Below are 121,896 nucleotides of genomic sequence, written 5' to 3'. Positions count from 1 at the left end.
GAACCGTTTGTCCCCGTGGCCGGGGTGGGGGGTGAGTCACTCGGTGTGGGTGTCGAGGGTGATGGCGGTGCATCGCGGTCAGTGACTCTGGGTGGGCGGAGGGACCAGCCTGTCCCACACTCTGCTCCACCCGGCACTGCCAACACAGGACCCGTCACAGTGCGACCGCGAGGGGGAGACGAGGCGGAGGGCGGACGTGGGAGAGTGAGCCGTGTCCCGAGGGATGCACTCCTTTGGCCGCTTACAACTTGGTGCTCGGGTTCCGAGTGCCCAGTCATCTAAGGCTTGTGTGAGGTCTGAAGAATGGTCTCGACGCAAAACGCCACCTATTGTGAAAAGAATGCCCCATGTATTAAAAGCAATTTACTATGGCTGCCAATGACCCCCACCCACCCGTCTTCATCGGCGTGTGATGCACGCAGGAGTCTGGACCAATCGCTGACAAGTCCCGCCCCCCCGGCGATGTCATGTCCGTTATTTGACCTTTCTGCAGAGCAGCCATTCGGTGAGTTGGCTTGTAGAAGATGCAGCCTTTCGGTGAGTTGACATTCAGGCAGAGCCTTTCAGCGTCCCACCCTTTCGGTTAGTTTGCTTTTAGGAGTCTCACCCTTTCGGTTAGTTAGCGTTTCGGCTTCTTACGCTTTCGGTTATTTGGCGTTTCGGCTTTGTTTCCGTTCGGTTATTTGGCTTCCACTTCTTTACTTCGGCTTCTCGTCCTTTGACACCACGTCCGCACACGGCAACTATACTGATGCACCACCATGACGCCCGGAGGTTGGACAAAGGGACTAATTTTGTGCTGTATGCTTCTATGATTCTCTAAGCTCTATCAACCATACCCCACAATATGCAGCAGAACTGGGGAAGTTCCAGCTGGTGTTGCAAGCTCTGTCACAGAAGATCTAGTAGTGGGATGGACCTGGATGCATTTGCCATGTGGCAGAGTATTGCTGCAAGATTGCTCTTATGCAAAAGCCCTTGAAATTTGCATGTCTAACATCTCTTTTGAAGTGCAAAACAATTACAAGAAAATTGTATGTTCTTAATTTGCTCTGGGATTTTGTACATTTTCTATCCTCTTCCAATTGATTAAATGGTCACCAGTGGCTAATGGAAGGACCTCCTAGATATGATGTTATACATTTATATTGAAGGCATGTTTTTATACATCAATTAATTTTATCTGCCTTTTTTCATTTAATAAAATTGTTGGCCTTCCAACCAATATGAAGATAATTTGACCACTATCAAGCCTATCGATTGCCAAGGTTCACTGTTATGTGCATTGCACAATGAAAGACCCTTCATGTAAAGCATCTCACATGATTATTTTTCTGCATCCAAATCTTTCTGGGTGCAAAAGTTGATCATTGTGCATTTGGTCTGCAATCTGAAAGTATGATTACAGTTTATTGCAGATAGATACAAATTATATAATTTATAAATTAAATGCTCCACTTCCGCAAGCATTTAATACAAAGCAGGATCATAACAATTTATGGCAATTACTTTGCAATGCCAGTAATCCATTGGTGAAGATCCAAGGGCCACAGCAAGATAGAATGACACATTTGTTGCAGACTGTTGCTTTTGGAAGAATGCAGGTAATTACTTGTTATTCATGCTTCCTTTATAACATCCTTATAATTGCAAGATCTTTTACTTTCAATATCACCTCTTCACATCACTGCCAGGGTTGGTGGTGGAGGCAGATGCGATGGTAGAGATTAAAAGGCTTTTAGATGGCCACGTGGATATGTAGGGAATGGAGGGATATTGGTCACGTGCAGGCAGAGGAGATTGTTAATTTGGCATCATGTTAGGCATGGACATTGTGGGCTGAAGAGCATGTTCCTGTACTGCACTATTTTATGTTCTATATTCTATGCAGATACCAGCAGGGACTCATTTGAAGGCCAATCCTCATTTTCTGGGGTGAAATCTATTGTGCCACTTTTGCTTGAAGAGATGGTTTTCCTTTATTAGAAATCAAGAGTACAGATGCAGAAATAATTGTTGACAATTCCATGCAAGCAGGAGGTGTATTGAAGCTAGTACGAGTAGTCATTAAGATTTTGAAGCAGCACAAATGATGTTTGGGCCCATATCCAGAATTGATGTCTATTGCATATGACACAGAGTCTCCAGTATGATTCTTGTCTGCTCGACTTTTCGTTTCAGAGCTGTAATGAAGTGCTAGTGCAGCAAGCATATACTGTACAACCGAAGACTTCAATGTCCAGAAGATGACCTTTAAAACAGTAACAGGATTAGTTCTTCTCATGAGCTTAGAATTTCCCAACTTCTGCAGCATTTTTCCGTCTAGCTCATTAATCACCACTACAATTACATTGCATCTGCTCTCTTATGAACACTGCGTGTGAGCACTGCAGCATAACACTGCAGTGTTTTTAGTTTTGTAACCAGGTATTCAATGAGTGCTGACAGTGTGATTTGCCACAGTGCTCTCCCCCCCCCTTTGTGCTATATTTCATCTTTCTGCTCATCAGGCACCCTGATTCGAATATAGTGGTTGTGCTTAGTGGCTCAAAGGTTCTTATAATAAAATGAGTTTATGGTGATGTGAAATTGAAATAATTTAAGAGGTTTTGAGAACAAGAATAAATACAATGTATATTTTTAAGGCAGCGATTGATAGATTCTTGATTAGTACGGGTGTCAAGTGTTATGGAGAGAAGGCAGGAGAATGGGGGTTACGAGAAAGAGAGAGAGATATCAGCCATGATTGAATGGCAGAGACTAGCTATATTCTGCTATATCTAATTCATACCACTGGGCTGTAAGCTGCCCATGCAAAATATGAGATGCTGTTTCTCCAATTTGCATTTAGCCTCACTCTGACAATGGAGGAGACCTAGGACAGAAAGGTCTGTGTGGGAATGGGAAGGAAAATTAAAAATGTTTAGCAATCGGGAGATCAGGTAGGTCCAGGCAGATGCAGGAAACATTCCTCTTGCTGGCCTGTCTAGAATCAAGTTAAGATAAATCACTTAAGAGACAAGAGGAATTTAATCTATCTGAGGGTAGTATATCTTGGTATTCCCTTCCCAAGAAGACAGTAAGGCTGAGCAATTCAAGACAGAGACAAATAGATATTTGAACAATAAAGGAATCAAGGAATATGGAGTCATTGCAGAGAGAAGTGAAAGATGTCATTGAATAATGGTAGCAGGCCTTTTCCTGCTTCTACTTCTTATGTTCTTTAGACCTTATCACATCTGTGGTGATCTTGCCTACATGTAATGAGATCTATTTTGACGTTGTTATAACTGAATAGGTATTTAGTTTAGTTTGGTTTATTTAATAAATACAGTGCGGAAACAGGCTCTTCAGCCTACCGAGTCTGCACCGCCCAGTGATCCCCCAGTACTACTATCCTCCAGGGACAATTTACAATTTTACAGAAGCCAATTAACCTGCAAGCCTGTATGTCTTTGAAGTGTGGGAGGAAACTGGAGGACATGGAGAAAACTCATGCAGGTCACGGGGAATATGTACAAACTCTATACAGACAACACCCGTAGTCAAGATCGAATCTGGGTCTGGTGCTATAAGGCACCAGCTCTACCACTGCGCTACCGTGCCGAGCCTGCCATGAACATGCAATGAGCTTTCATCACTTTGCATATTGGGTGGAAGTGCCTCCATAGATGCTGCCTGATGCAATGAATTCCTCCAACACTTTGTGCTAAGCACAATCTGAGGATGGTTTTATACCCTTAAATAAATGATAAGGTCACAAATTAAGTACCTTGAGTAGGTTGATCAGGACAGCAACTGCATCTGCTGGTTTGTGATAGAAACTCCATTGTTCGTTTGGAGGGCCTCTGGAAGTTTACATGCATGTCTCCACTACACATTTCACTGGTGTTTCTAAGTACAACAAAACTCTAAACTTGCCATCCAATTATTCAGTAAACCAGATGGTGAGCAGCCATTTTGAGAGGAGAATAAGCAATTTTGAAAAATAGGCAGGAGAATACAAATACAGACCTGTTTTTTTAATAGAATAGGCAGGATATTTGAAGAAACACTCTTGATCTATAATAAAGCAAAACATCGCACAAAAGTGGAACAGTGGATTTTTCCTACGAAAATGAAGATTGACCTTCAGATGAGCAATGACATATGAGCAGGTCTTTACGCCCATCAAATCTACTCTGTCATTCAGTCATGGCTGATCTATTTTTTCCTCTCATGCATATTCTCCTGCCTTCCCCCTGTAACCTTCGATGCCCTTATTAATCAAGAACCTATCAATCTCTGTTTTAAAAATATCTAATTACCTGACTATAGCCATCTGTGGTAAGGAATTCCGCAGAATCGCCACTCTCTGGCTAAAGAAATTCCTCTTCATTCTAAAGGTACATCCTTTTATTCTGAGCTGTGCACTCTGGTCGTAGTCTCCCACTACTGGAAACATCCTCTCCACATCCACTCTATCAATGTTAGCAATGCCCAATAATACTTCATGAATGCAAAAGTAAAATCTTTGAAATAATAATCTCTTCCTACATCTATTTAAAATTGTACAGTGAAAATAATTGCTTAATGGTCAATTTCAGCAAGGTGCAGAGACATTAGCCCAAAGCATTGCAGTGCGCAGTAAAAATACATTTAAAAACAAGTTTTAAATTGATAATTACTGAAGATAAACTGAAAAAGGTTTAATAACTGTTCTGCTGAGCATCGGGAATGTAATCAATGGACATTTTAGTAATTGCTTTACAAAATATTATATTTCCCTCATTTTTGAATATGTTTTATTTCAGGGCAATCTCAGTGACCAAGGACGTCAGTTACTTAGAAGTGATTGAGACAAAGTCTGAGAATTGATACTGAACTGAATTCATTCTTTAAAAGCTCTTCTGATTTTACTTGTTGGTTTATTACCAGCTGTTAACTTCCAACACCCGAAGACCAAAAGCACACATTGAGTATGTCCTTATGAGTAATCATAGCAGTTTGTAGTTGCTAAGCTGGATCAAAAAGACATGGTGGGACATAGGGCCAGTTTATGTGCTATGCACTCCTATGACTATGACTAGAGATCTAATGTTTAAGAAAGAACTGCAGATGCTGGAAAAATCGAAGGTAGACAAAAATGTTGGAGAAACTCAGCGTGTGAGTCAGCATCTATGGAACGAAGGAATAGGCGATGTTTCGGGTCGAGACCCTTCTTCAGTCTGAAGAAGGGTCTCGACCTGAAACGTCGCCTATTCCTTCACTCCATAGATGCTGCCTCACTCGTTGAGTTTCTCCAGCTTTTTTGTCTACCAGAGATCTAATGTATATGGTTTCATTCTATAATGATACAGTGATATTAAACAGTTATTGAGTAAATATTTAAAACTAAAATTTTGAGAATTGTGATATATGAGCTTGTTTAATTGTTCTATAGTTAGTATTGAAGAGCATTTATTTGCAGACATTTAATCTGCATTTATTCCCAGGATATTTTATCCATTTATAAGGATATTGTATTCCAGGCAATAACTATTTGTGGTTGACGTCACTATAACTTTTCTCATAATATGATGAGGGCTGTTGAATGAATCGACAAAAGGTGATGGATTGAGTTTTTAATTACAACCAAATACATTTCTTTCCTTCCCACCTCTCTGCACCACAAACTCTCTCTTGCCACATCAATCACCTGTCCTTTCAACTTTCATTCTTTCCCACCTCCTCTTCCCCTCACCATCATTTGCGCTCCCCATCTCTCCCTTCTCTTTCCCTCGTCTACCCTATACTCTCTCTCTCACAATCTTGCTACCCTTCCCAACTTTTTCTTTCCCCTCTTTTAAAAATCTCCTTTACCCCATGACATATGAAATTATTAAATTGAACATCGAGGTCCCTATATTCACCAGCGTTCCATTGCACCATTCCATTCATTGTATATGTTCCACACTATTTGACTTTGGTTCTCACCAGTCAAGTAGGATAGAAGATATACAATAAATGCACCTGTTCTCACTTGTTAGGATTAAATTCTATCTTCCACCATTCTGCCCAAATTTCCATCTGATCCTGTTGTAGCCTTAAACAACCTTCCATGGTTTTTCAATGTTTTTCTTTGATATCCGCAGATATAAGAAATGTGTTAAAATTAATCCATTAACTTCCCTTTGCTTCAATCACGCTTGTTAATAGTGACTAATTGGCAGCCCCATGTATAATTAATAACAATCATTAATTATTGTCTTTTGGTCTCACTTTTTGTGGTGATATTTGGGATTGTGCTCTGAAAAATCACTTAAGAACAGCAATGTACAAATAATACCTCCAAGAGGTAGTATAATGATGCAATTGTAAATAAGATTTAAATAATGATGCAATTGTAAAATAATGATGCAATTATAATCAATTTTTATTTCCACTTTAAGAGTAATATGCTAATATAGTTATGAATTTTGTTCACATATGAATAATATCTCTACAATATTGTGTTATAAGAAAAGCATTCTGAATAAATGTAAGGATGACTATACATTTATAAATGCTGGTTTCCTATTTTTAGCTTCACCATTTCTATTATTACACCATAAATCTCTCCTTCCTGTTTTTGCACTGTTAATTTCAGAATCTCTTAATCTGGTAAATTAAGGAAATACTTAAAATAGACACAAAAAGCTGGAGTAACTCATCGGGACAGGCAGCATCTCTGGAGAGAAGGAATGGGTGACATTTCGGGTCGAGACTCTTCTTGTGACTGGTTAGGGATAAGGGAACAAGGAAAAAAAGATATGCAAAAAAGTAATTATGATAAAGGAAACAGGCCATTGTTAGCTGTTTGTAGGATCAAAATGAGAAGCTAGTGCAACTTGGGTGGGGGAGGGATAGAGAGAGAGGGAATGCCGGGGCTATCTGGTGAGATAAATCAATATTCATACCACTGGGCTGTAAGTTGCCCAAGCAAAATATGAGATGCTGATCCTCCAATTTGCATTTAGCCTGACTCTGACAATGGAGGAGATCTAGGATAGACAGACATAGACATAGAAAATAGGTGTAGGAGCAGGCCATTCAGCCCTTCTAGCCAGCATCGCCATTCATTGTGATCATGGCTGATCGTCCCCTATCAATAACCCGTGCCTGCCTTCTCGCCATATCCCTTAACTCCACTAGCCCCTAGAGCTCTTTCTAACTCTCTCTTAAATCCATCCGATGACTTGGCCTCTACTGCCCTCTGTGGCAAGGAATTCCATAAATTCACAACTCTCTGGGTGAAAAAAAAATTCTCACCTCAGTCTTACTGCATTTCGTTGTCTCTGTACTGTACACTGCACAATGACAATTAAAGTTGAATCTGAATCTGAATCTAAATGACCTCCCCTTTATTCTAAGACTGTGGGCCCTGGTTCTGGCCTCGCCCAACATTGGGAACATTTTTCCTGCATCTAGCTTGTCCAGTCCTTTTATAATTTTATATGTTTCTATACGAAGTCCCCTCATCCTTCTAAACTCCAGTGAATACAAGCCAAGTCTTTTCAATCTTTCCTCATATGACAGTCCTGCCATCCCAGGGATCAATCTCGTGAACCTATGCTGCACTGCCTCAATCACAAGGATGTCCTTCCTCAAATTAGGAGACCACAACTGTACGCAATACTCCAATGTGGTCTTACCAGATCCCTATACAACTGCAGAAGAACCCTTTTTACTTCTAAACTAGATTTCCTCTTGTTATGAAGGCCAAGATTCCATTTACTTTCTTCACTGCCAGCTGTACCTGCACGCCAACTTTCAGTGACTGATGTACAAGGACACCCAGGACTCGCTGCACCTCCCCCTAACCTAACCTAACCCCATTGAGATAATAATCTGCCCCCTTGTTTTTGCCGCCAAAGTGGATAACCTCACATTTATCTATAATATACTGCATCTGCCCACTCACTCAACCTGTCCAGGTCACCCTGCAACCTCCTAACATCCTCTTTACAGTTCACACTGCCACCCAGCTTTGTGTCATCCACAAACTTGCTGGTGTTGCTCCTAATTCCGTCTTCCAAATCATTAATATATATGGTAAACAGTTGCGGCCCCAACACCGAGCCTTGCGGCACTCCACTCGCTACTGCCTGCCATTCTGAAAAGGACCCATTCACTCCTACTCTTTGCTTCTGGTCTGCCAACCAATTTTCTATCCATGTCAACACCCTACCCCCAATACCATGTGCTCTAATTTTAGTCACCAGTCTCCCATGCGGGACCTTATCAAAGTCTTTCTGAAAGTCTAGATACACTACATCCACTGGCACCCCTTCATCCATTTTACTTGTCGCATCCTCAAAAAATTCCAGAAGATTAGTCAAGCATGATTTCCCTTTCATAAATCCATGTTGACTTGGACTAATCCTTTTACTGCTATCCAAATGCCCCATTATTACCTCTTTAATAATTGACTCCAGCATCTTTCCCGCCACCAAAGTCAGGCTAACTGGTCTGTAATTCCCCGTTTTCTCTCTCGCTCCTTTCTTGAAAAGTGGGCTAACATTAGCTATCCTCCAATCCACAGGAACTGATCCTGGAATCTATTGAACATTGGAAAATGATCACCAATGCGTCCACTATTTCTAGAGCCACCTCCCTGAGGACCCTGGGATGCAGACCATCAGGCCCAGGGGATTTATCATCCTTCAGTCCCATTAGCCTATCCAATACTATTTCTCGCCTAATGAAAATGTCTTTCAGTTCCTCTACCCCCTTAGATCCTCTGTCCTCCAGTACATCAGGGAGATTGTTTGTGTCTTCCTTAGTGAAGACAGCTCCAAAGTACCTATTCAACTCTTCTGCCATTTCCTTGTTGCCCATAATAATTTCACCCGTGTCTGCCTTCAAGGTTCCCACATTTGACTTTGCTACTCTTTTTCGCTTAACATATCTAAATAAGCTTTTACTGTCCTTCTTTGTATTCCTGGCCAGCTTCCCTTCGTACTTCATCTTTTCAGCCCGTATTGCCCATTTTGTTTCCTTCTGTTGTCCTATGAAAGTTTCCCAATCCTCTGGCTTCCGGCTACTCTTTGCTGTGTTATACATCTTTTCTTTTAGTTTTATTCTATCACTAACTTCTCTTGTCAGCCACAGTTGCCTCCTACTCCCCTTAGAATCTTTCTTCCTTTTTGGAATGAAATGATCCTGCGTCTTCCGGATTATGCCCAGAAATTCCTGCCATCGCTGATCCACCGTAATTCCTGCTAGGATCCCTTTCCAGTCTACTTTGGCCAGCTCCCCTCTCATGCCTTCATAGTCCCCTTTGTTCAACTGCATCACTGACACTTCCGATTTAACCTTCTCCTTCTCAAATTGCAGATTAAAACGAATCATATTATGATCACTACCTCCAAGCGGTTCCTTTACCTCGAGTTCTCTTATCATATCTGGTTCATTGGACAACACTAAATCCAGAATTGCTTTTTCTCTGGTCGGCTCCATTACAAGCTGCTCTAAGAATCCATCTCGGAGGCATTCTACAAACACTCTTTCTTGGGGTCCTGAACCAACCTGATTTTCCCAGACTACCTGCATATTGAAATCCCCCATCACCATAGTGGCATTACCTTTGTTACATGCCAGTTTTAACTCCTGCTGCAACTTACACCCTACATCCAGGCTACTATTTGGGGGTCTGTTGATAACACCAATTAGTGTCTTCTTGCCTTTACAATCCCTCAACTCAATCCACAGTGACTCTACCTCGTCAGTCCCTATGTCTTCCCTTGCAAGGGACTGAATTCCATCCCTCACCAGCAGAACTACCCCCCCTCCTCTGCCCACCTGCCTGCCCTGAAAGGTCTGTGTAGGAATGGGAAGGATAATTAAAGTGTCCAGTAACTGGGAGATCCGGTTGATTCAGACAGACTGAGCAAAGGTGTTCGGCAAAATGATCGCCCAGTCTACGTTTGGTCTCGCCGATGTATAAGAGTCCACATCTTGAACAATGGATACAATAGATGAGGTTGGAGGAGATGCAAGTAATCCTTTGCCTAACCTGAAAGGACTGTCGGGGTCCCTGGACAGAGTCGAGGGAGGAGGTATAGGGATAGTTGTTGCATCTTCTACGGTTGCAGGGGAAGGAACTTGGGAAGGGGGTGGTTTGGGTGGGAAGGGATGAGTTAACCAGGGTGTTGTGGAGGGAACGGTCTCTGCGGAAGGCAGAAAGGCATGAAGATGGGAAAATGTGGCCAGTGGTGGGATCCCGTTGGAGGTGGCGGAAATTACGGAGGATTATGTGTTGTATGTGATGGCTGATGGGGTGGAAGGTAAGGACTAGGGGGATTCTGTCTCTATTGTGACTAAGAGGAGGGGGAGCAAGGCGCCGCTGCATTGTACCAAGGAGACACGAGTGAGGGCCTCATCCATGATGGAAGAGGGAAAGCCCCGTTCCTTAAAGAATGAGGACATCTCGGATGTCCTGGTATGGAACAGGTCATTTTGGGCGCAGATGCGGCATAGACGAAGGAATTGGGAGTAGGGGATAGAGTCAATATTTATCCACTTCAGTTGGATATGCTGTAGAGGGTGCTGTTGTTTCCCTCTTCCAGCTTGCAAGGCCAAATACCACAGGCATTGAACATTCAAAAACAAGTCCAACAGCTGGCAAAATGTCTTGGACTGCCACATCAATTTGGGAGTCAATATCCTCTTTTACTTTATGATCATTATTGTACATTGTACATTAACTTAATGATGGGCATCTATTTAATTTCACTACTTGTAGTGTTAAGCAAAAAATAAATTAAAAATCTCTTCATTTATTTTTCATAATTTCTTATTTCTTACACAAATATAATTCCAAACATCCATGCCCTAATTCCAATTAGAAATTGAATCTCTGAAGTCGTAACTATTTTCCAGGAAATGTATACTTTTATATAATATAGTTTTATTCATATAATGAATTATTCAATATGGCCTGAATAAAAGTTCCATCCTAATGAGGTGTGCTTCAAAAGCAAGAAACAACGATATTCATTATTTAGCCTATGAAACAGCTTTAGTGTCAAAATATACTGATTTTTCCATGTTTGAACCACTGTTTGGCTATCATCTTTGGTCAAAGAAACATTTGGGGTGGAATATAATAAATGGCCAGTTTATATAACATTACTGTGACAACATCACTTAACATCACTTAACAACGCATTGCAACATCAATGCAAAAGATAAACGTCCATGTTAAATTTCCACATTATCAGTGGCATATTGTTCCTTGTTTGCAACCATGAAAATATTAGTGCAAATATTAGTGTGACAAACTGAACTACCAGCCTACCACATTGCATATAATCTGCAGAATTGACCTCAAAGAGAAACCTTTAATAAGTGTTGACTTTCAATTAGTCGTTTAATAATGTGATCAATGGGAAGAGTTCCCTTGGTGCCGCATACAGACTCCGTCTGTGTGTGTAGATGAGGTTTCCAACATTTCCTTTGCCAAAGCCATGCCTGCAGGGGGACTGATATCCTAAGGAAATACTAGGCATGGAATTTTATTAATACTTTCATACCTGATTTTTTTTCTTACAGTTTTAGACCTTCAACCAGTGCACTCAGCAGAATCATCACACTGGTTGGGTCCAACATTTATTTTCAGTTCCTTGAATTGGGCAAGATGTAGGGGCGATACAGTGGCATGGTTGTCAAGCTGCTTTCTCGCAGTGTCAGATACCCAAGAACAATCTTTACCTCGGGTGCTGTCTGTGTGGAGTTTGCATGTTCTCCCTATCACCCGGATTTCCTCCGGGTGCTCAGGTAACCTCCCACATCCCAAAGAGGGGCAGGTTTGCAGGCTAATTGTAAATTGCCTCTAGTGTGTAGAGAGTGGATGAGAACCTAGGATAACACAGAACTAGTGTGAATGGGTGTTCAATGGTTGATGTGGACAGTGGGTCGAATGACCTGTTTCCGTGCCGTATCTCTAAAACTAAATGTACACCAAGTATCTACCCTGTCCACTGACTGGGTGGGTTACATTTCAGTCTGCACTGTCTCTACCTTTCAGTTATTTTTCTCTTGCAACTGACGATGTTTTAATTCCCATAATGCAATGAAATGTGGTCACATAGCTTCATGATTTACGCATTATACAGAACATTTTTTATGAAACACAAAATGTTAATAAACACTCAGGATTATCTCATGGAATACAAAGTCTGCAATTTTCATTTGGATCTCTTTCCTTAATCCACTAAAAGAATACAGCGAGGAACAAAAATGCACAGCACCTTTCCATAATGTGCCTGGATGTCATTTCTAGGATTTTCTGTGGAATACCAGGTGTCAGTGTAGGGCAGGGATGGGGATGGAGTGTCTGTGTAGAGGCAGGAATGGAGTGTCAGTGTAGGGGCAGGGATGGGGTGTCAGTGCTGCCTCTGGACATCATGCAAAAGATCGCTTCTAACGATCTCCGGTTTCTTCTCGCACCCCAAAGACATACAGGTTTCTAGGTTAATTAGCTTGGTATAATTGTAAAAATTGTCCCAAGTGTGTGTAGGATAGCGTAATGCCCCTGACCCACTTAGGAAACCTGAACGGAAACCTCTGGAGACTTTGCGCCCCACCCAAGGTTTCCGTGCGGTTCCCGGAGATTTTTGTCAGTCTCCCTACCTGCTTCCACTACCTGCAACCTCCGACAACGACCTGCAACATCCAGGAACCACATGGAAACCTTGGGTGGGACGCAAAGTCTCCAGAGGTCTCCGTTCTGGTTTCCTAAGTGGGACAGGGGCATTAGCGTGCAGGGATCGCTGGTCGGTGTGGACTCGGTGGGCTGAAGGCCCTGCTCCACGCTGGATCTCTAAACTAAACTAAATTCAAAAACAATGTGCCCGTGAAACCTGCTTCTGGTTATCTTAAAAAGGGGCCTCCTTGCAAAAGTCCCAAGTGACCAATGGAACCTGATTCTAGTTGATTATATAACATAGAACATTACAGTGCCAGAACACCATTCATATCTCTCCATTCCTTGCATATCCATATGTCAATCCAAAAGTCTTTTAAATGCCACTATCATATCTGTTTCAGCGACCCACCCTGGCAGCATGTACCAGGCGCTCACCACCCTCTGTGTAAAAACATTGCCCCGCATATCTTTAAACTGTGTCCCTCTCACCTTAAAACTATGCCCTCTAGTATTTGATTTTCCATCCTAGGAAAAGGTTTCTGATTGTCCACCTAGGGGATATGGGGAGAAAGCAGGAACAGGGTACTGATTGGGGATGATCAGCCATGATCACATTGAAAGGCGGTGCTGGCTCGAAGGGCCGAATGGCCTACTTCTGCACCTATTGTCTATTGAAATCTATGCTTCTCATAGTTTTACACACTGCTATCTATACTTCCCGCAACCTCCGACATTCCAGAGAAAACATTCCAAGTCTGTCCAACTTCTCCATTTATCTAATACGTCCCTCATCCAGACATCCTTAAGCTTCTCCATCATCCCACTCCCAGAGCATTGATCACATCCTATTCATCATCGCTGATCTCCAACAGCCAGCCTCTGCCTCAAAACCCCTTCTGATGCCTGACCCTGCCATCATCCTGTGTCATTGATCCCCTCGCCCCATTGACCTCAGCCCTGACTCTGTGACATTGTCTTTATATTCTCCTCTCTGGTGAGCTTCCTAGCCTCAGCAACCCAATAACTCAGGTTTGTAGGTTAATTGGCTTGGTTTAAGTGTAAAATTGTCCTTAGTGTGTGTAGGATAAACAGCAAAAACTTTGCATAGGGCGGCCACAGTGGCACCGGGTTCGATCCCCACAACGGGTGCTGTCTGTGCAGACTTTGTACGTTCTCTCCGTGACTGCGTGGGTTTTCTCCGAGATCTTCGGTTTCCTCCCTCACTCTGAAGGTGGACAGATATGTAGGTTAATTGGCTGGGTGTATGTGTAAATTATCCCTAGTGTCTGTAAGATAGTGTTCTTCTTCTTGCGTATGGCGTGCATAACCTAAAGATAGGACAACGTGTTCTATTTGATCTTATTTGATTGTGCACGCCAGGTTGATTGCATTCGTTGAAACAGGGCGGACCACGTGAAGTTTGCAGTCTCCCACCCCTAGGATAGTGTTGATGTGCGGAGATCGCTGGTTGGTGCGGACTTGGTTGGCCAAAGGGCCTGTTTCCGCGCTGTATCTCTAAAACCCAGCATCCTGTGATTATTTTCTTTTGCATCTTTTCAGAAGCGGACAAAATTCAGGACGTCAAACTCACTACAGTAACTTTCTGTCAAAATGACTAACATACTTCCTACTGTATAAATTCTTTGGCTTTAATCCTTTCAAATTCGATTATGGATTCTCAAGAATGTGAATTCTTGCCTATCCTTTATTTCTCAAAGTACACATTAAAAATATATTTTTAGTTAAAAGCAAAAAAATTACACCAGATAACAGTGATTGATTGATATTTATTTCTATTGGTTGGAAGCACAAAAAGAAAGGAAAAATCACAGAGAATTAGCCAAACAGCTGAATGAAATATCAAATGTTATTATCCTGTTTGCGCTTGAACATAAAAAGTGTATTAAAAACAATACTTTCATCCTGAACTGATTGCGTTGTTTGATGTAGCCATTGCTGAAAGTACAGTATCTCATATCTGTGGCGTTCTTCATTCTGGGTGTATGTGCTGTATATTAGCACATTTTAGGTTGCAATTACTGTGGCTTAAAGCATGCCAGTTGTCAGTCATTTGATTTAAAAACTGAAGTTAAACCATTATTTTGTATTTTGAAGTTGAAAATTTCATACCCAGTAACCTTTAAACATTTGGGAAAATACTTGTAATTGTGAGCTTTCCCAACATTGCTGGAACGAGGAGGGGCCTGTCGAATCTGACACGTTCCCACTCGATTAAATTTATAACCCACCATTACATGTTTGCCACTTCCAGCCATACTGTAATGCAGAGCATTGCATGCAGGAGAATCAGCTTGAAAGATAATCAATTTGCAAGTTTTAACTTTATTTTGTTTCTTGCCTCAGATCGCAGTTTTTTTCCGGGAAGCCGCACTGTACAGTCTCAGCACTGGAAAGTCCATCATTTATGAACTGGGTGCAAGTAAAATTACATTAATAAAAATTGTAACTATGAACCTCAAGGATAAAGGCAAAGAAATGAAAATTATAGTGTGTTAATTAGTTATGTAACTCATTTAACTGTCAAGTCTGCCTGACTAGTGACCTTGCTATTCATTCAGAAGCATTTTAATTCAGTTGTGTCACAAAATGAAAAAAAAATCAAATAGTCAATTATGTGCAAGGTGACCAAGCAAATCCAAAGACTTATGGTATCAACTAGGCATTGAAAAATTAATTAATTTCTGTAACTGCTGCCCCTTATGTATCGAGAAACATATTTTGAAATGAATTATGTTATAATGTAAACAATTTTTGTAGGCAGATAATCTTCTGTTAAACGCCTTGATCATGTGTAGACAAAAGAGATAGTTTAACTTGGGCGTTGTTAACCAGAGGTGCTGTTCCTGTACTGTACTGTTCTATGCTCTATTTTCTATGTTAAGTACAGATGTTAGCTAATTGTCTGAGCTGAGACATAGAAACATAGAAAATAGGTGCAGGAGTCGGCCATTCAAGCCAGCACCGCCATTCAATACGATCATGGCTGATCATCCAAATTCAGGACCCCGTTCCTGCTTTCTTCACATATCCTTTGATTGCAATAGCCATAAGAGCGAAATCTAACTCTCTCTTGAATACATTGAGACAGGATTGAATGGAAACCAACACATGACCGTAATGGAAATCCCTTGCCATTCTATCCATTTTTATTCCTTATTTATTCAATTGAAAGTGAGGAAATGTTCTCCTCGCACTGTGAGGTCTTACCCTTTCAAACAGCAGACTTTCAATTGCTGAGGTTGTCCACTGAGACCACTGTGCCAATCTCATAATTTACCTTTAGTAGCAATTGGATGGAAGTGGCAAAATAAGTACCACAGGCTGGTTGGGTCAAATCTGGAAACGGGGTTGGATTGCATTCTTATATCATCGCCCACTACTCATAATATATCAATTATGAACTGTAACAGAATTTTAGTCGATAAATTATTTCACTACACAAGATCTGATGACACAAGGTTACATTTCAACACAAGGTCTCACCAGAAAGGTAATGAATGTTACAAGCGGTTAAAGAATCAAATATTCCACAAACTGTTCATAAATAGCATTGTTGAAATGTGGGCTCTGTTACATTGATGGAATTACACATTTGTATTCAAAGTTTTCTTTCAACCTTTACACCCAGAGGAGTACATGGACTACTTCCACTTTTAAGCTACTAATCATATCAATATGGCATATACAATATTCATAATTTTATGCTTAGAAAGCTTTATTTGATAATGAGGTATTACTACAGTGTCGTTGATTGCAATCACTTGAAGTAGCGTGGTCAGAGCCTAATGTATATCCAATATAATCAAATTACTAAATAATTACATTGCTGGTGTTGGTATTCAGATTATAGAACCCATTAATGAAGAATAATAGATTTTCTTTTGATAGATATCGTTCTGTCATGCTAAAATTGTCAATAATATTTATATTGCAAGTTGGTATTGCTATAATAATACTTACATTGACCGATCACTCGTTCATGTATGAAAAGATTCAGAGTTTCATAAAAGTTTAGAAAAGTACCATTAAATAGACTGACAGAACATTACATATATACTAACATGCATATGTGAAAGATAATACTGTTGTCAGTCTTAGCACAAGTACAGGAAACAATACTAAGATTCAGTCCGCGTGTATTAAAAAAAGATAGCTGATGGAAGTAAACAAAGATTTCCTGATATATGTCCTACTGTGCCCAGAGAATATTTGCATGGTGAAGTAACGATTTTGGTTTGGGAAACCTAATATATATAATTTTTTATTTACTCATTCTTGTTATGAATCAAATGGGTGGTAGTTCCAGGAACACCAGAGGAAAGAAATATATGGCAATTGGAAACAATGCATATAATGTAGTAGACACAAAATGCTGGAGTAACACAGCGGGACAGGCAGCATCCCTGGAGAGAAGGAATAGGTGATGTTTCCGATCGAGACCCTTCTTCAGTGATATGATTTAGTGTTCTCTGTCTACTTCCAACAATCCAGTATTGCTCAAAATTTGGTACCAATAATGTAACATATTGCTGCTTCACTGATGAAATGGGTTTTTAACATTTCTTTGCTTGCTTTAATACTAGTGGCTGTCCTATAAGCATCCCTTCCATTCTTCAAGAAACATTTTGAAAATTTAACTCTTTGACTGTTTTGGACATCTGGCCTGATACTTTTTCTCAGGCTTAATATCAAATAGTTGAATGCATTATTGTGAACTGTATTGATAGGTTTAGCTGCATTGAAAACATCACACACGGTCACATTGCTGTTATTGTTGAAAGCATATATAGATGATGCAGGTATGATTCTTGGCTGATTCTTTCTCGGGAACCTCATTGTTTTCCCTGATTTTAGTAGAAGACTGGTACACATGTCTCAAAAAGCATTTGCAAGTTAAAAACAATTCAAAAAACACATTTTAACTTGGCTGACCAAGTCGTGGTGGGGTGAAGTACCATTCAATGGAATCAATTGTTCTTACACTTCAGAACAGTTAAAGACATATTGCAATAGAAAATAAAAATGGATATCATGTTATAACTGCAGTGAAGATAGAAAACTGAAAGTGGTGATGGCAAATGAAAGCAATTAGTTTCAATAGCTCCAGAGCGCAATAACAATAATCCCAATCAACCCATTTACTGATTGTTTTCCAACTTTATGCTGCTTAGACATTTAATGTGAGAAGACCCAGCCAGTGCTAATCATATTGTTTGTCGGTGAAGTGGAAATGATGGCAATGCTGACTTACTTAGGGGATCCTTCTTATGGACACATGTATGGGTAAATTAAATGAGAGCTCATTGTTGCATGCAAATCAGCTCCAATGATATATAATTAAGGGAGAAATAGTGAGTACATGTACTATGCCTACTGGCTAATGGTATCAAACTGTGAGAAGGAAAAGGCCACAAAACACTTAGCAAGACCTGCAGTTCTTAGAAAAATAAATTACCCCTGAAGAGTTCTCCAGCGGTTTCCTCTTCCGAATCTGTTGAAGATCTTTGCTCTGAAGAAAAAGGTGGTTTGCTATGACTGTTCACCTGTTCACGACCCTTCCCCCACCATCCCTCAGCCACTCTCATAATCCCTACTTGTCTCCCCTTTTGTTCTTTTTCCAATTAACTGACTATGCAGCAATTCACGAGGCCAGCTATTTTAACAGTAATTTGGGATGCAGGAGGAAACCAGAGCATGCATTGAACATGGTCACAGATAGAAGGGACAAATGCTGTGCAGACAACACTCAAACATAGGGTTGAATCCAGGTACCTGTAGCAGTGAGGCAGCAGCACTAACCATGGTGATAATGCTGATAAGTGTGAGGTGCTACATCTTGGCAGGACAAATCAAAATAGGACGTACATGGTAAATGGTAGCGAATTGAGGAATGCAGTTGAACAGAGTGATCTAGGAATAACTGCATAGTTCCCTGAAGGTGGAATCTCATGTAGATAGGGTGGTAAAGAAAGCTTTTGGTGTGCTGGCCTTTATAAATCAGAACATTGAGTATAGAAGTTGGGATGTAATGTTAAAATTGTACAAGGCATTGGTGAGGCCAATTTTGGAGTATGGTGTACAATTTTGGTCGGCAAATTATAGGAAAGATGTCAACAAAATAGAGAGAGTACAGAGAAGATTTACTAGAATGTTGCCTGGGTTTCAGCAACTAAGTTACAGAGAAAGGTTGAACAAGTTAGGTCTTTATTCTTTGGAGCGCAGAAGGTTAAGGGGGGACTTGATAGAGGTCTTTAAAATGATGAGAGGGATAGACAGAGTTGACGTGGATAAGCTTTTTCCGTTGAGAGTAGGGAAGATTCAAACAAGAGGACATGATTTGAGAATTAAGGGACAGAGGTATAGGGGTAATATGAGGGGGAAATTCTTTACTCACGAGAGTGGTAGCTGTGTGGAATGAGCTTCCAGTGGAAGTGGTGGAGACAGTTTTGATTTTATCATTTAAAAATAAATTGGATATGTATATGGACAGGAAAGGAATGGAGGGTTATGGTCTGAGTGCAGGTAGACGGGACAAGGGGAGAATAAGTTGTTCGGCATGGACCAGAAGCGCCGAGATGGCCTGTTTCCGTGCTGTAATTGTTATATGTTTATATGGTTATATGGTGCCATTATGGTGCTTGTAATGACTTATCTAAATGGGGATGTTATCTATCTGTTCCATGAATCAAATTAACAGCTATCTCAAAATCGAATTATAGTGGTTTATCATTATAGTAAGTATTACATTCTTTCTTAGTTTATGACAATATGATGCTATTCTAGACAAAATTATAGTGTATAATTGGTATGGCACAAAGTGTCAGAACAGCTGTGTAATATCACTGATGGTAGGAAATATTATCAATATCAGTATTATCAATACTAAAAATGAGGATAACAGAAAGGTATAAATGCTGGGGATGGTTACAGAATGCAAAGTGCATGCAGTGCACACATTTATTATTGGTCATGTGGTGTTTTTAAATAAAATGTATATTTAAGATCTTCGAGCCAATCAAGACTATTATAATCTAGTAGATGTAATAGTTAACTAATTATGGATCTAAACCATGATTTTAGTGATAATTAATTTTCATTTACTTCATATAATAGTTCAAATTATTTTTAGAATAGCTTTCATTTAACATGCTACCCAGCACAAAGCTACTCAATAAATATTCTCGAACATGGATTTTCATGGTTGTAGAGTGAGGCTTATCAAAATCAGTCATTATCTTTCGGCTTTCATTATACTTTATGCAAGTCCTTGCAAAGTAATTGCAAAATGCTATTTACATTATTATTAATTTCCCAGGAGTATTTAAAATATAGTAAGTAAAGTGTGTACTCTCAGCATAATAACACAGTACATCCTCAATTTAGATTTCCAGTTAGTGCTTCCCCCATTCAAAATCAAGGAGGTTGATAGGCACAACTATCAGTGATTGTAACTGTACTGTCAGTTTGTAGAAGTAGATTTAAGAACATCTAACAGCAGCCAGAAAATAAAGGATTCCATCATTAAGCAGACAATCACTTTGGACATAATTACTATTGCACGTTGGAGGCAAAGGCACAGATAAAAACCCATGTCATTCAATGGAAATAATTGTTCTTACACTCCCTTACAGTTAAAGACATATTGCAGTAGAAAATAAAGATGGATATCATATCATAATTGCAATGAAGACAGAAAGCTGATAGTGGAGATGACAAATGAAGGCAGTTAGCTTCAATTGCTCCAGTTTACAATAAAATAGATCCCAATCTACAATTAACCCATTAACTGATCGTTTTCCAGCTTTATTCTTCTTAGACATTAAACATGAGAGGACCCAGCCAGTGCTAATCGTATTGTTTGTTGGTGGAAAAATTCTACAGGCGGTGAAAATTGTTCATCAACAGGGGTTAGTTCTGGTTAAAATTATCCTGCCCTAACTAAAGGTTCGCATGCATTTAGAGTCATTGAGTCCTACAGCACAGAAACTGTTCTTGCAGCCCATACTGACCAAGATGCCCCATCTACACTAGTCCCACCTGCCCACCTTTCTTATCCATTGGAAAACAGTGAGACAATGGCTATGTCAGGTGCTAGGAATTGCAGGTAGTGAATGTATTCTGGAGAACACTGAAAAATAGCATTATTGAGCAGGGTATTTTTGGCATTTATATCAAGGATCCGGAATGCTGTATTGGTGTCCCTGATATAAAATGTGTAAGTACCTGCTGAAAACTGGAAAGCCTGTAAGTACATATCCAGAAAGTAGTGTGAGCAGTTTGCTGGGGAGGTCAAAGACGTTCAGGTTTGTAGATTAATTGGGTTTGGTAAAATGTTTCAGTAAAATTGTTAACTTGTCCCTAGTGTGTAGGATAGTGTTAGTGTACGCTGGTTGGTGTGGACTCAGTGTGCTGAAAGGCCTGTTTCCGCACTGTATCTCTAAAGTACAAGTCTAAAAATATGCTCAGAGCTTGCAAGCCTTACAACTAACCCTTTTAGCTTTCGCACATCACCAAGCAGATTGCATGACACTCACTGGCACATCCTCCTCACCAATGCAGGATGAGATGGATAACAGATAGACACAAAAGCTGGAGCAACTCTGTGGGTCTGACAGTATCTTTGGAGAAAAGGAATAGGTGATGTTTTGGGTTGAGATCTTCCTTCAGACCTGAAACCACCTATTTCTTTTCTCTGGAGATGCTGTCTGACCCACTGAATTACTCCAGCTTTTGGTGTCTATCTTCAGTTCAAACCAGCATCTGCAGTTCCTTCCTACACATAAGATGAACAAAAACCAGGTTATGGAATTTAACTAGATGACATTGCAGCTCGTCACATAACCATTGTTATCCAAGCAGCCTTACATTGTAGGGACAGTGAAAAGTTGAGAGAGATGACAGGTGGAAACTGACACCACGTATGCGGATGACAATGCAATGTTGAGCATGTGTATAGTAAGGGGAAAATATAGGATGCTCCCATGAAGGTTTTGAAGTGTTGCTTTTGTTCTCTGGTTAGTTATGAACAGATGGCATGGTTATTGAGACACAGTGGAGGAGAATGGTGGAGTTGACAGTATCAAAGGCCAAAAAGAGAATGATCATGAAGAAAGTAATTTGAGACTTTGGTCAGGGGTATCCATGGGCCTCGGATTGAAGAGCTTCTCAAATAAGAGATTTCAGAAAATTTGAGATGATCCTGGGCGGAAAATTTAGTCAACTATTTTGTAGAGTAAAATCTCACTGTTGGACTATAAATTCACTGAACGACATAGCAGAATAACTTATTATGAAAAAAAGGAAATAATGGTTTTTAAATGACTTGCTCTCCATTTGAAACCAACATTAGTTCTACGATCATTTTAAACAATGGAATTAGAAACTTCAAAAATAACCTTGGAAAATGCAATAGAAAACATAGCTATTACTTAAATTGTAACCCGTGGCATTACATTTACGTGAAAGACCTAACTGCTTTATGTGAGTCAATAAAATGATAAACTAGAAGTACAGGTTTTGTTTCATATAAATAATAACATTAAAGTATTTCAGTAAATTGGATAATAAACTATTGTGAGAGTATGTCAGCAAAACGTCAATATTTCAGTGCCCTGAATAAGATAATTTTCTTTGTTTTAGGAATAATTTTGCTGCAGTAATAATATAATCTATTGCAAGAAAATGCTGTCATTATACTCGCAGTTTTGAAAGCAATTATTGTAATAAATGCCAGAAAAACTGAGCAGGAGAAAGCAAGTGTCATAACATCAGAGCTGGGGATTCTTTCTGAAAAACAGAGAATCTATGAATTAACATTTCAAGTATAGACCATTTGGCAATGGAGACAGAATAACAACAATTCAGTTAATGAAGCTTCTATATCTGAAACATTAATTTATCTGCTTCCTGCATATCTTTTATTTGACCCGCTGTCTGGTGACTTTAATATCTGAGTTTTAACATCTTCAACCATTTATTAGCAATTCTTAAATTTTATTTTAGATCCCTTCCATATGTGGAATATACACTCATGACATTTTAGACAATTATTTTCTATTGGAGCGCATCGTATTTTGCAAGGTCCATTAAACAATAAGTAAACCATTTTAACAAATAGTTTGTGGAGGTCACTTTTGCAACAAAAAGGGTTAACTTAATGAGATTTCTAGTACCTTTGCTGGACGAAAATGAATATACAATCAGAATATATGGTGTGTAGCTTTTAAAAATCTATAATAAATAATGGCTAATTTCCTCTCACACAGACCTCATGATTATTGAGTAAACTCACAGTTCTTCATTGCCCTTTGGCTTAGTTACAAGAGGGAAGAAAATGAATTGTGTTGCCTACTATTATCAGCAATAATGATCGAAAATTGCCATTTAATTTGAACCTATGGAAGACAAAGCAAGTCTTCCAGACACCTTCATGGAAAACGTTTATGCATAAGGCTTTGCATCGTGAATGTTTTCTGATAACTAGCTTTTTTCCATTAGCAAAATTCTTCATTGAGGGTCCATTTGTGAGACATTCACGCAAAAGATATATCTTTCCTGTGCAACTCTTCCCAATCTATTCAATGTTTTTGCATTCCAGATCAACGCAAGAAACTGTCAAATATTGAAGGTGATAAGATATAGCACATGGTTATTTTTTTCTTAAACCTTCAACTTCTAATTGATAACTTTCCAATTATTTTTTTATTTTATTTTTAATTTCACATTCAATGCACCTTTAGTGTTAGGTGGAACAGGTTTGTTCTTTTGAAATCTTATCCTGATTGGCTTTCCAGTGAAAAGCATTTCAGATTTCCCATGCTTCCTTTGTTTTGACCCAAAGACCAGCACAAGCTCGTGGGATTGAACCTTACCAGGGAGCTAAACCACCTGCTATGCAGCTCTGTCTGATGCCGATTTTTCCAGTGAATTTTTGTCCAGGGTCTCAAACTGTGGTGATGTGATCAACCATTCCTGAGTTATCTCGTATCTCCACAGATTCGATTTCCTCTTTCATTTCTGCACGCTTCCTTTTCTTGTGTCGTTTCTTCGATGGAGGAAAAAATGTTAAAAAAACAGGTAATATTACAAAGCAATGTAGCAGTGTACAGATGACTGTGAGGAGTAAGCATTTGAACAGTGTGAAGGTCAAATTTGAAGGCACAAAAAACAGGGGCATTAACCCTAACAGAAAACAAACATTACTCTGCAAGATGGCTGCTCCATTCCATTCCAAAGAGTTTTTGATACATTCAGTCCTTGTGCGTTCTTTTTCTAATACAAATGTAAAGAGTAGAGGTGCACAGTGATCTATGGCATAGTTCAAAGAGTAGATAAGGCACAAGATTGAAATGCTGTCCATATCTACTTTCCATAGTGTCATCAGTCCAACCACGCCAAACTCCATTGAGATCACGCTGAGTATCACCCAAACATTGCCCAATGCATTGATAACCAGGAAAATAGTCAGCAGCAGAATGATCAAGACACTAACACCGGAGTTCAGGATTGGTGAAGTGATGGATGAACTATATCGATCCATGAAAACAAATGTTGGATTGAACACTATATATTTTATTCTAGAAATTAGAGAGTGTTTTCTTAATGTTTCCAGCAAATCAATCATTTCTTCATGTATATTCTCTGCAGTTCTAGCCACCATGTACACTCTGGAGGCGATGATGTCGACTTCTTCTGATGTCTTTGAAAAAATAATATCATCCATATAGTTTTTATATTCTGGTTGCTTCAAAAATGAGTTAGCTAGAATGTTGATGAAATCGCTTTTGGTTAGTACAGTGACATTGATTTTTTTTAAATACTCTAAGTAATGCTCAATCCATGATATTCTGATGAAACCCCTGCTGATTATTTGCAGATCCTCTTGTATTGTTATATTCCAGTATTCTATTGGCTCGTAAATATAAAAACCTATGACTGGACTGTAGTTGCTGAAATATTTTTGCTGGATTATTGTAAAAGAAACACTTTTTGAGTCACTTGCAAGCATATTAAGAAGATTTGATCCATTACTGATTTGTAAACATCCCATAAAGGAAAATGACACATAAATCAGGTATAGCAACACGACAAAAGGCTTGACATATGTATTAATGATCCATTCAGTGTAGTGCTCCCTCAGAAAGCGCTGAATGAAATGTTTCTGATACGGATCGCATTCATGGCCACTGGGCTGCTGAAATCCATCATTCAACATTGTTTTAAACCAGACAGGCCTGGACGCTAGATATTCAGGCGATGGAATTCGACAGCAGAATATGCTGTGGTAGCGGTTCTGTTCTAATTGCCCAGCAAATACCAAGCAGGAGCCATAAAAGGAGAAAACATAGAAATAGTTCACTAGAACTGTGACACACATGTTCTGACAGAAGATTTTGACAGATTCAACGTTGGTGAATGGGCTTGCACCCATCCCAAAGGTGATGATGTACAGCGAGCTTGTCATCGTGTAGGACACCATCACATCAGAATAAGCAGCTGCTATTCTTTCCTTGAATGGTAAATCCTCTTTTGTTCTCCGCCACCCAGCGAGAAGCTCGAATACTCCTTTAGTTCCGTGGCCTGTTAGAAAGTAGAAGGGCAAAATTGTTAGCACATGATGAAGCTATGTGAACAAGTATTTATAATAACTTTGCTACTTGCTTGAATTTTTTGCAAAGTCTCTCGACAGTTTGTGCCTATCCGGATGCACAAACACAGCCTTTTATTGTCCAGTATGATATTTGAAAATATATATATCAAAAATAATCATGTAAATTGATTATTTTAGAATATCATATTGGAAAATAAGGCAGGAAGCAGAGATGACATGGTGACTTTGGATTTAGAACATAGAATATAGAACTACAGCATGGGAATGAACCCTTTAGCCCATTATTTTCAAGCCGAACATTGTGTCCAGTTAAACTGATCTCATCTGCCTGCATATGATTCGTATTGCACTATTTCTTGCACTTCCATATGCCTAACTAAAAGTCTCAAATACCAATATGTAGGTATGTTGCAAAACGTACCTGAAGCGTCGCTGAAAATCAGTCCCAGCCCGTGTGCGTGATTTTGGCGCCGTTTAGAGGGGGGCGGGTTTAAAACGCGATTTTCCCTAGGCTGTTCAAATCGAGGTTTTTCAGCCTTGTTAATTATTAACGAAAAATCGCTGGAAGATTCCCTCGCTTGAGCTATTATTAGTTTTAAGGGCTTTATTTAATTGTTATAGTAGGTTAAAAATTAACCTCTAAACCCCCGACCGCCAACAACGGGCCAGATCTCATACAGGGGAAAACGGAAGGTAGGCTATTTATTTTTACGTTAAAAAGGGCTTCTTAAGATCCCTTTATACAAAGTTTAATGTTGCGAGTAGCTAATTTTGGGCCCATTATATCCCGCAGTATTTTTCTGGGCATTTGAGGGCACAAATCTACCGCAATGTGAACGTTCTAAACCAGCGCGTTCACAGGATCCCACTAGAAAGCTCATTTAAATGGACTTTAATTTACAGCAATTAAACACTAAATTCCTTCCATTTGGCCTATAAATGAATGTAAATGAGATTTAAAAATCATGTTTTATTGTGAATTATTTGTGAATATTATTTGGACACTTAGGCTATTTAAAATGTTAATCATTTATTAAGAAATGGATAGATGTTTAGATCTAGTAATTGAAGTTTGAAATTAGCTACAATTGGGTAACTAACTAATTATATGCTTTAATTTCACGTCATCCAAGTACGATTATTTTATATTTGTTTCAGAATGCTTCAATCTATGATAACTGAAAATTTCATTCAGTTCTCTTAATTTTAAAGAAAGTTATGGGCCTTTGACTGTCCACGATCACAGCTTTTTTGTTATGTCCATAGAAAATCAATAGGGAACAAGATGCTAATTTCCGAGTATGAAAATGGCCATAACTTTTTAAATACTTGAGATATGAAAGTGAATTAGGTGTCAAATTAAACTTATGTTTATGCTTTATTTGATGGGATAAATTGCAGACTTGATTTTTAAAGTCTCAAAATTTTGTAACATTGCTACAATATGGCATCTGTCTCCACCACTACTCCTGACAATGCGTTTAAGGCCCCCACCACCCTCTGTGTAAAAAAACTTGCCTTGCACACTTCCATTAAGCTTTCCCCCTCAAATAGCTATGCCCTGTAGTGTTGGAAATATCCACCCTGGGAAAAAAAGTTCGGACTATCTACACTATCATTGCCTCTCATAATTTTATATATTTCTATGTATATAAGTATGGCCCTCAACATCTGACATTCCAGAGAAAATAATCCGTTTATCCAACCACCTGTAGCTGAACCCTGTTTATGCAGGCAGCATTCTGGTAAATCAGCTCTGCACCCTCTCCAAAGCTTCCACATCTTTCTTCTAATGGGGCGACATGTAATGCAATGGAATACACAGATTCTTCCTCAGGGGAAAAAGGGAACACAACCAGAAATGTTGCCTATCCATGTTCCCCAGAGATGCTGCCTGACCCGCTGAGTTACTCCAGTACTTTGATTGTTTTTACTTGTAAACCAACATCTGCAGTTCCTTGGGTCTACTTTAAAATACATTGTTTTAGATCCAGAGAAGACACAAGGTGCTGGGGTAACTTAGCGGGTCGGGCACAATCTCTGGATAGGTGACATTTTCAGCAGAACTATTCTTCAGACTCCGGTTATTACCTTAGGTTTTTGAGAAAGATGCTCAGTCACAAGATAGCATGGAATCTTTATCTCTTGAAGTAATCAGGAACATTTCAGGAATGTGTGATTCTTCCAGTGAGCAATAGTAGCAAAGATACTTTTGGAAAGTCCTGCCAAGCCCATTTAATGTTTATGCTTACTTTACAAATTCCTTCTATCCATACAATATTAAGAATGGTGAGTGTTGGAATTTCCACCTACAGTTGGTGCTGATACTGCTAGGATATGAAAACCTGCATGGACCATTAATGCAACAACACAATTAATGCATCATATGAATATTCAGGCTAGGAAAGTAAGAGCAGAAAATATCGTCAGATAAATGTTTTTGTCAGAAATAATTCCATAGATTGAAGTCCACATGCCGAACAATAATTTGCCCGACACACCACCTACTGTTTGTAGCTTTTGCCCATAGCCCTCGTCTCCAAACCCAAGTATGTTTTGTTCCATGCCAAGCTAATCTGGCTGCCACCATTGACTATTATTTCACATGCTGCTCCATAAGTTGAAGGCAGTTGATAGTATGATTACTTTTACATTATACATTCTCATGTTCCACTGCCTCAGCACCACTTCACTCCCTTTCTGCATTCTCTTTCCTGGCCTCCCCCTCTTCATTATTCCACTCTTTTCCTTACTTTCCCTTTTCATGGATTCTTTCACTTTTGGGTTTTCCCCCTCCACCTGTACCACCGCTGGCTGTTCCCTGTTCACACGTTATTAGATATTTGGGATAGGGAAAGAAAGAGTGGAAATCAAATGAAAAAGGTGAGGAGGGGAAGATGAGTCAATATCAGCAAAATTAATAGCAAGATTGAGAGTAGCTGAAGGTGGATCCTTATACCAACGACTTCCTGTAGTGATGTCCTAAATCTGGGATGAATGATGTCTACCATTTTTCTGTGTATGAGGTTTAGTTTTAGTTCAGCGATACAGCCTGGAAACAGGCCCTTTGGCCCAACAGTTCCGTTCCGACCAACAATCACCCGTACACTAATTCTATGTTATCCCAGTTTCACATGCTACACACAAGGGACAATTTACAGAAGCCAATTAACCTACAAACTTTCGGAAGGTAGGAGGAAACAGAAGGACCCGGAGAAAACCCACGCAGTCACAGGCAGAACACACAAACTCGGTACAGACAGCACCCGTAGTCAGGATTGAACCTGGGCCTCCAGCGATATTAGGCAGTAACTCTACCTCTGTGCCACTGCGCTACCCTGGGTATGATTTCAATCACTGAGCACTGGGGATGATGCGTGTTCAGTCAGGGTGATGAGGGAATGGAAGGTGATGTTGCGTTTACTGGAGTATTGGGAAATGTTGGTGATGAGGTTAGGGTCAGGAGCAGGAAGCAGTGGATATGTTGGATAGTTTTGATAGAGAGAATGTAGTGCATGGGAGGTAAGGGAACAATGTTGGAAGGTATTTGGGTAGTGGGTGATGGATGTCGGGAGGGGTTTAGGGAAATTTAAATGCACAGCTATCAGAAATAAACTGTTGGTGGGGACTTAGAGAAATCGAGATTTTTAAATGTCGTTTTAAAAATATTAAAAATTCACAACAGCAAATTATATTCTGGCAGACAGATAAATCCTAAAAATAAGCTGACTATTTTTATTCATTTGATTAGTCATATACTGTGTGACCAAGGAAACTAAAGAACTAAATTTGGACAATTTCAAGGAAGTTCCATGGGAATTATTTCTGAGCTTCAGTCAAGTATGCAGGGCTGCTCTCTGAGTGGTTTCTGCTCCCTGCTCCCAGAGCTGCTCTATGAGTGGGACGTGGTTTCTAAATTTGCAGCAGCACAAAACGTAGAAGTTCGGTAAGCAACAGAAGCTTGTGGTTGACTTCTGGGGGACATAAATCGGTAGATGGAATCTGAAATAATACATTTTAGTAGGATGATGATAGAAAGGAAATAAAAGATAAAATAATTCAATTCTAAAGAAATGTAGGAACTGGAGAGACCTGGGGTTACACTGGTTCATGAATGGTGGAAGACCACTGGACAGATTGAGACAGCAATTAGAAAAGTTTATGTGTTTTGGGGGTTTATTATTAGGTGATTGGTGTGAAAAGGACAAGTTGTGTTTAATTTTTTAGAAATGGTTTGATCCACTGCTGAAATGTTGAGCTCAACCCTGCTAGTGGCTTCCAAGTGGATCCATGCAGATACATTGGTGTCAATGGTTCTTCACTTCTGGGTCTGTTTGCTGAACTCAGGCTCAACACCAAGTCCAGGATGGTTACATAAGGTGCATCTTTGGTGCTCCACAGTTGTATATCTTCATGCACAATGTAAGTGAAGCTGACTGATTTGATTTGTAACTTATTTTGATTAATATCTAAATTGGTTGGGACATTAATAAGTTGAAAGAGTATTTCAATTACAGATTCTTTTTTAATGTTTTTAACTTCAAAAATATGTACTTTATTTTCTTTATTTAAGTGCACATGGTGGTGGTGCACATTTCAATGTGGACTTTCAAAACAAAATTGGATGAATGCATAAAATAAAAATGTTGAAGGGATGGGGGTATGAAATGGGAAATTAGACTAATTGGATTGTTCTTAAAGCCAGCATGTAGATGGAAGGCTGAATAGTCTGTAATAATTACTGATCTAACAAAGAATCCTAATTTAATATATCTATATGAGGGTCTACTTAATGTACTGTGAGACACATTGTTCTTTTCCTGATGACAACCACAAATATTGTCACATGACATTGTTAATTGAAATGTACATCTAATCATGCATGCAATAAATTATCTTTATAACACTATTAATGAACAAGTCTTGTATGTCATAATAAATGACTCCTCTCGCAGAGCCTGTTCTGGAACAATAAACTTGATTGTGCAGCGTATGTAGTAATGATTGTGAACAATTACTGTTTCTTTGAGACTCTCACATTTATAAGTCACATCACGTGACAGATGTGATCTGTTGAAAGTTCTGTGGGGAGCTTTTACTGAACCACACGCTTTGAACTGCTCACGTGTAGTTTTGGAAATGGACACTGTTGGAAGATAAGAGTGCTTTGAACACATCCACTGGGTGGCGCCGTACAATGGCTGCCTCACCAATAGTCTGTCTCGCCGCTTTCTCTCTTTGTTGTTTTTTAGTCAGTAGTTAAATATTGTTTTAGTGTATCTTTAGTTTTGTCGGGTGTGAGGAGGATGGGGGAAACTTTTTTTTTCCTCTTTCCTCGACGGAGATGCAACTTTTTCCTTATCGTATCTGCACTGCAGCCTAACATTGTGGAGCTGACGGCCTCTTGCTGGGGATTGACCTTGGGAACTCCAACCGCGGATTTAACATCTCAGAGCTGGCCGCCCCATTGCCACAAGAGTGGATGGCAAATTGTGCAACTTGTTAGCACTATCAAGACTATGACTATCAAGACTATGAATACCATGTTAAGGATCTAAGTACTGTATGTTACTGGTGCCCAAATATTTAGTGCTGCTTAACACAATTTGGAGTGAACTGCAAAACATAAGCGCTGGCGGAACTCAGCAGATCAGGCAATATCTGTGTAAGAAGGAACTGTAGATGCTGGTTTAAACCGAAGATAGACACATAAAGCTGGAGTAACAGGCAGCATCTCTGGAGAGAAGGAATGGGTGATGTTTTGGGTCAAGACCCTTCTTCAGACAATATATCTGTGGTGGGAATGGACAGACGACATTTCTGTTCAGCCAACTGCCCTTCTTGTAGTCAACAACCTCCTCTGGTACTTTTCTATCACCCAGGATTAGTAAATCAGATTATATACTCTAATTCTTGCTGCGGTCTTGTCTCTTGTTTAGTTGCCTCTGTCATGTTTGCCCGTGTTACACCGACTTGTAAAGTGACACCTAAACTAGTGATGAGGCAATCAATCTAATTAGCTGACAGGCATTTCATTGCCATCTGCTGCTGTGACAGCCTGCTGCCGCATTCCTCTGCTGAAATTAACAGTTTATTCGCAGGACCAAAATATTGGTGCATGTATTTTGTCCATGTTTTATGCCAACTACAATTCTGATGGATTTACAATTGAGTGAGTAATGTTTTTTTATTACTTAACATAGAAACATAGAAAGTAGGTGCAGGAGTGGGCCATTCGGCCCTTCGAGCCAGCCATTGCATTTCGTTGTCTCTGTACTGTACACTGACAATGACAATTAAAATTGAATCTGAATCTGAGCCAGCCATTCAATATGATCATGGCTAATCATCCAAAATCAGTTTACCATTCCTGCTTTTTCCCTGTATCCTTTGATTCCATTAGCCCTAAGAGCTATATCTACATCACTCTTGAAAACATCCAGTGAATTGGCCTCCACTGCCTTTTGTGGCAGAGAACTCCACAGATTCACAAGTCTCTGGGTGAAAAAGTGCTTCCTCATCTCAGTCCTAAATGGCCTAGCCCTTATTCTTAAACTGTGACCCCTGGTTCGGGACTCCCCCAACATCGGGAACATTTTTCCTGCCTATAACCTGTCCAATCCCTTAAGAATTTTATTTGTTTCTATTAGATCTCATCTTTCTAAATTCCAGTGAATACAAGCCCAGTCAATCCATTCTTTCAGCATATGTCAGTCCCAACATTGGAGCTGATCCCTTGCCTCAGATCGCTCCCACCATGGCCACTGCGGAATCAACATCAAGGGCTCGCAGTCTTCGGGTGAGGCCGAGTCGGGAAGCTCCAACGTCGCGGAAGGTTCACCGGCCCCGACGTGAGGTTCGATCGTCCAGCGCGGGGGAGCTGACATCCCCCCATTGTGGGAGCTGATCGTCTCGACGCGGAGGGCCCGAACGCCGCTGGCTACGGGAGCCAAGATCGTCCCGTTAACGGGGGCTTGAGGCCCACGACCGAGGAAGAACTAAGGGAAGGACTTGAACTTTATTTGTAGGAATGTGTAGGAGTCACTGGGGTGGTTGTTCATGTTAAAATGTGTTTTTGAAGTGACTTGTTACTTTTAATTGTATGACTGACCTGGCCAATGAAATTCCTCGTATGTTGCAAAACATACTTGGCGAACAAAGTGTGATTCTGATTCTGATTCTGATTCTGATATCTCAATGTATAGCACTCCCATTGTACTTGTTCTCTAAATACAATGAAACACCTGAACATAATTCATGTTTGTCTAGCAAAAGAACACAATGGAAATACTCTAAATTAATTCTGTACGTGTTGCGTTTGTTTGATGTATTACAAATAAACTGCTGCCTTTGCCGACTGCAACACATCAATAATGAAATTTGGCCAATGAGTTAAAAAAAAGTTAAATCTTGTGGCTGTACAAATTGCTACCAATAAATTATGCAGACATTTCATTATTTTAGTGCAATGTTAATAAATGAGAGATAAATGCTGTTTTAATTCATTAGCATCCCTTGCTAATTTGAAGATTTTTGTGTAAAAAGACATCATGTTTACCTGCCCTTTTTAATGGCCCTGTTCACAAAACAACTGAAGATTGCGAGGTGCATCAGCATTTCAGTCACACTCAGGTCTGGCACCAATTCAAGTACTGCAGTGCAGGAGGATATCAGCACATTTCTCATGTGTGTTCACTTTGGCCAAGAGTGGGTGACCTCCCAAATAAATTTGCCACATAGCGAAATACATCATGTTTCTACCAGCTCTCATTTCTTGCCAAGATTGATTCAATATTTTACATTTTGCTGATCAGCAAATAAGAATCAGGGTAAATGATCATAAATGTATTAAAGTATCAGCTCATGGAGACTGCCGCAGAATGTATTAATGCTAGCAGCTGCTGTTTAATTTAATTTAATCACGTAATCCTAGACGGGTTGAGTGAGATGACCATGGGGCTTGATCTTCTCTCCTGCCACAACCCTGAGTTTGACACCAGAATTAACTGCTCTATCTATCACTGAGAAATTACAACATTCAATTTGACTACATATGCACTTTTTAATGACATAGAGGCTTCTTCCACTGTGTTGATAATTTATCTGTCAAAAATGAAGGCAGTATTACAAATTGGTGGCTTACTTAAAATGAACAGGAAAGTAGACTATTATCTGAATGGTGGCCGATTAGGAAAAGGGGAGATACAACGAGACCTGGGTGTCATGGTACACCAGTCATTGAAAGTAGGAATGCAGGCGCAGCAGGCAGTGAAGAAAGCAAATGGTATGTTAGCATTCATAGCAAAAGGATTTGAGTATAAGAGCAGGAAGGTTCTACTGCAGTTGTACAGGGTCTTGGTGAGACCACACCTGGAGTATTGCGTACAGTTTTAGTCTCCTAATCTGAGGAAAGACATTCTTGCCATAGAGGGAGTACAGAGAAGGTTCAGCAGACTGATTCCTGGGATGGCAGGACTTTCATATGAAGAAAGACTGGATAGACTCGGCTTGTACATGCTAGAATTTAGAAGATTGAGGGGGGATCTTATAGAAACTTACAAAATTCTTAAGGGGTTGGACAGGCTAGATGCAGGAAAATTATTCCCGATGTTGGGGAGGTCCAGAACTAGGGGTCACAGTTTAAGGATAAGGGGGAAGTCTTTTAGGACCGAGATGAGAAAATCATTTTTTACACATAGAGTGGTGAATCTGTGGAATTCTCTGCCACAGAAGGTAGTTGAGGCCAGTTCATTGGCTATATTTAAGAGGGAGTTAGATGTGGCCCTTGTGGCTAAAGGGATCAGGGGGAATGGGGAGAAGGCAGGGATGGGATACACTTGCCCAAGCAGTTGTCCCCATGTGCCTTAAAACCACCTCCATCGTGCCGGTGCCAAAACACTCCGCTCAACGACTTCCGCCCGGTTGCACTTACTCCCGACGCAGAGGCTTCGTCTGCCGGCTGTGGGAGTTTCGATGGATGGTTCGACTGCCCCAATCGCGGGAGAATAAAGAGGAAGACGATTGGACTTTATTGCCTTCCATCACAGTGAGGAATATGGATAATCCACTGTGGTGGATGTTTATGTTAACTTTTATGTAGTTGTGTGTCTTGTTGCTTTTATTTAGTGTGGCTGTATGGTAATTTGCATATCACTGTACCTTAATTGGTACACGTGACAATAAAAAGCCTTCGAAACCTTTGAAACCGTGGCATGTGTCTCCTTTTTTTTAAACAATTCTGGAGGTCTCAACACTTCTAATAGGAAATTACCAGGGACATTGTCTCTTTCGGTGTACTTTGATAAAATGGAAATATTGATCATTTAAACTATTGCATCAACAAAGTTATTTGATTCATGAAATAACGTTGAGCTGACTAGTATCCTTAAAACAGTTGTCACACATTCCCACCATAATGCTGAAACAAAATTTAAAAAAACAGATTCAGGAAATCTGTAATTAAAAACAATGAATACTGGGAATGATGAGCAGGTACAGCTTAAAACAGTAGGTAGACAAAAATGCTGGAGAAACTCAGTGGGCGAGGCAGCATCTATGGAGAAAAGGAGTAGGCGATGTTTCGGGTCGTGACCTTTCCTCAGACTGATGTCGGGGGAGGGGGGGGAAGGAAGGAAGAGGCGGAGACAGTAGCCTTGTGGGAGAGCTGGGAGGGGGGAGGGGAAGGAGGGAGAAAGCAAGGACTATCTGAAATTGGAGAAATCAATGTTCATACCACTGGGGTGTAAACACCTCAAGCGAAATATGAGGTGCTGTTCCTCCAATTTGCGCTGGGCCTCACTCTGTCAATTAAACTTTAGGCAATGTCAAAATTCAATGGAGAATTATAGGGATAAATTCAGAAATCCTGAACTCTCAGGGAGAACTCGTGTAGGAAGCACAGATTGCACAGTCCACATTACAGCAACATCAAATTTCCAAATTGCAACCTTCTGAATATAGCTCATCACTGTGACTGCAGCATTACATTACATTTGAATAATGATCATTTGAATATTTTGGAAAGTTTGTGCCTTTGTGTAAATTTGGATTGTATTCAAATTTTTGGAAGACTCTGTTTTGCTTAAAATCATTCAGCATCATTGAAGTGTTGTTTGGTCATGAATGAAAGATGTCAATTGTAGATCAGTGCATGTTCCTTTAACATAGTGACCTCACCACTACTAACCACTCCCCATTGTCTCTAGTATAATTGTAAGGTCCCCACCTCCAGCTCGCTCTCTAGCTCCAGTGATGACCACGGACAGCTATTGCATAGTGTGTGTTAGTGATTGTAATAAACAGTTAGTAAAAGACTCTGTGTAGGATCAAGTCATTTTACATAACAACATATTAAAACAGATATTTCTTCGTTTTTTCTGCGGTTGTAAAGTAGAGTTGCTCTTCTTTCATGGATTCAGCGCTTTATTTGCACATTATGCTACTGAGTAATTCAATATAAGTATGGGAAAATGCTGTTCATTTATTTTCCAGAAGACAACCATTTTACACTGACTCTCCTTTGTTTATCCTGCTATTTACTTCCTCAAAGAATTCCAACAGGTTTGCCCAGCAAGATCTCCCTTTCACAAAACCATGCTGACTTTGGCCTATTTTATCATGTGCTCAGAAACATCATCCCTTCTAATGGACTCCAAAATCTTCCCAACCACTGAAGTCAGGCTACAGTTTCCACTCTTCTGCTTTGGTCCTTTCTTGAACAGCGGAGTAATATTTGCAATTTTCCAAATTGTCTGGAACCAATCCTTCTAGGCCTGTCCCACTTAGTCCCACTTTTTCAGGTGACTGCCGGCGACTGTCACACACATCGCTTCCTTCACCAGCCCGTTATGCAGGCCGGGGACAGGGCAAGCGGGGGAGCGCTGTCTGAGTGAAATTCACACGGTGCCAAGCCAATGTGATGCAGACCCACACCTCGATGAACACGAAGGTTGGCGCTGTAATTAAGACAGTGAAAGCACAGTGTACGGGAAGGGTCATGTAAGTCCTTTAAAAGAGGGTGGGGGAGGGGAGATGGGGAGAAGGGGGGAAAAGGAGTGGAGACAGTTTTTAAGAAGCTAGAGATACACGGCCATTAACATTAACAGTCAGTTGTCCTTGGTTCTGAAAACTGCTGCTTACATTTTTTCCCCCAATGAGCCACTGAAATTCACCGGTCAGCACTGACTGGCTACAACCTATGAGAACCTACGACAACCTTCGACCTCCTGGCAACCCATTACCACTGCAGCTACGGCACGAGAATTCTCGCTACTCGCCACGGCGGCTTCATTCTGGCCGTCGCACATTTTTCAACATGTTAAAAGATTTGTGGCGACCATAATGAGGCCGTGACTAGTTCCCAGAATGCGGGAACTCCTCACGACCATGAAGGCGACTTCTAGCAACCAGCATGTGGCAACCATGTGGCGATCGCATAATCTCCTGCAGTCGCCTAAAAAGTCGCCTAAAAGACCCATTACAAGATTCTTGAAAGATAAGTACTATTGCCTCCACAATCGCTAAAGCCACCTCTTTCACAACCCTAGGGTGCAGTCCATCTGGTCCAGGTGATTTATCCACCTTCATCCCCTTTCAGCTACAGTTCCACTCCACACTGGGAGATATTTAATGCATTTGATACTTTTTATGATTTGCAACATTGAGTGTGATGGTCTTTGATACTTTGTTTACTGGCAGGTTGTCAGTTTGTTGGTTGTCAGTTAGCTGGCTGTCATTTTAGAGAATGTAGCCAGCGATAGTTGTGATATAAAGTGTACCTAAGGTTGATACTCTCTCCATTTTTAGCTAATACTCTTATATTTTATCCTTGACTCATTTATGTCATGGAATAAGATTACACAATGTTGTGGGGGAGGTGGGAGAGACAAGCAAGGGATGTTGGTTCAAAGTGTTATGCAAAGGATAAAGCTAAACGTGAGGACGATCATTTCACTCAGAGAGGAGTGTTAATTTGGAATTCACTGCATGTGAGGATCTGTCACGGTTTTCATAGAGCATTGGATAGGCAGGCAAGAGTGTCTTTGCAGGGCTGTGTAGAAACAGCAAGAGATGTTGTTTAAATAATCTACATCCCGGGAGTTAACATGAACTTGACCGGCCAAATGGCTTCTACTGTCTACAGCAATTCCATTGTTCTAAAAGAGAAACCTGGTTTTCTATGCTTTTTGTTACCAATTTGTAATAACACGGAAGACAGACACAAAATGCTAGAGTAACTCAGCGAGACAGACAGCATCTTTGGGTAGAAGGAATGAGTGATGTTTCAGATCAAGACCCTTATTTATTCTTCTTAATAACACAAGGTTGCCTGAACTAAATCAGTGAGCCTTTTGCTTTAGTCATGATGTGCTGCACTTTCCTTTTAGAAAGAAAAAGTTAGTGAAGGGACTAGTGCTGGAAATGGAATGGGGCAGGGAGTGAGGGAGGTTAGTGGTGGCAGACTCCAGTGAGGTGGTGTGTAGGTTTATAATCTACATCCTCCCCCTTGGTCAGATACTCCGCCACTTCAACCTGGACTTCCACTGTTACGCCGATGACACCCAGATCTACCTCGGCACCAAATCCCCCCACAACCCCACCCCCCCCTCCCATATCAACGCCTGTTTGTCAGCTATAAAAACCTGGATGCAACATAACTTCCTCAAACTCAACAGCGATAAGACAGAATTCCTCCTCATAGGCTCCAAAGCCACACTCAGCAAAATCAATAACCCCACTCTTACCATCGACGGCACCACTGTCTCCCCATCTCCCAAGGCCCGCAACCTTGGTGTGATCTTTGATTCCACCCTCTCCCTTGAGCCTCAAATCCGCCATGTCATTAAAACCTCCTTCTTTCATCTCCGAAACATCGCCAAACTCAGACCCTCTCTCACACCTCCCACTGCTGAAAGACTCATCCATGCCTTCATCTCCCGACTGGACTACTGCAACTCACTTCTCCTTGGCATCAGCTCCACCTACATCAACCGACTCCAACTGGTCCAGAACTCAGCCGCCCGACTCATCACCCACACCAAATCCTGGCATCACATCACTCCAGTCCTCAAACAACTTCACTGGCTTCCCATCTCCCACCGGATCACCTACAAAATTCTGGTCCTCACCTACAAAGCCCTCCACCATCTGCCCCCCCCATATCTCACTGACCTCCTCTCCCCCCCTACCAACCCTCACGGTCCCTCAGATCCACATCAGCCGGTCTCCTCTCCATCCACAAGTCCAACCTCCGCAGTTTTGGGGACAGAGCCTTCTCCAGGGCAGCTCCCAGGCTCTGGAACTCCCTCCCCCAACTGATCCATAATTCCGTGTCCCTCACCATCTTCCAGTCCCGCCTCAAGACCCATCTCTTCACCTCTGCCTATCTTTAGCCCCACGTCCCCCTCCCTTTTCATCTGTGCATTAATTGCCTCATATTGTGTTTTGAATTGAATTCTGTCTTTACTTTGTGTACTAGTCATGTCTCTACTATTTATTTAATTCCCCTTACATGTTTTTCCTCTACCTGCTAAATTTTTGTAAGGTGTCCTTGAGACTCTTGCAAGGCGCCCATAAATAAAATGTATTATTATTGTTATTATAAGTCTAATGGGCTGATTCCAATGCAGACTTATTTATGTTTTATTGTAGAAACCCTTGTCATCAAATCCTTCATAGGGAAAACAATCGCAGTACAATTATATATTCCAAAGCTTGCATGCTATTTTGAATTACTTTTTGATTTCAATTCTTTAAGATTCAAGACCAAAGAAACACTCATTTAACATGCATATTATTTTGTGAGCCATAGTTTTTGTGGAACAACCTGTCAGAAGGAACTACTTCTCAACAGCATAGTGCTGGTTTCCCTCAGGTATTGTACAAGATGATTAATGAAGTTATTATTCATGTGATATACTCACAGAAAGAAATTCACTCCGGTCTTGCAACAGTACATTTTCCTGATGGAAGATTATTATCCAGCAAGTGAGTGCCTTTCGATTCCTTACAGACATGACTGGTATTCAGTGGACATGGAACTCATTTTCATTAACATATAATTTCAACTGCATACACCACATGGATTCTGGATCCACAATACCAAATACCAACATTTCACACATCAACCCCCGAACAAAACATTATCTTGAACATTGGATGGAAGCTTGGGAGTTAAGGGCATTCCTAATCAAATTGAAATTTCAAATGACTGCCAAATAGTGACATTAATATTCATCAATATTCCTGGCAACAAAAATCCAAAGAATTACATGGGCATCTTGGTCAGCATGGTCGAGTTGGGCCAAAGGGCCTTTTCTGTACAGGTATGACTCTGTGGCTCCTGTAAGGTTGTCTTACAGTAAGGAAATGAACCAGTCCTGGTTGACTCATGGTATGATTTCCATATGCACCAAATCAGATATACTTTGCTGAGATACAGTGGGAGCAAAGTGTACATTTTCTTTCAAGATAAGGCTATATTTTTTTCTGCTCTTCAATGCCTAAGCTTACTTGTGAAAATGAATATATGGAGGCTGCTCACTGTAAAGCAAGCTTGGGTGGAAAATGAGCGTAAAGTATATATTTTCTTTCAAAATAATTTCAAAATAATTTCAAAAAACATTTCTGCTCTTCAATGTCCAGGCATATCTGTGAAAGTGAATATTTGGAGGCTGCTCACATTTTAAACCAAGTGTGGCTACAATTGTGTCCACAGACACCAATTCCTAAGCAATGTCTTTTAACATAGCACAGAGAAGATTCATTGATGCAGTGGAGTTGGTGGTTAATTTAACTTTATGCCCAGAGTTTACTATCCAACTCTATGCATTTTTCCAACAGAACATTTAAATTGTTAAAAATGTTCATCCAATACTCCACTGAAATCTTCACTGATGTCCTGGCTGCTAATTAACCCTTAACTAATATCTGAAACACATAATCTGGTGATTATCACATTTCTGTTTGGGGCACCTTGCTGTGTACAAATTGGCCGCTGTGTTTCCTACTGTACATGGCTACGACTCTATTTCACAAGAGCCTAATTGGCTGTAAAGGATCAAAGGAGCTAAGGCAGCAAATGGCATTGTAAATATGCAAATAATTTTTGAATTGATGTTGATTGTGGGCAAGGTTGCCTCGGAGCAATGAAAACTCATCGTGGATTTTTAGGTCAGACATGAGGAGACTTACACCAACAAATTATTATTCAGCCTGCAAGCTCATATCTTTAACAGCAGGGCCAGGATTCAGTAAAGACCTCTGCAGTGAATTGTCTGGAGATAGTGTAAACTCTTTTCAAAGCTGATTTATCTACTTCAGTAGAGGTTCTGCTAATGTTCCACACAGCTGTGCAGTGGGGAAATCCCCAACTAAACATACTTTATTGAAATTCATAGGAAAAGTTGCCTTTCCCAATGAATCTTTGGATACCATGTATGTGATATTTGTATTAGTTCTAAGTGTAAGTTATAGTATAACATATAGTATAAATGTAAGTGTAAGTTCCAAACAAGTTGATTTCACATAATCAGCAGAGTCATGTATGTTTTGCTTTAGGTATTTTCCCACTAATGTTACAATGTGACATTATGCCTCTTTGTGTGTATGCCCCTTCATTGACGTTTTGCTGTGCCTTGGTACACATGACAATAATAAGCCTAAACCTAAACCAAAGCTTAATATTCACTGACTTGGCCTCTACAGCCCTCTGTGGCAACCCCTACTCTGGGTAAAAGACTCTGTACATCTTTCCTATATGTTCCTCGTGATCTTATACACCCTTATAAGATGACCCTCATCTTCCTGGACCCCAAGGAATAGAGTCCTAGCCTGCACACCTCTCCCTATGCTCAGGTCCTCAATTCTTGGCAACATCCTCATAAATCTTCTTTGCACTCTTGCAGTTTAACAATATTGTTCCCATAGCAGGGTGACCAATAGCAAGGTGATCAAAACTGAACACAATGCTCCAAATGTGGCCTTACCTTTGTCCTGACAACTGCAACATAACATCTTAACTTCTACACTCAATATCCTGATTGATTAAGGTCAAAGTGCCAAAAGCTTTCTTAAACACAATATCTGACTGGTGCCTTCCCACACAGTGGGGAACTTTGATTCTGCTGTGTGGGGATGTTTCATGTCAAACTCTATAGTGTGTTGTGTCCTGTTGATTTTTATTGTATGGCTGTATGGAAATTCATTTCACTGTGCTAATTAAATCTATCTTGAATCTTGAATTTTGATATCTACCTGTGCCATGTTCGAGGATCTATGTACCTGCACTACTAGATCCCTCTGTTCAACAACACTCCCCAGAGCCCAAACATTCACTGTGAAGGTCCTGCCCTGAACTGACTTCCCAAAATGCAACACCTCAGTCTTACCTACACAAACTCAATTAACTATTCCTCGGCCCACTTGCCCAACTGATCAAGATCTGGCTGTAATTTTTGACAACCATCTTTGCTCTCTACAATATTACACACTTTAATGCCATCTGCAATCTTACTAACCATGCCTTGTTATTGTATTAGTTTGTTATTTTATTTTCAATATTTATTCCAAATAGTTGATATGCCAAACAGTAATGGGCCTAACATCAACACTGCTAGTTAGCAGCCTCCAGTCTGATAAAAGCCCTGCCACCATCGCCCTCTGCTTCCTTCCATGGTCAATTTTCCAATCGGCTAGCTCTTCCTGTAACCCATGCAATCTAATCTTCTAGAGCAGCCTACCACACGGAACCTCATCACATGCCTTGCTGAAAACCATATAGACAACATCTATGGATCTGTCCTCATCAATCTTTTTGGTTACCTCTTCAAACAACTCATTCAGATTTGTGAGACATGATCTCCCACGCACAAAACAATGCCAACTATCCCCAATCAACCCCTGTCTATCCAAATGCATATCTTATCACTCAATATTCATCATGAAGAGAGAAATAGTGTGAACGTCTAGACTGATATTTATAAATGTATTCATTTACATTTAGACATGCCAAGGATTCTTTTCAATCCTTTCATGTCAACAAAAATTCCTTCTGCGATAGTCTCCATTTTAGGGAACCCATCTACTTAAAGTAATGTGACAATCTCAAAATGAAAATTGTTGAAGATGCTGTAATTGCGAAATGAAAAATAATAGAAATGCTGGAAATATTCAACATGGTCCACACAAAATAGTGCATAAAATTTAAACACAGCAGAAAGAGAATTGGTAGCAAGACGTCTGAATGATAATGAGATGGAAGAGAATAATGGTCAGTACGTATGATGATGGAAGTGATAGTAATGAGTCTCCATGCGTATAAGGGAACAAATCTGAGAGAAATGCAGTCCTTTAGCCTAGAAATTCTGACAATTGAATTGACATGATTGATGAAGAAATAAAGCATGGAAACTGCCCCCTTCATCCCATGGAGTCCCCGCCAACCATCGATTATCCATCCACACCAGTTCTATGTTATCTTTCATTTGCATTCACTTCCTACACACCAGGAGCAATTTAACAAAATTAATTAACCTGCAAACCCACACAACTTTGGGGCATGGGAGGAAACCAGTGCAACTGGAGGTAACTGCATGCAGCCACAGGGAGAATGTGCAAACACCACACAGACAGCACCTATGGTCAGTATCCAACTTGGGTCTCTGGCGTTGTGAGGCAACAACTGCACAATTGCGCTGCCCAATATTAACAATCATTCCTCTTGGAAATTGTCTATTACCTTCCTGCTCTTACTATTTCAATGGGAGCTCATGTAATAAAATTATGTTGCCACTTTGAGTAATATATGTGTTTTAGAAAATGTGAAATGAACGCATTAACTACCTGGCCAGCAATTGTGCTGACAGAAGTATATGGAAAATCCCAAATTATTGATGACCTGAACAATCATTTAAAAAAAAATCTTTGCTTCTCATTAATTAAATAAATGGAAATTGAAACCTTATGAATTATAGCATGCTATAAGTGCCTGAACATGATGCCGAGGACTCCTTAAGGTGATTGTAGTCAATCAGTACAATAGTAATTGGATTACTAAAAAATGAAATTTGCCCTTGATCCCAAGTGCATGTAGTCTACTCAGCTAGTCCTCTTAGTCAAGCTCTCCAGATACAGTAATTGCCACTTTATCTTTACTTTGGGCTGCAGCTATTAGAGTGACATCAAAGCATTGTGTGCAGTTCTGGTATTGTGTATCATTCTGGTCACCCCATGACAGGAAGGGTGTGAAGACTTTGAAGAGAGTGCAAAAGAGGTTGCTTGGTTTAGAGGGAACTAGCCTTAAGGAATGGTTGGATAAACTTGAATTGATTTCTCTGGAGTTCAGAGGCTAAGGGGAGATCTGATGGAAGTATATAACATTATGAGAGGCACAGATAGGTTAGGGAGTCAGAATCTTTTTCCCCCCAAAGGCTGAAATATCAAAAACTAAAGGAGATAACTTTTAGGTGAGAGTACAAAGTTTAAAAAAGATGTGCTGGGCATGTTTTGTTTTTTACAGGGAGTGGTAGGTGCCTGGTGCACTTAGCTAGGTTGGGGGCAGAAGCAGGTATGATAATTGTATTAAGAGACTTTTAGATAGGCACGTGAATACACAGAGAATGTGCAGACAGAAGAGGTAGGTTTATTTAGTACAAACAGTGTGGGCCAAAGGGCTTGTTCCTGTGCTAGGTCCCATACTGTATATAAATGCACTGGTCCCATGGTCCTTATGAATGCATATTGAACTTGTGCCTCAGAAACATAGAGCATCTTTCAAATCCTCTATTGCAGACTAGATATTTAAAAAATGTTATGTTCCTTTATGAATGTTCCTAGTGGAATATTAATGAGTAATAAATGTTTGTCATTCTGAAAGAATGATTTTTATTGCTATATTATTTCGTTCAGCTTCTCAATTTATGTGCTTGCCTTGGGACATCCAGCACCTAAGATATAAATATTCATAGGTTAAGACAGAAATCTTGGCATCCAGCTATATGGATGATTTCTCAATGACAAATTCAGTAAAATAATTGGATAACTGTAACAAGTGCTGTAGATGATGAGAATTTAAGGTGAAATGTGTGAAAAATGGAACAGAATGAGTTTCTCAAGAGGAGGAGGTGACAGGGAAGTGGAGACGAGAGCCAAGTTACTTAGGGATAATGGCCACCACATCACCTTTGTGCTCAAGTGTGGCTGCTGAAAAACCTATAAACAGGCAGGGTCTTCCACAAGTTGTCATCCTTCAGTCAATGCTTCCCTCTTTGATTGGTACAGGTGACAGGGGTTATGGGTTAGGAGAGAGAGATAGATCAGCCATGATTGAATGGCAGAGTAGACTTGGTAGGCCGAATGGCCTCATTCTGCTCCTATCACTTATGACCTTATGACCTTATGACTCATTCTGTACAATCCTTCACAAACAGATCTTGTGCCTTGATAATGAGTTAGTGAATATAGTGACAACACACAATGGAAGGAAAATAATTGATTGCAATGATCAGATTGACCCAAATGCAATCAGTTCAGATCAGATGCAGATGCCTCCATTACACCAGCACACCAACATAAACTACACAAAAGATGTTAAGTTGCATGAATCAAGAATGTAGTATAGTATAGCACAGGACCAGGCCCAACGGCCCACAATGTACTTGTACAATGTACAGTTAGATTAATCTCCTCTGCCTGCATGTGATCCACATCCCTCCATTCCCTGCATATCCATGGGCATTTTCAAGACCTCCACAGTATCTGCCTCCATCACCAACCCTATGAAGCAGATCAGATGCACACATCCAACGCACACCTGTGTAAACAAAAACTACCTTGCAAGTTGCTCCATCATAGTATAGTTAGCCCCTCTCACCTTAAAGCTAACATCTCTTTGCAAGTTGACATATCCATCTGGGAAAAGGGATCCACATCCCTATATCATGCATATCCATGGGCCCATCATTTTCATGCCACCACTGTATCGGCCTCCATCACCCCCTCAGCATTTCCATGATCCAACGCTCTGGAGAAACAAAACCTCTAAGTTTATCTAACCTCTTTGAACCTCTAGACCTTAAAATGCTCTTTAGATCCATATTCCCCATTTCCAAAGGATTGTAATGTCAAGATCTAAAGAGCTTAGCTTTAAGGTGAGAGGGGCAAAGTTTAAAAGAGAACTTCTTCATCCGAAGAAGGGTCTCGATCGGAAACGTCACCCATTCCTTCTCTCCAGAGATGTTGCCTCGCAGATGTACAATCTCTCTGGGACATCTGGGAGTACAATCTCCCAGATGAACTGGAGGACGGAGGATCTAAGGGGGTAGTGGAACTGAAAGAAATTTTCATTAGGTGAGAAATAGTATTGGGTAGGCTAATGGGACTGAAGGATGATAAATCCCCTGGGCCTGGTGGTCTGCATCCCAGGGTCCTCAGGGAGGTGGCTCTAGAAATAGTGGATGCATTGGTGATCATTTTCCAATGTTCAATAGATTCAGGATCAGTTCCTGTGGATTGGAGGATAGCTACTGTTATCCCACTTTTCAAGAAAGGAGCGAGAGAGAAAACGAGGAATTACAGACCAGTTAGCCTGAATTCGGTGGTGGGAAAGTTGCTGGAGTCAATTATTAAAGAGGTAATAATGGAGCATTTGGATAGCAGTAAAATGATTAGTCCAAGTCAACATGGATTTATGAAAGGGAAATCATGCTTGACTAATCTTCTGGAATTTTTTTGAAGATGTGACAAGTAAAATGGATGATAGGATGCCAGTGGGTGTAGTGTATCTAGACTTTCAGAAAGCCTTTGATAAGGTCCCGCACGGGAGACTGGTGACTAAAATTAGAGTACATGGTATTGGGGGTAGGGTGTTGACATGGAGAGAAAATTGGTTGGCAGACCAGAAGTAAAGAGTAGGAGTGAACGGGTCCTTTTCAGAATGGCAGGCAGTGGCGAGTGGAGTGCTGCAAGGCTCGGTGTTGGGGCCGCAACTGTTTACCATATATATTAATGATTTGGAAGAGGGAATTAGGAGCAACACTAGCAAGTTTGCGGATGACACAAAACTGGGTGGCAGTGTGAACTGTGAAGAGGATGTTAAGAGGTTGCAGGGTGACCTGGACAGGTTGAGTGAGTGGGCAGATGCGTGGTAGGTGAGTGAGTAGGTTCACGAGATTGATCCCTGGGATGGCGTGACTGTCATATGAGGAAAGATTGAAAAGAATAGGCTTTTATTCACTGGAGTTTAGAAGGATGAGGGGATATCTTATAGAAACATATACAATTATAAAAGGACTGAACAATCTAGATGCAGGAAAAATGTTCCCAATGTGGTGCGAGTCCAGAACCAGGGGCCACAGTCTTAGAATAAAGGGGAGGTCATTTAAGACTGGTGAGAAAAAACGTTTTCACTCAGAGAGTTGTGAATTTATGGAATTCCTTGCCACAGAGGGTAGTGGAGGCCAGGTCACTGGATGGATTTAAGAGAGAGTTAGATAGAGCTCTAGGGGCTAGTGGAATCAAGGGATATGGGGAGAAGGCAGGTACGGGTTATTGATATGGGACGATCAGCCATGATCATAATGAATGGCGGTGCTGGCTCGAAGGGCCGAATGGGCTCCTCCTGCACCTATTTGCTATGTTTCTATGTTTCTATGTTTCTATGTTTCTATGCCTGAACTGCTGAGTCACTCCGGCATTTCGTGTCTATCTTCGGTTTAAACCAGCATCTGCAGTTCCTTCCTACACTCTTCTGAATGCAAATACCCTCTAATCTGGGCAACATTCTGGTAAATGTCTTCTATGACCTCTGCAGCAACACATCATCCTTCCTGTAATGAGGCGACGAAAACTGCACACAGTAATCTGAAAGTGGCCTAACAAAAGTTCCATAATGTTGTTGCATGACTTCCTGTCTCTTATACTCAATGTCTCATCCAATGAAGGCAAGCATTCCATACCCCTTGGTAGACACAAAATGTTGGAGTAACTCAACGGGACAGGCAACATCTTTGGAGAGAAGGAACGGGTGACGTTTCGGGTCGAGACCCTACTTCAGACATCTTCTTTCCTACATCTTCTTTCCTACACATACCTTCTTTGCCACTCCATCTAATTGTGTTGCCACTTTCATGGAGCTAATGACTTGGACCCCAAGGTCCCTCAGTATATCAGTGCTATTAATTCAACCTCCCAAAGTATAGCACCTCACACATGCCCAGATTAAACTGAGTAAAATCTATCTGATTGTTGTCTTAAGACATAATTTAAGATTGGATTAGGATGTGCAGAAGATGATGTGGAAGTAGGCGCTTTGCCTCATCCGCACAGAAAGGATTCTTAATGATGTACTATCACCAGTCTTTCTGGCAGCTTGACATTGGTGCCATTACCTCCTTTGATCTTTACTTGACAAACTTTATAGAACCAATTAACAACAGGGAAGCAGCATCTTTATTCTCAACCCATTGAGTATAAAACATTAATTACATTTGCTCCATTCCTTGCATTCTATCCTGAATAATTTGGTTTATGCATGTTATGACTATCAATCTGGTGTCAAAGGCTGGCTTTCTTAAACGATTTATGACGGGAAGTCAATAGAAATGCCGGAGGGTTTAATTTTTACATTTTGTAACCATCATAATATTTTGGAAAATATGGAATACCTAAAAAATATGTTTGGCCTGTCTCGTTAATAATCCTGTTTCAAAATGTTTGAATAGGTGATTTAAATAACTATGAAAATGTTAAACAGGGGAAAGTAATAATGTAGGTTAATCATTCAGTGATTTAAGCAAATATTGTTAGCTTCATTGTCAACAAATAGCTCCTCTGTCACCAATATTAGATAAGATTTTTACAAAGGAAATTGATGACTGGCAAAACTAATTTCATGACTTTATAAAGTTTCAACTACCAAAGCTGCTGCACAAATTCAACCTGTGATATTGACTGAAGTTTGGCCAATACCTGAGCTCTGTTGATTACTAGAGGATGCATTTTCCATTAAAATGGAATTTTTTGTGCCACTGCTTTGACGTAGCTTTGTTGGCTGTAAATCGTTGATTTTGTGGCAGAGCATAAATGATGGAAAAATATTGCAAGTCATTGAGTAGGCTGAACCAACCCTTGGTCTCAAGTGGTTGCCCTGTTATTTCTAGCTAATTTGAAACTGACAATTGCTCTTGAAATTGAATTGCACTTGAATTAAACTGCAAATTGAAACATTTTTATGATTTTAATATCAGTACAGCTATTGCTTTTGCTTTTAGTATACTGTGAAATTGATCGCAACTTCGGGATTTCCACACAAATAAATTGAAAATCCATGTTTTTGAGAATAATTCGCAGCTCCTACTTAAGTTTCATTGTTTGCCATCTACCTAAATTTAAGCTACTTACAAATTAAATAAAATATGCCAAATATCTTATGATTTGTTTCATGAGATCTCAGTGAGTTTTTAATACCACAATTGAGCAGAATCTGGGCAGTGGGCAGGTGCTATAGACCAGCACGGGAAGGTAGACGCTTCCGCCCCCACGAGTCTCGGGCAGATGGGGCTCATCAGCCTGGGAAGGCAGTCCATCTAGGAGAGGGAAAACTCTGATTTAAAACCTCCTTGTGGCCATATCCAGTTATGGAAAAGGCTCCAGGAGTAAACCTCAAGAAAATCCGGAGTTGGAGCCCCTAAGGCAGTTCATCGTTGTCTACAACCTCGCTCTGGCAGCTCCTGCGACGGCACTGGTGCCAAACTGTAACGGTCCTGCTGTTCCTTTGGATCGATCAGCGACGTGGAGAGGGGGGACATGCTGCATGGGCAACAGCCCGTCCTCCATATGACATCGCCCAGGCTTGCATTCGACCAGGATGCATCACTCAAGGTCAGTCATGACTGAGGGGGGCCTACTACTAAGCAGAATTACTGCTTGGAAAATTCTCTAACAGAATAACAGAAGGAAAAGTAATGATCTAAATGTACTATGGGTAGCTTGTGCCTTCAGTATGCCTCCAGACTGGCCCCACTGTGTCACTTATAATGTGAAATAAAAGAAAGAATTAACCTGAAACTACCATTTCAAATGAATGGGGCAGCACATTATAAACTAGATATTAAAGCTGAAGGTCCAGATGAAAGGTGCAACCAAGGTGCTGCATAGGATCATCCCAATCTGCCCTAAATGTGAGGGGCCCGAACCAGAAGCATCTAACCTCCCACACATCCACCACTACTGCATTACAGTGCAGAGAGGGGCCGAACCAGAAGCATCTAACCTCCCACACATCCACCACTACTGCACTACAGTGCAGACAAGGACGTTATGAAAAAGTTCACCAATTGAAAGTCAATAGCCTGCAGTGCTCTTATTAACTGCCAACCAAAGATTAAATAATGTCAGCCCATTTTATGCAAGTAGATTGCAACATTGTTGCATTAGTATTTAAAATATATTTTTTGATATTTTGACTTGTACCTTAATTATGCATGCATGTTTTGCTCTTTATTTAATGGCCTTTACATACTTGGAGCTTGAATACAGCCTTATTGCAAAGCAAATAAAAATCATTGTATATGCATCAGTACCATATTAGCAACACCCTCCTCCCTAAAATTACAAATTTGAGTGATAAATTAGTGTGCAACAATTTATTTATGTTTTCCAGCTTGTAAAAGGCATTGGATGATGAACCATGTGGGTCCAGATGGGAGCGTTTTCACTGTAATGCAGCCTCCATTACTTTAGCTCACTGTACTCTAGGAAGTCCTTATAAGCAAAATCCTCACGGCAGCCAGGCACCAGCAGCAAATGGGCTAAAGGGTGAGGGAGGTGTGGACTGTCTACCGTAAGCATCTTATGACACTGAAATTCAGTCTCTACGACACCATCCAAATTCACCACAAGCATAAGGAAACCAACATCAGTGTCTTCACCCAGGCCAATATCTCCACCATTCAATCCCTATGGCACTCAGTTGGTCCTGTGGAACAGGCCACATCATTCACATGCTGGAATCAGACTTCCAAAGAAAAGTTCCATTCTGGTCTCTGACGTAATAGAAGATTGCCAGGCGGCAGATGGAGGAAAAAAGTCAAGAATGTGTTCAGTCTTCTTGTAAAAATGTAATATCCCTCCTAGTGACCTCTTACCATTGACCGTTCAAAGCAGAGAAGGAGCATTTGAAAGGTAATGAGAACTGAGCACACGTGCCAGGAGCACACAGAAACTCAGCATAAAGGAAGGATGCAGAGCACCACCTCAGAAACTATACACTGACCCATTGCCCACCCCATTGTGGAACAGTATGGGTTCCCACTATGGCCTCATCAGTCACGTCAGAGTCCACTACATCAGTTATCCTCGATTTTCAGGGACTACTTCCAAAGCCGATATATTCAAATCTACATGGTCTAGGACAATTATTAAGTATAGTTGAAAACTTAAAATAAGCTTCCAAATAGTGAAATTATGCTATAGAAGTTAATTTACATACATTGACTTTCAATGATTAGTAGATTATTGTGACTTGACAGTGTGTGAAACAGTCAATCATATGTTTCAATTCCTATAAATCTTGAATTAAAGCATTAATATGGAATGTAGCAACAGCATACTTTCTCATTATATACCAATTATTTATTGATTCAATGTGATTGAAAATATATTAGAAACATAGAAACATAGAAAATAGGTGCAGGAGAAGGCCATTCGACCCAGCACCGCCATTCAATAGACAATAGACAATAGGTGCAGGAGTAGGCCATTCGGCCCTTCGAGCCAGCATCACCATTCAATATGATCATGGCTGATCATCCCCAATCAATAACCCGTGCCTGCCTTCTCCCCATATCCCTTGATTCCACTAACACCTAGAGCTCTATCTAATTCTCTTAAATCCATCCAGTGATTTGGCCTCCACTGCCCTCTGTGGCAGGGAATTCCACAAATTCACAACTCTCTGGGTGAAAAAGTTTTCTCTCACTTCTGTCTTAAATGGCCTCCCCTTTATTCTAAGACTGTGGCCCCTGGTTCTGGACTCACCCAACTTTGGGATCATTTTTCCTGTATCTAGCTTGTCCAGTCCTTTTATAATTTTATATGTTTCTATAAGATTCCCCCTCATCCTTCTAAACTCCATTGAATACAAGCATAGTATTTTCAATCTTTCCTCATATGACATTCCCGCCATCCCAGGGATCAATCTCGTGAACCTATGCTGCACTGCCTCAATTGCAAGGATGTCCTTCCTCAACCTCTTTACTTCTAAACTGAAATCCTCTTGTTATGAAGGCCAACATTCCATTTGCTTTCTTCATTGCCTGCTGTACCTGCATGCCAACTTTCAGTGACTGGTGTACAAGGGCACCCAGTTCTCGCTGTACTCCCCCTTACCTAACCTAACCCCATTGAGATAATAATCTGCCCCCTTGTTTTTGCCGCCAAAGTGGATAACCTCACATTTATCTATATTATACTGCATCTGCCACGCATCTGCCCACTCACTCAACCTGTCCAGGTCACACTGCAACCTCCTAACATCCTCTTCACAGTTCACTCTGCCACCCAGCTTTGTGTCATCCGCAAACTTGCTAGTGTTGCTCCTAATTCCCTCTTCCAAATCATTAATATATATGGTAAACAGTTGTAGCCCCAACACCGAGCCTTGCGGCACTGCACTCGCTACTGCCTGCCATTCTGAAAAGGATCCGTTCACTCCTACTCTTTGCTTCCTGTCTGCCAACCAATTTTCTATCCACGTCAACACCCTACCCCCAATACCATGTGCTCTAATTTCAGTCACCAGTCTCCCTTGCAGGACCTTATCAAAGGCTTTCTGAAAGTCTAGATACACTACATCCACTGGCCCCCCTTCATCCATTTTACTTGTCACATCCTCAAAAAATTCCAGAAGATTAGTCAAGCATGATTTTCCTTTCATAAATCCATGCTGACGGATTAATCCTTATACTGCTATCCAAATGCCCCGTTATTACCTCTTTAATAATTGACTCCAGCATCTTTCCCACCACCGAAGTCATGCTAACTGGTCTGTAATTCCTCGTTTTCTCTCTCGCTCCTTTCTTGAAAAGTGGGATAACATTAGCTATCCTCCAGTCCACAGGAACTGATCCTGAATCTACTGAACATTGGAAAATGATCACCAATGCGTCCACTATTTCTAGATCCACCTCCCTGATGAATGCATAATTGCTGATCCCAATAGGACATATACATAATCCTTTGCTCTCTCTGGTGAGGGAGCAGGAGTGTTCTATTATGTCCTGAAGACATCTTAAAACTCACATTAATGTTTGTGAGAGCTACTATGCATTTGGGACATCTTGAGGAGGTATAAGCCATTGTACAATATGTCTTCATGTCCTTGTCTTCACAGATTGCATATAATCTGTTACATTCAACTATCACTTTCGAGGAATTTTTTTTGAAGTCATTAGGTAATCATTTTGTTTTACTTTCTTGAAATTGATTTAATAAATCTTTGGATTTTTTACATTAAAATGTCTCAAAGTAGTTTCGCACCTCATGCAATATTAATATCAACTGAATTCATTCTAAGAGAATAATTATTAGGCTTGTTAAAACGGCACTATCATACCACAAATATAAATGATTTCTGGTAATTGATTCTTTGTAAAATTCCTGGGCTGAAAGCGCAAGAGGTCACTCCTTGGAACTTTGGGATAATTCCGGATCAATCGTCTGGATAAAGAGTGACCTTTGATGAGGATTTAAATGAATAATTGTAACTATCGCAAAGTTACATTGATTTAAGGATTGGCAATGTTGTTGAGGAGATGATGAACAGTTACGTTTGTACAGAGTGGGATATGGTCATCGATTTGTACAGCACATCAACAGACCCTTCAGCTCACCATGTCCTTGCTACATTTTTTGCCCATCTATGCTAATCCCATTTGCCCATCGTACCTACCACTGCTTAAATGCTTAGCTAAATGTCTCTCAAAAGTAGTGATTGCATCTGATTCCACCACTGCCCCTGAGAGTGAGTTCCAGATCTCAACCACTCTTCATGTAAAACAAAGTCAATCTCTAATCCATTTGAAAACTTCTTTCTCTCACCTTACACCCATGCCCTCTTGTTTTTGATGCCCATGCCTGGAAACCTTGTGATATGAGCACATCCAGCAGTACATTTTGCCAATAATCACTTGGACAAGGAACTCTCTGCAGCAAACAATAAACTGCTGGAGGAACTGTGCGGTATTTTTATTCAAATGTATTTGCCATGCAAATGGATGAATGGAGTGAAACAGTGACTTATCAACCATTCATGAATTGTTGTTAATATTTTGTATAATTTCTTAAACTAAATTCCTTTGCCGAATTAAGGTTTGAATGAACACAATGAAGTTAACATTTTCAGCAATGTAACATGCTCAGCCTTGTTTAGTATGTGGGGCTTTATGTGGGGCCACAAGACATTTGAGATTCTTTAAGACAGGGATAGAACACGTTTCAAATCATTTGAGTGGGCAATTGAAGCAATAATGCAAAAATCTATGTTGTAGCTTTCTTCCTGTGCTTCTGAAACATGCAAAACACTTTGCACACCAGGGAGATATAACTGGGTCACCTAACATGTGAATCTAATTTTAGTAAAGGATTATATCAATTTTTGTTCTTCCCATACATTTTTCAATTGTAAAAACAATATGAATTAGTATTGTAGGTAAAAGATAAGACAACCCAAAGGCAAGGCTGGGGTCTGTGAAAGCAGTGTGGTCATAATGTACGAAAGTGTCACAAAGGATTAACTTTAAAATTGTATTATTAACATTTAAAGCACTTCATAACCTTTCCCCAGTTTATCTCACAGACGACTTCTCACAGACGTATCCTTCAGACTTCCACCCCCTCGCGCTCCCTGCGGTCTTCATCAGCAGGTCTACTGGCATTACCACCCATCAACCTCAGCACAATGGGTGCCAGGGCCTTCTCCCACGCTGCACCTAAACTTTGGAATTCACCACCCCCTCACTCCGCATATTGGACTCCATGACAGAATTCAATCCCGCTCTTAAAACCCATCTTTTTAAACTAGCTTACTCATTTTAACTGCAACAACTGCATCTTATGTTATATCAATCATAACTCATTGTGCTATGCTTTGTTGCTTATTGTATGTTTTATTGTTGATTTTTTTTAAATTACTGGTGCTTTGTTCCTTGTTGTATGTTTATTACTGATATTATGTGATGTAAGGTGTCCTTGAGTGTCTTGAAAGGCACCATTAAATAAAATGTATTATTATTATTATTATTACGTGATTTTTTTCGGCGACTGCCAGCACCTGTCATAGTCATTATAGGGAGCCAAAAATTTTCAACATGTTGAAAATCCAGCGGCGACATGTCGCCGGGCGACGTCTGTATGGTCGTCAGTAGTTGCCCAGACAGTCGTACCTTTTTCTGGTCTCCGCTGGATTTTCAACATGTTGAACATTTTTGGCCACCTGCTGCAACTATGACGGGTGCCGGCAAGTCGCCGAAAAAGTTGTGTAAGTGGGACAGGCCCTTTAGAATTGTTAGTTTACACAAATAGCAATAAGATTTTGTTGCCTTTTACATAAATAAGTAAAATTAGTAAGTGTCGATAATTTTGACAATCCGCTTACTCTAATAGGTAGAAGATCAAATTACTGCAAGGAGCAAAAGCTGTTAAGTATCTATGCCAGTCCTAGGAAATTTCTGTGTACCTTAACAGAGACAATGTTTCACCAATGAAATCTGCTAGAAATCAGAAGTGCAACATTTTCTGCAGATGTGTAAAATTCTATTTATGAATTATTTTTCTGCACCTTTCCTACAGACAGATGGAAATCATCTTGGGTAGGATCACAAAGCAAAAAAATGCACATGCACTGAAATCATACAAAGGCTGCAATTCACTATCATCCAATAACACAAAGTAATCTGTAAATTGTAATCCATAAAAAGGACCTTGTTCATTTCTATCCTTATATATTATCCTTTGTAATCATAGGAAGAAGCAAAGTATAAAAAGACACTTTGCCTCCATGCTTTAACAGGTTTTATAAACTGCCTTTCTATTCTATATGGTAAACTTTTCAGTTATATTTATAAATTTACATAATTTACATCCATTTTAGAATCAAAGAAAGACATAGTTATAGTGTACATGGATTTAAAATTAAACCATCATTAAAGAAAGCATTTGATACGATCAATCATGACATTTTATTTAAAAAAATTAGAAAGGTATGGCATCAGAGGTCTAGTACTGGATTGGATAAAAAGCTATTTAAGTAACAGGCAACAGTTTGTGAAGCTGGGTAGCTACAGTTCTACATGTTTGGACATTGCTTGTGGTGTCCCCCAGGGGTCAGTGTTGGGTCCAGAACTATTCATCATGTATATAAACGACATTTGTAATGTGTCCAATGCCTTGAGACTGGTCTTGTTTGCAGACGACACAAATATTTTTTTGTTCTGGGGAGAATTTAAAACAATTACTGGACAAAATAACAAAAGAAATGGGCAAACTGAAAACATGGTTTGACAGGAACAAAATATCTTTAAACTTGAGCAAAACCAAAATAATGTTATTTGGTAATTGCAGGTCAATTACACAAGCAAATATAATGATAAATGGGGTTGAAATTGAACGAGTTCATGAAAATAAATTTCTTGGGGTTATAATGGATGATAGAATCAGCTGGAAATCACACATTAAACATGTACAATCCAAACTGTCAAAAAGCATTTCTGTATTACACAAAGTTAAGCAGGTTCTGGATCACAAATCACTCCGCATTCTCTACAGTTCACTAATCTTACCCTATTTAAATTACTGTGCAGAAGTCTGGGGCAATAACTATAAAAGTTCGCTACATTCATTAACTATTCTGCAAAAAAGAACAATACGTATTATTCACAATGTCAGGTATCTGGGTCACACTAATCCATTATTCTTACAGTCAAAATTATTAAAATTAGAAGATTTGGTTGCATTTAAAACAGCACAGATAATGTTTAGGGCCAAAAATAAAAACTTACCTGGAAATATACAAAAATTATTCAATGAGCGAGTGGGGGGGTTATAATTTAAGAAGAATATTTAATTTTAAGGTACAAAGAGTCCGCACGACCAGAAAAACTTTTTGTATTTCGGTCTGTGGAGTAGGATTGTGGAACAGTTTGAATGTGGAGTTAAAGCAATGTCCAAATATGAACCAGTTCAAAATGACATACAAAAACCTTTTTTTCACAAGGTACAGGGATGAAGGGGATGGTTGACAAACAGGGGTTAATGTTTATTTATTATTTTATTTATTATTTATTTATGTTTTTTGGTTACTTCATACATATTACTTGTATGTGTATATCAGTTGAATGTATATATATGTCTGTATGCATCTCTAAAAATTGTCTAGGGTATTATTATTATTAATTAATTAATTATTAAATATGGAAGAAGGGTTTAGGGAGAAGGGGTGAGATTAAATAAGTTATTCTTCTTTTCGAGCTTGTAAAGAAAAAGTGTTGGACATTTAATTTTGTTTTATGCTTTTCATTGCTTTGCAAATATTGCCTGGAATGTCCAATTGTTTGACTACTTCGATTTTGTTGTTGTTATTTATTCCTATTTATGTCTTTACTTGTTCGGAACAAATAAACAAACAAACAAATAAATAAATAAATAAAATTGCCTATTGGATTTTTTCCCTTGTGTGTTATTTATTCTGCCAAGTATCTGAAAAAATAACTTTTCTGTCCAATCTACATATTCAAATATCCACAGATATAGCCAACATTTTAAATATTAGAATACATTTAAAACAACTCCATAAAGTTTACTTCATATCATTTATAAAGGAGGAATAAGCTTTACAGAGTATTCTGTTAAGATACACAATAAAACTATGGTTTATGAAAGAGAGAGGTTTTGGAGCAATAATTACCCATGGCAAAGAAAGGGATTCCCAGGAGTGTGGAGTTGTATTTTCCATCAGTGCTGATGAATATCCCTGCTGCAGTCACAGTGGAAAGGCAGATTGTGATAACTCCTAGCAGTCCTAGGAAGGGTTTGCTGCGAAGGCAATCCCTCATTGAGCTGGTGAGAGTGGCGGCAATCAGAACCAACACAAGGCTCACCACCACCTCCAGTCTGGCCACAGCATTGGTCTTATAGAAGTCTTTCCATAGACCCGAAGACGTCAGAGGGTACAACTTCAGATCACTGTGCTCCTGTTGAAATTTAAGCATGAGATGACAGAATGCAGTTTCCCATTTCTCTGCAATATCTTGTAAAGCAGAACCATAGCTTTGTAGGTAGTAGGTAATCTGCACTGCACTGGCAGATTTAACCTGGTGTTCTCGATTGTTGGGCATGAAGATCACGCCTCCAAGCTGATGCCCAATAAACGTCACCCTGCCGTCCTTTAATGACAAAAGCATTAAATTAATGTAAACTTGTAATTCTCAAGAAATTTACATAATTTCAATTAAATACATTACTATGAAATTATTAACAGTTTTCGATTACAAAACACTGGCATTTTACTGAAGTGAAGTCGAGATGAAAAATAAACAATTCAAAAAATACTGGTTCTTGGAAGAAAGATTAATTCTGGTTATGTGCTGTAATAGCATAAGTGTGTCACTAGAAATTATGTACCATTTCTATCATGCATTCAGTACATGCTAGGCTGGTGAGAAATTTAGGGAGTAACCAATTTCCCAGGAGATTCTTTCTGACCTCACATATAAATTCTGATGAGAGGAAGAAATAAGTAATTTCTCTCCTAACTACCATCGTAATGCAGCTGGTAGGATGTCAAGCCACCCCAGAAATCCCATCTGTTCTGCCTTGTATGTACATAAAACAAGCATACCTGCATTATTACTGAGATCATATCCCAACTGGAATCAATATAACAATATAACAAGGATTAAATGCCATTGGGGAATTTGTAGATGACAAAGGTGACACCAAGCAAAGTAATATAGACCGTCAAACTCTCCTTAAAGAATGATAAGATGCCTCATTGGCATTTCATACAATCCTATTGGTTAGATTATCTGGTGATTGATAAATTCTAAACAGCTACAGTATTTTCTTTATGCACTAGTTTTGGCCTGATAATTTGGGACAGGTGCAAAAGTAAATTGACAAATCGCATAAGAAGATAGACACAAAAAGCTGGAGTAACTCAGCAGGACAGGCAGCATCTCTGGAGAGAAGGAATCAGTGAAGTTTCCGGTCGAGACTCTTCTTCAGACTGGTGTTAATATTATTCCTGCCCCCAAAGCATTTTCAATAGAAGAAGTTGATCTCCCAAATCATTAATTTGCTTATAACAATTTATTTATAACATTTCTTACATTAATTTTACTCCTACAAGCAACCATTTTCTTGAGGATATTCTTCTTGCCACAGTTTTAATATTTATGTGCAGAAAAACCAATCTATTTCAACTGTGTTCATGCCATTATTAATGGAAAAACAGGTGCACAAAAGTCATCCATACAAATCAATCTTAGTCTGTGAATGTTTCACTCAATACATTTCTGGGAAAACTGCATTTTACTGAAAGCACTTCAGTGGTAACAATGTCAGCTGAAATGTCAGCTGAAATGTAGTCAACTCATTTCGGTGTCATAGTTTTGAACTACTAATATAACAAATGACTAAATCTCTCATCTTGTCTGCGTGCATGTGTGTGTGTGCACGTGCATGCGTGTGAGTGCATCATGGCCTGAACTACGTCAAAACGGTACATGATACAGGTGCACAACCTTTTATCCGAAATACCAAATAACGAAAAGCTCCGAATAGCGGACATTTTTTCGGTCCTTGAAGAAAGGTCCTTGAAGACGTTCACCGAGGGCGGCCCACAGAGGTGACAGCGGAACCTCCGGTCGGTCCTCGAAGAAAGGGGAACTAAATCCCCATTCATAAAAGAGAATGTGAGGGTTAATAATTGACAATCTGCTGCTGCCTGCACTCTGAGTTAAAAAGTTCCCACGGTAGACTTACGATACACAGTGTATCGTGAGTCTTGCGTGGGAACTTTTTAACTCAGCGTGCAGGCAGCAGCAGATTGTCGCTCCCTTCAGTTTCACCCCACCTACACCCCTCTGCTTCCCGGCCATGTGTGTGACCCCTTCCATCCCCTCTCCAGCTCCCCGCCCATTGCACCGGCGTGGGGGCTTTGCACTGTCTTCACATCGGCGATGCCAGCAGGTCAGTGCCAGTTACCGGAGACGTCAGGACCAACGGGACACCGACCCCCAGGCTCACTGCAAGCACGGAGATCCCAGAGACCCACAGCCAGCAGCAGCCCAGTCCCGTTCCAACTCCAGAGGAAAACTGCAAACTGGCCGGAGAAGTCAGGACCACCAGAAGCCGCTCCCCGATGGACCGCTACGGCGACAAGTGGCAGTTCGCCCACAGCCCGAGCTGCGCCCCCTCATCGGGACACCGACCCCCAGGCCCACTGCAAGCACGGAGATCCCAGATCAGCAACTCCAGCCCAGCCCCGCTCCAACTCCAGAGGAACACGCTCCCGTAGGGGCAGAAGCTGATGGTGTGCAAGGTACGTCTTGTTCTTGGGATGGCGCAGCTCGGGCTGTGGGCAAACTGCCACTTGTCGCCGTAGCGGTCCATCGGGGAGCGGATTCCTCTGGATTTGGAGGGGGAGGGGGGTATTGTGCTGTTTGATCGCCCCCTGCTATCCCAGGGACAGGGAGACACAGCGGCTTTTGAGAATGGTGGGCAATCACGTCCAAAGTTCTGCCCACACAGTCAGTACACCTCTCCTGCACTTGTCTCCCGCACTAAGATCATCTCGCAGAGAATGATCCCAGCCTAACCCTCCCTATTCTCTCCTATTCTGCAAGAAAAAACTACATTGAAGACTCAAACTCGCGATCGAGTAACTGCCGGGATCGAGGCGCAAACTCGCGACCTTGCGGATATGAGCTGAGCACTCTACCACTGAGCCAGCCGTTAAAATCTACTTTAAAAATCTGCCATTCCGAAAGCCGAAAAATTCCGAATTACGATAAGTGTCTACTCCCAAGGCTTTCGGATAAAAAGTTGTGCACCTGTAGTGCTACAATTTTTAGACCACCTTACTCACAATTGTTTTGTGGTGTGTGTTTTTTTTAATCAAGTTTCATTCAGATTGATGTTATATTTTACAAGATATTCACAATTTTAACTTTACAAAATCCCACTTTGAGAAATATTTCTTCCATCTGCACTGGCAGTTACAGCTATGATGTCACAATGGGATTATAGCCCTGCCCGCTACAATGTTGCAATCCCAGGACACTGAGTTCTGCCAGCCCTAGCAAGTGCAATTGCATTTTTTTTAAGTTTAAAATGAGAGAGGATGAATAAGGAGAAATGAGCTGCCCCTGCACAGTTGGGGGCTATGGGTTAGTGGTGGAATATTGTGTTGGGGTGAATGGGTTTCGTTGGGTGACCGGGTGAGTGGTGGAATATTGCATTGGGGAATGGGGTGCGTTGGGGGACCAGGCCTCCCATGGGGGCTATGGGTGAGTGGTGGAATATTGCGTTGGGGGAGCGGGTTGCGTTAGAGGACCAGGCCTCCCATGTGACAGGGACCAAATGGGTCCCACGTAACAAATAAAATTGTGGAGGAGCAGTAACATGCAGCTGAGAACGCACATTTTCAATTATTGCAATTATCTTTAATAATTATAAAACACACACACACACACACACACACACACACACACACACACACACACACACACACACACACACACACACACACACACACACACACACACACACACACACACACACACACACACACACACGTGTGTGTGTTTAATTGAGTTAATTTTCTGAAGGTACGTACACAATTAAAATTGCTACTTCCCAATAAAACTTTCTTGCACTCTCATTCCAAACCATTTCAATGAGGATATTGCTGAGTTTACTTATTGACAAGCTTAAACTGATCAAAAAACCTAAATGCGCCTCTCTGTTATTATCCATGAGGTAGAGCCCCACATTGCCATTCTGGCATTAACAATTAGAAATGCTGTAAATTGGCAATCTTGTTTTTGAAATTATCTCAAATAGAACATACAGAGGTGCATCTCAAACAATAGTGTTGAATAGCAATTATACATGTCGATAGTCAGAATGTTGATTGTCAGTGTTTGAATCACTATGGTATTCTGCTCATGTTTTAAAGAAAAACCAGCCTTCTTACTAAGATGAGATCTTGTTACGGCCAATCAAACAGAAACATTTTAATTGGAAAAAATGCTTGAGAGAAAGCCATTAGAACTCAATCAAATAGATGTTGTGGTGCCAAAATATTTTTGCCCAAGATTTGGCATGGCAATCTTTTTCTCATCTTACATCTTACTAAAAATCAGTTTTGTCCAAAGATATAATATCTGAATTTGAATCGATTGAATAGTCAACAATTTTAATCAACACATGTGTCTTCAATATCTGAGGTTCAAGCATTTCATTTTAAGTGTAAATCATTTGTAAAATTGTTTAAATGTGTGTGTGATATGTATTTGATGGGCTGTATAAAATAAAGAGATTTTCAAAGAGTTTTAAATATAACATAATGGAGTTAAACAACACAGAAAAAGGCTTTTCAGCCCAACTCATCCAGGCCAACCAAGATGTCTATTTAAACTAATCCCATTTGTCTGTATTTTTCCTCATATTCCACTAAACCTTTTCTATCCATGAACCAATCCAATTCTCTTTTCAATGTTGTAATTTACCCACCTCTATAGTTTCCTCTGACTGCTCCTTTCATATACTTTATGTGAAAAAAGTGCCCTTTTAAATCTTTCCCCTCTCATGATAAATCTATGCCCTCTAGTTTTAGACTCACTTACTCTGGGGAAAAGAGTGTGCCTATTCATCTTATCAATCCCCTCGTGATTTTATAAACCTCTATATGGTCAAACCTTGGCCTCCTATGTTAGAAAAAAAGACCCAGCTATCCCACCTTTCCTTATAACTGAAACCTTCCAGACACAATAAATCTTTTTTGTACCCCTTCCAGTTCAATGTAATCCTTCTTCTTGCCGAGTTACCAGAATTGTACACAGTGCTCCATATGTGGTTTTACCAATGTATTTTACAGCAGTGGCATGATGTCCAACTCCTGTACTTGATCTGAGTCTGAAGAAGGGTCTCGACCTGAAACGTCACCTATTTTTTTCTCCAGAGATATTACCTGATCAGCTGAGTTTCTCCAGCATTTTGTGTCTATCTTCCTGTACTCAATACACTGACAGATGAAGACAAACATGCAAAAAACGTCTTCACCACCCTGTCCAGCATCATAGCACTGTGTACCAACACCTTTATATCTCTGTATTACAGTACCTCTCAAGGCTCTACAGTGCAAGTCCTAGTCTTGTATGTCTTATCAATATGCAGCAGCTCGCCTCTATCTGAATTCAATGCCATCTGCTATTTCTTGGCCCATTGGCCCAGTTGATCAAGTTCCTGTTGTAAACTTAGTAATCTTTCTTTACTGGCTTTCACGTCCAATTAATTCACATAAACAATGAACAACAGTGGACCAAGCACTAATCTCTATGGCACATCACTCTGAAAAAATAACCCTCTACCACCACCCTCTGTTTCCTGTCTTCAAGCCAATTTGTTGTTATTGGCTAGCTTAACATGCATCCCATATAATCCAACCTTTCTCAACAGCCTATCATACAGTAAATTGTCAAAGAACTTGCTAATATCCATGAAGACAAGGTCTATGGCAGTAATCAAGCTAAATGAATTTTCCTATTAATCTCAAGATTAACATTTTGGCAAATTGATACAGAGTAGATAAATTGGCCTTCCTGTTAAATGTAGAGTTGTGACATATTTTGAAATAAGGTGGATTCTACTCCATGAAAGCAGTATCTGTACAAGCATTGCACAAGCATACCCAAGTTTTGGCTATTGCCAACATCCATATCCTTGTTCCTTAGGTAAATGTTCATATCTGAGGTTAAAACCTTTAACAAGCTCTGTAAGTGTATACTTATAGAGTCATTGAGTTACACAGAGTGGGAACTGACCATTCAGCCCAACTTGCTCACACCCGACCAAAGTGTCCCATCTACAGTAGTCCTACTTGCCTGCATTTGGACCATATCCTTCTAAACCTTATGGAGAAGATCTTGTTAATTGTTACAGTGCCATATTGTAGAGCCAATATTACACTGGGCAACATCCATAAATCACAACAGCAGAAGCAAACTTCATATAGGAATCTGTCAGACAAATGCATTGAAACCAAACAATATGAGGCCACTACCAATCCCTGAACACCGTGTGCTCACTAGCTTTGGATAGCAATGGGGTGCTCCTGGTATTGCAGTTATCTCAGAGCTTAAGCTGTGCAGGTCTGAATCTGACGTCCACTAATGTTTGTATGGTGCTTGCTCCCTATGACTGGGTGGGCTTCCCCAGGTGCTCCACACCTGAAGGCATGATGATTACTAGGCTAATCGGCTACTGTAAATCACCCCTTATGTGGCAAGGTGATGGGAGAGTCCAAATGTGTTAAGGCATGTGCAAGTGAGTTGGTAAGGGGGAACTGAGTATGAGTGGGGCTGATGAGATTCTTCTAAGAGCCAGCATAAACTCTATAGACTGAATGGCCTCCTTCTATTTCATGTGAAGTGAAAATATGTAATGAACTTAATTTTTTCAATAAATATTGTAAATTTTGTCTTGGAGTAAAAAAATAATCTTTCTGTAAGAATAATGACAGCATAACCTTATTTTTAGGGTGGCACAGTGGACAGCGCAAGAGACCTGGGTTCAATCCTGACTATATGTGCTGTCTGTGTGGTGTTTGCACGTTCTCCCTGTGACTGCATGGGTTTTCTCCCACATTCCAAAGACGTGCTGGTTAGTAGGTTATTTGGTCTCTAAATTGTCCCTAGTACAATAGAACTAATGTACGGGTGACCAGTCGTCGGTGTGGACTCAATGGGCGAAGGGCCTGCTTCTGTGCTGTAATGCTAAAACTAAAACTAAGCAACACCAGAGGGAGGCCATTTATAAGCGATAGGAGCAGAATTAGACCATTCGGCCCATCAAGTCTCCGCCATTCAATCATGGCAGATCTATCTTTCCCTCTTAACCACATTCTCCTGACTTCTCCCCATAACTCCTGACACCCGTACTAATTACGAATATTATCTCTACCTTGAAAATATGCATTAGGTGCAATCCCAATTCCCCCACTCTTCCTGTCCTTAAACCCAGGCAGGTGATTTGCTCTCAGCCATGTTCATCAAATCCCTTTTCTTTTTTTGGCATTGAACTACACAAGGCATGATTTACAGTTGCTAATTAATTTATCGACACTTTTTTAGGACGCGGGAGGAAACAGGAACACTGGGGGAAAACCTTTTGCTCACATGCAATTTGCTCAGTGTCAGTACCCAGAGTCGGAAGTGGATCAGGCAGTACTGCTAATTGCAGCTCCATCGCTATCATGAAAGAATTCTTGCACTTATTTTTTGACATTCCTCTCTCTATTATTTCACAAAGTTGCTGCTGCATTCAAGCTTGCTAATAATTTGTTAATAAGCCACAGTATGGTCTGTATGTCACATTAAAGACAACATTCAGCCACTTAAGGCCCAAAGTTCCACAACCCAGAAAGACCTCTAAATCAAAAATAAGACGTCCCATTGCCGTTTCTGACAGCCTTTGTTTAGTGTGTCAGTCCACAGATTTAAATGTCACCCCTGAGATTTCAGCATATAATATAGGCCAACACTTGAATGCAGCACAGACTCAGGGCTGCACTATCTTTCAGATAAATGTTAATCAAGGGCCTGTCTGACCTCTACTTCAAAGGAAAAAGTCTCATGGCAATACAGGAAGAAGAGTGACAGCATATTCCTAAATAAAATTAATTTCAAGACCCATTGATTCACAGGATGGTATAACACAGGAAGAGGCTATTTGTTGCGCTGTTCCTCTGCCAGCTCTTTGGTATAACCATCCAACAATATTCAGTGTTTTTTCTCTATAGCTCTGCAGTTTATTCTACTTTCCTTTCAGCACTTTATGTAATTTGCAGTTAAGTGTCATTATTAAATCTGCTTCCAGCACACTTTCAAGCATTGCATTCAGATCACAACTTGCTGTATATAAAATTGTTTCCCTGTGTCATCTGTGTTCTTCAACTATCACATTTGATTTAGTTTTGTTTAGTTTGGAGATATAGCGTGCAAGCAGGCCCTTCGGCGCCCACCAAGTCGTGCTGACAAGCGGCCCCCGCACATAAACACCATCCTACACACACTAGGGACATTTTTATATTTACCAAGCCAATTAACCTACAAACCTATAATACTTTGGAGTGTGGGAGGAAACCGACGATATCGGAGAATCACGATCACGAGTAGAACATGATCACGAGTAGAACGTACAAACTCCGCATAGACACCACCCTTAGTCAGGATCGAACCCGGGTCTCTGGTGTTGTAAGGCAGCAACTCTACCACTGCACCACTGTATGTTTTTCTTTTCACTTATCGATCGTTTTTCCAGAGTTAAAGATTAATTTAAAGATACAGCACGAATCCACACTGACCATCAATCACCTATTCACATTAGTTATCTGCTATTCCACTCTCTTATCCATTCCCTATGCACTAGGGGGCAATTAACCTACAAAGGCCTGCATGTCTTTGGGATGTGGAAGGAAAACAAAGCACCCAGAGGAAAACCATGCGTTCACAGGGAGACATCACCCAAGGTTAGGATTGAACCCTGTTTTCTGGTGCTGTGAGGCAACAGCTCTACAAGCTGTGCCACTGTGTCACCATCATCTCTGTTTTTCCTCAAATTGGAGTGGTCTCTGGAACTAACAGCAGGGGCCTTGCCATTCTTTAAAAATGTTGGGCATCATTTTGGTTACTTTGTACCAAACTCCACTGATGCTCTGTACCTCCCTCATTTCACTGAACTTCTTTTCTGATATCTTATGTCTTCTTTGTCACGCACCCCACTAATCTGCCAATCAAACGCCACTAACCTGTATCCACCTATCACTTGCTGAGCGTTGTTATGCTCCTTTTCTTTTCCAGCTTTCTCTTCCCAACCAAAATCTGAAGTAGGCTCCCAACCCAAAATGTCACCTGTACATTCCCACCTCATATGCTGATCCATCGGACCTGCTGAGTTTCTCCATCACTTATTCAAGATTCCAGCATCTGCAGTTCCATGTGTCTCCGATACAATCGGTATCACTTTCTATGTAGCTATATCACAATTTATTAGTGCTGCTCATGGAATAGATTTTCCCACTACTAAATGACCTGTATTTATTCAGTATATATTTTCCCTATGTTTTAAACAATGGTACAACATTAGTAATCTTCAAACCTTCTGCCAAAATGTTGGTAGCCAAGATGAATTGAAAAATTGTAAAATAGGTCCCTGCAATTTGCTCGTTCCTTCCTCTAACAGCCGGCAAAATATTTTTTCCAAACCTGGTGAATTATTTATTTTCAAAAATGCAAAACCCTTTAACACTTCTTTGTTTTTAACCTTGTTTATCCCAACCGATTATGCACTATTTGCCATCACTACAAAATTATCCTCACTCCCCACTGTAATTATTAAATAACCATTAAGACCCTCACCTACATCCTCTTCCTCCACATAAAGTTTATATTTTTGGTTTTGCAGCAGGTTCTCTTCTTTTCTCAGTTATCCTCTCTTTTTATATTTTTATGAAACATCTTTTGATTTTCCTCGACTTTAGTTTCATTTACCGAGGTGCAGTTATGATCAACGATGAATGTCCTCTCACTGATACTCCTTCAATCTGCATCTATATACCTATAAAAGTCTCATCTTGTATGTATGTATACATGTGTGTGTGTGTGTGTGAATGTATGTGTTTTTCTACCTTCGTCAAAACGCTGCGCGCTAGCACTTAATTTTTTACATATTCTGACTCCCATTTTCCCCTTCCACGCAGTCATCAGGTTCACTTAAGATTTCATCCTATATTTTACAAGTTATTGACGATTCAGGTTTAAAAAAAGGCAAAAAAAGGTTATCACAAACAGCCTTTTTCCAGGACTTTCCACTGATGATGTCACAATGCCACTAACAATGCACCAATCACAATGGGCTCTCAAGCTGCCGAGTGCCATACCCCCCCCCTCCAGGTTATTCACACCCCGACCCCTCTCCCCATTCATGGTTATTCACATCCCCCGTCCCCTCTCCCCCCCAAGTTATTCACACCCCTCGCCCCCCCAGGTTATTCACACCGCCGCCCCCCCCCCCCCCCCACCGGTTTATTCGCACACATCCCGCACCCTCATGATTATTCATGATTAAAGTATTAAAAAAAGCCAAAACACCAGCTTCCAGTGACGTCACAATTCCCCCCCCCCCAATGGTACAGTGAAACAGAATATTCCACCACCTTCCAGTGACGCCAGGGGGAGAGCCTTATTTCAAAAACAGATTCATCAGCTCCCTAACGGGTCTGCATTTAGTCTACTTGTTCACTAAAACTAAATCCAGAATTACCTCACGTCTTCTTAGTCATGCCACATATGGGTTTAAAAAGTTCTCCTAAATACAATAGGACATCTATGGTTTCTGTAATACTGTTACATTGACTATATCCCATTTAATTTTAGGGTCATTGAAATGTCCTGCTATTACTGCCCTATTGCTTTGTCAAAAAATTGCTTGCAGACTTGCTAAAGGGACCTAACCTGAGACGTTGTTTATCTATGTCCTCCAGATATGATACCTGACCCACCAAGTTACTCCAGTACTTTGTGTGATCCCAACATCTGAAGTTCCTTGGTTTTTCAATTGTTCTGCTCTTATATATCTCTTGTATTGTTCAGAGGGCAACACCAACTGGTATAGTAGTATGATTGTTTATTTTTTGTTCTTTAATTCAATCCATGTAGCCTCATGTGTTGTGCTTCCTCATCCATTCTCACAGCTCTGACTATTTATTGAGCGAATATTATCAACCCATATAACCATATACCAATTACAGCACGGAAACAGGCCATCTCGGCCCTTCTAGTCCATGCCGAACACGTATTCTCCCCTAGTCCCATGTACCCCTTCCTTCTTATTCCCCCCTCTCTCTCTCTCTCACATGTAATCTCCATCATGTGGGACATTGAGTTTCCAGTGCTGAGGCTCTTTCAGCCATCTCAGTTATACAGTTGTAAATCTCTGGATCGTAAACCACAGAAAGCTGTAAATGCTCATTTACTGAATATACTGATGGATTTTTAGGCAACACAAAATGGGAATTGTGCAGGAAAGTGGATGAGATACAGTACCTGCCAAGATCATATTGAATAGTGGAGCAGGTTCAAGATGAAATATGACTTCTGCCTGCGTTTAGTTCATGTGTTGTTCTTTAGTGTAAAATAATGCCACAAATTCAACAGTGCTCTAAATGTGTAGCATCACAGATTATTATTCTGCAATTAATTCAATGCACTGACACAAGTTTGAAACATAATTTCCCTCAATGTAAGGTGATCATAACCCATGCCATCCCAGCTCAAAGATAAGGACAGTGGAGCAAAACCTGTTAAAGAAATCAGACGCCCCACCATTGACTCTGTCGACACTTCACGTAGCCTCGGCAATGCAACCAATTTAATCAAAGTCTTGTCCCACCCCAACCATTCCATCTTTTGCCATCGGTCAAAATATACAGAAGCTTGAAAGTTTGCATCAGCTGCCTCAAAAACAGCTTCTTCCCCTCTGTGATCAGGCTTCTGAACTGTCCTTTCATAAGACAGAGTGCTGTCCACTTCACCTCTGGCGTTATTGTGCTATAATAGTATCGTGTACAGTTTTGGTCCCCTAATTGGAGGAAGGACATTTTTGCTATTGAGTGCAGTGTAGGTTTACAAGATTAATTCTCGGGATGGTGGGACTGTCATATGCTGAGAGAATGGAGCAGCTGGGCTTGTACACTCTGGAGTTTAGAAGGATGAGAGAGGATCTCATTGAAACATATAAGATTGTTAAGGGCTTGGACACTGCTAGAGGCAGGAAACATGTTCCCGATGTTGGGGGAGTCCAGAACCAGAGGCCACAGTTTAAGAATAAGGAATAAGCCATTTAGAACGGAGACGAGGAAACACTTTTTCTCACAGAAAGTGGTGAGTCTGTGTAATTCTCTGCCTCAGAGGGCGGTGGAGGCAGGTTCGCTGGATGCTTTCAAGAGAGAGCTAGATAGGGCTCTTAAAAATAGTGGAGTCAGGGGATATGGGGAGAAGGCAGGAACGGGGTACTGATTGGGGATGATCAGCCATGATCACATTGAATGGCGGTGCTGGCTCAAAGGGCCGAATGGCCTACTCCTGCACCTATTGTCTATTATCTATAATGGTGAGAACTGTATTCTGCGCTCTGTATTTTTGCTCTACCTATTACAGTTGAACTTGACGTGGTTTTATATATGTATAGAATTATCAGATTGGATAGCATGCAAAACACAACTTTTCACTGTACCCTTGTACATGTGACATTAATAAACCTAACCTAAACCTATAGAAGAGAGGAGGGGAGAGGAGGAGAGGGAGAGGGGGGGAGGGGGGGGGGGGGGGGGGGGGGGGGAGAGGGAGGGGGGGGGGGGAGGGGGGGAGAGGGGGAGAGGGGGAGGGGGGAGGGGGGGGGGGGGGGGGGGGGGGGGGGGGGGGGGGGGGGGGGGGGGGGGGGGGGGGGGGGGGGAGGGGGGGGGGAGGGGGAGGGGGAGAGGGAGAGGGAGAGGGAGAGAGGAGAGGGAGAGGGAGAGAGAGTAACATTGAAATGATAATGGTGCTTATCTGGTAGTCATTTGCACAAATAAAATGCTAGTAACTCATAACCAACCATAATTAATTGCAGGGAACTGAATCATAATTACTTTCAGTTAGGGAAAGGAATGTTTATAAATGCAGAAATTTGTAATTTTTTATTGGTTCAGAGATGACTGATCTGATTGAATTAATCACAACTGCACTTAACAATTAAATCGGCTTCTTATTTTTATTTTCATATTTACCAAAAATAATTGTTTCTGGCTATGGAAAATATAGCTTGCTTCGTAGTAGCAAAAATAGTAAGCAACCTATTTCTCTGGTTATCTTTGAAATTAATTCTGCTGACAAAACGTGTTTGATAGGTATATGTAGGACTCAGAGCCTTACCAGTGTTTTAATATATCAGTTGCTTTGTGCTTCTGACATGTTAGCCTGCTTGTTTGCCTCAGCATGAAGGACCTGCCACACACAAACTCAACATGCGATAGCCTTGGCTACAAGGTGAAATAAATTATTAAATCATGATGAAGCTTGAAATATCTATTTGAATGCATTTGGTGCTTCCTGGCCTTTACAGTGATGCCTGGAGATGGTATTGCATGGAGATTTCATAACATAAACTCAACCAGAAAGCATCAGAGGTTTGACAAAATCTGCATTTTATATGTTCTAAGCCATGTCCGCTTCATCCCACTGTATAATCCCAGTGATATGCATTCAACTCTTATCAGCAGCTACAACGAGAACTGCTGGTGAGATTCTTTCCGTGTCAGTTCTCACAGGTCAGCCCATTGCAAAGTGGAACTGTTGTTGATACATCTCATTCCACAGCTAGACTCGCCACAGAGTCCAGGGCATTTCTGACATGAGCGACTGGACACACTGTGTGTTTGGCACTTTGGCTTTGCACCAACTTGTATGGTCTGATTCACTTGAATCGGGACATTAACCTTTGTGGAATTGCTATATGACATAAAATGACCATTAGTTTATTTTAACAAGCATTACTGTTTCTAATGCACTTCAGAAAATATGTTTCAGTTAGATTTATTAATGCTAAATGTTGTTTAATTTTTCAATTATTTGAATTGTTCATTTATTTTACATGCCCCTGATTTTATTGACATCACAAGCTGTCCAGTCCATTATTCGTATAAAGTGTGAAACATTTTTGAACGTCATAATCAGCTTGTTCATGGATGAGTGCCGCAGATGTCAATACTTTTATGAGAGCATGGGGACAGGCCAGGTAACAGCTACCTGACTCTTAATCCTGCTCCACCATTCAGTAAGATCATGGCTGATTCAATCTTGGCCTCAATATCACTCTCTCACACTCTTCACCACGTCCTCTGTAATTTATACTTTTGTCAATTTCACAATATTCAATGACTGTTCAAGGAGGTAAGGGGAGACCTGATAGAAGTACATAAAATTAAGAGAGGCTTGGGAAGGGAAGGCAGTCTGAACCTTTTCCCCCAGGTTGTTAACACGTTTAGTTTAGTTTATTATTGTCACGTGCACTGAGGTAAGGTGCAAACCTTTTGTTTGTGTGCCATCCAGTCAAAGAAAAGACTATACATGAACCCAATCCAATTATCCACAGTTCACAGACAAACGATAAAGGGTACAACAGGGCACAAAAATATAATATTGAAAGGGCATTGTGTTAAGGTGAGAGAGGCAAGTTTTAAAGAAGATGTAAGGTGTACGTTTTTTTATGAAGAGGACATTGAGTGCCTGGAACGCGCTGCTGGGGCTGGTGGTGGAGGCAGATACGATAGTGGCATTTAGGAGGCTATTGGATAGGCACATGGATATGCAGGGAATAGATATGGATTATGAGCAGGCAGTTAAGAGTTGGTGTTGCCATAATGTGACATTGTGGACCTGTGCTTTTCTATGTTCTATGACTCTGCATACCCACCAGTTTGAGATTGTGGATTCCAGAGATCCTTGACACTCTGAGAGATTAAATTCCTCTCCATCTGAAATGTGCAACTTATTCCAAAATGAAATGATGAAATGATTCAATGATTTAATTTATTGTCATTGTCAGTGTACAGTACAGAGACAACGAAATGCATTTTTAGCATCTCCCTTGAAAGGGAGACACAGGGCGTCGCGGTGTGCCCGCGCCTGCCGCCGTAACAATGTTTTGGCGCCGTGCCGCCAAAACATTCCCCCCTGGTTCTAGATACCACTATTAGAGGAACTATTGTCTCAGCAACGACCCTGGGACTAATAGGTTTCATTAAAATTATCTCTCATTCTTTTATTTTCAGATAATTTTAGACTCAGCCTCCCTTCATATGTCAATCTCTCCATCATAGGAATAAAATATCATGAATGGTCTCTGCACTATGTCCTACGCAAACACATCCTCCGCAAAATATGGAGACCAAAATTGGAGGCAGTACTCCAAGTTCAGTCTCACTAGCACCCGGTAAAGTTTAACTAAAAACATCCCATCTTTTATAGCTACCCTTGCAATAGAGGCAAACATTTCATTAGCCTTCTTTATTACTCGCTGAAGCTGTTTGTTGAACTACTAAATTTCATGCATTAAGATCCCTGTGTTATACTGATTTATGGGTGAATGGTAATCTTGAGTGAACTGACTTAAACAGAATATTTTGTTTCTGCCAGCAACACAGGAGAAGAAGTTGTATCCTATGAATCTCAGCAGGATTGAGATATAGATTACAGAACGAAAATACAGTTTCAAACTGCTGCATCATTAATAGAAACAATTCTCATTCTTTGCAACATCTCCAAAGTTGTTTCACAATTAGAAGGAATAGGTGAACTAGAAGTTAGGGAAATTGTTCAATAATTTTAGGGAAAATAGAAGAGTAAAAACAATTATAATCCGTGGGCTCCTTGAGGCTGAAGTTGTCGCTAACTTGTGTCTAAAAGAGGATGGAATAAAACAAGTAAAGATTTTGGGTAGAACTATAAGACTGCAGCAGGGGAGGCACGGAATTCATTCACACATCTTTGAAAAATACATTATTGTGTTGTAGAAAATCAACAACAGGGTTTTGAGCACATTTCGGAGGGTTTCCACCCAAGGGGAGATTATCTCACTTGCTTGATGAAATTATTGACACTATTTTCAATTCAATTATTCAATTATTCAATGACATTTTATTGTCACATGTAGCTAGGTACAGTGAAATGTTTTGTTTTGCACACAACCTGGTAAATCATCCCACAGACCTCACCTAGACAGTACACGAGGCACCAGGTATCCGGCATTGACAAACAATGCCATATTGTGCAGAATCATAAAGATTTAAGGCATTGAGAGGAAGCCATTCAGCCCATCAAATCTGCACTGACCAAAATTGACTTATTTAGATTAAACTCACTTCTCATCTCTCAGGCTATTGCTTGGGTTATTATTGTTCAAGTGGTCACCAAGGTACATTTAAAATGTGACGAGAGGTTTTGCCTTGGCTCTCCTTTCAGACAGAAGGGTAACCGCCACTGCTTTGTGGGGGAAAAAATATTTTATCAACACACTGTAAACATTCTATCTTAAATAGCTGACTTGGTTATTGCCGTCTCCGCTAAAGGGAACAGTTTCTTTCAAGTTACCCTGTCTAAGCCTTTGATACACACAAAAAGCTGGAGTAACTCAGCGGGACAGGCAGCATCTCTGGAGAAAAGGAATGGGTGACGTTTCGGGTCGAGACCCTTCTTCAGACTGGGTAGGGATAGCGGAAATGAGAGATATAGATGGTGTTGTGGAGAGATAAAGAGCAATGAATGAAAGATATGCAAAAAAGTAACGATAATGAAGGAAACAGACCATTGTAAGCTGTTTGGAGGGTGAAAATGAGAAGCAAGTGCGACTTGGATGGAGGAGGGATAGAGAGGGAGGGAATGTCGGGGCTACCTGAAGTGAAATAAATCAATATTCACACCACTGGGCTGTAAGCTGCCCAAGAGAAATATGAGATGCTGTTCCTCCAATTTGCGTTTAGTCTCACTCTGACAATGGAGGAGACCAAGGATAGAAAGGTCCGTGTAGGAATGGGAAGGAGAATTAAAGTGTCCAGTAACCGGGAGATCAGGTTGCCTCATGTGGGCTGAACAATGGTGTTCCGTGAAATGATCGCCCAGTCTGCGGTTGGTCTCGCTGATGTATAAGGGTCCACACCTTGAACAACGGATACAGTAAATGAGGTTGCGGGAGGTGCAAGTGAACCTCTGCCTAACCTGTAAGGGCTGTCGGGGTCCCTGGACAGAGTCGAGGGAGAAGGTATAGCGACAGGTGGTGCATCTCCTCCAGTTGCAGGGGAAGTTACCTGGGGAGGGGGTGGTTTGGGTGGGAAAGGATGAGATAACCAGGGAGTTGCGGAGGGATCAGTCTCTGCGGAAGGCGGAAAGGGGTGAAGATGGGAAAATATGGCTAGTGATGGGATCCTGTTGGAGGTGCCAGAAATTTCACAGGATTATGTGTTGTATGCAGTGGCTGATGGGGTGGAAGATAAGGATTAGGGGGACTTTGTCTCTGTTGTGACTAGGAGGATGGGGAGTAAGGGCGGAGCTGCGGGGTACTGAGGAGACACGAGTGAGGGCCTCATCTATGATGGGAGACCCCCGTTCCCTAGAGAATGAGAAAATGTTCTAGTATGGAACACCTCATCTTGGGCGCAGATGCAGCGTAGACGGAGGAATTGAGAGCAGGGGATAGAGTCTTTGCAGAAGCAGGGTGGAAAGAAGTGTAGTTGGGATAGTTGTGGGAGTCAGTGGGTTTGTAATAGACGTCAGTCAATAGTCTATTTCTTGAGATGGAGACTGTGAGATCAAGAAAGGGGAGATGGTCCAAGTAAATTTAAATGCATGATGAAAATTGATGGTGAAGTTGATGAAGTCCATGAGTTCTACATGGGTGCAGGAGGTAGCACTGATGTAATGCAACGGAGGTAGAGTTCGAGGATAGGGTCAGTGTACGCCTGGAACAGGGATTGTTCAACGTATCGTACAAAGAGGCAGGTATGGCTGGAGCTCTTGCAGGAGTTGGACGGAGGAAGTGGGAGGAGTCGAAGGAGAAGTTGTTGAGGGTGAGGACCAGCTCTGTTAGGTAAAGTGTTAGTGGAGGGAAATTGGATTGTTCCGCGGTCGACAAAGAAACAGAGGGCTTTAAGGCCTTCCTGGTGGGGAAGGAAGGTGTAGAGTAAAGATGAGGGAGTGGGGGCTCGAAAAGCGGAAATCATTAAAGAGACGAAGGGCATGTGACAAATCTTGGACATAGTATGGGAGAGATGGGACCAGGGGGGGGGGGGGGGGGGGGGGTGGGGTAGCCCTTGTCCAAAGCCCTAGTGAGACCAAACCTGGAGTATTGTGTGCAGTTTTGGTCCCCTAATTTGAGTAAGGACATTCTTACTATTGAGGGAGTGCAGCGTAGGTTTACAAGGTTTACAAGGTTAATTCCCAGGATGGCGGGACTGTCATTTGCTGAGAGAATGGAGCAGCTGGGCTTGTACACTTTGGAGTTTATAAGAACGAGAGGGGATCTCATTGAAACATATAAGATTGTTAAGGGCTTGGACACGCTAGAGGCAGGAAACATGTTCCCGATGTTGGGGGAGTCCAGAACCAGGAGCCACAGTTTACAAATAAGAAGTAAGCCATTTAGAACGGAGACGAGGAAACACTTTTTCTCACAGAGAGTGGTGAGTCGGTGGAATTCTCTGAGAGGGCAGTAAGAGAGAGTACAGAGGAGATTTACTAGAATGTTGCCTGGGTTTCAACAACTAAGTTACAGAGATAGGTTGAATAAGTTAGGTCTTTATTCTCTGGAGCGCAGAAGGTTAAGGGGGGACCTGATAGAGGTCTTTAAAATGATGAGAGGGATAGACAGAGTTGATGTGGACAAGCTTTTCCCTTTGAGAATAGGGAAGATTCAAACAAGAAGACATGACTTCAGAATTAAGGGACAGAAGTTTAGGGGTAATATGAGGGGGAACTTCTTTACGCAGAGAGTGGTGGCGGTGTGGAATGAGCTCCCAGTGGAAGTGGTGGAGGCAGGTTCATTGGTATCATTTAAAAATAAATTGAATAGGCATATGGATGAGAAGGGAATGGAGGGTTATGGTACGAGTGCAGGCAGGTGGGACTAAGGGGAAAAACATTTGTTCGGCATGGACTTGTAGGGCCGAGATGGCCTGTTTCCGTGCTGTAATTGTTATATGGTTATATGGTTATATGGTTATCGAGTGCTTTATTCTGTTCGAGCTGATCTTGCTTAGTTTAGATAGACACAAAAAGCTGGAGTAATTCAGCGGGACAGGCAGCATCTCTGGAGAGAAGGATTGGATGACGTTTTGGGTCGAGACCCTTCTTCAGACTTGCTTAGTTTAGTTTAGATTAGAGTTACGGTACGGAAACAGGCCCTTCGGCCCACCGAGTCTGCACCGATCAGTGATCCCCGCACATTAACACTATCCTACACTATTTTTACATTTATACCAAGCCAATTAACTTACAAACCTGTACATCTTTGGAGTGTGGGAGGAAACCAAAGTTCTCGGAGAAAACCCATGCAGATCACGGGGAGAACGTACAAACTCCATCCAGACAAGCACCCATAGCCAGGATTGAACCTGGGACTGGCGCTGTAATGCCCCTGTCCCACTTCGGAAACCAGAACGGAAACCTCTGGAGACTTTGTGCCCCACCCAAGGTTTCCGTGCGGTTCCCGGAGGTTGCAGGTAGTGGAAGCAGGTAGGGAGACTGACAAAGACCTCCAGGAACCACACAGAAACCTTGTCTCCAGAAGTCTCCAGAGGTTTCCGTTCAGATTTCCCAAGTGGGACAGGGGCATTAGGCAGCCAATCCATCACTGTGCCACTGTGCCGCCCATTTTGTATTCCTCGCCATTAACAACAAGAATCTGGTACACTTCCTTAATCACTGTTCTGGTATTTTCAAGGATTTAAAGACATACAATCCAAGATGCTTTGATCTGCCTTTTCTTCAGTGCCCCTTGACTTACTCTCTCACATTCTTTGCCTCCCAAAAACATTACTCCTACTTCACTGAACTGAATTCTTAACCTGTCCATTGATATTTTCCAGTAGTTTACAATTTCCTTCCTCACTATCAACCACATTATCAGTTTTTATTTTGTCCAAACACTCCTTAATCGTGGGTTCCACATTTATCAAAGTAATTGAAATATAGACCACTAAAAGAATGTTGCTAAAACCTGTTGGATCCTGCTATATACAGAGGTGTGTCAATAATCTTCCAGTTGGCCACCCTCTTTGTTGCCTGCCAATGAGGCAATTTTGTATCCAACATCATTTTGCCTTTGCCTTTGCCTTCCTAATTTCTTCCCAAATGTTATGAGTTCACCTTTAATACTCCTCTGGCGATGCCGAGCTCACATACGCGAAATTTTCAGCTCTCAGAATCTGTCATAAGCTTCATATAAAGCAGCAGTCACTGCTCGGGCAAGGGCATTTCCAAATGTTTATCCAATGGAAACAGTTACAGAGATAAAAAAACAAACAAACCTAGAGCAGAAAGGCCTATACCCGTGAAAGCTCTCCACAGATTTACAGATAATGTTGACAAATGCAAAAATAACTGGAAAATCAGTGTTAGGAATGCATCCTTTAGGGATTCTTGAGCCGGCAGCATGGGATGTAACAATAAACCACTGCAGAAGGTGCAATCTAGTATGTAAGTGTGAGACCAAGAGAGGGAGTCCACTTAACCAGGGGACAGAGTGAAGAGTTTGAATTGTGAAAACTGGAAGACGTTGAGGATGATGCAATCTGATCTCTAATATTCAGATTATTCCTGATTTTCTTCTTTTTTTAAATTGAGGTTTAGGATTAAGCTGTGGTTAGGTTTTTTTTGGATTGGAACTGGGATTGAGGGAAATGATTGTGTGGAGTCATTTGTAAATGTAACATTCTTCAAATACAATATCTCATTAATTCTCCCTTTAAGCTCTTGGCTTCTTACAAGCCAGGACAACAGTAAGCATCACAATAAGATTTCACTGAAAAGTTTTGATAGAAAATACAATGTTAATTATGCTCCTATGTGGGTATATTTTCTTTGGCTTTTCAAGTCACTCTTTAAAATCTTTGATATCAAAAAAGACTCTGAGAAACAAACTCCCTGCTTTGCTTTGGACAAGTTGTAGGGTATAGGTGACAAACTGTGCTGTTCTATTACATGTTGTAAATTCTGTCTGCTACATCTTTTCAAGGGTGGTGCAGCGCAATAGATCTAATTCATCTGTCCACTGGAGAGGCATTATTTTACTGATGCCTTTATTTATTGCCTTTATCACTGGAGTAACTCAGCGGTCAGCCAGCATCTCTGGAGAAAAGGAATAGGTGACGTTTTGGGTCGAGACCCTTCTTCAGACTGAAATAGTAATTAAAATCCTTTGTGCTGACGCAAGGTACGTTTTTCAGCAATTACACTTCAGGTAGCAGCTTACTAAATATGTTAAACAATCCTCCAGATGTGTGTGTGATCCAAAATACGTCCACTTGCAATTCAAGTACCGAAAAACTATTCACAATAGTATCTTCATCTGCACAGAAATTTGCACACTAACACATTTGTTCATCGCCAATGATGTACAAGTTTGATTTCATGCACAAAATAACTCTTGATTGCTCCTTCAAGCATTGTAAGATGGCACTCAACTGTCCTTTCACTTAATTGGATAGTCTTTCTCCTCCATATCTGCATGCACCACAACTGTATGTGAAACGTTAACTTATCATGGTTTCATTTGGTTAGACCCCGGCTTCCAGTGCACCTCTGCTTAACTAAACTACTGCACTCACCCCTCACATTGCATTGTACAGTTTTTCCCGCTTCCTTCTCCTGACCACCAACATACATGGGAACTGTATTTATGTCCCGAGTGGAAAAGCACACAGAAGTCCTCCCCACCAGATGAGTAGGTGAATAGACAGTGGCAAACAATATTAAAGTTGTTATGTCAGTCATACTTCCGCTGCTGCATTCAGCATAAATATTAATAAAAAACAAAGTTTGAAATATTACTCCCCTTTGCAAATAAATAATCAATCAGCCCCGAACAAGTCTGAAGAAGGGTCTCCACCCGAAACATCACCCATTCCTACTCTCCAGAGATGCTGCCTGTCCCGCTGAGTTACTTCAGCATATTTTGTCTATCTTCGATTTAAACCAGCATCTACAGTTCCTTCCTACACAGTTTATTCTCACAATCTCATACATGGCTCCCACGTTAGGATTATTCATCATATGCATGAATGTACTGATAACTGCATAAAAGCTGTGTCAATTTCCTAATTTAGGGTTTCTGTTCCCTCACTAAACAAACATTTAACACATTTTCATGGCCTTCATTCTTTCATATATCAGAAACGTATATCGCAACACTCTGAATCATGTAATCCTCTATCTAATCTATGGCCTGAGTGCAACGCAACGTTTCTGACTAGCCATTTTCATGCCACTATCTTTGCAGGTCAGTGAACGACAGGGAGAGCTAGCATTTCTGTTGCAATATCCACACTGAAGAAGGATGGGGTCAGTGATTATCACAAGCTAATACCTCAAACGGCTAATACCTCAAATCTCCAGCACTTTACCGTACCTGCCCTTATAGTCGACCGGATAACCCTTTCAATAGTACGCAAAGTGCTGGAGTAACTCAGCGGGCCAGGTAGCAACTCTAGAGGACATGAGACATGCCCGCTGAAACCATGTCCTTCAGAGATGCTGTCAGACCCGCTGAGTTACTCCAGCACTTTGTGTTCTACGCAAGATTCCAGCATCTACGCTTTCTTGTGTCTACACAACCCCCTCAACGTACTAGCAGTGCTCCACATTCCTTGTTCTAGAAACACCGACGCGTTTAAGTGCCACTTGTAAAGCTCAGGACTACGTTAATTCAAGGAAGAGTAATTCATTTGCTTATCAAAATGGAAAGAAAACTATCTTCTGAATTTTAGAAACAACGTATCCCAAATCATTGAACTTCAAATTGCGAATAAAAGGTCAAAATGACGACTCTTGGTGGTGCAGTATTTCTAAAGATCTGCTGGCTGTTTTATTCTGGCTGGTGAGGCTGCGCGCTTCGTGTTTTCTGTGCTACATCCCTTAAACTGCAATAAATGGGGGAAATCCTAGATTTTTGCTGCAACTGTAAACGCGAGCAGCTCCACGCTTCCAATCTCTGCCTCTAACACTTGATTTACCCCCTGTCCCAAATACTTCCCGTGACACTTGCACTCTTGAAACTACGGCAAACTTCTCCTTCTCTGCCACAATTTGCACGTTTGGTCAGTGTTACTTTTTTCTCTTTTTTTGTTTGCTACAACCAAACGCAATCGTTAAGCGATTAACCAACACACCCCAAGGCTTTTCCTTGCTCTGTCAACAAATAAAGTAACTGGCAAAGCCCCGCGATGTGGCGTGTTTCTCGACAATCTTAGCGGACGCTACATCAAAAATAAATAGATGGCTGTTCAGCCGAATGAAGTAGAGGGTTCACCTTTAATTCGGCCTTGGGGTAGCGCAGGGATTTCCTCGGTCCCGTGTTGTTAGCCAGCGCAGCTTGATTCAGATCGTCCAGCACTTCGATGATATCGTCAAGCACGCACCTCTTGTCTCTGTTCCGCAACATACAAATATGAGAGAAGGAATAGCTGAAACCCGAGCCGTTGACTCGCATCTCCAACACGGCTTTGTGCATCTGCAAGATCTGATCCGCTCTCTCCAGGATGTCAGCGCCCGACAGGGAGGTGAGTACCACCCTCCCGTATTTGCCCGGGGTATGCAAAGCCGAGTACAGGTTGTTCTTCGACTGGTTGATGGAGAAAAGACTGTTCACCAGGGTCCTCTCGATCTTGGCCAGGCTGTGCCTGGGCGCCGCTAGCAACTCCAGATCAGTTTCACGCTGAAATTTATTGAGGAATGTGGCCCCGAACAGAATGGACAGGATGGAGGGCACTGTCAGGAAAAAGACGGGGTGTCTGCTCACGAATAATCCCAACCAGTAGAAACATCCCTTCAGCCCTGAGTACACGACTTGCCGCAGCATCCTCCTCCAGCTCTTGCAGATCCCCCAGCCCTGGATTCTTTCTGTTAGGCTCATCTGACACCTGGCTTGCCCCTTTTTTTTTGTTACTTGTCAATCCACACCAATCCTTTTTTGGGTAATACTCTAGGAAGACTGCAGCAATTCGCAGCAGCCGGCCAACTATTGATCAGTCAGGGCTTTTTTTTTTGTTTTAAGGCCAGCCCTCGCTTCGCCATTGAGCAGCAATAGTTTTATTTCCACCGCATCGCCCTCCATACATGTGTGCATTGGGGAGCTAGCGGTATAGGACTGTGGGGAATGCTGTATGGGCGTATTCTAATTTGTGGAGCTACTCGAGCCCAGTGTGTGTGATTCTGAATGGGAGAGGACGTCGGAAGGCTATTTTTAGAGCCTGCCACAGACAACTCTGAATCCCGAATGAATGGAGCATCCGGCTCTGAGCTGGAACCGTTCAAATCACGGGCAAGGTTTTAGTGCAATTCAGTAAACTGGGAACAATCGTTTCCCGCGATAACAATGTTCGACTCGCCTATTTAATGTCCCCCCCTACTTCCAATTATTGCTTCCTGTCTGGATTTGTATACACGGATGATTTTTTTTTTAAACCGGGGCATTTAAGCACCTATTGGCTCCCTGTAGGTGCTTAATTCGCCATCGCACGGTCCCTGCAACTGTTAACCGGAGACGAGGGTCCGAAATAAAACCCCTTTATATTCAGCTTCCTAACAGTCTCCTGCATTTTCACTGTGTTAATTCTCCGGGCAGTGATATTTACATACTAACTTAAGTATTTCTCCAAGGATTTTATGTTGCGAACTAAACACATGTGTCTAAAATGATGCATTGGCTCGGTAGGATTTTAACATTCATTCTGTATGTTCTCTGTATTCCTGCCCTCACGTGAAATGTAGACTGTGGAGCTAAAAGTCAATTATCTCTATTGAAATGATAGTATGCTTTGAATTCATAATTGTTTTAAAGATTCATTTAATTTGTTTAATTGTGCAATTTAATTATTTGCTAATGAAGAAAATACCTGAGCATTCTGAATTTGTAAACGGCAGGGCAGTACTCTGCATATCGCCAACTTGGATGTGTTAATGCCCCCTTAAAACTGTCGAGTGAAGGTGATTTGATTATATTGTTGTCTAGTTTATTCGATTCCCTTAAGGTTCTTACAAAGATTGAGTTCTTATAAATATCTCTCCTGGCGAATGGGGTTTCTATTTGCATATCATTACTCTTTCTTGGTCTCCTTTCTATTGAGTATGTTATGTATCTATCTGCAGTTATGCCCACGATCCCTTTTTGAATCTTGTACAACATGGCTAGTCTGTCCCTTGCCCTTCGTGTTTCCAGCGTTTCCCACTCCAGGTCGGACAGCATCTGGGTGACACTGCTACCTCTATTGTAGTTCCCGATGCAAAAGTGTGCTGCTTTCCTCTGTACCCTTTCTAGTTTGTTGATATGACCAGTTTTGTATGGGTCCCAGGCGCATGAAGCGTATTCCAGTAAGGATCTAACCAATGTTATATATGCTGTGGTTTTCACTTCCTTTGGGCAGAACCAGAGGTTTCGTCTAAGGAATCCTAGTGTCCGGTTAGCTTTCGTGACCGTGTTGTCCACGTGTTCCCCCCACGAAAGCTTGTTATCAAGATGAACTCCAAGGTATGGTTGTGAACTTGTGCAATGAAGTATTAGTCCACAGAAGACGTAGTCTCGAGTAGGTGGTTTCTTCTTGTTTGAAATTACCATAATTGAGCATTTGGTTGGGTTGAAGCTCAACTTCCATGTGTTTTGCCATAATTCCAAAGACTTATGGTCTTTTTGTAAGGAATTCATATCCTCAGTGACAGGTGTATATACAAGACAATATAGAGTCTTGTTTTACAATTTATGTGTTCAGGTAGATCATTAATGTACATCAGGAACAACAGTGGCCCGAGGACCGTGCCTTGCGGTAATCCTGACAGTACTTGTTCTTCTAAAGAAATGTTTCCTTCACAGGCCACCCTCTGTGTCCGATTTGTGAGAAAGTCCCTTATCCAGTTATGTAGACTATTTCTGATGCCAGAGTAATCCAGTTTTCCTAGGAGCCTTTCATGAGGAACTTTATCGAACGTTTTCCAGGATTGCCATAAGTATAGATTTCCTCTTATCTAATGCCCTTGTGATGTCATCAATAGTGACAATAAGTTGTGTTTCCGTTGAACGTTTTGCTCTGAAGCCATGTTGTGAGTCCATCCGTATCCCATTCTTTTCGAAATGGTCCATGATGTGAGAATGTATGATATGTTCCAAGATCTTACATGTAACACTGGTCAGTGAAACTGGTCTGTAATTCTCAGGCACAGCCTTCTTGCCTTTCTTAAATATTGCACAGATGTTTGCTTCCTCCCACTGTTGTGGTAGTGACCCACAATCTATTGAGGACTGGAATAAATCTGTGAGTATGGGTGCTATTTTTGAAGCGAACATGGTGGCAACTAATCTGGATAACATGATAAATCAATGTTATTCATCTAAAATTAATGTTGTTAATATCCAGAACTGGGATAAGGAAGTGTAGGGGGTTAGAACACCCAGGATTCGTATTGCAGTCCTTTGCAGTCACTCTGCCAGAAAGCAGTGTTTCTGGTTGTTATGTCCGTGTAGGATCAGTCTTTTTAGTGAATAAATGCCCACAACCATTTATGGACACTAACATTTGGTAATGTTTGTTCAAGTTCAAGTGAGTTTATTGTCATGTGTCCCTGTATAGGACAATGACATTCTTGCTTTGCTTCAGCACACAGAAGCATATTGTAGGCATTTACCACAAAACAGGTAAGTGTGTCCATATACCATAATATAAATATACACACACATGAATAAATAAACTGATAAAGTGCAAATAACAGAAAATGGGTTATTAATAATCAGAGTTTTGTCCAAGCCAGGTTTAATAGCCTGATGGTTGTGGGGAAGTAGCTATTCCCAAACCTGGTTGTTGTGTATTCCAAATTAAGACAACTGGGAATGCAGTAGACGGCACAGGAGGACTTGTTGTTTTCTGGAGGAATTACAGTGGGAAGTTTATATGCAAGGCATAAATGTTGAAACCACCTCAGGAGCTGATCTGGGAGGATGTTCACACACATGCTGCTCTTGACTGTACTTGTTGAGCAGGTTTCAGCCCTCTAGCCATTGTTAGGACACCAAAATGATCCCAGGATCTAGAGTGGAGATAATACAAATGGGCACACAGGGATCATCCTCCAGGCTTGGAGAATCCCACAGATCAGACCTTGCTATTATTGTACTGGGCACCCTTAACTGTGCTGGAGCTCATTATGGTGGGACCATTTCAGCAGCACCCAGCTGCCTATGCCCTCCTGTATTTGTGTTCAATGATGTTAGACTCTTTAAGGTTACAACAAGATTGTGATGAACTGGGGAAGTGGGCCAAGGAATGGCAGATGGAAGTTAGTTCAGATGAATTGTTGCAATTTGATAGGTCAAATCAGGGCAGGACCTGCACCGTAAATAGTAGGGCCCTAGAAAGTGGCAACACTAAACAGGGTGGTGAAGAAAGCAGCTGGCATGGTTGCCTTCATCAGTCAGGGCATTAAGTACAGGAGTCCTGATATTATGTTGCAACTGTACAAATTATTGGTGAGACCACACCTACAGTATTGTGCACAGTTTGGTTGCCCAGCTATAGGGAATATGTCATTAAGTAGAAAGGGTGCAGAATCGATTCACACGGATATTACTGTGTCTGGAAGATTTGAGATATAAGAAGAAGCTGGATAGGTCTAGACAATTGTCCTCAAAGCATATGAGGGCGAGGGGTGACCTTATAAAGGTACATAATACAAGAGGGGTGAATGGTCACAGTTGTTTTCCCCTCAGCATACCTAATCTAACACTAGAATGGATAGTAAAGATATTGTCAAGCTACAAAGGGTTCAGAAAAGATTTACGAGGATGTTGCCAAGACTTGATGATCTGAGCTATTCCATGGAGCGCAGGAGGATGAGTGGGCATCTTATAGAGATGTATAAGATCATGAGAGGAATATATTGGGTAGATGCACAGAGTCTCTTGTCTAGTGTAGGGGACTAGAGGACATAAATTCAAGGTGAAGGGGAAAAGATTTAATAGGAATCCGCGGGGTAACTTTTTCATACAAAGGGTGTATGGAACAAGCTGCCAGAGGAGGTAGTTGAGTCTGGAACTATCTCATTAAGAAACAGCTAGACAGGTACATGGATAGGAGAAAAAAGTCTGAAGAAGGGTCTCGACCCGAAACATCACTCATTCCTTCTCTCCAGAGACGCTGCCTGTCCCGCTGAGTTACTCCAGCATTTAGACAGCACTGTCTACCAGGTACATGGATAGGACCGTTTTGGAGGGATATGGAACAAGTGCAGGCAAGTGGGACTAGTGTAGCTGAGACAGTGTGGGCCAGTTAGGCCGAAGGGCTTGTTTCCACACTGTATCACTCTATGACTATGACTCTAATTAAGATGAAAGGGGAAGGATTTAAAATGGACGTGAGGGATAACTTTTTAACACAGAGGATGGTGGATATATGGAATGAGCTGTCAGAAGAACAGTAATGTAATGTAATGTTAAAATTGTACAAGGCATTGGTGAGACCAAATCTGGAGTATGGGGTACAATTTTGGTCGCCAAATTATAGGAAGGATGTCAACAAAATAGAGAGAGTACAGAGGAGATTTACTAGAATGTTGCCTGGGTTTCAACAACTAAGTTACAGAGATAGGTTGAATAAGTTAGGTCTTTATTCTCTGGAGCGCAGAAGGTTAAGGGGGGACCTGATAGAGGTCTTTAAAATGATGAGAGGGATAGACAGAGTTGATGTGGACAAGCTTTTCCCTTTGAGAATAGGGAAGATTCAAACAAGAGGACATGACTTCAGAATTAAGGGACAGAAGTTTAGGGGTAATATGAGGGGGAACTTCTTTACGCAGAGAGTGGTGGCGGTGTGGAATGAGCTCCCAGTGGAAGTGGTGGAGGCAGGTTCATTGGTATCATTTAAAAATAAATTGGATAGGCATATGGATGAGAAGGGAATGGAGGGTTATGGTACGAGTGCAGGCAGGTGCGACTAAGGGGAAAAAAATTTGTTCGGCATGGACTTGTAGGGCCGAGATGGCCTGTTTCCGTGCTGTAATTGTTATATGTTATATGTTATAGAAGAAGCTGTAAAGGCATGTACAATTACAGTGTTTAAAATATATTTGGACAGGTGCAGGTACAATGTTTTTCTTGGGGAACCATATCCAGGTGTGGAGGTAATTGTTCTCAAAGAGTTCGAGCTCAAAGAGATTTGAGAAGATTAAAATGAGTGTGGAATGGTCAAGAAAACAGGGCAAACAAATTGCTTATTCAGGGGCCAAGTGACGGCTCTTTTGTATGGTAACGTTCTTTAATGGCACGTGACTGAAACACCTCCTTACCTTGGACTCCATGAACATCTCCAGATCACATTAAATGACAAAACTGAGAAATAAGTATTAAGCCACTAGTTTACAAAAGTAGATTGGATGCAAGTACAAACACTGATCCTCACATCCACTAAAATAGAGGGGCATCTGAAGATGCTAAATTTTGTATAATTATCTGTTACTGTTTCCCAATTTCTAACCTTCCCAACTGATGAAAGAACTGAAATTTGTCCAGTATGTTCTTTCAAATAGTTTCCTGCATTCAGAAATTCTGTGCAGGCTGTTGGAACACAGTAACATAAATATAGTCCCAAGTCTACGCCAATTTTTTTCAAAGTCTGCTTATTAACACCAGAGACGTGTAAGCTCATGTAGTTTTCGCTGCCAGTTGTAGGTTATGAGAAACTGCATTTATCATGCAAACATAGAATGAAATACTCATGAGATATTTGGATGCCAATTGCAGATGTCTAGATGGATAAATTCCTGAAAATCTATACAGTCGGGGCAAATATTGTATATGCCTACAACCTTGTTGTTATGAGAAAAGGGAATCCAAGCACAGGCAAAATCCGTCAGGAATTTCCTTGTGTTTGATAGGAATACGCTATATTGCAAGAGTTATAGACCCTTCCATGTGGCTTAAAAAATCTATCTAAGGGTGCCACCAAATTGCACATGGTTTAGAATATACAGTACTCAATTGTGACAATGTTGTCAAGCTGGAAATGGTACAGCAAAGATTTATGAGGATGTTGCCAGGTCTAGAGGGTCAGAGCTATAGGGAGAGATTGAGTAGGCTGGGACTCTATTCCCTGGAGCACAGGACGATGAGGGGTGATCTTATAGAGTTGTATAAAATCATGAGAGGAATAGATTGGGTAGATGCACAGAGTCTCTTGCCCAGAATATGTGAATCGAGAATCAGAGGACATCAAAGTGCCTAAGATTTGCTCAGTGCATTTACTACTGGATAACACTGCTCTAATTGTATTGGGCTCCAAATAATGTAAATGAGAGAGTGGGTGAAAGTAGATAGAAAGTAGATGTAGAGATTGCCCAGAGGAGTGAATCGAGGACCAGAGGACATGGGTTTAAGGTGAAGGGGAAAAGATTTAATAGGAATCTGAGGACTACCTTTTTCATACAAAGTGTGGTGGGTGTATGGAACAAGCTGCCATAGGAAGTAGTTGGGCAAGGACTATCCCTACGTTTAAGAAACAGTTAGACAGGTATATGAATAGGACAGGTTTGGAGGGATATGGACCAAACGCAGGCAGGTGTGACTAGTGTAGGTGGGACATGTTGGCTGGTGTGGGCAAGTTGGGCTATGACTCTATGACATTAGTCTTTGTATTTTAGTGATTTTCTTAAACTACCAATATTTTCTCAAAATAATAACATGGATAAAATTGAAAGAATTTTAAATACAAAATGCTGTCAAACTGACTTGATGGTAACGATCTCACTTGTGCTGACGTGCTTAAGTTCTGCCCCCCGCCTTGCAGTCATAATCTTAACACATAATCAAAACTACCACTTCAATGGTACACTGTTGAGAATGCAGCCTTTTGTGTTGGCATGAGGCAGTTTCCTTGTGGCCTTTTCAAATGCTTTGGAATTTTGGAATCTGGCAAATGAACAACATTTTGTCACATTATATTGAACTTAAAATGCATGATGAAATGATGATGAACATTAAAGTTGTTTTGATAGTCGGGAAAACAAAATGTTTTCTTTTGTCTGTAAACTAGCTTCCTAATGCTTCCTACAGTGATTTTTAGCAGTGTGACGTCCAGAATATAAATATGTCCATTTACCATATTCCACATTAAAACACATCTTCAATGGGCAAGTTATTTTAACTTGATAGGCATGTTAAATTGTAACATGTAGATGATTAGATTTTTTCAAAGTATTTGCATTCTCCTAACGTATTTTATTTGTGCAGTTGATCAATGAAGATGCATGAAAAAGCATGTAATTACCACTGATATTCTGAGCAAAGATATTTTCAATGCACTGAGAAAAGAAAACCAGTTTAACTCTAGAGATTCTCTGAATATGATGTTCTGCACAATCTTTATCATCTGTGGACTGACAAAACCTGAGTATAATGAAAAATAATCTGCCTGATCTGCAAAGAATTGATTATTGTTCCCTCCGTCTCTCAGGATTCTGTTCTAATTTGGAATTAGAGAACTGACTTTGTTTTACTTGAAAGAAGTGTTTCCCAACAACCTGTACAATTCATGCAAATCCAACAGGGCTGAATATTTCAGTATTAATTAGCACTAAATAGTGTTCTAAGTAATTGATTTAAAGGAATATCTGTCCGAGCGTTACACGGGACTGTGATCACCCGAAGTGATCAGCTTTTCTGTGGGAGAATCAAGTGACTCTTTATTACCTTGGAAATGTCCATGTAGCAAGGTTCTTCAGCAGTAGAAACCCTCCAACTCTAGAAATTATTTTTCTATGCTGTGTGATCAACTGGAAGGCTTTGCAACATTGTCCAAAACATGCAATAACAGTAAATAGCATTTAAGAGGCTTTTAGATAGGCACATAGATATGCAGTGAATGGAGGGATAAGGATATGGATCATGTGCAGGCAGAGGAGATGAGTTTAATTTGGCAGAGGAGATTAGATTAATTTGGCATTATATTTGGAATGTACATTATGGGCCAAAGGCCAGTCTTTTTAAGTTTAGTTTAGGGATAGAGCAGAAACAGGCCCTTCGGCCCACCAAATCCAGCAATCCCTGCACATTAACACTACCCTACACACACGAGGGACAATTTACAATCATACCAAGCCAATTAACCTACAAACCTGTACATCTTTGGAGTGTAGGAGGAAACTAAAGATCCCAGAGAAAGCCCACGCAGGTCACGGGGAGAACGTACAAACTCCGTACAGACAAGCGCCCGTAATTGGGATTGAACCCAGGTCTCTGGCGCTGTCAGGCAGCAACTGTGCCACCATGCCTCCTCTTGTGGGCCTCAATGCTGCCTGTTCCTGTGCATTACGTATTATTCTATGTAACATTGAAGTTGTGCTATTGATGTGTGTCAGAGGGGAAACAAACCCTATATTTGTAAGGACATTATTGACAAACAGAGTTTGCCAAGGAACTATTGTGGTGTGTTCAAAATCAATTTTCAGTTATTTTATACTTCTATCTACAGAAGTTTTTTTTGGTGTATATTTCATTTAGCAAATGGAATGTTTCCAGTTGTTCAAATTGGAGGACAAAGCTCACCCGTCAGAAAATTCTACCCGCATGCCCCAGATAAGCAGGAATTTGTTTAAAAAAGAACCTTGGTTTTATGCTAGAAGACATTTAATCCCAAGAGAATGTATATAATTGCACTGAAACAAACATTCCAAAGTAACACAGTAGAGGACACATTTTGTCAAGTTCAAGTTTTATGTGATTATTAGAAGCCCAATTACATTTTTACACAGGAGCCATTTTAGAACATATTTACATTTTATTTCCAGTCTTAGTTTGTGTATGCCTGGGGTTTGTACGTTCCATTGCTTTTGTGATTATTTACAAGGAACAAATTGGTCTTCAAAATCATAAAAAAACATTATCACAGAAAGCTGCAGCCCAGTTATGTTAACTCATTAACAGTAATGTCACTTTATTCCTGAAAGTTATTTAAATGATTAGTTTTGTTATGAAGATTGTAATTGAATATAGCGATCCATCTCCAGGCCTAGTCATGGACTTTGATGTTGCATTGTGTTTGCTGGATGTGAATGGGTGTAAGGAAGCCAGCTTTAGTCAGTCATCATTCAGAAACGTCAAAAAGTACAGATACAACATACGATTAAAGCAGAAATCTATTTAAAAAAAATCACTATAAAATAATATAAAGACCATATAAAATAACTATAAAAACCAATCTATAAAAACGAACTATAATCAGGATCAGGATTCAGAAGGAAAGCATTTTCTCCTCCGTGGTGTTCAAACACTGGAACATGCCTACAAAGAGCTGCCCACTGTATGGACCCAGTTCATTGATGGTTAATTCAGAGATTAGGGTCCTAAACCTAAAGAAAGGAGACTTTGAAGATATGCGATGGGAATTGACTAGGATAGACTGGCAAATTATGCTCAAAGGGTTGATGGTGGAGATGCAATGGTAAAGATTTAAAGACCGTCTGGATGAACTGAAAAAATTGTTCGCCCCTCCCTGGCGAAAAAATAAAACGGGAAAGACGGCTCAACCGTGGCTAATGAGGGAAATCAAGGATAGTGTTAAATCCAAGGAAAAGGCATATAAATTAGCCAGAGGAAGCAGCAAGCTGGAGGACTGGGAAAAAATTTAGAACTCAGCAAAGAGGTTCATTAAGAGGGGGAAAAAGAGCATGAAATAAAGCTTGCGATGAATATAAAAACTGACTGGCTGGCAAACAGGAAGCAAAGAGTAGGAGTAAACGGGTCCTTTTCACAATGGCAGGCAGTGACTAGTGGGGTACCCCAAGGCTCAGTACTGGGACCCTAGCTATTTACAATATATATTAATGATCTGGATGAGGGAATTGAAGGCAATAAGTTTGCGGATGACACTAAGCTGGGGGGCAGTGTTAGCTGTGAGGAGGATGCAAGGAGACTGCAGGGTGACTTGGATAGGCTGGGTGAGTGGGCAAATGTTTGGCAGATGCAGTATAATGTGGATAAATGTGAGGTTATCCATTTTGGTGGCAAAAACAGGAAAGCAGACTATTATCTAACCGATTGGGAAAGGGGGAGATTGGGTGTCATTATTGAAGGTAGGCATGCAGGTGCAGCAAGTAAAGAAAGCATGAAATTGCAAAAGGCTTGCGAGAGGTGCAACAGGGTACCACACCTGGAGTATTGCGTACAGTTTTGGTCTCCAAATCTGAGGAAGGACATTATTGCCATAAGGGAGTGCAGAGACGGTTCACCAGACTGATTCCTGGGATGACTCTAAAAAGCTGGATAGACTTGGTTTATACTCTCTAGAATTTAGAAGATTGAGAGGGGATCTTATAGAAACTCAAAATTCTTATTGGGACAGGCTAGATGCAGGAGACTGTTATTAGGTTTCACAGCTAAGGATAGGGGAAATCTTTAAAACCGAAATGAGAAAACTTTTTTCACGCATGGAACTGAAGACAATTGGCTATGTAGGTGGCCCCTACAGGGGGTATCAGAGACAGGTGAATTTATAATGGGCGGTGCAAACAAGGAAATGGCGCCTATGAGGACACCTAATTTCTTTCTAAAATGACTCTAAAAGCTTCTTTAGATATGTGATCATAATCATAATCATAATGATAATAGTACTTTATTAGCCTATAGTACTTTAGTAGAAAAGGAAAAGATAATTTGGTCCCTCTGTCTTGGCAACTAAGGAAGACAAAACAATCTCTCAGAAATACTAAGGGACTGAGGATCTAGTAGGAGGGATTAAGTGAATCCAAACTGTTGGGACTGAAGGCAGATCAACCCCCAGGGCCTGATAGTCTGCAACCCAGAGCACTCAAGGAGGTGGCCCAAGAAATCGTTGTGATCATTTTCCAATGTTCTCTCGACTCTAGATCAGTTCCTGTGGACTGGAGGGTAGCCAATGTAACCCCACTTTTTAAGAAAGGAGGGAGAGAGAAAACGGGGAATTATAGACCAGTTAGCCTTACATCGGTAGTGGGGAAGATGCTTGAGTCGATTGTTAAAGATGTTATATTTGGAAAACAGTGATCGGTCAAAGTCAGGGTGGATTTATGAAGGGAAAATCATGCTTGACTAATCTACTGCCATTTTTTGAGGATGTAACAAGTTGAATGGATAAGGGTGAGCCAGTGGATGTAGTCCATCTGGACTTTCAAAAAGCCTTTGGCAAGGTCCCACACAAGAGATTAGTGTGCAAAATTAGAGGACATGGTATTGGGGGTAGGGTATTGACATGGATCGAGAACTGGTTGGCAGACAGGAAGCAAAAACAAGGAATTAACGGGTCCTTTTCAGAAAGGCAGGCAGTGACTAATGGGGTGTCGCAAGGCTTGGTGTAGGGACACCAGTTATTTACAATATATATTAACGATTTAGATGATGGAATTAAATGCGACATCTCCGAGTTTGCGGATGACACAAAGTTGGGTGGCAGTGTGAGTTGCGATGAGGATATTTTGAGGCTGCAGGGTGACTTAGACAGGTTGGGTGAGTGGGCAGATGCATGGCAGATGCAGTATAATGTGGATAAAAATGAGGTTAGCCACTTTGGTGGCCAGAACAGGAAGGCAGATTATTATCTGAATGGTGTCAGATTAGGAAAAGGGGAGGTGCAACGAGACCTGGGTGTGCTTGTACATCAGCCACTGAAAGTTAGCATGCAGGTACAGCAGCAGTGAAGGAAGCTAATGGCATGTTGGCCTTAATTGCGAGAGGATTTGAGTTTAGGAGTAAGGAGGTCTTACGGCAGTTGTACGGGGCCCTGGTGAGACCGCACTTGGAGTATTGTGTGTGATTTTGGTCTCCTAATTTTAGGAAGGATATTATTGCTAATGAGGGAGTGCAGCGTAGGATCACCAGGTTAATTCCCGGGATGGCGGCACTGACATATGATGATGTAAGAATGCGTCGACTTGGCTTTTATTGCAGGTTTCGTGCAGCACAAAATCCTGGCACGCTGCGTGAAACTGCACGCAACTACACACTCCTCCATGCGCCCATCCCACGCTACCCACACGCTACCCACACGCTACCAGGTTGCGTAAATGGCGTGCAAATTACGGCCAAGTGAGACAAGCCCTTTAGGCAGGTTGCCACTTGCATCTGCTCCTCAATTCAATAACATTACAGCTGAGTTTTATCAGTTCTACTTTTCTACATGTTCCCCACATCTCTTGCTTTGGTCGGTGTCAAGAAATTTAACATTCTCAGTCCAGAATCTAATTATAATTGATTATAATTATGATTGCGACTTAATTCAGCATCCATAATCCTCTAGGGTAGATCATTCCAAACGTTGAGAGAATAAATTTAAAAACAGACTAATTCCATATCCTGAGATCATGACCCTTTATTTTGAAGAGGAGAAACATCACCCTAGGATTCAGCTTTTATCCTGGAAAGCCCGTCACAAATTTATATTTTTGAATGAAATCACCTCTCATTTTGCTAAACTCCAGAGAATATATTAATTTAGATTAGATTTGGTTATTGTACAATAAAATTTCTTGTTCACATAAAGCTCAAAGAGTAAACAGTAGTAACAGTAACACCCATAAATACAATGATCAACACAAGGAATGATGAAAGATGTAGTGGAAAATCAAATTGTGCAAAAGAATATTAAAGTACAACAGATTAACTGAATGAAGTACAGTTAAAAGTAATAGTAAGCGGCAGCCCTTTTCATACAGTCTTCCAGGCATTAATGTCCTTCTTGCAGGAGTTAACCTAAAGAACTTTATTAACCTCCTGTCGGGCAAGCATATCTATCATTATACTTGAAAATCAAGACTCCACACTTAGTGTGATCTCATCAAAGCTTTTTTCAATCTTGTTTGCTTTCTCAGGCCACTCCATCACAGGCACAGTCCCTCCCCACCGTTGAAAGCATCTACATGAGGCGCTGCCTCAAGATCGCAGCATCTATCATCAAGGATCCTCACCATCCAGACCATGTCTTCTTCTTTCTGTTACCATTGGACAGGAGGTAACCTAAAGAAACATGAAGTTCTATGCCACCTGGTTCAAGAACAGCTACTTCCCTACAGCCTCGAGGATCTTGAACTGACCTGCACAACCCTAATCCTACCTAGGCAAATGAACACTATGGACACTTGCACTACCATGCAAGTACCATGCTGTTGTTTAATTGTATTTTGCAATGGTGTTTTGTTTTTTCTGTTGTCTTTCTTTTCACTATCTTGTAGAATCTATATGTGATTTATTTATAATTTATATATAATTATTGTTTTTGTGTGTTGATTGAGTCTACGTACCTGCCATGTTGCTACAAGCAAGATTTTCATTGTATTTATAGCTCACCATACGTGCACATGTCATGATATAAATAATGATATTAATATATATTCAGTAATATCAATTTCTATATTTACACTGTAAAATAAATCCCCTTGGTTGGTCGTAGATAAAATTATTTTATCTAAAAATATTAAATGACAAAAATCAAGAACATAAACAGGTCATTTGGTCCACAATATCCAGGGCATACATAATGTCAAGTTAAACCAATCTCTGCCAGCATGTGACTCACATCCCTCCAATGCCTGTAATGCAATATGTATTCAAAAGCTTCTTAAATGCCACTTTCATATCTGCCTCCACACCATCCCTCGCAGCACGTTCCAGGCGCTCAGCACCCAGCCCCAAGTAAAATGTTTCCCCGCACATTTATTTTGAACTTTGTCTCTCTCACCTTAATGTTATACTCTTTAGTATTTAATTTTTCCATCATAGGAATTTGACCCTGACTGTCTACGCAATCTATGGCTCTCATAATTTTATATACATCTATTAGGTCTCCCCTCAGTTTCTATCACTCCAGAAAAAAACGATCCAAATTTGTCCGACTTCTCCTGATAGTGAATTCTTCTAATCCTGGCAGCATTCTGCTAAACATCTTCTGCAACCTCCCCAGAGCCTGCACATCCTTCCTGTGATGGGATGACCAGAACTACTCACAATCAATCCATTCTGATTTGCTTGCTCCATCACTCTCCATGATTTTATTGATTAATTGTGTAGTTGGTGGTTTTTATGCTGACGCAACTAAAAAGAAAATTCACCTCGGAAAAACTTGTCCAAACTCCATTACTACTGTTTTGAAATTAATTGCAAATTTCAGCCATTTTCAGAACATTCATTCATCTTCTGCTCCCAAGAGGGTCCAATAGCCTAGGTAATAGTTTACTGGCATTTAGTGCAGTAAGCAGGAGTTACTTTCCTGCTATCACCCTACCTCGATCTCTCGCAAAATCATAACATTGGGAAGATTTACCATAAAAAATTAATTATGGTGATTTTCAGCAGATTGCTGTGTTAAAACTTTACATGTGAAGTTGGTGTTGGAGGTGGCAACTCCTACAACTTTGCTGCTGAAAATTGTTGGAAACAGGTCTCAGCCCTAAAGCACCTTGTCCACACCAACCACAATACAATATAAAAGGCCTCTGCGAACATAAGGTAAATCCCATGGGAGGGAAGGTTAAAAATGTGACTTCAGCCACATGTCATGTTAATTCCTTCATAATCAGGTAGTTCATGCTGAATCCTGTCAAAAGGGGCCTGAGCCACTGGCCACATCATTCTGCAGAGACTGCAACACAGACTGTAGCTCTGCTGTGGCAGCTGCAGAAAGTAATGTGAGCCTTAGCAATAAGGTGTGAAATATGCAGAGCATTAATAGCCTAGGCTGGCAGAGGTAGATAGCTAGACATTAATGGCGCAGTGGGAAACCTTTAATTCACATCTCCTTGCCAACTTGCTGAGGGCTTGTTCCTTGCTTTATTCAGAGTTTAAAAAAATTTATAGCTTGCATGCGATCGGTCCAATTTCTGCCAGTAAGACAGAAAAGAGCATCAAGCATATGGATGATATTATTATATGCACAAATGATACTGGAAAAATATTAGCTCTTAAGATAGATTGTGCCCAGAATTGCCTGAACCAAGTTCGCGATGGGCATGATTCAACTGGAAATGGGTGTTCTCGCATTATAACTGTAATGGATCAACTACTAGGTGAGTGAATTATTCAACGAGTAACCCGTTCCAGAAGAATATTGATCTGGTTTTTGTTGGATTAGTGTCATGGAGTCTTACGCAAGTCCTAAGCAAGTCCCATTTGCTCATGTTGGCCTATGTCCTTCTAAATCTTTTCTATCCACGTACCTGTCCAAGCATATTTTAAATGCTATAGTAGTATCTGCCTCAACTACCTCCTCTGGCAATTTGTTCCATAAATTCCCTTCCCACCAAGTGAAAAATTTGTCCCTCAGGTTCCAATAAAATCTTGCCCTTGTCACTTTAAAGCTATGTCCTCTGGTCATTGTTTCCCATACCCTGGGGAAAAGACTTTATGCATTCACCCTGTTTATTCTCTTCATGATTTTATGCAACTCTGTAAGATCACCCCTCAGCCTCCTGTGCTCCAAGGAATGGTCCTATCCTGCCCAACTTTTCCCTACAGCTCAGGCCCTCGAGTCCTGGCAACATCCTCATAAATCCTCTCTGCAAAGGTGGCAATTACAATCAGCATCTTTGGCTCTGGGAGATTTCTTATTCTTGATCGGTATCCAAGCATTCCCAGAAAGCTCCCGCATCCATTACTCTCAGTTGGCTGAAATATTTGGCAATAGTTCGCTATTCACTGGAGGAACCCCACCAAAGGGAAAGAGATAGAAAAGGGGGAATTGTGTTGAACAATTGGGAAAAGTACAATAAATCACCAGGAAATCTGAATTATCTGCTGGGTTATCAAACAAACCTACTTCCTATCATTGATTCCAACTATTTTACTTGAAAGCTTATTTATTTTTCATGTGTTATGTAACACCATCTGCAACTATTGATGCATTGCTTTCTCAAACCTCTGCCAATATTTTGCCTTTTTGGCATTTAACATCATTATCATCTTCTATGGTGCCAACCCTGAGCTTCCTGACAGCACCTGCCATCTGTTCTGACATTATTACTTTCACGTTTTGTTATGTAATCAGTGCAGTTGCATTTAATGTTTGCAAGATTTTTTTTATGCACGAGCATGGAATTCTGACACACAGTAGCGATAAATCCATTTGACTTGACATTTAACTATTTTAGTTAACCCACATCTCGAATTGCAGTTTTAACACAATTTTTACCTGACCTTGGATGAAACGGTAGTTTAAAGGAAGTGTATGATTCAGCAATTGTTTTGCTTTACATAAATATGGCAAAATGTGACAAATTTCAATATAATAAAATATATTTAAAATTTAGTTTCTATTTCAATGGTTCAGTGGTTCAATTGTACTAAATTGTCACATGTACCTGGTACAGTGGAAGAAGTAGAAGCAAAAAACTGCAGATGCTGGTTTATGCGAAAGATAGACACAGTGCTGCAGTAATTCAGCAGGTCAGGAGAAAAAGAATGGTTGACGTTTCAGGTCTGCAACTTTCTTCAGAGTCTGAAGAAGGGTCCCAACCCAAAACGTCACCCATCGTTTTTCTCGAGAGATGCTGCCTGACCCCGCTGAGTTACTCTAGCACTTTGTGTCTGTCCAGGCACAGTGGGATTCTTTCTTTTTTTGCATAAAATTCAGTAAAGTCTTATTATACATAAGCGCAATCATGCCTAAATACTAGAGTGTAAAATTAGTGGATTACACCGAGGCATTACACCAGAGTCAGCATGTTTCAGGTGCCATATTAATTTTTTTGTTTAGTTTAGTTTAGTGTAGTTTAGAGATATGCACAGACTCTGGCCCTTCGACCCACTGAGTCTGCACCAACCAACAGTCGCCACACATTTACATTATCCTACACACGCTAGGGACAATTTACAATTTTACCAAAGCCAATTAACTTACAACCTGTAGGTCAGAGGACAAGGAACCATTCCCTACTGTACCTTTATGGAGCCAAAAGGAACTGAAGATGCTGGAATCTTGAGCAAAACCCAAAGTACTGGAATAACTTTACGGGTCAGGCAGCATCTGCAAAGGGAATGGACAGACACTTTTTTCTGGTTGGGATGCTTCTTTAGAGTATAATAATGCAGTATTATCCCCTGCCTCATCCAACTATGTTATTGCGCTACTCCATTCACCCATGTTGTATATTTGCGTTTATTCTTAAGTTCAATAACGTTTTATGATATTTGATACATGTGCCCACGTGCCAGCCTAGACTGTTAGTGTTGACTCTTTTCAATAAAGAGTAGTTTAGTTTATTGTCACGTGTGCCGAGGTACAATGAAAATCTTTTTGTTGTGTGCTAACCAGTCAGCAGAAAGATGATGCATGATTACAATCAATCAATTTACAGTGTATAGATACATGATACATGTAATTAAGTAATGTAGCATTATCCAGTCTGAAGAAGGGTCCCGACCTTAAATGTCATCTATTCATTCCCTCCACAAATAGTTTGATCTGCTGATTTTCTCCAGCACTTTGTGTTTTGCAATGCCATCTATGCATGCCTCATTTGTTCTTTGTTTCCAGCTGTGCTATCAATACTCTGTCAAGTAATTCTTGTTTTACTCTTGCAATATTTACTCCCACTCTTTCCCTGACTCCACTACATCTTCCCATCTTTCTTCCCTGCTCTCATTCTCCTTTGGGTTCTCACAATTGATCTTGACTGAGATAGGTTCTCTAAATACTCTATCCCTCAAGCAACCATGTTGCTGTCCACCCCTACCACCCATCGCCCCTCCAGTTTATCTGTGTGTGTATCCTAAAATTTAGTATTTTTTACATTTGCTACTCATTTTGCCAGTCGAAACAGTTAGTGCTGACTGCCTTTGGTTAAAATAAAATAAAGAAGTACTGTATCATTATCCTCATTACATGCTTTAGCAAACACCAATACAAAGGAAACAATGGGCTTTTTATCTTGTGTCATACCGCTGGAATTCCCCACGGTCCACAACTCCAGATCCGACCCTCTCTATTTTCCAATCCTCTTACCTCTGCTGTTCTCTCAATTCTTGCCACCGCCACCGCCATGTTCCATGAAAGGAAATCCATTGCTATTGGTAAGAAGTGCAACACGGCAAAGGATTTTTTTGGTAAAGATTATAAATAAATATTCTTTTAAAGTCGCTTCACAGATCATGAATTAACTATTTCTCATAACACAAGACTAGATCTGAAATAATTTTCTTCTTCTTTACTTCCTCAATACATCGATCTAGAAAACTAAGACACACACACACACTCTATGAATTCATGCTCTACAGTATTGCTGCCCATTTGGCTTGCCCAATTTATATGCGCATTAAAGACCCCCCCATGATTATTGTATCGCACATGTTTGATGTACCTCTAATTTATGATTGATGTTTATAATCTTTAAAGCTTCCTTGTCTGTGTACATTTTTCATTTGGCATATTTGATATCTTGTGGTCATGTTTGTGTGATAACGGCATCGACCTCTTCCTAGTTTAGGTTCTTACAACAATATTTCATTGGTTTTGCCTGTGTAAACAGCATTGCCATTCATTTGAGCCACAAGCATGCAGCCTGGAGGGTAATAAGGAGTTATCAGTCTGAAGAAGGGTCTCGACCCGAAACGTCACCCATTCCTTCTCTCCAGAGATGTTGCCTGTTCCACTGAGTTACTCCAGCATTTTGTGTCTTTCTTTGATTATAAGTAGAGGTTGGACAAACTTGGATTGTTTTCTCTGGAGTGCTAAATAGGTCAGACTATGAATCCCAGTCCTATGTTCTGCTTTCTTTCACCTCTAGCAAGATGAGAGAAATGAGTACAAATGGTGTTCCAGTGAATACCAGTGATATTCATGCTCACTTCACATGCATGCAAACCTTCTCTACATATTGGCTTAAGTTACAAAAAGCTCTCTGTCAGAAACATGGTGCAATTTTTAGACAAGCTTTGAACGTTCTCCTATATCTCTCACAACTCTTTGGGTGGTGAATCAGGTAATGTAAATTAATTTTTTGAAAGTAATTTCATAAAGCTGCTTTGTTTTTCATTTCTAAATGTATTTTCAGGGAAATTGGGCTCTGTGGTTAGAATTAGCAATAGAACAAATTTCATTGTCATGATGCTTGTATGTGTAAATTCGAAATGTCAAAGGGATTTAAAAGGAAACAGAAATTACATAACAATTGAAACCACAGAGATCAATGTTTGACCAAAATTGCCTTGACAGCCTGTAGAAACATAGAAACATAGAAAATAGGTGTAGGAGGAGGCCATTTGGCCCTTCAAGCCAGCACTGCCATTCAATGTGATCGTGGATGATCATCCACAATCAGTAACCTGTGCCTGCCTTCTCCACTAGCCCATTGAGCTCTATCTAACGCTCTTTTAAATTCATCCAATGAATTGGCCTCTACTGTCTTCTGTGGCAGAGAATTCCACAGATTCACAACTCTCTGGGTGAAAAAGTTTCTCATCTCAGTTTTAAATGGCCTCCCCTTTATTCTTAGACTGTGGCCCCTGGTTCTGCGCTCCCCCAATATTGGGAACATTTTTCCTGCATCTAGCTTGTCCAGTCCTTTTATAATTTTATATGTTTTATATGATCCCCTCTCATTCATCTAAATTCCAGTGAATACAAGCCCAGTCTTTCCAATCTTTCCTCATATGACAGTCCCGCCACCCCGGGGATTAACGTCATGAACCTATGCTGCACTGCCTCAGTGGCAAGGATGTCCTTCCTCAAATTAGGAGACCAAAACTGCACACAATACTCCAGATGTGGTCTTACCAGGGCCCTGTGCAACTGCAGAAAGACCTATACTCAAATCCTCTCATAATTAGCTTTCTTCACTGCCTGCTGTATGTGCCTGTTTACTTTCAGCAACTGGTGTACAAGGACACCCAGGTCTCGTTACACTTTTTGCTAATCTGACACCATGCAGATAATAATCTGCCGCCAAAGTGGATAACCTCACATTTATCTATATTATACTGCATCTGCCATGCATCTGCCCACTCACTCAACCAGTCCAAGTTACCCTGCAACCTCCTAGCATCCTCTTCACAGTTCACAGTGACACCCAGCTTTGTGTCATCTGCAAATTTGCTAGTGTTACTTTTAATCCCATCATCTAAATCATTAATGTAGAGAGCTTAATTTCACACATGTAAATACCTTAGTCTCACACAGGTTGAAGCACAAGCATCTTTATTGTTCAGGTCATCATCACCTAAGCAGTACATCACATGTTCTCACTACTGCTGCAACTGGCAGGCAGTGGGCAAGTTCTTACACTATAAATGTTATAATTGGGCAGAGTTATAATTACTAGGCATTTTAATTGGCTAACATGCAATAGCCATTCTACATCTCTTCTTGTATAAATGAAAAAGCAATTAAGGCATTTTCAACTGATAAACAAACTACAATTAATATATATTGTAAATAGTTGCGGCCCCAGCACCGAGCCTTGCGGCACTCCACTCGCCACTGCCTGCCATTCTGATAGGGACTCGTTTATTCCTACTCTTTGTTTCCTGTCTGCCAACCAATTCTCAATCCATGTCAATACCCTACCCCCAATCCCATGTGCTCTAATTTTGCCCACTAATCTCCTGTGTGGGATCTTATTAAAGGCTTTCTGAAAGTCCAGATACACTACATCCACTGGCTCTCCTTCATCCATTTTACTTGTCACATCCTCAAAAAATTCCGGAATATTAGTCAAGCAGGATTTCCCCTTCATAAATCCATACTGACTTGGACCAATACTTTTACTGCTATCCAAATGTGCTGTTATTACTTCTTTAGTTTAATTTAGTTTAGAGATACAGCGCGGAAACAGGACCTTCGGCCCAGCATGTCCGCACGGACCAGCGATACCCACATATTAACACTATCCTACACACACTTGGGACAATTTTTACATTTACCAAGTCAATTAACCTACATACCTGTATGTCTTTGGAGTGGAGGGAGCCGAAGATCTCGGAGAAAACCCATGCATGTCACGGGGAGAACGTACAAACACCGTACAGACAGCACCCGTAGTTGGGATCAAACCCGGGTCTCCGGCATTACATTTTTGTAAGGCAGCAACTCTACCACTGTGCCACCGTGCTGCCCACTAATTGAATCCAGCATCTTCCCCACCACCGATGTCAGGCTAACTCGTCTATAATTCCCTGTTTTCCCCTCTCGCTCCGTTCTTGAAAAGTCAGATAACATTAGCTACCCTCCAATCCACAGGAACTGATCTTGAATCTATAGAACATTGGAAAATGATCACCAATACATCTACGATTTTTCGAGCCACCTCCTTGAGTACCCTGGGATGCAGACCATCAGGCCCTGGGGATTTATCAGCCTTCAGTCCCATCAGTCTACCCAATACTATTTCTCGCCTAAAGCAAATTTCTTTCAGTTCCTCGGTCTCCCTAGATCCTCTGTCCTTTGGTACATCTAGGAGATTGTTTGTGTCTTCCTTAGTGAAGACAGAACCAAAGTACCCGTTCAATTCTTCTGCCATTTTCTTGTTCCCCATAATAATTTTACCTGTTTCTGCCTTCAAGGGACCCACAATTGTCATTACTAATCTTTTTCTCTTAACATACCTGAAGAAGCTTTTACAATCCTTCTTTATATTCTTGGCCAGCTTACCCTCGTACTTCATCTTTTCGCCCCGTATTGCCCTTTTTATTTAATTCTGTTGTCCTTTGAAATTTTCCAATCCTCTAGCTTCCCGCTACTCTTTGCTATGTTATACACTTTTTCGTTTTGTTTTCTTCCATCCCTAAGGTCCCATGTCAGCCACGGTTGCCTCTTGTTCCGCTGAGAATCTTTGTTCTTCTTTGGAATGAAATGATCCTGCATCTTCTGGATTATGCCCAGAAAATCCTGTCATTGCAGTTCCACTGTCATTCCTGCTAGGATACTTTTCCAGTCGACCTTGGCCAGCTCCTCTCTCATGCCCTCATACTCCTCTTTGTTCAGCTGCACCACTGACACTTCTGATCTTACCTTCTCCCACTCAAATTGCAGATTAAAACATCATTTTTTGGTCAACTACCTCCTAGCGGTTCCTTTACCTTCAGTTCCCTTATTAAATCTGGTTCATTAGACAACACTAAATCCAGAATTGCCTTGTACAAGTTGCTCTAAGAATCTATCTCGGAGGCATTCTACAAACTCTCTTTCTTGGGGTCCAGTACCAACCTGATTTTCCCAGTCTACCTGCATATTGAAATCTCCCATAGCCACAGTGGCATTACCTTTGTTACATGCAAATTTTAACTCCTGCTGCAACTTGCACCCTATATCCAGACTATTGTTTGGGGGCCTGTAGATAACTCCCATTAGTGTCTTCTTACCTTTACAATTCCTCAATTCTATCTACAGCAACTCTACATCGTCAGTCCCTATGTCACCCCTCGCAAGGGACTGAATTTAATCCATCACTGACAGAGCTAGCCCACCTCCTCTGCCCACCTGCCTGTCCTTTCTACAGGACGTATAACCCTGAATATTGAGTTCTGTCCTGATCCTCCTGCAGCCATGTCTCTGTAATCCCCACAATGTCATATCCACCAATCTCCAACTGTGGCTCAAGCTCATTCACTTTACTTCTTATATAGTAATGTTGTGTTTGGCTGGTAGGAATAAGTTCAAGTATTGACTACCCAACTGAAATACATCATGCTATTATCATTTATTCCTCATGACTTTAGGGTGCATTTATTCTCATCTCTTGAGTTTATTTCTTTTGGAATTTATTGATTTGGCAGGTACACAAATATAAATTTACCAGTATTTGTAACTCCTATAATATTTGCCGTGTGCATGCGTTTATAACCTAACTTAATTTTCAGATGAAGGGGTATGGAAATAGAGATGTTTCTCTGTCTCTGCAAGCTCCCATCAATGCACATCCCTATAAATAACATCAAGTAAAACTGACCCTTACTTTTAATCCATGTATTTGCAATGTATTTGCCGTGATATTTGGTCCAAGATTTTCCTTTCCCAGACATGCTTTAGGATTGGCATCCTCTGAAAAAAAAAGTCTTAATTTTTATCTTCTTTGTGCAGTGTTACATTGGTTGTTGTAGATAGTTGCATGTAATGTGGTCGGCTCTTCTTGCAAGCCAGTTTATTTGAGGGGTGAGAGTGAGGCTCCACACAGAGATCTCCAATCTACATGTGTGAAATTCAAAAGAACATAGAAAATAGTAGGGGAGGTCATCTGGTCTTTTGAGCCTGTTCCACTTTTCATCATGATCAGGGCTCATCTTCTAACCGACTGCCATTTTATAGCATTATTGCCACTTCTGAATTCCTTAAGTTTCTGTTTTAAATGAATGCAATGATTGAACCTCCATAGTCCCATGCAGTAGAGAATTCCAAAGGTTCACCACCCTGCGAGGAACATTTTTTTCTTTATTTGCCTCTCCCTTTTTCCCAAACGGTACCCCCTGGCCCTGGACACCTCAGCCAGGGGAACCATCCTCGCTGCATCACACCTGTCAACCCTTTTAACAATTGTTTAACTCCTTAGGCACGGTAGTGCAGCACTGGAGTTGGTGCCTTACAGCGCCAGAGACCCAGGTTTGAGGTTGACAACCAGTGATTGTCTGTATGGAGATTGGACGTTCTGCCCATGACCTGCGTGGGTTTTCTCCAGGCACTCGGGTTTCCTCCCACACTCCAAAGCCATACAGGTCTGTAGGCTAATTGGCTTGGGATCATTATGAATTGTCCCTAGTGTGTCTAGGATAGTGTTAATGCATGGGAATTGTGGATCGGCATGGACTCGGTGAGCCAAAAGGCCTGTTTCCACACTGTATCTCTAAACTAAGCTAAACTAAACTAAACTTAAGAATTGTTAAGAATACTGTCTCATTCTTCCAAAACTCCAGAGAAAACAGCAAGTTTAATCAGCTGTTCCTCCTATGGCAAGCCAAGTGTTGTACATAGGTCACCATAGGTGGTTGTCAATGTTACTTCCAAATCCCCAGCATGCTGATTGGGACATTTCCTCATTAGAAAGTATGTGGGAAATTATCACCAGTAGTTTGCAGGTGGATCCTGTCATGTCAGGAAACCTAAACCTTTAAGGTCTTCATAAACTTCCTGTCCCAATGTTCTGTTATAAACTCTTATGCCCCTGTCCCACTTAGGAACTGAACGGAAACCTTTGGAGACTTTGCGCCCCACCCAAGGTTTCCGTGCGGTTCCCGGAGGTTCCTGGAGGTTTTTGTCAGTCTCCCTAATGGTCGAAAGTGGTTTCCGCTTCTTCTATGTTCCAGCGATTATTTCAAAAAATTCAAAACCGGCTGCGACTAAAAATAGGTTGCCGTTTTAAAAATCGTTAATTTTTTAAGTCAAAGCCGTTTGCGATGCTAGTTGAAGGTGGTTGCTGGAGGTTGCTAAGGATCCAGATTATCTTGCAGTGATGAGAATGCAGTCCAGTGTAACTAAAAAGAAAGTGCGAACCAAATATATAGTTTAGAAATGGATGCTGAATTTATCTGAGCGGTTTGATCCAATTATCTCCTATCTTCAAAATGCATCTGAAGATTTCACATGAAGGAAGGTAATTGATCTGTATGTCTTATTCAACTCTCACAGCCAGAAAAATACCGTATAATTAGTTTTTGATATTGATATAGCTCTTAATAATTAAATCTTACAGTACAGCACAGGAACAGGCCCTTCAGCCATAATGCTTTTACTGACTGCATGCCAATTTAAACTAATCCCATCTATCTATATATGATCTATTTTCCTTCATAACCCCATGTGGCCACGTGTATATCTAAACACCTCTTAAATGGTACTATCACATCTGCTTCCACCACCTCTCCTGGAAGTGCATTCTGAAATTGTGATGCATTGGTACAGGGAAACATTTAAAGCAGTTTACAGATGATTGGAAAAGGATCATAATCTTGCCTAATGGATCTAGCCTGAGTAAGTCTTACTGTACATTCAATTCTTCTAAGTTAACTTTTCAATTTCAGCTTTAACAAAATATTCACAATAATAAATTTAAATGACGAACCCAGTATTGAAAGTCACAATCTCTCTTCACCCACAAATTTTTATCGATTTTGTTGCAAACTCCAGAGAATCGGTTAAAACTTCACTTTGATATATGAGGAATTTTAAAAGGCCTAGAAATTGAAGTAATGAATGATTAAATAAGCGATAAAAATCCATAAGAATGTTTCCTTTCTTGACAAATGTCTGAAGTGCATCCAATGATCAGAATTTAGACTGACTTTCCATTTCTGTAACAACCTTGAACACAAATCAGAAGAACTGAACTGAGACTTGGGAGAATGTTACTGGCTTATTACCCAAAACTAAACGCCAGGGATTTTATGGAAACTATTTATTTTCCCAAAGCCAAATGATGTGAACATTCTCCCTGCCCTAATGCCATATTTCAGCATGCTTTGTTGTTGCTGTAGATATTGCTAAAACATGATCAAACTGCTTAAAAACTAAGTACGAAATGGTAAACTGCCATGTTAGGATTCTTGTTCAGTACAAAACCATATTTTTTATTAATATGTCCAATAAATCCTTTATAGATAGTTTGCAGAAAGAGTGCATAATAATAAATGTGGCATTAAAATTGGGGACAAACGCACTGATCTCTTCGCCCAGAGAAGAGGTGTCCAGCAAGGCTGCAATCTGAGCCCGACACTGTTTAATGTACAGTATATATCAACGATTTGGCAGTAAAGTTGGACCAGAGCACAGCGCCTGTCTTCTGGACGGAGAGGTAAAATCCTTGTTTTATGCGGATGACTTGGTTCTGCTGTCCCCAACAGAACAGGGACTGCAGCTACAGTTGGACCTACTTGATGAGTACTGCCAAAATTGGGCCCTGGCAGTAAATCTAAAGAAAACCAACATCATGATTTTTCAGAAAAGACTCAATGTCAGGAAGATAAATACAAATTTACTCTCAATGGTACTGTTATCGAACACACTTTGAGCTATACTTACCTTGGTCTAACTGTTTCAGCATCAGGGAGCTTCAATATGACAGTGAATGCACTAAAAGAGAAAGCTTGAAGAGCTCTGTATGCAATAAAAAGAAGATTCTACAACATCCAAATTCCAATTAAAATCTGGCTTAAAATATTTGACAGTGTAATCCAGCCTATTGCGCTTTATGGTAGTGAAGTATGGGGTCCGCTCAGTCACCATAGTTATAGTAAATGGGAAAAACATATAACGGAGGCCCTGCACGCGGAATTTTGTCGGAACATCCTCCGTATCCAAAGGAAAACACCAACAAACGCATGTAGGGCGGAATTAGGCAGATACCCACTGATAATAAACATCCAGAAAAGAGCACTAAATTTTTGGAATCACCTTAAATCTAGCCCCCCAGATACCCTCCTGTTTAAAGCCCTTCAAACACAAGAGGGGGAACCCAGAAAAGAGATCCCTGTGTCAGTTGGTACTGAGACTAACTACCCCTATTCAGTTAAACCCTATCCAGTTAAACCCTGACCGGCCTTAGATCAATACTGACCCCCAATCACCAGTTAGAGTGAACCAAATTATCAAACAATGTAAAAAAACGTATTTGGAACATTGGGATAAAGAAACCAAAAGCCAAAGCAGATTAGAATGTTACCGTGCCCTAAAAAGAGATTATAAATTGGCAGACTATCTCTCAACTATTAGAGACATAAAGCAGAGACAGACCCTCACCAAATACAGGTTAAGTGACCACTATTTGGCAGTTGAAAAAGGAAGACAGAAGAGATTCTGGCAACCAAGAGAAAACAGAATATGCTGCCACTGTTTGACAGATGAGGTTGAAACAGAGGTGCACTTCCTCCTAAAATGCAAAAAAAATGACAAAACAAGGAAAGCATACTTTGACAAACTCAGTGTGGCAACCCCTGATTTTAAAGAACTAGATGATACATCAAAACTAAGAATAATCCTTGGCGAAGGAAATACGGCACATCTTGGTGCACAATACGTAACAGCATGCCATAACCTGAGAGACGGTGAATGACCAACATGCACATATGTACGCACACAATAATTGACATTAACTAACAATAAGAAATTAATATTGAATTGCTAAACTTGCTATTGTGTTGTACTGCTTACAGCTGCAAGAACGTGTAGCAATCAATAAAGGGCTATAGGCCTATTGCGAGTTTATGTACAGGGGCATATCTATCCATGCACTGTATACTTGTATTTATACTTATGCATTTTAAACATGTATGTCATGTTTTATACTTTGACAATATAACAATGTTTTTTTATCATGCCAATAAAGTTTTAAAATTGAAATTGAATTGACATTGAATTGAGTAATTTGAGCATTAACCTGTTGACTGGATATGGCAAATAATATTAATCTGGATAAGGATAATAATCTCACATACATGGGGCGGCAGGGTAGTGCAATGCCTACTGTTGCCGTCTCACACCTCCAGTGACCTAAGTTTGATCCTGGCCTCAGGCACTGTTTGTGCCAAGTTTTTGCATTTTGTTCGTGACCACATGGGTTTTCTCTATATCCTCCCATATCCCAAATATATGCTGATAAGTTAATTAGATTGCCCATGAGTGTACATTAAAAGTAAAAAGAATTAAAAGGAAATGGGGCATGTGTGAGAAAGACAACGTTGCAAATGGTACAGAGTGATAAGAAGAAGGGAAATAGGATTAACAGGATTCTTCTCTTGAAAGATAGTACAGGCCCATTGTGCTGAATAGCCTCCTTCTGTGCCATATGAGGAAGAATGGAATAGAACGATGCAGGAGTCAGATAGGAAGAGCTAATTGTAGTTGGTGGGTGATTATGTTTGTACATTCCAACCAAACCATATGAATTGTTTATTATTCTGTGAACTCAATGGCCTGTAAAAGTGCTAGTAATTTTTAGAAATGAGTTCTAAAAACAATGGGTATGTTTTCTTTCATGTTTAAGAAGGAAATGCAGATGCTGGAAAATCGAAGGTAGACAAAAATGCTGGAGAAACTCAGCGGGTGCAGCAGCATCTATGGAGAAAAGGAAATAGGCAACGTTTCGGGCCGAAACCCTTTGCTGTATTGTTGTTCAGTGTGTTAAATCTTCAATACATACTGGAAGTATAAAGTTTTGGGGCTATAGCATCCATACAGTGTCAGCCAGAGCTGTGTGCCAGTGGCTGCCCCTCCAATTCAGGTCATGCATGGCGATATAATGGTGTAACCTGCTTTCTTGGATGTGTCTAGGAAGGAACTACAGATGCTGCTTTAAACCAAAGATAGACACAAAAACCTGAAGTAACTCGGGGGGACAGGTAGCATCCCTGGAGAGGGTGATGTTTCAGGTCTGGAGAAGGGTCTCGACCCGAAACGTCACCCATTCCTTCTCTCCAGAGATGCTGCCTGTCCTGCTGAGTTATTCCAGCTTTTTGTGTCTATCTTCTTGGATGTAATACCCTGGCTGTTGTCAATATTCTCGATGTGGCAATTCTCTAGATGCAGGAAATCTAGCAGAAGAAATACATCTTTGATTGCTTGTGCCAAATGTGCAAAACTGTAGCCGTATAATATACTCCACATAAAAATGGAACTTGGAGAGCAGCTGCTATATTGTACATTTAGCAAGTGAAGATTAAATTCTGGCCTCTGTGCTCGGAGAAACTGGTGTGAGGGATGACAGTGTTCTATACAGTTCTCTCGATTACTTGTTCTGAGAATTAAATGTAAGCATCTGCCGTGCTGCTCATTTTTCAATCTGTGAAGAGTTACTGCATTGCCAACTATTTCCTGACCAGATTAAAATGAGGGCAAGGAGTGATCAAACGCTTATAGTACAGCTCAGCAGAGGGCAGCACAACCAACAACTTAACTTTGTTTAACACATTTCAAATGATAAAAAGTCCCAAAGAATGATAATTGAGCAACATTTTGCTTGGGGGATATAACAAAGTTTTTAAGTGATTAAAAGCATAGGCTAAGATGTAACATTTATGTATCTGAATAAAGGAAAACAAAAACAAAATTTGGCCTCATCCAGTGAAGGAATTCCAGAATTCAAGTCCAAGGTGGATGAAGACATGGCTGCTAATGGTGGACCAAAGGAAATCATGGATATTCAAGGGCAAGAATTACATGAATATAAAGATCCCCACAGACTCCAGGAGAGAGATTGGGAGTGAAGATCAGGAGGAGGAGACAAGGATGAGAGTTATAAGGTAAGCAGAGTAATTTCAATTTAAGTTAGAGTCATAGAGTAATACAGTGTGGAAACAGGCCCTTTGGCCTAACTTGCCCACACCGGCCAACATGTCCCAGCTATACTAGTCCCACTTGCCTGCGTTTGGTCCATATCCCTCCAAACCTGTCCGATCCATGTACCTGTCTAACTGTTTGTTTAATGTTGGGATAGTCCCAGCCTCAACTACCTCATCTGACAGCTTTTTCCATACACCCACCACCCTTTGTGTGAAAAAGTTACTCCTCAGATTCCTATCAAATCTTTTCCCCTTCACCTTAAACCTATTTCTCGGTCCTTGATGCACCTACTCTTGGCAGTCTCTACCTCTACCTCTCTATCTACTCTCACCCACTCTCTCATTTACATTATTTGGAGCCCAATACAATTAGTGCAGTGTTATCCAGTAGCAAAAGCACTGAGCAAATTACAGGCAGTTTTGACTTGACTGAGAAGTATGACAGGACAATGAAATTAACGAGACGATTGATTTCCAGGTTGAGAATTCATTATGATCTTGGTACCTTAGTGTACGTATTATGCTTTCCAAACAGTTTCAATTTCCAGTTTGTACTACCTGTTTTTTCTCCCTCTTGGCTATGCAGGTTGAATATTCATGACTTGTCAGGTTTACCTTCACTCCTTCAGGTGGATGAACATTTGGAGTAAGAGGAGCAACATCAGCTTAATTAACCACAAAACAGGGCCATTCGGAAGGCAATGCAGATAATTGTGCAACGAGGGATGGCAGGTCAGAGAATAGGACAGAATATAAAAACAGCAATGAATGACTAAAACATGAATAAGAAAGGAAGAGTACAAGATAAAGATAGCTAGAAATGTCAAACGGAAATTACATTTTTTAATGGATACTTAAAAAAAAATCTTGAAGTGAGCATTGGTGCTGTGGGTCATGAGTCCAAGGAATTAATAATCGAAAACAAGAAAGGAGGTGATGAATTAACTAGGTATTTTACATGAGTTGTCACTGTGGAGGACATAAGAAAAAGGTGTAGATCAGGAATGGGAAGGGAGGAAAGAACTCAAGAAAATTACAATCAACAGAAATATATTGAAGTGGTAAGTTGCAGCCTGTCAAGACCTAAGATCATGAGAAACTAAGATCCCCCAAATGGAGCTGGTAAGAGAGTTGATTTGTTACTTTTTAATTTTCTAAAATGTGGAGGAGGTTTCCATTAGAGTGGACAATCACAAATATGCCTGTTTCATTCAAAAGAGGTGGGAGAGAGAAGACAACAAAAATAAAGGACAAACAGCATAACACCTGGAACAGAGAAAATAGATGTTCTTTTAAAAGATGATATTGCAGAATACTTAGATAAAATATCTAGGAAATGAGGCAAAGTCACAATGGTTTTGTGAAAGGAAATTCATTTCTGACCAAATCATTAGAGTTCTTTGAAGAAGTGTCAGGTGTTGGTGGATAAAGGGGGACTGGGGAATGAATGATACTTACATTTCCAGAAAGCAATTCCTGATGTGCAGGATCAACGGTTATTGCATAAACTAAAAGCTTCTGGTGCAGAGGTGACATGTTCATGTGCTATAAAATTGATGGGCTAATAAGAATATCAGTAGACATAAAAGGGTCTTTTTATGGTAGGCAAGTTAATAGGGTGGCATGCCGCAAGAATGGGTGGATTAAAATTTGTACTGGGTTAAATCTTTATATTTTAAATTAATTATTTGGATGAGGATATTAAAGGGTTGGTTGCTAAATTAGGTGGGAAAATCATATGACAAGAGGATATAAGGATGCTGTAAAAGAATATAGGCAGATTAAGCGAGTGGGCAAAGATGTAGCAAAGAAGCAAAATGAGAGAAAATGTGAAATTGTTGAATTTCACAGGAAAAAAATAAAAGCAATATTACTGAAATGGTGAGAGATTACAGAACTGAGATACTGGGGGATCTGGGTGTCCTTGTACATGATGCACAGAAGGCAGGTATCCAGTTATTGCCAATTAGTAGAAAAGCTGACAATAATGTTGGTTACTGCCAGAGGAGCTGAATATAGTGATCAGGATTACACTTATAATGGCTGGCGGTGAAATTGCATTTGAAGTACATTGGGTAGTACTAGTCTTCTTTAAGATAGGATATTAATGCACTGAAAACAGAATTTTATTGAACTGGTACCAGGAAAGAAGCATATTATCTAATGGTGAGAGATTGCTGAGTTGGAAGTACAGGGGAGTGAGGAGGGTGGTTATCTAGATCCTGACATCATCTGTTGTCGGCCATGTGTTGGCCTGCCTCTTTTCACTTCCAGTTTTATTTCTCTTTTCCTCTCTGCAATCAGTCTGAAGAAGGGTCTTGACCCGAAACGTCGCCCATTGCTTCTCTCCAGAGATGCTGCCGATCTTGCTGAGTTACTCCAGCATTTTGTGTCTATCTCCAATCGTCTTGGCCCCGCTCTGGGAGTAGGAGTGGGGGCGCATCCTGATCCACAACGGCCGTGAGCCCCAGGCTGAGGTTGGCGATCGTTTGCCTGCTTCTGCTGCTGTTGGGGGTGAGACATGGCGCCATGCTAGGGTCTTGGGCTTGTCCAACTTTGGCCGTCAGTTGCGCGACAGGCCGGTGGCGCTCGAAGATTTTGTGCAGGACGAAGTCCACACTCCTCCATGCCACTCCACACTCCTCCACACCACTCCATGCGCCCGTCCCGCGCTACCCACTCGCTACCCACACGCTAGCAGGTCGCGTAAATGATGGCCAAGTGGCACAGGCTCTTTGTTGACCCTGAAATGTTGCCCCGACATGCTGCCCAAAAGCCAGATTTAGCTGATCCAGATACAGCCTGGATTCTAGTATCCCAGACTTCAGTGATGTGGTCTGGGCAGGAACAGGACCTCCGACAGAGGTAGGAAACCACAGAGGTTGAGCACTGCCCTTGAAACACCACAGAATGTTTCATCTGCCCATGGTTTTGCTGGCTCCACATGTTCTGTGTGGATTTTCGCAGTGTTTAATTGTTTCTGACATTTGGAGATATTTAAAATCTCCTAAAATGGTAAATAATTCAAATTTTTCAATTTTAAATATTTAAGAGGAATTCAAAGCACAAATAATTAAAAAAATTAAGTTGATTAGAATTGTTTTTGAAAAAGGAAATTAACTCCCACGTCTCTTGAAATCTGCAGCCCTGTATTCCCTTGTGATTTCTCCAGCAGAAGGATACAATCCTTCAGGCATTCTAGACCATAACAGCTCTCTGGGGATAAAAAAAAAACAACGGTTGATTTATGAAATAATTTCTGCTAGGTATAAGATAGTAATCCATCTGTTGAAGATATATAATTGCTATGCTCTTACCCCCTGTGTTTGTCGCAGTCACAGGTCTCTCATTCACAGCTAAGACTATGCCTGCACACTTCTGTAGAGAGTGAGGTTTCCTAACATATGGATAAAGAAACTAAATCATACAGTGCAATGTGTTTTTGAGTCATGATTCAATATCAATTAAATCAATTGCAAGGGAGAACCTTTCCTCAACACATCTGATATGCTAATGAAAAAGCTACTTATCTTAACTACTTAACCAGGTTCGCTTCTTAATAAACAGACACCACACAAACTGTTTGGTAGACCAGTTCAAAACTTTACTTAACATCGGCCGATGGAAGGGAGGGAGAACTCCAGTCAAGTGCCAACACAGACACTTGACTGTGCTCAGCCACCTTCTCTGAACAACAGAATTACATTGCTTTAAATAGGTTTTTTTTCCCCTTAGCACATTCCACAGACATTAGTCATGGTCAGAAGTACTGGAAAAGGTTTCCACAGAATGCATCACATCAAACCTTTTTTTTACATGGTACAAGATATACTAAAAACATTGTATATCTTCTTTGTCACTTGGTCCCTCATAAACATAGGCCATCTGCTTTATTGCATCCTCCCCCATAAACATTGGTCATTTGGTTTATGGCATCTCACTTTCAAAGATATCTCTCTAGCTCCTTCACTTGGGAGACAATGTTATCTCACACACCCCGCAACCTGAGGAAAGCCTAATTTGACACTAAATATAAGCTGTAAGCTAGCCCAGAAACCAATTTAATATCTTCTTATATTTTTAACTAAAATTCGGCTTCATCACTAATGCACATTGTCACACGGACATTACTCATCAGTCTGAAGTAGGGTCTCGACCCAAAACGTCGCCTGTCCATGCCCTCCAGAGATGCTGCTTGACCAGCTGAGTCACTGCAGCACTTTATACTTTGCTCATGATTCCAGCATCTGTATTTCATTGAGTTTCCACTCATTGATTATTGGTTATTGTTTTATTATTGTCACATATTCCGAGATACGGTTAAAAGCTTTTGTAACAGGATGCAGTAGCAAGTTTTCATGAAGTAGCAGGCTTAGTTTAGTGTTGAGTGGAACTACAGATGCTGGTTTAAACCAAAGATAGACACAAAAAGCTGGAGTAACTCAGTGGGTCTGAAGAAGGGTCTCGACCCAAACGTTGCCCAATTCTTTTCTCCAGAGATGCTATCTGACCCACTGAATTACTCCAGCTTTTTGTGTCTATCTTAGGTTTAGTTTAGTTTTAGTTTAGTGATACAGCATGGAAGCAGGCCCTTCGGCTCACCGAGTCTACTCCGACCATCAATCATCCGTACACTAGTTATCCCACTTTTGCGTCCTACACGTTAGGGACAATTTACAGAAGCCAATTAACCTACAAATCTGCACATCTTTGGAATGTGGGACGAAACTGGAGCACCTGGAGAAATCCCATGTGGTCACAGAGGGAATGTAAAAACTCTGCACTGACGGCACCCCCGTAGTCAGGATCGAACCTGGGTCTCTGGAGATGTGAGACAGCGGCTCTACCGCTATGCCGCTTTGCTAACCAGGTCTTCAGGCTGCCATTTTACCTAGCTCCATATTTACTGCAGATAATCTCCATATTTCTTATTTCTTTCTTATTTTCCTTTTTAATACCAACTTCTGAAATGGAACTTCATAATCTGCACCTCTTGTTGATCTGGCATAAATCTTTGTAATCGGTAATAATAGCTCAATTTAAGCACTTAAGTACAGATCTTAGAATGTAGCATTTTGTCTTCCAGTCAAATACTCATAAAAGAGATTTTTTCCCCATCTTCTCCATTCAATCCCTTCACCAACCACTTCTAGTTAAATGAAGAACAGAGTAAATAATAAGAGAGAAGTCAATGACCTCCTGTAGATACAGATGTCTTCCCAGGTGCCAATGTTATGGAAATCTAGATGTCGAGGGAATGGAACTGACTCTGCAACAAACAGTAAGTTCCATTTTTTGAAATGTAATTTATATTTGCAAATGATTTTTTGTCAAGCTTTTATATGAATGTTGTTGAAACCTGGCAGCATGCCACTTGCATTGAACTACTCTCACGCCCCACACTGCGTCAGCTATGCCTTGCATTCAATGTATAGCAGCTGTCATGGATCTTCCTGAGGAGACTGAAGAAGGTCCATCTGTCTCCTCAGATCCTGGTGAACTTCTACCGCTGCACCATCGAGAGCATCCTTACCAACTGCATCACAGTATGGTATGGCAACTGCTCTGTCTCCGACCGGAAGGCATTGCAGAGGGTGGTGAAAATTGCCCAACGCATCACCGGTTCCTCGCTTCCGTCCATTGAGTCTGTCCAAAGCAAGCGTTGTCTGCGGAGGGCGCTCAGCATCGCCAAGGACTGCTCTCACCCCAACCATGGACTGTTTACCCTCCTACCATCCGGGTGGCGCTACAGGTCTCTCCGTTGCCGAACAAGCAGGTCAAGGAACAGCTTCTTTCCGGCGGCTGTCACTCTACTCAACAACATACCTCGGTGACTGCCAATCACCAGCCCCCCCCCCCCCGGACACTTATTATTATTTATTCAAATCGTTTGCTATGTCGCTCTTCCAGGGAGATGCTAAATGCATTTCGTTGTCTCTGTACTGTACACTGACAATGACAATTAAAATTGAATCTGAATCTGAATCTGATGCCAGGTTCCACTATCGGGCACTACCCTGGATCGGATGGAGCTATAAACTAGGATTACAGCATTCAGGAGTTTGCATTCAGGGAATTCTCAGAGAAACAGAAACGGAAACAGTATCTCCGTTCTGTGCTAGCTGTGGAACACTTGCTGCTGAAGCAAAGAAGAATCTCAACTTATTCATCCAGGATACCAGGCAGTCGGCGCTACCCTGAAACAGCGGGTGAATATTTTCCCCTCTCACCCAGCATGAGGACAGGTCAGAACTAGCTCCATGGACAAGACAATAGACTCTTGACATTACACAACATTAACCTCAACTATGATCTTAGTCATAGACTTGACTTGACTTGACTTGAGAGTTATAGTCATAGCCAAACAGGTTAGAAACGCCCTTCAGCCTAACTTGCCAATGCCGACCAACATGCCCATCTACACTAGGCCCCAGAACCCTGCCGTTCATTGTGTAAATGCTCTATGTCTTCTATATAGCAACAAGGAACTGTAGATGCTGTTTTTTAAAAAAAGACACAAAGTACTGGAGTAACTCAGCAGGCCAGGCAGTATCCCTGGAGAACATGGATAGGTGACATTTCCAGATGGAACCCTTATTCAGACTGCAGAAGGGTCCCTACCCTTTAGTCTGAAGAAGGGTCCTGACCCAAAAGATCACCAATGCATGTTCTCTAGGGATGCTGCTAACCCACTGAATTACTCCAGCACTTTGTGCTTTTTTATGTTCCTCTATGGACTGTCTTTGTTTGTACTAGGATTATGTTTTGTTGTACTAACATTGCAGTTTATTTTTTTGTTTATTATACATTATCTGTGTGAATTACATTTACAGGCCAATTATGTTGCTGCAAGAAATACATTTGTTGCTCTGTTGTCAGTAGATATGACAACTAAACACTCTTGACTCTAGACAAGCAACCCTTGCTCATTGCTGAAGAATAATATAGACTTGCCCTTGTGGATCCATTGGAGTCAAGTTACTGGTGAGTACTGAGGTGCAGCTCTGATCATGAACAGGAAGGTCCTAATTTGGGGCAAGGTCTGGCAATAACATGCTCTGGTATATTTGGGAGAGTCAGGGATGGCAAGATGAGCAGAACAGAAACGAGGAGATGTGATACTGTTGTAAAAAACAATGCTGGTTCAGATAAAGATAAATTTCACATTGGCAGATAGTTCAGGTACCATCTGACAAACTACCCCTCAGAATCAAAACCAATTACTAAGCCTTTCAGGAAACTCAATTTGAAAGAAATGTGATGCAAATTTGGTGCAAATGAAAAAGGTTGGGGGGGAATTAGGTCCTGACCATGTTGTTCATTTTACCCAGCACCCACTTCCAAAACCTTGTGGTCAATGGAACCACAGGAGACATGCACCACAGCTTCTATCAGGCACCCACCATTCAAAAGCAAAGCAGTTGGTAGAGCTGTTGCCTCACTGGGCCAGAGACCCGGGTTCAGTCCTGGCATCAGGTGTTGGCACTGTGGAGTTTACATGTTTTCCTTGTCACTGCATCATTTTCCTCTAATTGCTCTGGTTTTCTTCCCACATCCAAAAGACTTGCAAGTTTGTAAGTTAATCGAACCCTGCAAAATTGCCTCTAAACTATAGGAAATGGATGAGAAAGTGGGGGACAACATAGAATTAGTGTGAATGGGTGATCGATGCTCGGCATAGACTTTGTGGGCCATAGGGCCTGTTTCTATGCTGTATCTCTAAATTAAACTAAACTAAACTGAACTTATACGGTGGAAGGGCAGATGTTCACTGTACTATGACGTTGCCAGTAATACTCCAACAGTATTTTCAGTATTTCTATTTGTAATGTTGCATCTGACCTCCAAAAAAAACAGGTCAAATTGTGGCACTCCTAAATCATGGTTCAGCTAAATATTGAGGCACAAGGACCTGCATATGTTGATTTACCACAAACGACACATAGTGGTGGAGTAACTCAGTGGGTCAGGCAGCATCTCTGAAGGACATGGATAGGTGATGATTCAGGTCAGGATGCTTCTTTAGACTGATTCAGCCAACATCAGTCACGAGCTAAAATAGCATCTATCCACATCCTCCAGAGATGCTGCCTAACGCCCTGAGTTACTCCACCACTGTGTGTCTTTGTTGGCTAAATCTTAATGCTTGAGCTGCAGTGTGCAGCCGACCCTTGCATTTATGCCTGCTTGGAACCCGAGCTCCAAGATATTATCAACCCACTCAGTAAAGCACATGAAAACACTTAATATCCACAAGACCAAAGCTCTTTACCAACCTATCTCATTCCATACAATGATAAAGGATCATAGCCACACCTTGGGAAATGTGGAGCATTTCCTTCATCATGGAAGCTCCTCTTAATGATGAAAATCGCCATTACTTCGAATGTGTTAACAGAGTTTTTATTCAATTGAGGAAAAAGATGTTTGAAACTGTCAGAAGGTAGACAGAAATGCTGGAGAAACTCAGCGGGTGAAGCAGCATCTATGGAGCGAATTAATATTTGAAAATGTCAGTCTCAGATCTGGCATAAAACTTATGGTTATCAGGCAGTAGTGTGCACTTCTACAATAGAATACTTAAATCTGGGCAATAGAAAAATACCACTAGTGTGATCACTGAAACCAATGACAGTGACTTCTCCCAGCCCAATATCTGCAGCCTTGAGAGCCCAGTTAATCTCAGTCAGCGTTGTTAGATTGAGTATGTTGCCATTGACATACTCATCCAGACTTCTGAAATACCACTATGTAGCGCATTGTGCGAGAGGTTAACAGTCAAACAAAGTAAAAGGGTACAATCTAAGTTTCCTTGAAAAAATGCAACATCCCTACTGTCAGGCATTATGGGGAGAAGGCAGGAGAATAGTGTCGGGAGGGAGAGATAGATCTGCCATGATTGAATGGTGGAGTTGACTTGATGGGCCAAATGGCCTAATTCTATTCCTATCACTTGAATCACAATGAAAATGTTGCATTTCTTCAAGGAATCCCAAAATAGTGAAGCATTTGGGATGGTATTGAGAAGCTCAAAGCCATGAGTCATCAAAAGCCATGCACAGAACTCCTGCAGTGGCAGTGCAAGAAGTGCCACCTCACAAATCATCTGCCCTGTCAGCCACCGCCTGTACCATCTGTGAAAGAGTCTGTGGCTCCCACATTGACTTCATTAGATTGCCTCAGAATCCACAAAACCTGAGTGAATGCAACCTTTGCTCAATCCCTGGGAGCAGCTTACGCAGAACTATTAAATATCAATGATACTATTGATGTGTGAAATTCTGTGCAGGGGGCCTTGGATTCCAGATATTGCCTGCAAGCTGCGTCAGACATTGTTTGGGCAAGAAAATTGCTCCCGGTGTCTCAGCTAAACTGATGCAGATCCCTTTTGCAGTGACATTTTAGTGCACATTTTTAAACATGGAAGAACCTCTAGGCTACCTTCTTATTAGGCATGAGCATGGATACAATTGGTGCCCCAGCCAGACTCTAAGACCATCACCAAGGTAGGCCAAATACTTGTTCGATATAATAAGTAATTATCAACTATTGATGTGTACACTATGGCTTAGCTACACAACTGCAGTTACAACATTTCAAAGTAATATGTAGCAATGTTACAAAATTTTGAGATTTAAAAAAAGTCTGCAATTTATCCCATCAGATAAAGCATAACAATAAGTTTAATTTGACACCTAATTCACTATCATATCTCAAGTAATAAAAAAGTTATGGCCATTTTCATACTCGGAAATTAGCATCTTGTTCCCTATTGATTTTTTATGGACATAACAAAAAAGCTGTGATCGAGGACAGTCAAAAGCCCATAACCTTCTTAAAAATTAAGAGAACTGAATGAAATTTTCAGTTATCATAGATTGAACCATTCTGAAACAAATATAAAATAATCTTACTTGGAGGACCTGAAATTAAAGCATATAATTAGTTAGTTACCCAATTGCAGCTAATTTCAAACTTCAATTACTAGATCTAAACATCTATCCATTTCTTAATAAATGATTAACATTTTTAAATAGCCTAAGTGTCCAAATAATATTCACAAATAATTCACAATAAAACATGATTTTTAAATCTCATTTACATCAATTTATAGGCCAAATGGAAGGAATTTAGTGTTCAATTGCTGTAAATTAAAGTCAATTTAAATTGGCTTTCTAGTGGGATCCTGTGAACGCGCTGGTTTAGAACGTTCACATTGCAGTGGATTTGTGCCCTCAAATGCCCAGAAAAATACTGCGGGATATAAAGAGCCCAAAATGAACTATTCGCTATAGAAAACTTTATATACAGGGTTCTTAAGAAGCCCCTTTTAATGTAAAAATAAGGTACATACCTTTAATTGTTTGCTTTATAAAACCCTGGGGCTGTGAGAGGTCGCGGGTTTAGAGAGTGGTTTTTAAACTACTATAACTATTATACAAGGCCATAAAAACGAATAATACCTTTTGCGACAGGGTTCTTTCAGCGATTTTCCGTTAATGATTTACTAGGCTGAACATTTTCGATTGCAACAGCCTAGTAAAAATCGCGTTTTAAACCCGCCCCCTCTAAACAGCGCCAAAATCACACACACGGGGCTGGGACAGATTCTCAACGACGATTCAGGTAGGTTTTGTAACATACCTATAATATGTTGTACATGTTGAACATTGTACATGTTATACATGAAACATTCCAAGATGAGGTAGGATTAAAGTTTTGGAAAAATACAAGTGTTTATTCAAAGCTGTGATGCATGTTCTTCAATGTCAAGTGAATTCCTTGAACTTCCCTTTTTGCAGTGTGACACAATCCAGATCTTTTGTGTGTTCTACATTGTTTGTTAGATACTTAAACAAGTTATTTTGAGTGGAACTTAGCCTTGGGGGTTTGTTGTTTCTGTAGATGTGAGTTTAAATAAAAATGAAGGTGACTGACTTTTCTGAAGAGAATGACTGTTTGATTTGCCATTTCCCTACATTCTTACTCATTGATCCTCCACTACGTAAAGCAGGTCTCCCCACTACACACCTACGAACTTTTTATCGGGGGAGAATCGAGAGCACATTAACCTACAGCATCACTTCCTGGTTCGGGAGCTGCAAGGCGTACGAACGGCACCAACTAGACAGGATTGTGAAGACCGCCAGCAGGATTATTGGTGCTCCACTCCCTTTCCTGTTGGACATATACAGGAAGAGATGTATCAGCAGAGCCATCTCCATCATCAAAGACCCCTACCACCCATCGCATCACATATTCTCCATCCTGCCATCTGGGAAGAGGT

General features: G+C 40.8%; 1 protein-coding gene across 1 annotated transcript; it reads right to left on the bottom strand.

Annotated features, from left to right (window-relative positions):
- Window positions 1–20,710: 20,710 nt before the first annotated feature.
- Window positions 20,711–81,299, bottom strand: ptchd4 (patched domain containing 4). Its single transcript, XM_055635594.1, has 3 exons — window positions 80,670–81,299; window positions 57,238–57,715; window positions 20,711–25,249 (listed from the first exon to the last, which is right to left on the bottom strand). Exons 1-3 carry the CDS (start codon window positions 81,270–81,272, stop codon window positions 23,613–23,615), a joined length of 2,718 nt encoding a protein of 905 aa, XP_055491569.1. The 5' UTR covers window positions 81,273–81,299; the 3' UTR covers window positions 20,711–23,612.
- Between the last annotated feature and the right edge of the window lie 40,597 nt (window positions 81,300–121,896).

The sequence above is a fragment of the Leucoraja erinacea genome, chromosome 5 (assembly GCF_028641065.1).
Source record: "Leucoraja erinacea ecotype New England chromosome 5, Leri_hhj_1, whole genome shotgun sequence".
NCBI lineage: Eukaryota > Metazoa > Chordata > Chondrichthyes > Rajiformes > Rajidae > Leucoraja > Leucoraja erinaceus.
Note: the sequence above shows the minus strand (reverse complement) of the source record. Positions and strands in the feature narration are given on the sequence as shown.

Coding starts and splice junctions, on each gene's coding strand:
- ptchd4 (XM_055635594.1), bottom strand. CDS start 81,272: ATGAGCCTAACAGAAAGAATCCAGGGCTGGGGGATCTGCAAGAGCTGG. Junction 57,716..80,669: donor ACCCCAAGGCCGAATTAAAG/GTGAACCCTCTA, acceptor TTGTCATTAAAG/GACGGCAGGGTGACGTTTAT. Junction 25,250..57,237: donor AATCCCTTTCTTTGCCATGG/GTAATTATTGCT, acceptor ACTTTCTAACAG/GCCACGGAACTAAAGGAGTA.